Source organism: Zea mays, chromosome 7 (genome assembly GCF_902167145.1).
Source record: "Zea mays cultivar B73 chromosome 7, Zm-B73-REFERENCE-NAM-5.0, whole genome shotgun sequence".
NCBI classification, from domain to species: Eukaryota; Viridiplantae; Streptophyta; class Magnoliopsida; order Poales; family Poaceae; genus Zea; species Zea mays.
This window is the reverse complement of record NC_050102.1, coordinates 123397695-123541873: the sequence shown is the minus strand read 5'-3', so window position 1 is coordinate 123541873 and position 144179 is coordinate 123397695. Positions and strand designations below refer to the sequence as shown.

The 144179-nt window shown below is 46.7% G+C and overlaps 4 protein-coding genes across 6 annotated transcripts; 1 reads left to right on the top strand and 3 right to left on the bottom strand.

Moving 5' to 3' along the window:
- Positions 1-67488: 67488 nt before the first annotated feature.
- On the bottom strand, positions 67489-69556 carry LOC542202 (senescence-associated protein DH). Its single transcript, NM_001111815.2, has 2 exons — positions 68920-69556; positions 67489-68093 (listed from the first exon to the last, which is right to left on the bottom strand). The coding sequence occupies exons 1-2, from the start codon at positions 69424-69426 to the stop codon at positions 67779-67781; spliced, it is 822 nt and encodes a 273-aa protein (NP_001105285.1). The 5' UTR covers positions 69427-69556; the 3' UTR covers positions 67489-67778.
- A 2111-nt stretch (positions 69557-71667) lies between these two features.
- Positions 71668-72587, bottom strand: LOC100382354 (uncharacterized). Its single transcript, NM_001175100.1, has one exon. It carries the CDS (start codon positions 72524-72526, stop codon positions 71993-71995), a length of 534 nt encoding a protein of 177 aa, NP_001168571.1. The 5' UTR covers positions 72527-72587; the 3' UTR covers positions 71668-71992.
- Positions 72588-73945: 1358 nt separating this feature from the next.
- On the top strand, positions 73946-74999 carry LOC100277901 (uncharacterized). The gene has a single exon (NM_001151348.2). It carries the CDS (start codon positions 74105-74107, stop codon positions 74825-74827), a length of 723 nt encoding a protein of 240 aa, NP_001144820.2. The 5' UTR covers positions 73946-74104; the 3' UTR covers positions 74828-74999.
- Positions 75000-75768: 769 nt separating this feature from the next.
- On the bottom strand, positions 75769-90715 carry LOC100384794 (uncharacterized). Of its 3 annotated transcripts, NM_001177240.2 has the most exons (13): positions 90493-90664; positions 90241-90393; positions 89979-90115; positions 89733-89882; positions 85144-85245; positions 79993-80157; positions 79731-79841; positions 79091-79188; positions 78675-78798; positions 78425-78514; positions 77979-78023; positions 76470-76790; positions 75799-76315 (listed from the first exon to the last, which is right to left on the bottom strand). In NM_001177240.2, exons 1-13 carry the CDS (start codon positions 90575-90577, stop codon positions 76286-76288), a joined length of 1611 nt encoding a protein of 536 aa, NP_001170711.1. In that variant the 5' UTR covers positions 90578-90664; the 3' UTR covers positions 75799-76285. The 3 variants fall into 3 exon arrangements, with proteins under 3 accessions (XP_020396264.1, NP_001170711.1, XP_020396265.1); XM_020540675.3 differs by lacking the exon at positions 79993-80157 and having other exon boundaries at positions 75769-76315; positions 90493-90715; XM_020540676.2 differs by lacking the exons at positions 75799-76315; positions 76470-76790 and adding an exon at positions 76797-77726 and having other exon boundaries at positions 90493-90715.
- Positions 90716-144179: the final 53464 nt, after the last annotated feature.

Here is a 144179-nt window from a genome sequence, read left to right as displayed (position 1 = left end):
GTTTTTTCCACCACTCTATAACATAAGAGACAGGAGTTTAGCGTGGCTGAGCTTATTGGTTCTCTTGATGTTGAGGAGAGGGCGAGAGCAAAAGACACTCGTGGAAAAGGAGTTGAGACTTCTAGTGCCAATATGGTACAAAAGAAGAACTCCAATGCGTCACATAATAATAAAAAGAAGAACAAGCAACAGAATGCCACGAAGCCCAAGCAGGCAACCTCGTTTAAAAAGAAGAACAAAGGAGCTGGTTGCTTTGTTTGTGGGAGTACTGATCACTGGGCAAGCATTTGTCTAGACCGCAAATTTAAGCAAGAGAAAAAACTAGTTCAAGAGAAGAAAACAACAAACATGGTTGTTAGCGAGATCGCAGAAGGAACATCAGGGTATGGTAATCTTTTACCTACTGTTCTTTCAGTGTGTCAGTCCCCTGAGTGGTGGGCTGACGCTGGAGCTAGCATTCATGTGTGTGCTGATATTTGTTTGTTTTCTTCTTATCATTGCAAAGAGGTTGGAGCCTTGCTGATGGGGAATGGATCACATGCGCGTGTTCTAGGTGTTGGTATAGTCATTCTTAAGTTTACTTCGGGAAAGATGATGCTACTAAAGAACGTGCAGCATGTCCCCTCCATCAAAAAGAATCTTGTTAGTGTCCCCTTGGTATGTCGAGATGGCTATAAACTTGTGTTTCAGTCCAATAAATGTATACTGTTCAAAGTATGGGACATTTGTTGGAAAAGGCTATGACAGTGGAGGTTGTTCCGCTTATCTTTGCATGATGTTTGTAATAAGTCTGTGAACAATGTGATTTCAAACAAGTCGTATATTTGGCATTCATGACTTTGTCACATCAATTTTGGTTGTGTGTCATGGTTAGCAAATTTAAATTTAATCCTGAAATTTGATTTAGTCTAAGGTTCTAAGTGCCAGGTGTGCGTGCAATCTAAGCAACCTCGCAAGCCTCATAAGGTTGTGGAGGCGAGGAACTTAGCACCACTAGATTTAATACATTCCGATTTATGTGAGATGAACGGAATATTGACTAAGGGAAGCAAACAGTATTTATTACTTTTATCGATGATTCTACTAGGTTTTGTTATGTGTATCTCTTAAAGTCTAAAGACAAAGCTTTGCATTTTTTTAAGACCTACAAAGTTGAAGTGGAAAATCAACTCGAGAGGAAAATTAAATGGTTAAGGTCTAATCGTGGTGGAGAATATTTTTAGGTGATTTTTCTGATTTTTGTGTGGAACATGGTATTATTCATGAGAGGACACCGCCGTACTCACCACAATCCAATGGGGTTGCTGAGAGAAAGAACCATACTCTAACTGATTTGGTTAACACCATGTTAGAGACATTGGGACTATCTAAGGAATGGTGGGGTGAGAAGATTTTGATGGCGTGTCATTGTAACGCCCTGAATTTGGGGGTAGAATTTTTTCTTCTTTTCTCTCACCAAATTCGGGCGTTACTCTCTTTTCTCTTTTCCCCGTTTGCCCCTTCTTCCCAATTTCAAACCAGTATAGCGACAGGTGTCCGTGTTATGTATAAACCAAAACCTAAGTGTCATGGGTGTTGCATCATGCCGAAGCACATTTCTTTGTCTGATGTTGAATGTTCGTCTCGTTCCGTTCCGGATTTCGGTTTGCGATTTAATTCCGTTTAGTGGTCGCGCTCGTCGTGGGTTTTCGATCCGCGAGGTGGCCCGGCCCAACCTAGCCCAGCCCAGCCGGCCCGGCCCGCCTCGGCCTGCGCGCCCCGGCGCCCAAAACCCCCCCATGCACCCCCCTCCCCTCTCTCTCTCTCATTTGGATCTCCCGCGCAACAACCTCTCCTCTCCCTCTTCCACCTCTCTCTCCCCGTGGTGCCCTAGGATTTGGAGACGGCGATCACCAGATCTTGGACCCCGAGGTGAGCTCCCCTCCCCTTCTCTTCTCTCTCTCCCTCCCCCTCCTCTTCTTCCCCACGCGCGCCCTCCCTCTCCCCTGCTCGCGCGCGCCCCTCCCCGCCCCTGCTTGCCGGCGGCGCGGCGCCCCCCGCCCCTGCCCGGCCCGCGCGGCGGCGCTCGCCCTCCCCCGGTCGCGGCGGCGCTCGCCCGCCCCTCCCCCTCACGCGCGGTGGCGGCGCCCGACCTCCCCCGCCCGCGGCGGCGCCCGTCCCCGCCCCTGCTCGGCGCGGCGGCGCCCGTCCCCGCCCCTGCTCGGCGCGGCGGCGCCCGTCCCCGTCCCCGGCCCGCGCGGCGGCTCCCGTCCCCGTCCCCGGCCCGCGCGGCGCGGCGGCGATCCCGCCCGCCCCCCGCCTGGCCCCGCGCGGCCCCCTGCCCGCCCCTCGGCGCGGTGGTGCCCCGGCCCCCCGCTCGGCCGCTCGGCCCTCGGCGCGGCGGCGCGGCTCCCCTCCCCCTCCCTCCCGGCGCGGCGGCGATCCCGCCCGCCCCCTGCCCGACCCCGGCCCCGGCGGCGCTCGGCCTCGCCCCCTGCCCCTCCCCGGCCCCGCCCCGGCTCGCCCTCGGCTCGCCCGCTCGGCCCCGGCCGGTTCAACCGCCCCCCTGGCCGGTTCAACCGCCCTGGCCCCAGCTCGCCCGCTCGTTTCCCCGTCCCGGCCTCGCCCGACCGTATTTTCGCTCGCCCGCGTTCGCGATGATTATTCGTTAATTAGCGTGTTGCGTCGCGCGCTTCGCCGCGCGACGGATTTGTCTAAATTCAGATTCTATCTTGTGTTGCGTCGTGCGCTTCGTCGCGCGACGATCCATTTTTGTTTCAGGTTGTTTAAGGTGTAGCGCCGCGTGTGTATTCACGCGACGTTCCACTTTGGACTCAGTTTAGTCGACGTATGCCGTCGTGCGCTTCGTCGCGCGACGCTTAACGTCTCCTCGTAACTAAGGCGAAGTGTCTCGTTGCGTGCTCGGTCACGCGACGATTCGTTAACTTCTTAATTTGTTTTAGAGAGCTTTGTCGCGCGTCTCGCCGCGCGACCATCCTTTTATTTATCTCCACCTGCTTATAATAATTAGACATGAAACATGACTTTACTTTATGCTAAACATAGTGTCTACCTTAAATTCCTTCCATTAAGCGAGTGGCTAAATTTATAATCATGTAACGTTATCGTTTCTCGACTGTCTTTTCCTCTTTCTCTCTTAACCGTACTCGCGAGCCTGCGTAGAACGTCTGTTTACTTATTGCATTCTATTGTATGGTGTACTGTTCTCTTGTATTAAATATGTGGATGTATGTATGTTTGCGCTCGCATAGAGAACGATCCAGTTGAAGAGCCCGAGGAACCCGCAGGAGAAGCCCCTGAGCAGCAGTCGTTTGGTGGAGGCAAGTGTCCTTTGACCTATCTATGTCCTATTCATTATTTAATTCACCTCCCGCTTACACATTTATGCCTAAGGATTGACTAGCTTTTGTTATCCATGTCCTTGTTTACCTATTCGGGTTGGATTATTACTGTTTAGCTTTATGCTATTGCTCAACTCTAATCAATGAACATGATGAGATTATCTATGATACGCTGTTTTCCCTTCTCTTATGATGATGTTGTACTTGTGACCTTCAAGGGGGCTCGAGCGGTTTCTCGAGTGCCTCTCCGTAAGGACCTGTTCTATGGATGACCGCCCGGGAAAACAGTGCAACCATGAGGGTGGAATGGGATGCCCTTAGCTGAGTAATTAGAGGACCCGGGGTGTAGTTCACTTAGCCGTCGTGCCGTCAATGGGGCTCGGTGTATGCGGCTCGCTCTGCCAAGTTTGGGTTCGCCCCTTGGGGAGGAGTGCGGTGCATTTAGGAAACCTAACGGGTGACTACAGCCCCGGGGAATCTTTGTAAAGGCTACGTAGTGATGCCCTGCTAGGCCACCTAGGTAGTGGTCAATGGGGAGTAGCTCTCTCCGGGCAGAATGGGAATCACGGCTTGTGGGTAAAGTGCACAACCTCTGCAGAGTGTTTGAAAAACTGATATATCAGCCGTGCTCACGGTTATGAGCGGCCAAGGGAGCTCCAATGATTAGTGGTACTTGATCAGAGATACTCCGGTACAGGTGGTTATGAGATTGATGGTTTTGGTTATGATTATGGTGCTGGTAAGTGGTATTCTTTCCGTTTGGAAAGGGTACATCGGGTTAATAACTTGGGTAATGCTAAAACTTGGCTTTCTACTAGTAAGTAATAATCTGACCAACTAAAAGCAACTGCTTGACTTATCCCCACATAAAGCTAGTCCACTACAGCCAAACAGGATACTTGATGAGTATGTTGATATGTACTCACCCTTGCTCTACACACCAAACCCCCCCCCCAGGTTGTCAGCATTGCAACCCCTGCTCAGGCGAAGATGAAGCTGTGGAAGGAGACTTCCAGGAGTTCCAAGATTACGACGAGTTCTAGGTGTGGGTTAGCGGCAACCCCCAGTCGGCTGCCTGTGAAGGCCGCGTTTATCTACGTTTCTTTTCCGCACTTTGATTTATTGTAAGAACTATATGGACGTCTCAGACGTATGATGTAATCGACTATTTCCCTTATTAATACTATTTTGAGCACTGTGTGATGATGTCCATATTATGTAACTGCTGTGTACGTGAATAACTGATCCTGGCACGTACATGGTTCGCATTCGGTTTGCCTTCTAAAACCGGGTGTGACATAAGTGGTATCAGAGCCGTGCTGACTGTAGGACCGCTAACCTAGAGTAGAATGGTCGTTCTAAGGACTATAGACCTCTGTCTCTACCTTGACTTTGACATCCCTTCAAAAGTTGGTCATACCGACCAAACCTATGTTCTACTATATATTATACCTTGCTGAAAAACATGTTTTATTCTAACCCTTCATTCACTTATGATTCATTATTTGCTGGTCATATTGATTCTGTTCTCACCCTTTTGCTTGCGATGTCTTTTGTAGATGGCTCGACTTAGACACACTGCACGTAAGTCAGTCATCCCCTTCTTACCCTCCCGCCTTGCTGAGCGTCCGCTTCGCCGTCCCGTGGCCGGACAGTCCAGCCACTTGGAGAGACTACACCACCGCCTGCGTGAGGAGCAGGAACGTCGACGACGGGAGCAGGAGCAGCAGGGCTCTTCCTTCTCGCTCCACCAGGAGATAGAGTCTGTGAGGAGCTGCTCCCCTGTGCTTCCTCTGGAGCCGCCCCCTGCACCACCACTGGGCGCCCCAGCTTCTGGAGTAGCTGCTGGAGGAGACCCAGACGACGGAGATGGCGACGACAGCTCGAGCCACGACACCGACTTCTCTGCTAATCCTGAGCCGGAAGGATGGGTTGCTCGACCCATCACTCGCGACGCTGCTCGCGGGTGTCACTTCCACGATGCGCTCGACACCCTGCTACGTCGGGCATTCGACCGGCATACTTGGTCTGTCGAGTATCGCTGTGTGGTCTACCAGCATAGTCGCGGGGTCTACCCGGACCGCTGGGAGGCAACTTGCTTGGTGCGCTGCCCGGAGGACAGTCTCCAGGGTGCAGAGGCCTGCTCAGAGCACTATTCTATCTCTGAACGGGACTCAGCTGAAGCAGCCATGCAAGATGCTGCACGGCGTGCGCTTTCGCACTACTGCTCGGTTTTCGGTGGGGCAGCTGACGGTCTTGACCTGAAGTATTACCCCCGCCGTCCATCTGGCAGCACAGGAGGCGTGATTGTCTCACCTGTCGGTGAGGGCAATCCTAGGTTGAGCAGCACAGTCAACCTAGCCGCCGTGCTAAACACGGAGCTGGACCATGCATTAGATGAGCTGAGTAGGGCTCGTGCTGAGATCGCCCTGCTGCGGGCTGAGCGCGCGGAACGTCGTCACTTGGATGGTGGTTCCCCCGCCCCCGTCGGGATTCAGCACCCGTACCGCTCACCTCAGCGTGGACACCGGTCTTATGGCAATCCCGACTGCAAGACCAAGATAACTCTAGAGCCATAGATCGTTAGAGTTGGATCTTGTAATTAATACGAAATATATGCATAGAAGCTTCAGTCTTAGCGTTAATCTCGGTCTTAGTTAGTCTTAGTTAGACAGGGTAGTTTGCTATATCCTGTGCATTTATGTTTGTCATGATGAACTATGTTTGGTTTGGATCTTTGTAATGATTGTCACCAGAGTGTGGGTATCCCCTGCATTTTGGTTTACATATTATGTTAATAAAGTTAGTTATATAGTTGGGAAACCCATTATTCTCCTTTCCTCTTTATCTGAGAAGCTGTGTGGTCTGTGTTGGAGATCAGTGAAGATGCTCACCTGTTCAGTGCTGTTGAGGAATTCTATTCTCTTCTCTTATGCTGCAAGAATTGCTAGATCAGTTCTGATGTGTGGTTGCATTCTGCAGATGTCAGAGAATAGGCGCAGAGGAGGAAGGCGTGCTCAGCAGGAGCGAGCCGCTCAACAGGAGGAGGTGCCCCAGCAGCAGCACCTGCCGCCCCCGCCCCCGATGTTGATCGAGCAGATGTTTCTGATGCAGACTCAGGCAGTTCAAGCAATCGGTCAGACTTTGGCCGCCATTCAGCAGCAGCAGCAGCAGCAGCAGCAAGCACCACCTCAGCCTCAGATGCCTCAGATGCCCAGAGACAAGCGTGCTGAATTCATGAGAGGTCATCCACCAACGTTTGCTCATTCTTCTGACCCCATGGATGCTGAAGATTGGCTGCGCACTGTGGAGCGGGAGTTGCATACCGCTCAGTGCGATGACAGGGAGAAGGTTTTGTATGGTCCCCGTCTGTTGAGAGGGGCAGCCCAATCATGGTGGGAGTCTTACCTCGCCACCCATGCCCACCCCGACACCATCACCTGGGAAGAATTCAGAGGTAGCTTTCGTCAGTACCATGTCCCTGCAGGTCTGATGACAGTGAAGAAGGAGGAGTTCCTGGCCCTTAAGCAAGGGTCATCATCTGTCAGTGAGTACCGAGACAGGTTTCTGCAATTGTCTCGCTATGCTCCTGAAGATGTCAACACCGACGCCAAGCGGCAGTACCGTTTCCTGAGAGGCTTGGTTGACCCTCTGCAGTATCAACTGATGAATCACACCTTCCCGACATTCCAGCACCTGATTGATAGAGCAATCATGACAGAAAGGAAGCGCAAGGAGATGGAAGATCGTAAGCGCAAGATCAGTGGACCCCAGCCTGGAAGCAGCAGTCGTCCTCGTTTCTTAGGCAATCAACCTCAGCAGTTCAAGCAGAACCAGCGTCCACCTCAGCAGCATCAGCAGTTTCAAAGGCAGTACCCTCAGAATCAGTACCAGAACCGTCAGAGCAATCAGTCAGGAGGTCAGTTTCAGAAGCAGAATCAGCAAGCGCCTCGTCTTCCTGCCCCAACAGCCCAGCAGAACAGTCAGGCAGCACCAGCTCAGGTTGGAAACAGGGCATGTTTCCACTATGGAGAGCAAGGCCACTGGGTGATGCAATGTCCGAAGAAGGCAGCCCAGCAGCAGTCAGGCCCCAATGCCCCAGCAAAGCAGAATGTGCCTCAACCTGGAGCAGGCAATCGCTCTCAACAGCGCTATAATCATGGAAGATTGAATCACTTGGAGGCTGAAGCAGTTCAGGAGACCCCCGGCATGATAGTAGGTATGTTCCCAGTCGACTCCCATATTGCAGAAGTGTTATTTGATACCGGAGCAACACATTCTTTCATTACTGCATCATGGGTAGAAGCACATAATCTTCCGATTACTACCATGTCAACCCCCATTCAAATTGACTCAGCCGGTGGTAGAATTCGAGCTGATAGCATTTGTTTAAATATAAGTGTGGAAATAAGGGGGATAGCGTTTCCCGCCAACCTTATAGTAATGGGTACTCAGGGAATAGATGTCATCCTAGGGATGAATTGGCTAGATAAGTATCAGGCAGTTATCAGTTGTGATAAAAGGACAATCAAGTTGGTGTCCCCACTAGGAGAGGAAGTGGTGACCGAGTCAGTCCCACCTGAGCCAAAGAAAGGAAGTTGTTATCAGATAGCTGTTGATAGCAGTGGAGCAGACCCAATTGAGAGTATCAAGGTTGTGTCCGAATTCCCAGATGTGTTTCAAAGGATTTACCGGGTATGCCACCAGAGCGGAAAGTTGAGTTTGCCATAGAGCTTCTTCCTGGAACCGCCCCTATCTTTAAGAGAGCTTACAGAATATCCGGACCAGAGTTGGATGAACTTAAGAAGCAAATTGATGAGCTGTCAGAGAAAGGTTACATTCGGCCAAGCACCTCGCCTTGGGCCGCCCCTGTCTTATTCGTGGAAAAGAAAGATGGCACCAAAAGGATGTGTATCGATTATCGAGCTTTGAATGAGGTCACGATCAAGAACAAGTATCCCTTGCCCAGAATAGAAGATCTGTTCGACCAGTTGAGAGGAGCCAGTGTGTTCTCCAAGATTGATCTGAGGTCAGGTTATCATCAGCTCAGGATCCGACCTTCGGACATTCCGAAGACGGCATTCATTTCCAAGTATGGTTTGTACGAGTTCACAGTGATGTCTTTTGGTTTGACCAATGCGCCAGCGTTCTTTATGAACTTGATGAACAGTGTATTCATGGATTACCTTGATAAGTTTGTGGTGGTATTCATTGATGACATTCTGGTTTATTCTCAAAGCGAAGAAGAGCACGCAGATCATTTGAGGATGGTATTGCAGAGATTGCGAGAGCACCAGTTGTACGCAAAGTTGAGCAAGTGTGAGTTCTGGATCAGTGAAGTCCTGTTCTTGGGTCACATAATCAACAAAGAAGGATTGGCTGTGGATCCGAAGAAAGTGGCAGACATTTTGAACTGGAAAGCGCCAACAGATGCTAGAGGAATCAAGAGTTTCATTGGAATGGCCGGATATTATCGGCGATTCATTGAAGGATTTTCGAAGATTGCGAAACCAATGACAGCGTTGCTAGGCAACAAGGTTGAGTTCAAGTGGACCCAGAAATGCCAAGAGGCCTTTGAAGCGCTGAAAGAGAAGTTGACTACAGCGCCTGTCCTAGTCTTGCCTGATGTGCACAAGCCCTTCTCGGTGTATTGCGATGCTTGTTACACAGGTTTGGGATGTGTGTTGATGCAAGAGGGAAGAGTTGTGGCTTACTCGTCCCGACAGCTGAAGGTTCATGAGAAGAATTACCCAATCCATGATCTAGAGTTGGCAGCAGTGGTTCACGCACTGAAGTCATGGAGGCACTATCTGTATGGACAGAAATGCGATGTTTACACAGATCACAAGAGTCTGAAGTACATATTCACTCAGTCAGAGTTGAACATGAGGCAACGAAGATGGTTAGAGTTGATCAAAGATTATGAGTTGGAAATTCATTACCATCCAGGCAAAGCAAACGTAGTGGCAGATGCTTTGAGCAGAAAGAGTCAAGCCAATCTGATGGTCGCTCGTCCGATGCCTTTTGAGTTGGCCAAGGAGTTCGACAAGTTGAGTCTCGGATTTCTGAACAATTCGCGAGGAGTCACAGTTGAGTTGGAACCTACCTTGGAGCGCGAAATCAAAGAAGCGCAGAAGAATGATGAAAAGATCAGTGAGATTCGGCGACTGATTCTAGATGGCAGAAACAAAGATTTTCGAGAAGATGCAGAAAGCGTGATATGGTTTAAAGACCGCTTGTGTGTTCCCAATGTCCAGTCTATTCGGGAGTTGATTCTTAAGGAAGCTCATGAGACAGCTTATTCGATTCACCCTGGCAGTGAGAAGATGTATCAGGATCTGAAGAAGAAATTCTGGTGGTACGGAATGAAGAGGGAAATCGCAGAGCATGTGGCTATGTGCGATAGTTGCCGAAGAATTAAGGCAGAGCACCAGAGACCTGCTGGATTGTTGCAACCGTTGCAGATCCCTCAGTGGAAATGGGATGAAATTGGTATGGATTTCATAGTCGGATTGCCTCGCACTTGAGCCGGCTACGATTCCATTTGGGTAGTAGTGGACCGTCTGACCAAGTCAGCCCACTTCATACCTGTCAAGACCAACTATAGCAGTGCAGTATTGGCAGAATTGTATATGTCTCGGATCGTTTGTCTTCATGGTGTGCCAAAGAAGATAGTGTCAGATAGAGGAACGCAGTTCACCTCTCATTTCTGGCAGCAGTTGCATGAAGCTTTGGGCACGCATCTGAATTTCAGTTCAGCTTATCATCCGCAGACAGATGGCCAGACTGAAAGGACCAATCAAATTCTTGAAGATATGTTGAGAGCCTGTGCGTTGCAAGATCAGTCCGGATGGGACAAGCGATTGCCTTATGCAGAGTTTTCCTATAACAACAGTTATCAGGCCAGTTTGAAGATGTCACCGTTTCAGGCGCTTTATGGAAGGAGTTGTAGAACTCCGTTGCAATGGGATCAGCCTGGAGAGAAACAAGTATTTGGGCCAGACATTTTGCTTGAAGCCGAAGAGAACATCAAGATGGTTCGAGAGAATCTGAAGATAGCGCAATCGAGGCAGCGAAGCTATGCAGACACAAGAAGAAGAGAGCTGAGTTTCGAAGTCGGAGACTTTGTCTATCTGAAAGTGTCACCGATCAGAGGAGTCAGAAGATTCGGAGTGAAAGGCAAGCTAGCACCCCGCTACATTGGTCCGTATCAGATTCTTGCAAGACGAGGAGAAGTGGCCTATCAGCTCAGTTTGCCCGAGAATTTGTCTGTTGTGCATGATGTCTTTCATGTGTCTCAGTTGAAGAAGTGCTTGCGTGTGCCAGAAGAGCAGTTGCCAGTGGAAGGTCTTGAGGTCCAGGAGGATTTGACCTATGTTGAGAAGCCAGCTCAGATCCTTGAGATTGCAGACAGAGTCACCCGAAGGAAGACCATCAGAATGTGCAAAGTCAAATGGAATCATCACTCTGAGGAAGAAGCAACCTGGGAGCGTGAAGACGATCTGATGGCTAAATACCCTGAGCTCTTTGCTAGCCAACCCTGAATCTCGAGGGCGAGATTCTTTTAAGGGGGATAGGTTTGTAACGCCCTGAATTTGGGGGTAGAATTTTTTCTTCTTTTCTCTCACCAAATTCGGGCGTTACTCTCTTTTCTCTTTTCCCCGTTTGCCCCTTCTTCCCAATTTCAAACCAGTATAGCGACAGGTGTCCGTGTTATGTATAAACCAAAACCTAAGTGTCATGGGTGTTGCATCATGCCGAAGCACATTTCTTTGTCTGATGTTGAATGTTCGTCTCGTTCCGTTCCGGATTTCGGTTCACGATTTAATTCCGTTTAGTGGTCGCGCTCGTCGTGGGTTTTCGATCCGCGAGGTGGCCCGGCCCAACCTAGCCCAGCCCAGCCGGCCCGGCCCGCCTCGGCCTGCGCGCCCCGGTGCCCAAAACCCCCCCATGCGCCCCCTCCCCTCTCTCTCTCTCTCATTTGGATCTCCCGCGCAACAACCTCTCCTCTCCCTCTTCCACCTCTCTCTCCCCGTGGTGCCCTAGGATTTGGAGACGGCGATCACCGGATCTTGGACCCCGAGGTGAGCTCCCCTCCCCTTCTCTTCTCTCTCTCCCTCCCCCTCCTCTTCTTCCCCACGCGCGCCCTCCCTCTCCCCTGCTCGCGCGCGCCCCTCCCCGCCCCTGCTCGCCGGCGGCGCGGCGCCCCCCGCCCCTGCCCGGCCCGCGCGGCGGCGCTCGCCCTCCCCCGGCCGCGGCGGCGCTCGCCCGCCCCTCCCCCTCGCGCGCGGTGGCGGCGCCCGCCCTCCCCCGCCCGCGGCGGCGCCCGTCCCCGCCCCTGCTCGGCGCGGCGGCGCCCGTCCCCGCCCCTGCTCGGCGCGGCGGCGCCCGTCCCCGTCCCCGGCCCGCGCGGCGGCTCCCGTCCCCGTCCCCGGCCCGCGCGGCGGCTCCCGTCCCCGTCCCCGCCCCTCCCGGCGCGGCGGCGATCCCGCCCGCCCCCCGCCCGGCCCCGCGCGGCCCCCTGCCCGCCCCTCGGCGCGGTGGTGCCCCGGCCCCCCGCTCGGCCGCTCGGCCCTCGGCGCGGCGGCGCGGCTCCCCTCCCCCTCCCTCCCGGCGCGGCGGCGATCCCGCTCGCCCCCTGCCCGACCCCGGCCCCGGCGGCGCTCGGCCTCGCCCCCTGCCCCTCCCCGGCCCCGCCCCGGCTCGCCCTCGGCTCGCCCGCTCGGCCCCGGCCGGTTCAACCGCCCCCCTGGCCGGTTCAACCGCCCTGGCCCCAGCTCGCCCGCTCGTTTCCCCGTCCCGGCCTCGCCCGACCGTATTTTCGCTCGCCCGCGTTCGCGATGATTATTCGTTAATTAGCGTGTTGCGTCGCGCGCTTCGCCGCGCGACGGATTTGTCTAAATTCAGATTCTATCTTGTGTTGCGTCGTGCGCTTCGTCGCGCGACGATCCATTTTTGTTTCAGGTTGTTTAAGGTGTAGCGCCGCGTGTGTATTCACGCGACGTTCCACTTTGGACTCAGTTTAGTCGACGTATGCCGTCGTGCGCTTCGTCGCGCGACGCTTAACGTCTCCTCGTAACTAAGGCGAAGTGTCTCGTTGCGTGCTCGGTCGCGCGACGATTCGTTAACTTCTTAATTTGTTTTAGAGAGCTTTGTCGCGCGTCTCGCCGCGCGACCATCCTTTTATTTATCTCCACCTGCTTATAATAATTAGACATGAAACATGACTTTACTTTATGCTAAACATAGTGTCTACCTTAAATTCCTTCCATTAAGCGAGTGGCTAAATTTATAATCATGTAACGTTATCGTTTCTCGACTGTCTTTTCCTCTTTCTCTCTTAACCGTACTCGCGAGCCTGCGTAGAACGTCTGTTTACTTATTGCATTCTATTGTATGGTGTACTGTTCTCTTGTATTAAATATGTGGATGTATGTATGTTTGCGCTCGCATAGAGAACGATCCAGTTGAAGAGCCCGAGGAACCCGCAGGAGAAGCCCCTGAGCAGCAGTCGTTTGGTGGAGGCAAGTGTCCTTTGACCTATCTATGTCCTATTCATTATTTAATTCACCTCCCGCTTACACATTTATGCCTAAGGATTGACTAGCATTTGTTATCCATGTCCTTGTTTACCTATTCGGGTTGGATTATTACTGTTTAGCTTTATGCTATTGCTCAACTCTAATCAATGAACATGATGAGATTATCTATGATACGCTGTTTTCCCTTCTCTTATGATGATGTTGTACTTGTGACCTTCAAGGGGGCTCGAGCGGTTTCTCGAGTGCCTCTCCGTAAGGACCTATTCTATGGATGACCGCCCGGGAAAACAGTGCAACCATGAGGGTGGAATGGGATGCCCTTAGCTGAGTAATTAGAGGACCCGGGGTGTAGTTCACTTAGCCGTCGTGCCGTCAATGGGGCTCGGTGTATGCGGCTCGCTCTGCCAAGTTTGGGTTCGCCCCTTGGGGAGGAGTGCGGTGCATTTAGGAAACCTAACGGGTGACTACAGCCCCGGGGAATCTTTGTAAAGGCTACGTAGTGATGCCCTGCTAGGCCACCTAGGTAGTGGTCAATGGGGAGTAGCTCTCTCCGGGCAGAATGGGAATCACGGCTTGTGGGTAAAGTGCACAACCTCTGCAGAGTGTTTGAAAAACTGATATATCAGCCGTGCTCACGGTTATGAGCGGCCAAGGGAGCTCCAATGATTAGTGGTACTTGATCAGAGATACTCCGGTACAGGTGGTTATGAGATTGATGGTTTTGGTTATGATTATGGTGCTGGTAAGTGGTATTCTTTCCGTTTGGAAAGGGTACATCGGGTTAATAACTTGGGTAATGCTAAAACTTGGCTTTCTACTAGTAAGTAATAATCTGACCAACTAAAAGCAACTGCTTGACTTATCCCCACATAAAGCTAGTCCACTACAGCCAAACAGGATACTTGCTGAGTATGTTGATGTGTACTCACCCTTGCTCTACACACCAAACCCCCCCCAGGTTGTCAGCATTGCAACCCCTGCTCAGGCGAAGATGAAGCTGTGGAAGGAGACTTCCAGGAGTTCCAAGATTACGACGAGTTCTAGGTGTGGGTTAGCGGCAACCCCCAGTCGGCTGCCTGTGAAGGCCGCGTTTATCTACGTTTCTTTTCCGCACTTTGATTTATTGTAAGAACTATATGGACGTCTCAGACGTATGATGTAATCGACTATTTACCTTATTAATACTATTTTGAGCACTGTGTGATGATGTCCATATTATGTAACTGCTGTGTACGTGAATAACTGATCCTAGCACGTACATGGTTCGCATTCGGTTTGCCTTCTAAAACCGGGTGTGACAGTCATGTCCTGAATAAAGTTCCCACAAAGAACAAAGAAATCACACCATTCGAGGAATGGGAAAAGAGGAAATTAAATATCTCCTATTTGCGCACCTCGGGTTATTTGGCTAAAGTGAAAGTGCCAATTAACAAGGAGCGGAAATTAGGACCGAAAATTGTTGACTGTGTTTTCCTTGGGTATGCTTTTCATAACATTGGATATAGGTTCTTAATTATAAACTCTAGAGTACCGGGCATGTTGGTAGGTACTATTATGGAGTCCAGAGATGCTACGTTCTTTGAGGACGAATTTCCCATGAAAGCTACACATAATACGTCTAGTGATGAATCAACGATACCCCATGAGCATTTTATTCCGGTAGAACACACTGAGGAATCCCATATACATAATCCTGTGGAAGATGACAATGTATCAACTCAAAATAGTAAAAGATCAAGGATTGCAAAGTCCTTTGGTGATGATTACATTGTATATCTTGTGGATGACACCCCAAGTACCATTGAAGAGGCATATTCCTCTCTTGATGCTGACTTTTGGAAGGAAGCAATAAGGAGTGAGATGGATTCTATTATGTCTAATACAACTTGGGAGGTCATTGAGCGTCCTTATGGGTGTAAGCCCATTGAGAGTAAATGGGTGTTCAAGAAAAAGCTTAGGCCTGATGGTACTATTGAAAGGTATAAGGCGAGGCTTGTAATTAAAGGCTATTCACAAAAGGAATGTGAGGATTTCTTTGATACTTATTCACCTGTGGCTTGATTGACCACAATTCGTATGCTACTTTCTCTGGCTGCCTCTTATGGTCTTCTCGTCCATCAAATTGATGTTAAGACAACATTCCTAAATGGAGAGCTAGATGAGGAAATCTACATGGAGCAGTCAGCTGGGTTTGTAGCAAACGGTCAAGAAGGCATGGTGTGTAAGTTATTGAAATCTTTATATGGCCTAAAACAAGCACCTAAGCAATGGCATGAAAAGTTCTATAGAACTTTGACATCTATCGGCTTTGTTGTGAACGAAGCAGACAAATGTGTATACTATTGGTATGGTAGGGGCAAGGGAGTAATTTTATGCCTATATGTTGATGACATTCTAATCTTGGGGACAAGTCTTGATGTGATTAAAGAGACAAAAGACTTTCTATCCAATAATTTTGACATGAAAGATTTGGGAGAAGCTGATGTTATTCTTAACATTAAGCTACTAAGAGAAGGCAATGGTGGGGTCACACTTGTGCAATCCCACTACGTGGAAAAGGTTTTGAGTCGCTTTGGTTATAACGAATGTGAACCTGCTCCAACACCTTATGATCCTAGTAAGTTATTGATGAAAAATCAAAGGATGGCTAGGGATCAATTGAGATATTCCCAAATAATTGGTTCACTCATGTACTTAGCTAGCGCTACGAGGCCTGATATCTCGTTTGCTGTGAGCATACTTAGCCGATTTGTTTCAAATCCAGGAGATGATCACTAGCATGCTCTTGAGAGAGTTCTACGCTATTTAAAAGGTACTATGAGTTTAAGCATCCATTATACCGGGTACTTAACAGTACTAGAGGGTTATTGTGATGCAAATTGGATATCTGATGTTGATGAGATATATGCCACAAGTGGATATGTGTTTCCACTTGGAGGTGGCGCTGTTTCATGGAAGTCTTGCAAGCAGACCATCTTAACGAGGTCGACTACGGAAGCAGAACTCACAGCATTAGATACCGCTTCAGTTGAGGCTGAGTGGCTTCGTGAACTCCTTATGGATTTACCGATGGTTGAAAAACTTGTGCCGGCTATTTCTATGAACTATGATAATCAAGATAAATAGTTCTAAGGATAATATGAAGTCGACAAGGCACATAAAGAGGAGTTTAAAATCTGTCAGGAAATTGAGAAACTCCGGAGTAATAGCATTGGACTATGTCCATACGTATAAAAATCTGGCAGATCAATTTACTAAGGGGCTATCACGTAGTGTGATAGACAGTGCATCGAGTGAGATGGGCCTGAGACCCACCTAAAGTTTATCATAGTGGTAACCTGTTCTATGTGATCGAAGATCCCGTGAATTAGAATGGTGAAACAAGCTAGTGGTAGACTGAGAGGAAAGACCCTTAATAAGGTTCATTTCAGATGCACATCTTTCCTTACTATAAGGTAGGTTGGTGTTTTGTCACACCCGGTTTTGGAAGGTAAACTGAATACGAACCATGTACGTGTCAGGATCAGAAATTCACGTACAGGGCGATTACATAAATGACTCATCATAGCACAATGCTTCGAATAACAATAAAGAATAAGTAATAATATTAAAGACTAGAGTCATTTACATAATATAAATCAAAGTACACAGAATAGAAACGTAGCCAACGTAAACAAACCCACCACAGACAGCTGACTGGGGGAGGTCGCTAGCCTAATCCTCGAACTCGTCGAAGTCCTAGAACTCCTGGAGATCCGCCTCGACGCCTTTCTCCTTCTTCTTTACCTGAGCATAGATTGCACCAAAGGCAACCTGGTGTTTTGTGAAAGCAAGGGTGAGTACACATCAACGTACTCAGCAAATGTCCCGTTTGGCTGAGGTGGACTAGCTTTATGTGGGGTTAGGGTCAAAGCAGTTGCTTTTAGTTGGTCAGGTATTTATTATTAGTGGAAGCCAAATTTTAGCAATAACCAACCCGTGAATCATTGCCTCATCAAGGAAGCATCATTATCATCATCGAACCAAAACCATTAATAGAACCATTGTATCTCATATCATCTGTATCTCTAATCAAAGAGGATCCCAAGGCCGCTCATAACCATGAGCACGGCTGATATATCAGTTTCATTCCTCTACAGAGGCCGCACACTTTACCCATGAGCCGTGATCCCTTTCTAGCCTGGGTTTGCAAGACCCAATCTTCACTACCAAGGTGAAGGGCCAAGGATACACTATGTAGCCTTTTGAAAGACTCCCCTAGTGCATAGCTACTCGTTAGGTTTCGCCAGTCATACAAACGCAATACACCTCTCCAAGGTGGGTGACTAACAAAACCAAATCGAATGAACCTCTACACCCCCTTGGTAGAGCGAGCACTACGCCCCGGCCGCATTGACGGCCCTCAGGCAAAGCCAACTACACCCCCAGGTTCATCTAATTAATCAGCTAAGAGCGTCCCATTCCACCCTCATGGTTGCACTGTTATCCCGGATGGTCACTCCACGAATAGGTCCTTACGGAGAGGTACTCAGGAAAATGGCCTGAGTCCCCTAAATTATCACAAGATCATCATCGGGATAACATCATCATATCATAAATGTTCACATCATGTTCATTGATTAAGTTAAAGCAATAGCATAAGCTAACCATGATAACCCAAAAGGTAAACAAGGATAAGTAAATACATACTAGTCAATCCTTAGGTTTCAATAATGTAATGCGGGACAGTGAATTATAGGGAAAGTAGGACATAATAGGTCAGAGGACACTTGCCTTGATCAAACAGATGCTTAGGGTCTTCAACTTTGTAGAACTCGAAGAGCTAAATCACTTGGTCGCCAACGCTTGATCTTCGATCCCTCAAAGCTCGGAAACGGGTCGCAATGTATTCGCGACGCACAGCGAATACAAACAGGCACAAACAAACATATACATATATATATATATGCATAAGAATATTACACCATTCAAATAAAAACATAATAAAACATGCAAAACGAAATAGAGTGCGTTACTACGGTCACGTGAGGAAAAAGAAACGTCGAACTCGAAGCTACGGTCGAGAAATTGTAACGTTTACGCTACGCTGGTAATAGTCAAGACATTTAATTCGACATTATCAAATATAAATTATAACTAATATTTAGTTTTGATTAAATCTGCTACAACAAACAAATAAGTAATATAATTAACAAGAGAGATTCTAAGCGAGGCGAGTTTACGACACACGAAACAGCACGACAGCATGCAGAATGACGCGCGGACACGTACGACATGCGCGAACGGCAATGCGCACTACACGCAAAACCACGCGTGCGTCACGCGCGAATGACGTGTGGCGACACGCGACAAGGTGTGCGACGTGCAAAACAAAGCGTGAACGATGCACGGCACACGCGACTTAACGCGTTGACGACGCACGAAGCAGCACGCCACCGCGTGCGGAACAGCACGCACGATAGGTGAGAAAAACTAAATAGGTGACACGTTTACAGTTTACACTAAACAAATATTAAATAAATTAAAAGTATTTAAGTTAACATTAACCATGGTAATGCTTATTATCAAAGCGCAAGTCGAAAACTGTACATAATCAAATTGGAATACTAATCTAATCAACAATAGTCGAGCAAACATTAAATAATTATTTAAAATATGTGACCTGACATATTAACGTTGTTAACATGAGTAATTATAAGTGAAAACAATTTATTGTCACGAGCAGACGCCGCGCGGCCCACGTGATACACAAAAGCGGCGCGCGAAACACGCGAATGATGCGACGACGTGTAAACAACGCGCGAATTACACACGAAATAACGCTTGCGACAACACGCGAACAGCGTGTGCGACAGCACTCGCGACACACGAGAATCACTAACAATTATTGTGTTTATTGTAAACGTGTATTAATTTAGAACATGCGAGTTGGCATTAATCACATTAATATGTGTTATAAAAACGCAAATAAAACTATAAAATTAGTTTTATTTAAATTGCTATTTTAATAAATACCGGATGAACAAATAATTTAACTAATTTATTAAAACTTGTGTTGTGACAAAATAATGTTACTAACACAAACCTAGATTCCTAAGTTGATTTTAATTATTATAAAACATATATGAAAGATATTTTAGAGTATTATCTAATTTAGATTTAATCTGAATTATAATTTGAGTAGAAGTCATATTTCAAAGCTCGACAAGTTATATCTATGTTACATAGAATTCGTAGCTTCTAAATTATTAATTTAGAACATAAGTGGCATACGAGAACTAATAGCAGACGTCACATCTATATTAAATAAGTATTAAATTAAAATATTTAAGTTGGCGTTAATCGCATTAACACATGTTTATAAAGCGTAAATTATAAATTAGTTTTAATTAGATTTCTATTTTTTTATAAGCGTCAAATAAATAAATAATTATTAACTAAATAAAAACATGTGTTGCGATAGAATAATGTTTTAACTTGCCCACGACATTATAACAGAGCGGAAGCGGAATAATTCGGACGTCTAATGCAAAAGTTAACGTGTAATTAGTAATGCATGGATTGTTACTACGTGGGGTGATTCTATTTGCTGAGCCAACCACACGGAGGGCGGGCCAGACAGAGAGTAGCCACAGACAATCTAGGATCCATTATGAGGGGGCAGTTCCAATTGGCTAGCTACGTGCAACAGATCGTGGAGGCCTTGCTACATGCGGTGCCTATGTGTGCAACAGAAGACATGCAAGTGGGTCCCACGCATAGCTTATAATCTCTGTTGCATGACGATAACAACAGGAAAAACAAGATCACCCGTGGGGGTTGCATGTTGCATGAGGGTGGGCCCCATAGGGTAGTTCTTCTCTCCATCCTTCTCCTTCTCGCATCAGCACGGACGACACAAGCAGGCAACTGTAGGACACGAGGCAGGCTGACCAGCTAGGCGGCACGCGGCTCGCCGGGGTCGAGGCACACACAGCATGGTCGCGCTGGCGCCGGACGACGCAGTAGGTTCATGGCTATGGCCACGGCCCACAGAGCGAGGTCAAGGCTGGACAGCCATGGTAGCGGGCATTCTCAGCGCAGGGGCTAGGAGAGCCACGCCGACGAAGGGCACTGGTCGCACCTAGCACACGCAGCAGAGGGGAGGGACTAGAGCATTGCCGTTGGGCCTCTCGATCGCTCACGGGATCGTCGGACGCGGGAGCGGGGAGAGGTAGACGTCTTACCTTGGCAACGACGGACGAGGCGATGGCGCGACACGGTGGGGCGAGGCTGCTACGGGCGAGGCGAGACGCAGCGGCGACGATGAGCGCATGGGCTGCAGTGGCGGGCGCACGACGACGTGATGTACAGGCAAAACGCGGCCAGAACGAGGCAAGCCGAGCGCGGCCATGGCATGAAGCGCAGGGGCGCGACATAGGGCCTGCTCGGTGGCTGTGTGAGGGCAAGGAGGAAGATGGGACTGAACTGCACAGGAGAAAGAGATGCGTGAGGCTCGGACGGAAGGTTTGACGGAGAAGAGGAGCAGCGGGGCGGGCACGCATCCGCACAACGTGCGGGACGTGGGCACGATTGACGGCGGGAGACAAGGCTAGAGTGCGCGGGCATGGCACTTGGCGCGGGCTGGCTGCTGGGCCTCGCTGCCAGGGGCAGCGCACGGCCAATCGTGGCCTAGGCGTGAGGCGCCGCACGCGGGGTTGAGCGAGCTGGAGTGCGGTGGCTGGGCAACGTGAAGGGAGAGCGCGCGCGACTGCTGGGCCTAGGCGGCTCGCGCGCAGAGCTAGCCCGCGGGATGGGCCATGAGGAGCTGGGCTGCGGGGAGGGTCATCGGGCCGCCGAGAGGGTAGGCTGGGCTTTTTCTATTTCTATTTCTTTCTCTTTTCTTTATTTATTTTTTCTATCATTTGAATTTAGCGTGAGTGCAAAAACAACTAAGTGAATGCACATCCAATAATTTCATCAATCAAAACATATTTTCCAGCATGATACATCAACAACAATTCTTGTAGGGTTTTATTAGCAACTATGTTTGAAGTAACATTCCCTATTACTTGGGAAGAAGTGAATAAAGGAGCGAAAAAAGAAGGTAACACCTGAATTTGATGGATATTAGAAAAAAAATTATACCCCCAAAGTCAGGGTGTTACAAATCTAGCCTCCTTAACAGAATCTTGCCCTCGAGATTCAAGGAGAGGCTAGCAAGAAAATAAGATTGGTTCATTGGTTTTTCATAGCTTCTTCTAACCCCACTTTTACTCCATCAGCTTGACTTGTGGATTGGTTGCTTTGACCTTCGGATGCTCGAGACCAACTGATGCAATACTTGAGGATCTCCTGGACCTATGGGTTAGGACCCACACACGCTTTCACTGTGCCACTTCAATCTCGTTGATTGATGTTGATCACATTGTCTTCATTGGGGTTAGCGATTAACCCCCTTAACAGGAGCATGGATATGCACTTGGTGAAGATGATGCCGACTCTGATCTTAACTGGTTAAGAGAGGTTGTAGGATGCCAACTAGACAGGTGCAAGAGGGAAGGGTATAAATAGTAAAGGTAAGTATAGATGGATTAAAGAGAGAAAAGAGAGAGCACCCAACTACCTAACTCTATGGCACTCACCTAGTAAACTGATGCCATTGCGAACCAAGGGCCACAACACATCAACACTCATTTCAAAGAAGCAAATCAGTCATAACACAAAGACAAACATCATGAGCACACAACAACAAACATCTCGTTGCTATACGTTAATGTTAGTTAGATGGTGGTCTTTCTTGAAAAAGGAATAACTACTCTCTAAGGTTGTCGAAGGACGAGTGGAAGAAAAAGGTGTGCAGGTGAGGGGCACGAGCACAATAAAGAATGGAGTTAAAGTAAGGATTGTAATCTACAAGGGAGAAAATACAACCAAGGGCAGGGTAGGTAAACACCATTCTCAAATCGAGATGGGAAAGATGATAATTCAAAAGGTAGGCATAAGATAAGCATTATGGAAAGATCTAGATATTACAAAGGTAAGGGAGGTAACCAGCAAAAGCACACCAAAAGATCGAGTTAAGGCAAGCTTGCAGCGCGACCGAGGAAAAGGGAACGAACAAGAGCGGGACGAGTAAGACATCACTCTTGAAATGAAATGGGAGAGGCGGCTTTAAAATGCAGGTATAGGATAAGCATCAAGGTAAAGATCGATGGATTACAAGGGTTAAGGGGATAACAAACAAACACACAACCAATGAATGTATTTTAGACAAAACTCTAAAGGTGTCAAAGAAGGGGGAGCAGTCAATGATGAAATAGATGAGGCATTATCCTTGAACAGTGATGGAAAAGAGGAGGCTTCAAAAGGTAGGTTCAAGATAACCAGGAAGGCAAGAGCATAGGTATCATGAGGGTTTTTAAGGTGATAACGGACAATGATGTAGGAGAGGAGGTAAATAGGCATAAGAACAAAGGATATAAGTACCACAAAGGATGGAGTTAAGACAGGACCTGCAAATGGAAAAGGAGAGGGTACATCCAAGGGCCAGATGGGTAAATTGCCACTCTCAAATTAAGGTGGAAGAGAGGAGATTTTTAAAGAGCAAGCATAAAGATAATTATGAAGGTAAGATTGATGGATGGCAAAGTAATGGTGATAGCAAATAAAAACACAACAGAGGATGGAATTAGACAAGACTTGTATGGCGACAAGGAAGGAAAAGAAATCAAGGGAGAGATAGATAACTCACGGGTCTCAAACTAGGTTGAAAGAAAGGGGAGGCTTTTAAAGGATAAGTTCAAGGTAAGCATTTAGGTAGAAGATATCAATATTCCAAGGGTCAAAGGCGATAACAAACAAAGGTATGAGAGAAAAGATGAAGGCATTAAAGAGCCAGCGGTATGAGTACAACAAAGAATAGAGTCACGTCCAAGCTTACATGTGGTAAAGAAGAGGTTATAGCCAAGGGTGAGATAAGTAAAACACTGCTCTCAATTTGGGATAGGAGATTGGAGATTTTAGATAACAGTCATAACGTCATCACCAAGGTATGGTCGAGGGATGGGAAAGGTAAAGGTAATAACAAACACAAGTAGGCAAGGGATGGAGTTAAAAACTCGCAAGTGACAAAGAAGAGAATACGACCAAGGGAAAGTAGGTATAGTATTATACTCAGATTGAGATGGAAAAGAGGATATTTTAAAGGCTGGTATAAGATAAACATCAAGGTGAGATATAGAGGTGATAAGGATAAAGGTGATAATGATGAAAAGCATAATCCATGGACAGAGTTAAGGCAAGACTCGCAAAGTGACGAAGTGGAGAAAACAATCAAGGATAAGACAAGTGAGGTTCCGACAGAAGAGTTGAAATAAAAAATTCATTACCGAAGGAAGTTACAAGGAATTAACGAGATCACTAAGGATGTGCAAAATAAAATGACCGCTCATGGATCATTTAGGAACAAGGGTGGTCAAGGACATGTAAACTAAAATGTCTTGAACAGTCATTGGGATATAAAGGTAAGCATATATAAAAATAAGAGTATGCAAGATTCCAATGGTACGAGTGTACCTAGACAAGGGAATAGAAAAAGGCAGAGGATAATGACTTAACAACGAAACAGGGAGGATCTCGAAAGACCAGAAGTTCATGGACACATAAACTGGAGTGCTTAAGTAGGCAGGAGAAATTCAAATGTAATTATTTGAAACAAGAGTATTGAAGAATCTAGGGGTACGAGCATGTCAATACCAAGGGAACGAAGATGGTCAAAGGGTAGAAATTTAATGACGGAAGAGGGAAGAATCCCAACAGACAAAAAGGTTATGGACAGAGGCATCTACAAAGATGTCACAAGCACAAGAGTGAGATCAGATCTAATAGGTTGAGAAAAGTATAGACTATACTAGAATAAAATACTTTTGGCAAGGGGGCATATAGGAGCACAACATATAATTAGTCAAGGTGACTAATATTTTGAAACAACATCAAGGATGAGGTGAAGTAATAATCAATAAGTCCTTAAAACGGCCAATGCTACTTTAGGATAGCGGTCCTACAATTAGCAAGGCTTTGATACCACTTATGTCACACCCGGTTTTGGAAGGTAAACCGAATGCGAACCATGTACGTGCCAGGATCAGAAATTCACGTACACGACTATTACATAAATGATTCATCATAGCACAATGCTTCAAATAACAATGAAGAGTAAGTAATAATATTAAAGACTAGAGTCATTTACATAATATAAATCAAAGTACACAGAATAGAAATGTAGCCAACGTAAACAAACCCACCATAGGCAGCTGACTAGGGGAGGTCGCTAGCCTAATCCTCGAACTCGTCGAAGTCCTGGAACTCCTGGAGATCCTGAGAGCACCTAGAGGGGGTGAATAGGTCTTCCTATAAAATCAAATACTAAATAGCTAAAACTTGGTTATGAAATGTTAGTGCAATTAAAACCAAGTTGCTAAAGTGAGAACTCTAGAAGAAAACCAATCACAATGAAGAGGAACACGAGACATAGTGATTTTTATCCCCGGGTTTGGCCAATGCCTACTCCACGTTGTGGTGACCTCCTTCGGTCAAGGATTGCACTCAATCCCTCTCAAGTGATCCAATGATCAACTTTGAGTACCACGGTTTTCTTCTTTAGCAGTCTTTTCCCATTTGCGAGGAATCTCCACAAGTTGGAGCCTCTCTCCCTTACAATGTTGATCACACAAAAGCACAAGAGTAAGGGAGGTAAAGCAACACACACAATACTAGAAATGCCGCAAACACACGCACACAAGCCAAGACATGAGCACAAAACACAGCGCAGGGAGTTTACAACTCAAACGGTGCTCAAATCTCTAACACGATGATCCAAGTGCATGGTGGCGAAGTCTAGGCATCTTAGAATGTTTAGTGAATGCTTGGTGTTCTGCTCCATGCGCCTAGGGTCCCTTTTATAGCCCCAAGGCAGCTAGGAGCCGTTGGAGATCCAATTGGAAGGCAATTCTTGCCTTCTGTCGTGTGGCGCACCGGACAGTCCGGTGCACCATCAGACATGAACAGTATCTATCCGGTGCCCGATCTCCTTCCTTATTGGGCGCAGCCGACTGTTGGACCTTTGGTCCCGTTGGCGCACCGGACACTGTCTGGTGCACACCGGAAGTCTGGTGTGACCAACTAACCATTGGCGTGGGCCACGCGTCGCCCACTGATTGCGCTGTCGACCGTTAGCGCGGGCGCTTTGGCTCACCGGACAGTCTGGTGCACACCGGACAGTCTGGTCAATTTTAGCCACAGCGCCTCTGTCTTTTTCCCGAGAGCGACGAGTTCGTCGCCGGGCCAGCCTAGGCACCAGACACTATCCGGTGCACCACAGGCTGGTGCAGGTTTGGCTGAACTCAGCCAAATCTTCTCCACTTTCTTTTGATATTTTTTCCTAGCACTTAGGTAAATATGTTAGTATCAAAAACAATTCACTAAGGGTAGAAACATACCTTGATTCTCGCTTTGCATCTTCTTTAACATATTTGAATCAAAGTAATTTGTGTTGGGCACTAATCACCAAAACAATTATAGAATTGGCCCAATGGCACATTTCCCTTTCAATCTCCCCCTTTTTAGTGATTTATGCCAACACATTAAAAAGCAACTAAATAGTGCAATACCATTCTCAAGAATTGCAAATTTAAGACCAATTTAACGTTACTTAGGATTTGGCATATTTGGATCGCTTTTGCCACCACTTGGTTTATTTTCACAAAACAAATTCTTTTTCCTATTTCTAAGTCAAACACACTTGTTTGGTTAAATCAAAAGATCTATCAAGAGCAAATTTGATCAAGTGTCTAAAACTCCCCCTTTTTCCCATAATCAAACTTCTCCCCCATTAGAGAACAATTTTGCAATAAAAAGGGTTTTGATCAAATACAAAGTTTCTACCTCTACATTTTTTAATTTTTGAAATTCACAAGTGGTTGGCTGATCCATTTGCTTTGGCCCTTAATTTCTCCCCCTTTGGCATTAAGCACCAAAACGGGATAACTTTTGGCCCTTTAACCCCATTGCCTCACCAAAATGTCAAATAGGAGCAAAAAGGCAATTAGAGTGTAACAAAGAACTTAGGACAAGATACATTTTACTGGAATGCAGTTGAAGCTCTTTCTTTGTCCTAGTTCACTTTTCCCTTTCAATGTCCCTTTGAGATTATTTCAAGAACACTTAAACAAGCAAGTTAGTCGCAAAGGGTTCAAGTTGTAGCACATCCTCCCCCTAAACATGTGCATCATTTGCATAGGGACTTGTGAGGTCCGGGGATGACTTGTCCAACTTGAGCACCAAAATCTCTACTACTTATTAAGGCTGCAAGAGTAGTCTGCCATTCGGTGTTCTGCCACCATTCCCTGTTCTGCCACCATTCCCATTCCTTGTTCTGCGTTTCTCATTCCCTTGTTCTGTCATTCTCATTCTTTGTTCTACCTTTCTCATTCCCCCTCCCCGCAAAGCCCATTCCCATTCCCCCGTACAGCCCACGTCTAGCTAAAATTAAAAAACACAAATGTCCTCAAGGGGATTTGAACCCGTGACCTCTCAAGCAAAGGCCAAGAGTAGCTACCGCTACACCACATGTGTGTTTATGTCTGCATCTATGACAGTAAACACATCTACTACATCACTCACCAAGCCCACTTGCTACCCTTATACAATGCGTAGTAGTAGATAAGTATCACCGAGATTCTTGAATTATATTTTTGGATGGAGGTAATATTATTTAAAGAAGAGCTTTGCATGCAATTTATTTTGTTTGAATAATGTTTTATACTTAAATTCCCTTTTTTGCATGCGTGACATTTATTCTTCGTAATATTTTTCCATGGATCAGACTTGTGAGTCATTTTCATAAACCAACGTCAAGCATGAATCCATGTTTCTTACTTGAAACCCTGAACAAACACCATTAGCAGGAGGCACTCGCATTGGTGTCGCTCATCGATGATGAGAAGAAGCTTGGCGACTGCCAGTTCGACCTCTAGAAGCAGTCCTACGTGGTCGCATACGCCGCTGTCCATCGTTAAGTAGGGGGTCTCATGGTTGTCGCCAACGTCGACGACTCTCGGGTTGTTCTGGACACCGCATCCGACAACGACATCATCACGCCGTCCAGCTCATCGTCCACCTGAAGCCCAACCTGCCACATAAGTCGCTACTGACCGGACATGAATTCTTGTGCGCTAGGATGATGGTCGTTGCTGACGTTGTGTGAGTGTCCTTGAACATGATGTATGTAGTGGAGTAACGCATCCGGTGGTGCAATGACCAGGGGTACTACCTCGTTGATGAGCCCGGGGTGCACTTCGTTTGGTAGCCCAACCAAGAGTCATCGGTACTCGTCATATCACGCACGTTCGATGACTACTATATCGAGGACAGTGGCGTCATCTTAGCGTCGAAGGTGACACAGAGGAGGATTGATAACAGTGACCAGTTCGTCATCCTCACCACCGTCAGGATAGCTTTTGTGCCGGCCTGCCTTTAATTTTCTTCGCAAGCACACACACTTGCCTTTTTGTTCAAGGAAGAGCGTATGGTGGTGCGTGTCTGATGACTAACGATGTACGAGGGAATTTCTTCCGGCATGTGTGGAACGTGCTCTCCAATGATGAGACCATACAAATCGTGGCATATATCGAAGTCTGCATGATATCGGCTCACTATGCAACCTGCAAAACCTTTTCTCATCTAAAGGCTTAGTGAAGATATCGGCTAGCTGGTTCTCGGTGCTAATGTGGTAAATATCGATATCTCCCCTTTGCTGGTAGTCTCTTAGGAAGTGATGTCGGATGTCTATGTGCTTAGTGTGGCTGTGTTCAATAGGATTATCCGCCAAGTGGATTGCACTCTCGTTATCACATAGGAGTGGGACTTTGCTCGGATTGTAGCCAAAGTCCCGGAGGGTTTGCCTCATCCAAAGTAGTTGCGCGCAACACTATCCTGCGGCAATGTACTCGGCCTCAGCGGTGGATAGGGCAACATATGTTTGTTTCTTAGAGCTCCAAGACACCTGGGACCTTCCTAGAAACTGGCATGTCCCTAATGTGCTCTTCCTATCAACCTTGCACCTAGCATAGTCGGAATCTGAGTATCCGAATAAGTCAAAGGTAGACTCCTTTGGATACCAGATCCCGAAGCAAGGCGTAGAGACTAGATATCTAAGAATTTGCTTAACGGCCACAAGGTGACACTCTTTGGGGTCGGATTGAAACCTAGCACACATGCATACACTTAGCATAATGTCCGGTCTACTAGCACAGAGATAAAGTAAAGATCCTATCATTGACCGGTATGCCTTTTGATCAATGGACTTACCTCCTTTGTTCCAGATGTCCGTCAGTTCCCATCGGTGTCTTCGCGAGCTTTGCATCCTTCATCCCAAATCTCTTGAGAAGATCTTGAGTGTACTTCGTTTGTGAGATGAAGTTTCCTTCCTTGAGTTGCTTCACTTGAAATCCAAGGAAGTAGTTCAGCTCGCCCATCATCGACATCTCGAACTTTTACATCATCACCCTGCTAAACTCCTCACAAGACTTTTGATTAGTAGAACCAAATATAATGTCATCGACATATATTTGGCATACAAAAATATCACCATTACAAGTATTTGTGAATAGAGTAGGATCAGCTTTCCCAACCTTGAAAGCATTAGCAATAAGAAAATCTCTAAGGCATTCATACCATGCTCTTGGGGCTTGCTTAAGTCCATAGAGCGCCTTAGAGAGCTTGTAGACGTGGTCGGGATACCTATCATCCTCAAAGCTAGGGGGTTGTTCCATGTATACCTCCTCCTTGATTGGTCCATTGAGTAAGGCGCTCTTCGCATCCATTTGGAACAACTTAAAAGAGTGGTGAGCAGCATCAGCCAATAAAATCCGAATTGATTCTAACCTAGCCACAAGAGCAAAAGTCTCCTCAAAATCCAAACCTATGACTTGGGCATAACCTTTTGCCACAAGTCGAGCCTTGTTTCTTGTCACCACTTCGTGTTCGTCTTGCTTGTTGTGGAACACCCACTTGGTTCCCACAACGTTTTGCTTTGGACGTGGCACCAGGCTCCAAACTTCATTTCTTTTGAAGTTGTTTAGCTCTTCCTTCATGGCCAACACCCAGCCCGAATCCTGCAAGGCTTCTTCTACCCTGAAAGGCTCAATAGAAGAAACAAACGAGTAATGCTCACAAAAATTAGCTAATCGTGAGCGAGTTGTTACTCCCTTACTGATGTCACCAAGAATCTGATCCACTGGGTGATTTCTTTGGATCGTCGCTCGGACTTGAGTTGGAGGGGCCCGTGATGCTTCTTCCTCCATAACATGTTTCTCCTATGCTCCCCCTTGATCCTGCCCCTCTTCTTGAGGTACCTGTTCATCGTCTTGAGTTAGGGGTTGCACCATTGTAGAGGAAGAGGTTTGATCTTGTTCCTATAATTCCTAAGGTCGCACATCACCTATTGCCATCGTTCGCATGGCGGTCGCCGGAATCTCATCTTCATCTACATCGTCAAGATCAACTTGCTCTCTTGGAGAGCCATTAGTCTCATCAAATAGAACATCGCTGGAGACTTCAACCAATCCTGATGATTTGTTGAAGACCCTATACACCTTTATATTTGAGTCATAACCTAGCAAAAAACCTTCTACAGCTTTGGGGGCAAATTTTGAATGCCTACCTTTCTTTACCAAAATGTAGCATTTGCTCCCAAATACACGAAAATAGGAAACATTAGACTTGTTACCAGTTAGGAGTTCATAGGATGTCTTCTTGAGGAGGCGGTACAAGTAGAGCCAGTTTATGGCATGGCAAGCTGTGTTCATAGCTTCCGACCAAAACCGCTCAGGCGTCTTGTATTCCCCGAGCATCGTCCTTGCCATATCAATTAGAGACATGTTCTTCCTCTCTACCACGCTGTTTTGCTACATTGTGTAGGGAGCGGAGAACTCATGCTTGATGCCTTCCTCCTCAAGATATTTTTCAACCTGTAGATTCTTGAACTCAGACCCATTATCGCTTCTTATCTCCTTCACCTTTAGCTCAAACTCATTTTGAGCTCTCCTTAAAAAGCGCTTTAGGGTTCCTTGGGTTTTGAATTTATCCTGGAAAAAGAATACCCAAGTGAAGCGGGAAAAATCATCAACTATAACAAGACCATACTTACTTCCCCCGATGCTGAGATAGGCAACGGGTCCGAAGGGATTCATGTGTAGAAGTTCTAGTGGTCTTGATGTTGTCATCACATTCTTGCTATGATGAGTGCTTCCCACCTGCTTTCCTGCCTGGCATGCTGCACAAGGTCTGTCTTTCTCAAAACAGACATCGGTTAGTCCTAACACATGTTCTCCCTTTAGAAGTTTATGAAGGTTCTTCATTCCAACATGTGCTAGACGGTGATGCCAAAGCCAGCCCATATTAGTCTTAGCAATTAAGCATGCATCTAGATCGGCATTCTCTTTCGAAAAATCAACTAAGTAGAGCTTGTCGTCTAATACACCCTTAAAAGCTAATGAACCATCACTCCTTCTAAAGACAGATACATCACTATTTGTAAACAAACAATTATAGCCCATGTTACATAGTTGTCTCACAGACAATAAATTATACCCGAGCGATTCAACTAAAAACACATTAGAGATTGAATGCTCGGATGTGATGACTATCTTGCCTAAGCCTTTGACCTTGCCTTGATTCCCATCTCCAAAGATGATGGTGTCTTGGGAATCCCTGTTCTTGATGTAGGAGGTGAACATTTTCTTCCCCATCATGTGGTTTGTGCATCCGCTATCGATAATCCAGCTTGAGCCCCTGGATGCATAAACCTGCAAGGTAATTAAGCTTGGGTTTTAGGTACCCAACTCTTGTTGGGTCCTACAAGGTTAGTTACAATAACTTTTGGAACCCAAATGCAAGTCTTGTCTCCCTTGCATTTAGATCCCAATTTTCTAGCAACTACTTTGGCATTTTTGCATGAAAGTACAAAAGAAGCATTACATGTATGATAAACAGTATTAGGACTAGTGCATGCTTTCCTAGGCGCATGAGACACAACATGATTACGCCTAGGCCTATTTCTACCATAAGCATATGTAGAGCTAGATACAACTATAACATGAGGATTAAATGCAGCATTATGAGAAACAATATTATCATAACCCTTATCATTATGAGCATGACTATTAAATTTCTTATCATAAAGATAGGCATGGTTCTTTTGAGAACTACTAGCCATAGGAGCCATCCCTTTCTCCTTGTTGAGACCGAGAATCCTTTGGCTTGTTAAGTTCTTGGTTTCCTTTCGGAAACCAAGTCCATCCTTAATTGAGGGGTGTCTACCAACAGTGTAGGCATCCCTAGCAAATTTTAGTTTCTCATAACTTTTTTTGCAAGTCTTAAGTTGAGCATTAAGACTTGTAACATCATGAGTTAACTTAGCAATAGCAGAAACATGTTCATTACAAGCATCAGCATCAAAGTCTTTACATCTATTGTAAAGAACAACATGCTCTACACATGAACTAGTTACATTAACTTTCTCTAGCTTAGCATTCAAATCATCATTTAAATTCTTTAGGCTAGAGATAGATTCACGACAGGTAGACAATTCAGAGGATAGTATTTCATTTTTCTTGACTTCTAGAGCAAGAGATTTTTGAACACTAATGAATTTATCATGTTCCTCATACTAAATATCTTCTTGCTTTTCTAACAATCTATCCTTTTCATTAAGAGCATCAATTAATTCATTTATTTTGTCTACCTTAGTTCTATCTAATCCCTTAAACAAATCAGTATAATCTACTTCATCATCAGACAATTCTTCATCACTAGAAGAAGTATATTTGGGAGTGTCTCGAATACATACCTTCTTCTCCTTGGCCATAAGGCACATATGGCGTTCGTTGGGGAAGAGCGAAGATTTGTTGAAGGCCAAGGCAGCTAGTCCTTCATCTTCGGAGTCAGATGAGGAACAGTCAGAGTCCCATTCCTTCCTGATGTGCGCCTCGCCCTTGGCCTTCCTGTAGTTTTTCTTCTTTTCCCTCTTCCCATGCTTCTCTTATGCCTGATCATTATCATTATCGAGATATTGTGCAATAAAGTGACCAGTCTTACCGCATTTGAAGCAGGAGCGTTTTTCCTTTGACTTGTTCTTGTTGGGGTACTCCTTGTGTCCTTTTAGTGCGGTCTTGAAGCGTTTGATGATGAGCGCCATCTCATCCTTATTGAGCCTGGCAGCCTCCACTTGTGCCACCTTGCTAGGTAGCGCCTCCTTGCTGTTGATTGCTTTGAGAGCAATGAGCTGCGACTCATAGACGGGAAGTGGACCGTTCAAGGCATCGTCCACGTATCGTGCTTCTTTCACCATAATACGCCCACTTACGAATTTTCCGAGGATTTCCTCAGGCGTCATCTTAGTGTACCTGGGGTTCTCACGAATAAGATTTACAAGATGGGGATCAATAACTGTAAATGACCTGAGCATGAGTCGGACGACATCATGATCCATCCATCTTGTACTTCCGTAGCTTCGGATTTTGTTGACAAGGGTCTTGAGCCTGTTGTAGATCTATGTTGGCTCTTCTCCCCTTATCATCGTGAATCTCCTCAGCTCGCCTTCCACCAGTTCCATTTTGGTGATCATGGTGGCGTCATTCCCCTCGTGAGAGATCTTGAGGGTATCCTAGATTTGCTTGGCATTGTCCAAGCCACTTTGTTATATTCATCCCTACAAAGAGATGCTAGCAAAACAGTAGTAGCTTGGGCATTTTTATGTATTTGTTCATTAATAAATACAGGATTGTCGGTGCTATCAAAATGCATTCCATTTTCTACAATTTCCCAAATGCTAGGATGGATGGAAAATAAGTGACTACGCATTTTATGACTCCAAAATGAATAGTCTTCTCCATCGAAGTGTGGGGGTTTTCCAAGTGGAATAGAGAGTAAATGAGCATTTGAATTGTACGGGATGCGAGAATAATCAAAGGAGTAGTTTTGATTAACCGTTTTCTTTTTGGACGAGGAATCGTCGTCGTCCCCTGGTGAAGAAGAGGAGGCATTGCTGTCGTAGTAGATAATCTTCTTGATATGCCTCTTCTTCTATCCGTCCCTCTTCTTGTGACTCGAGCCTGAGTTAGTGGGCTTGTCGTCTCTTGGCTCGTTGAAGAGGGACTCCTTCTCCTTGTCGTTGATCACCATCCCCTTGCCCTTAGGATCCATCTATTCGAGCGGTTAGTCCCTTAGATGAAGAGTACGACTCTGATACAATTGAGAGCACCTAGAGGGGGTGAATAGATGATCCTGTAAAATCAAATACTAAATAGCCAAAACTTGGTTATGAAATGTTAGTGCGATTAAAACCAAGTTGCTAAAGTGAGAACTCTAGAAGAAAACCAATCACAATGAAGAGGAACACGAGACATAGTGATTTTTATCCCATGGTTCGGCCAATGCCTACTCCACGTTGTGGTGACCTCCTTCGGTCAAGGATTGCACTCAATCCCTCTCGAGTGATCCAATGATCAACTTTGAGTACCACAGTTTTCTTCTTTAGCAGTCTTTTCCCATTTGCGAGGAATCTCCACAAGTTGGAGCCTCTCGCCCTTACAATGTTGATCACACGAAAAGCACAAGAGTAAGGGAGGGAAAGCAACACACACAAGACTAGAAACGCAGCAAACACACGCACACAAGCCAAGACATGAGCCAAAACACGGTGCAGGGAGTTTACAACTCAAACGGTGCTAAAATCTCTAACACGATGATCCAAGTGTGTGGTGCTGAAGTCTAGGCGTCTTAGAATGTTTACTGAATGCTTGGTGTTCTGCTCCATGTGGCTAGGGGTCCCTTTTATAGCCCCAAGGCAGCTAGGAGCCATTGGAGATCCAATTGGAAGGCAATTCTTGCCTTCTGTCATGTGGTGCACCGGACAGTCCGGTGCACCACGGGACATGAATAGTAGTTGTCCGGTTGGACCTTTGGTCCCGTTGGCGCACCGAACACTGTCCGCTGTGTTAGAAATATGCCCTAGAGATAATCATAGAGATGAGCATATTTCTTTGTATCCATGATATATATATATATATATATATATATATATATATATATATATATATATATTGCTTAATGAATATCCATGAAAGGCACCTTGTATTGATTAGCAATTATGTGAATTGTTTGTGAGATTCTTTACTTGTATGGTTATTCTAAATGATGTCCCTGGTCAGAGTCGATGACCAGCACATATATTAGTTGATGACTACATTTCACAAGTCATGGACATGGAGATGTCGAACTAATAATGTGGGCGCATGTATGACATGAGGCTGGACTGACCCAATGTGAGATATTGTAATATAGTTCTCTTTTTGCAACATGTATACTGTGTCCTTAGACCTGAGATTGTCGCATGTTCTCAAGATGTGGATTGACCTACTTAGGTACTATCAAACACTACTCTGTAACTGGGTAGTTATAAAGGTAGTTTTGGGTTTGTCAGGAAGCATGCTGTGAGGCATGGTCAGTCAAGATGGAATTTGTCCCTCTCTTCTTGAGAGAGATATCTCTAGGCCCCTCGAGTGATTGGATCAAGAAATGCATGGCCATGCTAGGGTTAAGAGTTAACCATTGAAAGGATTCCAATTCACAGTATCGAGAAAGAGAGGTCGGCTTAGAGCCAGACCAAATATCGTGAGACAAAGGGAACATCATATACATAATGTTGCAATGGTTCGCCTGATATGATCTTTACATGCGCATAGGAGTTGATATGTTTTGCTAGAGGCCGCTGTCAATTATTGGGCCAAGTAAGAGTACTTGGGCCATGTCTATTTGTACGTAAACCTATAGGGTCACACACTTAAGGAGAAGGAAGCCTAATTCGGATTAGATCCGAAATTAGACTGGGCTTTAGGGTTACTAATGGGCCTCGGAGTCAGAAGCCCACCATAATGCCTATATAATGAGGGCTGGGGGTGTGGTTAGGTTAACCCTAATTTCGCCACCAGCAAATGAGCAGTCGCTCGCCTCTCGCCCTCGCGCAGCCGCCATCACGAACCTAGCAGTTCGGTACGCGGCGCTTCCTCCCTATACGTGTGGATACCTTGGAGGTGCTGCATCTGGAGCACTAGGATGAATCACGCGGGGACATGAAGGACGCCGGCAACTGCACGGCACTGCTCGACGCGTTCATCTACATCGAGACGTCTTCCGCTGCCCTGCGCGTCTAGTGGTAATTCCATGACTTATAACCGCAGTAGTTCTTGGTTTTATGGGGTCAAAAATTTTGTTTTTCTCTAGCGCCTCCCCATAATCCTACAGTGGTTTTTCGCTAGCGTAGCCTCCCCATAATCCTACACGGTGCACACCGGACAGTCCGGTGTGACCAACTGACCGTTGGCGTGGGCCACGCGTCGCCCACTGATTACGCTACCAACCGTTAGCGCAGGCGCCTTTGGCTCATCGAATAGTCTGGTGCACACCGGACAGTCCGGTGAATTTTAGCCACAGTGCCTCTATCTTTTTCCCGAGAGCGATGAGTTCGTCGCCGACTCGCCGGGCTAGCCTGGGCACCGGACAGTCCGGTGCACCACAGGCCGGTGTAGGTTTGGCTGAACTTAGCCAAATCTTCTTCACTTTCTTTTGATATTTTTCCTAGCACTTAGGTAAATATGTTATTATCAAAAACAATTCACAAAGGCTAGAAACATAACTTGATTCTCGCTTGGCATCTTCTTTAACATATTTGAATCAAAGTAATTTGTGTTGGGCACTAATCACCAAAACAATTATAGAATTGGCCCAAGGGCACATTTCCCTTTCAGATCCGCCTCGGTGCCTTTCTCCTTCTTTTTTACCTGAGCATAGATTGCACCAAAGGCAACCTGGTGTTTTGTGAAAGCAAGGGTGAGTACACATCAACGTACTCAGCAAATGTCCCGTTTGGCTGAGGTGGACTAGCTTTATGTGGGGTTAGGGTCAAAGCACTTGCTTTTAGTTGGTCAGGTATTTATTATTAGTGAAAGCCAAGTTTTAGCAATAACCAACCCATGAATCATTTCCTCGTCGAGGAAGCATCATTGTCATCATCGAACCAAAACCATTAATAGAACCATTGTATCTCATATCATCTACATCTCTAATCAAAGAGGATCCCAAGGCCGCTCATAACCGTGAGCACGGCTGATATATTAGTTTCATTCCTCTGTAGAGGCCGCACACTTTACCCATGAGCCATGATCCCTTTCCAGCTTGGGTTTGCAAGACCCAATCTTCACTACCAAGGTGAAGGGCCAGGGATACACTACGTAGCCTTTACAAAGACTCCCCTGGTGCATAGTTGCTCGTTAGGTTTCGCTAGTCGTACAAACGCAATACACCTCCCCAAGGTGGGTGACTAACAAAACCAAATCGAATGAACCTCTGTACCCCCTCTTGGCAGAGCGAGCACTACGCCCCGACCCCCATTGACGGCCCTCAGGGAAAGCCAACTACACCCTGAGGTTCATCTAATTAATCAACTAAGGGCGTTCCATTCCACCCTCATGGTTGCACTTTTATCCCGAGTGGTCACTCCACGAACAGGTCCTTACGGAGAGGTACTCAGGAAAATGGCCTGAGTCCCCAAAATTATCACAAGATCATCATCTGGATAACATCATCGTATCATAAATGTTCACATCGTGTTCATTGATTAAGTTGAAGCAATAGCATAAGCTAACCATGATAACCCAAAAGGTAAACAAGGATAAGTAAATACAGACTAGTCAATCCTTAGGTTTCAATAATGTAATGTGGGACAGAGAATTATAGGGTAAGTAGGGCATAATAGGTCAGAGGACACTTGCCTTGATCAAACAGATGCTCAGGATCTTCAACTTTGTAGAACTCGAAGAGCTAAATCACTTGGTCGCCAACGCTTGATCTTCGATCCCTTGAAGCTCGGAAACGGATCGCAATGTATTCGTGACGCACAGCGAATATAAACAGGCACAAACAAACATATATATATATATATATATATATATATATATATATATATATATATATATATGCATAAAAATATTACACCATTCAAATAAAAACATAATAAAACATGCAAAACGAAATAGAGTGCGTTACTACGGTCACGTGAGGAAAAAGAAACGTCGAACTCGAAGCTATGGTCGAGAAATTGTAACATTTACGCTACGCTGTTAATAGTCAGTACATTTAATTAGGTATTATCAAATATAAATTACAACTAATATTTAGTTTTGATTAAATCTGCTACAACAAACAAATAAGTAATATAATTAGCAAGAGAGATTCTAAGCGAGGCGAGTTTACGACACACGAAACAGCACGACAGCGTGCAGAACGACGCGCGGACACATACGACATCCGCGAACGGCAATGCACACTACACGCAAAACGACGCGTGTGTCACACGCGAATGACGTGTGGCGACACGTGAAAAGGTGTGCGACGTGCAAAACAAAGCGTGAACGATGCACGGCCACATGCGACTTAGCGCGCTGACGACGCGCGAAGCAGCACGCCGCCGCGTGCGGAATAGCACGCGCGACAAGTGAGAAATACTAAATAGATGACACGTTTACAGTTTACACTAAACAAATATTAAATAAATTAAAAGTATTTAAGTTAACAATAACCATGGTAATGTTTATTACCAAAGCGCAAGTCGAAAACTATACATAATCAAATTGGAATATTAATCTAATCAACATTAGTCAAGCAAACATTAAATAAATTATTTAAAATATGTGACCCGACATATTAACGTTGTTAACATGAGTGATTATAAGCGAAAACGTAACACCCTGAATTTGGGGGTATAAAATTTCTTTCTAATTATCATCCAAATTCAGGTGTTACTCTTCTTTCTCACCCTAGGTTTTATCTCTCTCTCTCTAGATCATCTCTCCCTTTTTCCCTTTTAAGCAGAATTAAGCTTAAGTTAGGGGGTTTTAATTATTTATTTTTGCCAAAATATTATGAGTCATGACATGTTGCATCATGTTGAGCTTAAATATTCTTTGAAGTGTTGCACATGTTTGAATTAATTTGAATTTGAAACCTAATTTGAATTTGGAATTTAAAACCTAGAGAAAAGAAATAGAAAAGGAATTATAAAATCCAGAGAAAAAGAAAAAGGAAATGCGGCCCAGCTGGCCCAACTCGGCCCAGCCAGGCCGCGCGCCCGCGCCGCCTGACAGGTGGGATGTCAGCAACAGCTTCCTCTCTCGCGCACTCTCTCTCTCTCTCTCTCTCGCTCTCTCTACCCGATGCGGCCAACCTATCGGCGCCAGTCGTTTTCCCCTCCGCGCCTCTCTTCCCTCTCTGCCTCGCGGGCCCGTTCTACCAGGCGCTGAGCCATTGTCCCGCACGCCCTCTCTCCCTTTCTCTCTCTGCGCTGTGGGCCTTCCCTGTCAGTTCCGCCCTCCCCGCGCCCATCGTGGACCAGCGCGTGCGCACGTCGCCGGAATTCTTGGCCACGACGCCCGCCCACGTGCCCCAACTCCCTTTTTGAGCCCCGCCAGCGCCCGCACTCACTCCCTCGCCTCATTTCGCATAGCTCCGCCCTCTCTCGCGCTCTGCCCATGCCGCTAGACGCCGCCGGAGACCCGCCTCCGCTTCCCCGGCCATCTAGCTGGCTGGAGACCGCGCCAAGCCACCCCGAGCTCCGCCCTGAGGTGAGACACCTTTGCCCATGCTTAATTTCCCCAATTTCGCTCTATGCTCTGCCAATTTTGGCTTCGCCGTTGTTCGGTTGTGGTGGTCCGCCGCGCCTGCGTGATGACCGGCCAATTTAGCCCAGTCCAATGCCCTAGTGTTGATCACTGTGTTACCCCTGCCTCTACTGAAGCTATCCTAGGCCTTAGCGCGCCTCAAGCCCCCTCCCCGTGGCCGGAATCCCTCACCGGAGTTCCTCCGGTCCGCCCGAGACCTTCTCCCTGCCGTTCTCCCCTCTCTGTCCTCGGATTCATGGCCTTTTCCCCGCCACTGAGTTCGTCGTAGCATTCTCTCCCTCTCTGCCTAATCCTGGTGACCCCGGAGCCACCGTAGCACGCACCTGCCCCAACTTCGGCGACTTCACCGCCGCAGAGAGGAGCAGTGCCGCCCACAACCGTCCATCCTTCCCCGATCTGATTTCCCTCGTCCGATCTTGATCGCACGACCCAGAACGCGAATACCGCTTCAGGCACGCGCGCCCTGTGCCCCTGGCCCGCCTGTCAGCGCCCATGTCCCCTGGCGCTGGGCCCGCTCGGTCAGTGCGCTCCCCCCTCGATCGCTGACACCCCCTGGCCCGCCTGTCAGCGCTCGCCCGCGCGCGCGCGCCCTCTGTCGTAGATCTAATCTCGGTCGTCGGTTTCTAATCTAACGGTTTGAATCGCCCGATACCCCTTCGCGCGGTAATTTTATTGAAGAGACCCTTGGTTTGTTTAGAATCAACCTGCCGTCCCTGGTTTTCGCGCGCAGGCCTCTGTATTCTTGCAGATTGAACCCTAGACTTTTAAATATTCACAAAACTAGACCTAATTTCATATTTTGAATTCCCAAACTTGTTTATTTCATATCTTTTGCATATGAACTCCAAATTTAGTGATTCAAATTGCAAAATGTTTATAGGATTATTCTTTGTTTAAATAAATTAGTTTCAGTTGTTGTCTGCATATTCTAATTTTTATGGTTAATTATGAACTAGTGTAGGTGTAGATTTATTTATTTAATGAAAATAAATAAAAGGAGAACCTAGAGATTTAAACATGTTTAATCTGATAAAATTAATAATGTGTATTACATGAATTCATCCCTGGTCTAACTTTTAGGTCACAATAAAATAAATTGAACTATGTTATGTATTGGTGGGCAACACTTAAAGAAATAATAATCTATTTCCAAAGTAAGTTGGTTTATGTTGTAGTTCATATTATACTTTAATCTCATTTTTCCTTATTTAGTATTGTGACTTTTTAAGATGTATTCCTATGTTTGAACATGTTTTGATGTGCTGTTCATTTGTACTTTCCAAATGTATTGAATGCATGCTCGCTTTTTTTAGACAACGAGCAGTCCGAGGTTCCTGAGTGTGTTCTTGGAGACCTCCCTGAGCAACAACCTGGTGAAGGCAAGTGTCCTCTGACCTATTATATCCTACATACTTTATGATTCACTATCCTGCATTACATTACTTAAACCTAAGGACTGAATAGCTTTCTAATTACCTCATCCTTGTTTACCTCTTTGGGTTATCATGGTTAGCATTTTGCTATTGCCTTAACTTAATCAATGAACATGATGTGAAAATTTATGATATGATACTGTCGACGTTTCGAGATCGGGGGGTCCCTGAACCGACGAGTGAAGTGTCGCCGCGTGCCCTAGCCCAGATGGGTCGGCGCGAGGCCGAGCGCGAAGGGGGGAAGTGAGGTGGCCGGAGACGTGCGTGAGAGAGGTGGAAATCCCGCGGCCTTCGTGTTCGTCCCGCGCCCAGGACGGGTGCGCTTGCAGTAGGGGGTTACAAGCGTCCACACGGGGGAGGGAGCGAGCGGCCTCACGCGAGTGCCTGTCTCGTCCTCGTCCCCGCGCGGCCAACCCTCTCTAAGAGGGCCCTGGTCCTTCCTTTTATAGGCGTAAGGAGAGGATCCAGGTGTACAATGGGGGTGCAGCAGAGTGCTACGTGTCTAGCGGAGGAGAGCTAGCGCCCTAAGTACACGCCATCGTAGCGGCCGGAGAGATTTTGGCGCCCGGTTTGTGTGATGTTGTGGCCGTCGGAGGAGCGCTGGAGCCTGGCGGAGGGACAGCTGTCGGGGCCATCGAGTCCTTGCTGACGTCCTCTTGCTTCCGTAAGGGGGCCGAGAGCCGCCATCGTCAGGGAGCATGCGGGGCGCCATCATTGCCTATCTGGCGGAGCGAGCCAGATGGGACGCCGGTCTTGTTCCCCGTAGCCTGAGTCAGCTTGGAGTAGGGTAATGATGGCGCCTCCCATTGACGTGGCCGGCCTGCGCCCTAGGTTGGGCGATGTGGAGGCTCCTCCGAGGTCAGGGTTGAGTCCGTCTTCCGTGGCCGAGGTCGAGTCCGAGCCCCTAGGTCGGGCGAGGCGGAGTTCGTCGTCTTCTGGGGCTTAGCCCGAGCCCGAGCCCTGGGTCGGGCGGAGCGGAGTTCGCCGTCTTCCGGGGCTTAGCCCGAGTCCGAGCCCTGGGTCGGGCGGAAAGGAGTTCACCGTCTTCCGGGGCTTAGCCCAAGTCCGAGCCCTGGGTCGGGCGGAGCGGAGTTCGCCGTCTTCCGGGGCTTAGCCCGAGTCCGATCCCTGGGTCAGGCGGAGCGGAGTTCGCCGTCTTCCGGGGCTTAGCCCGAGTCTGAGCCCTGGGTCGGGCAGAGCGGAGCTTCCTATGGTGCGGGCGGCTGGACCTGACTGCCTATCAGCCTCACTCTGTCAAGTGGCACCGCAGTTGGAGCGGCGCAGGCGGCGCTGTCTTTCTGTCAGACCGGTCAGTGGAGCGGCGAAGTGACGGCGGTCACTTCGGCTCTGTCGGCTGAGGGGCGCGCGTCAGGATAAAGGTGTCAGGCCACCTTTGCATTAAATGCTCCTGTGATTTGGTCGGTCGGTGCGGCGATTTGGTCAGGGTTGCTTCTTGGTGAAGACAGGGCCTCGGGCGAGCCGGAAATATGTTCGCCGCTGGAGGGGGGCCTCGGGCGAGGCGGAGATCCTCCGGGGTCGGTTTCCCTTGTCCGAGGCTAGGCTCGGGCGGGGCGTGATCGAGTCCCTCGAATGGACTGATCCCTGACTTAATCGCACCCATCAGGCCTTTGCAGCTTTATGCTGATGGGGGTTACCAGCTGAGAATTAGGAGCTTTGAGGGTACCCCTAATTATGGTCCCCGACAGTAGCCCCCGAGCCTCGAAGGGAGTGTTAGCACTCGCTTGGAGGCTTTCGTCGCACTTTTTTGCAAGGGGACCAGCCTTTCTCGGTTGCGTTTTGTTCCGGTGGGTGCGCGCGAGCGCACCCGCCGGGTGTAGCCCCCGAGGCCTCGGAGGAGTGGTTTGACTCCTCCGAGGTCTTAACACCTCGCGCAATGCTTCGGCTGGTCTGGTCGTTCCCTCATGCGAGCTGGCCGTAGCCCGGGTGTACGGTCGGGTCCCAAGTTCTTGGGCTGGTATGTTGACGCCGTCAACGGTTTGGCCGGAGCCGGGTTTGCGAGAGCAGCCCCCGAGCCTCTGCACAGGGTGAGAGGGCGATCAGGGACAGACTCGACTTTTTTACATACGCCTCTGCGTTGCCTTTCCGCAAGGAGGAGGGGGGAGAGCGCCATGTTGCCCTCGGTGGGCGCCGAACATGGTGTCTCCGGTGAGCTGCAGGCGGGTGATCCGAGCGGACGCCCGTGCCCCATTCGTTAGGGGTCGGCTAGAGGCCCAGAGGCGCGCCCAAAAGTACCTGCGGGTGATCTGCCGGAACCGGTCCCCTGGCAACGGGGTCCGAGGGCTCGATGCCTCCCTCTGATGGGATTCCGTTACAAGATCGTTCCCGCTGGTCTCAGAAATGTCCTAGGGTACCTCGGGAGCGCAGCCCGAGCCTTGGTTATGTATCGAACGTACCCATGGTCATCCCTCGCTCTATGTCTGAGGCGGCTGTGAACCCTTCGGGGGCCAGCCTTCGAACCCCTGATCAGCAGTGGGCGCAGAGCCCGAGTAGCCTGAGGCGGCCGTTGAACCCTTTCGAGGGGCCGGCCTTCGAACCTCTGACCAGTAGTGGGTGTGGAGCCCACGTGATCTGAGGCGGCTGTTGAACCCTTCCGAGGGGCCAGCCTTCGAACCTCTGATCAGTAGGGAGGCTCAGAGCCTGGTTCCTTCACGGGGAAGGATCCTTTTCGGGGTATCCCCCTTTCCCGGTCCCTGTTGCAAGAGAGAGAAAGAGGAAAAAAGGAAAAGGATATGAAATCGAACGACGCGGCGTACCTTTTTTGACGCGGTCATTATGGCGAAGGCGAAGCGTCGCTCGCTTCTCCTGCCAGTGGTGCCGCCTGTCCCGCTGTGGAGTTAATGCGATGGGGCGAGTGGATCGCGGGGTAGCCATTGCGCGTGCGCGAGCCGTTCGAGGAACGGGACACGGGCGCGTTGTCTTCACGCCGTGAGAGAGGGTTCTCTCGCTGCCCCCGGATGGGATGTAAGCTTGGCTGACGACGTGACCGCTGCTCCTGCCCGCCTGCCACCACCATTACTGCCGGCCCATTTTTGGCCGCATTGACCGTCGCGCCAGGCTGGCGCCGCTGGGTCGTGCGCTGGGTCGCCTCGAGTCGCGGTATTGGTTCTGCAGTCGAGGAGGCGCGGTGGTGGCGCAAGTGGCGGTGCAGTTGCATGCACGAAGCATTCGGCGCGCCGGTTGCATGACGTGTGGGCCTGGGCCTCCATGCTGGGCGTGTTGGGAGTCGGAGAAGTGCGCCCACTTAGCGCGGTTGCATGCCGCCTGCATGGCTGCCCGCCCTTTCGCCCGCTGGTCTGGGCAAAAGTGGAGAGTCGCTTGTAACCGCTGGGCGGTTGCACGCACCGTGCATGGCGGTTTGGCTTCTTCTGCTCTGGGCCGGCTTGCATGACGTGTGGGACCCAGCCCCCACGCCGTAGGGGAGGACCTTGGAGCATGTTGGAGAAGACTCAGCCCACGACGGCTGGGGACGCAAGTAGGGAAAGTCGCCTTTAAAAAGAGGGTGACCCTCTTGGAAGGCGACCATATCTTCGCGCTCCCTTATGCATCGTGTCTTTCCACCTTCCAAGCCCCCGGATGGGGGATACCCGCCGTCTTTTCGCCTCGTCGTTGGAGGAACGCAACTCCGCGGGAGTTGGTACCTTTCAGCCGTCGTTCGGCTTCAAGGATTTTCATCCGGCAGCCCGGCTGTATCCCCTCGCCGGCGGTCACCCAAGACGGTGACCACCAGCTAGATGGTGGGGAGAAGCGGACCGGGCTGCTGCCTCCGCCCTGCCCTCAGCTTCAAGGATCTTCATCACCCTTGCTGGGGCGGAGGGTGAGGCGAGTCGGGAGGCCGCCTCCGCATGGGTCGGTAACCCTTTTCTTCCCCGACGTCTGGGGGAGAAAGGCATCTCCCAGTTCCGCGGAGGCTTCCCTCAGCCATGCCGGGGTAGGCAGACTGCCGCTGCCCAGCCAGGGTGCAGCATTCCGTCCTCCGTCCGGACGATGGTTGCGCCGCGTGCGGGCCGGCCATGTACAGGCCTTCCTTGCGCCGACAGCCGCATCAGTGGGTCGCCCAGCACGTCGTGTGCCGCGAGGGCGGCGCTCATGTTCTGGGCGGCTCCGGCGAGGGCGAGGACCTGCCGGTGCGCTTTGAGGCGTCTGGCGCCCGCTGGCGCGGTGCTGAGGTGGTGGCAGCCGGAGAAGGCTTCTCCGTCAATGAGATTGCCAACTCCGCCCGCACCCCTGGGCCTCCGTCTTCCGGCCTGAATGGCTGGTTCTCGTCCTCGATGAACGAGAGCCCCCCTGCCGTAGCGCCCGCCCAGAAGCCGCTGCTGAAGCTGCTTCGCCGCCCGGGGCGGAGGTCATTATCGCTGCTGCCGGAACGGGCGACGGCAAGCCACCCATCGGCCTTCTGTTGCTCCGCAGGCCCCCCAATCGCGTGGGGTTGCTCGTACCTGCGGAGGTGGAACTGGAGTTCCGTTTGTAATGGCACTTCGAGTGCCGGTGTTTCGTTCAATGCGGCTGTCGAGGCCCGAACGTATATGTAATTTCGGCACGGAGCCGTGTTTTTTCCTCATTTTCGAGCACTAAGACTCGCCTATTGGTTGTCTGAACCGCTTCACCAAGCGTGAGTCACCCCGTGTAAAGGTGACGAGTGAGGTATCCGTATCCCGGAGGCGTAGGAGTCCCTCGGCTCGGTCAGCCTTGTTGTCTGAGGCTTCCCTTGCTTAGTTAGAGGAAACCCTCGGCCGCTCTTCGATGAGCCGAGGCCAGGGGTAGCGGTGCCAGCGCGAACAGAGGCAGAGTTGGCTCGAAAAGAAGGCCTGGTCGGCCGAAGCCTGGCCGGGTCGTCCGTTAGCGGGGCCGACGCCGGAATTGATCTGCCGAGGCCTCGGGCCGGGCTGATGTCCTTGGGGGACAGCTGGCCGAGGCCCCGGGGTGACCGGCCGAGCCGCCTGCTTGGGCCGGATTCTCGGAGAAGACCCTGGCGGCGATGGCCCGGGCTTGGTGATGATGTTGTCCTTCAGAGCAGAGACCCTTGGACCGTGTCGCCGTCCGAGGCTAGGTCGGACCTCGCCGAAGGTGTTGTCGACGCCGAGGGTGTTGCTGCTCCCTTTAGCCGTCAAGATCCGAGCCTGCAGGATCAGATCATCTTGTAGCATGTGTTTTCTGCGGCCGCCGAGGCCAAAACACACCCTCGCCGTGTTGTAAAGCCGCGTCTCCTTTCCTCTTGTTTCGAGTATCTGGACTTTTTTGTCGGTAACAGAATTGTTTGCGCGAGCGAGAGTTGCTTCTCACGGAAGGTGATGAGTGAGATATCCGTATCCCGGAGGCGTAGGAGTCCCTCGGCTCGGTCGGCCTTGCCGCTTACGCGCACTCTTACCCATCCATGGGGTTCTGTCACCGACGCCGTCGAGAAGGCTCGAAGAATCGCTCCTAGCAGAAGAGCTTCCGAACATGAAGACTTGTTCGGTCCGCGGAATCACTTATCCGAACGTGAGTTACTTATCGCAGAAGGTGACGAGTGAGGTATCCGTATCCCGGAGGCGTAGGAGTCCCTCGGCTCGGTCAGCCTTGTCTGCTTACGTGTACTCCGTCGTTTTCAGGATCCACTTTCGAAGTAGTCGAAAAGCACGAAAGACATTCTGGCAGAAAAGATCTTTTTTCGAGGAAAATTTCGACGCAGAGGGGGTTCCCCCCTTTTAGCCCCCGAGGGAGGGTCTGGCTTTGCCGAGGCAAAGCTGACCCTTCCTTGATGACTAAACTTTGCGTGGGAGCGAGGTATATGAACAACTTGAAAACATCTTAAGGGTAGAAGCGACGTAGCTGTTGGATGTTCCAAGCGTTGCTGTAGACCTCGCCTTGACTGTTGGCCAGCTTGTATGTTCCGAGCTTCAGAGCTTTGGCGATGACGAACGGCCCCTCCCAGGGGGGCGTGAGCTTGTGTTGACCTCGAGCGCCTTGTCGCAGCCGAAGCACCAGGTCGCCCACCTGGAGGTCTCGGGACCGGACCCCTCGGGCGTGGTAGCGTCGCATGGACTGCTGTTACCGCGCCGAGTGTAGTAAGGCCTTGTCCCGAGCCTCTTCCAGCTGGTCAAGCGAGTCTTCTCGACTAGCTTGGTTGCTTTGGTCGGCATAGGCCCTCGTCCTCGGGGAACCGTATTCCAGGTCTGTTGGGCAAGATGGCCTCGGCCCCATAGACTAGAAAGAACAGCGTGAAGCCCGTGGCTCGGCTCGGTGTCGTCCTCAGGCTCCAGACCACCGAGGGGAGTTCCTTCATCCATCGCTTGCCGAACTTGTTGAGGTCGTTGTAAATCCGAGGCTTGAGTCCTTGTAGAATCATGCCGTTGGCACGCTCTACTTGCCCATTCGTCATGGGATGAGCCACGGTGGCCCAGTCCACCCGGATGTGGTGATCCTCGCAGAAGTCTAGGAACTTTCTGCCGGTGAACTGGGTGCCGTTGTCGGTGATGATGGAGTTCGGGACCCCGAAACGATGGATGATGTTGGTGAAGAACGCCACCGCCTTCTCGGACCTGATGCTGTTTAGGGGTCGGACCTCGATCCACTTGGAAAATTTGTCGATGGCGACCAACAGGTGCGTGTAGCCCCTGGGTGCCTTCTGCAAGGGGCCGACGAGGTCCAGACCCCACACAGCAAAAGGCCATGTGATGGGTATCGTCTGCAGAGCCTGAGCGGGCAGGTGGGTCTGCCTTGCGTAGAACTGACACCCTTCGTAGGCGCGGACAACTCTAGTGGCGTCGGCCACCGCCGTCGGCCAGTAGAAACCTTGTCGGAAAGCATTTCCGACAAGGGCTCGAGGTGCTGCGTGGTGGCCGCAAGCCCCCGAGTGTATTTCTCGGAGGAGTTCCTGACCTTCGGTGGTGGAGATGCATCGCTGGAGGATGCCTGAAGGGCTGCGGTGGTAGAGCTCCTTCCCTTCTCCCAGCAAGACGAACGACTTGGCGCGCCGCGCCAACCGTCGAGCTTCGGCTCGGTCGAGGGGTAGCTCTCCTCGGTGGAGATATTGCAGGTACGGGGTCTGCCAGTTTTGATCAGGCGTGACCCCGCTTTGCTCCCCCTCGACGTGTAGCGTCTCGCCCTTGGGGGCCGAGGGTACCTCGGGCCGAACCGAGGGTGCCTCGGGCCGAGCCGAGGGTGCCTCGGACTGTGCCGAGGGTACCTTGGGCTGGGCCGAGGGTACCTTGGGCTGGGCCGAGGGTGCCTCAGGCTCGGGCGTGTCATCGATCTTGACGGAGGGTTGATGCAGATCTCGGGAGAAGACGTCCGGGGGAACCGTTGTTCGCCCCGAGGCTATTTTAGCCAGCTCGTCTGCAGTCTCGTTGTAGCGCCGAGCGATGTGGTTGAGTTCGAGCCCATAGAACTTGTCTTCCAGGCGCCGAACCTCATCGCAGTAGGCCTCCATCTTCGGGTCGCGGCAGTGGGAGTTCTTCATGACTTGGTCGATGACGAGCTGCGAGTCGCCGCGAGCATCGAGGCGTCGGACCCCTAGCTCGACGGCAATCCGCAACCCGTTGACCAGAGCCTTGTACTCAGCTACATTGTTGGACGCCGGGAAATGGAGGCGTAGCACGTAGCGTAGGTGCTTCCCGAGGGGCGAGATGAAGAGTAAGCCTGCGTCGGCTCCTGTCTTCATCAGCGACCCATCGAAGAACATGGTCCAGAGCTCCGGTTGGATCGGAGCTGTTGGTAGCTGGGTGTCGACCCATTCAGCCACGAAGTCCGCCAAGACCTGGGATTTGATGGCCTTCCGAGGGGCGAACGAGATTGTTTCGCCCATGATTTCCACCGCCCACTTTGCAATCCTACCCGAGGCCTCTCAGCAATGGATGATCTCCCCCAGGGGGAAGGATGACACCACAGTTACCGGATGAGACTCGAAGTAGTGTCGCAACTTCCGCCGTGTCAGGATCACCGCGTACAGCAGCTTCTGAACTTGTGGGTAGCGGATCTTAGTTTCGGACAGTACTTTGATGACGAAGTAGACTGGCCTCTGAACGGGCAATGCATGCCCCTCTTCTTGCCTCTCGACCACAATCGCGGCGCTAACCACCTGAGTGGTCGCGGCGACGTAGACCAAGAGGGTTTCTCCGGCAGCTGAGGGCACCAAGATAGGCGCCTTCGTGAGGAGCGCCTTCAGGTTCCCGAGGGCTTCCTCGGCCTCAGGGGTCCAAGTGAAGCACTCGGCCTTCCTTAAGAGGTGGTACAGAGGCAGACCTCTTTCGCCGAGGCATGAGATGAAGCGGCTCAGAGCCGCGAGACATCCCATGACCCTCTGTACGCCTTTCAAGTCCTTGATGGGCCCCATACTGGTGATGGCTGCGATCTTCTCCGGGTTGGCTTCGATGCCCCGCTCGGAGACGATGAACCCCAAGAGCATGCCTCGGGGCACCCCGAAGACTCACTTTTCGGGATTGAGCTTGACGCCTTTCGCCTTGAGACATCGGAATGTCACTTCAAGGTCGGAAAGGAGGTCGGAGGCTTTCCTCGTCTTGACTACGATGTCATCGACGTAGGCCTCGACCGTGCGGCCAATGTGTTCACCGAACACATGGTTCATGCACCGCTGGTACGTCGCGCCCGCATTCCTCAAGCCGAACGGCATGGTGACATAGCAGTACATGCCGAAGGGTGTGATGAAAGAAGTCGCGAGCTGGTCGGACTCTTTCATCCTGATTTGGTGATACCCTGAGTAGGCATCGAGGAAAGACAGGGTTTTGCACCCAGCAGTGGAATCCACGATTTGATCGATGCGAGGCAGAGGGTAGGGAACCTTTGGACATGCTTTGTTCAGACCAGTGTAGTCTACACACATCCGCCATTTCCCCCCTTTCTTTCTCACAAGCACAGGGTTGGCAAGCCATTCAGATGGAATACCTCTTTGATGAACCCTGCCGCCATTAGCTTGTGGATCTCCTCGCCTATGGCTCTGCGCTTCTCCTCATCGAATCGACGCAGAGGCTGCTTGACGGGTCGGGCTCCGGCTCAGATGTCCAGCGAGTGCTCAGCGACATCCCTCGGTATGCTGGGCATGTCCGAGGGACTCCACGCGAAGACGTCGGCGTTCGCGCGGAGAAAGTCGACGAGCACTGCTTCCTATTTGGGATCGAGCCCGGAGCAGATCCGGACTTGCTTGGAGGCGTCACTGCTTGGGTCGAGGGGGACGGACTTAACCGTCTCCGCTGGCTCGAAGTTGCCGGCATGACGCTTCACGTCTGGCACCTCCTTAGAGAGGCTCTCCAGGTCGGCGATGAGGGCCTCGGACTCGGCGAGGGCCTCGGTGTACTCCACGCACTCCACGTCGCATTCGAACGCGTGTTTGTACGTGGGGCCGACGGTGATGACCCCGTTGGGGCCCGGCATCTTGAGCTTGAGGTAGGTGTAGTTGGGGACGGCCATGAACTTCGCGTAGCATGGCCTTCCCACTACCGCGCGGTAGGTTCCTCGGAACCCGACCACCTCGAACGTCAGGGTCTCCCTTCGGAAGTTGGAGGGTGTTCCGAAGTAGACGGGGAGATCGAGTTGTCCGAGAGGCTGGACGCGCTTCCCGGGGATGATCCCATGGAAAGGCGCAGCGCCCGCCCGGACCGAGGACAGATCGATTCGCAGAAGCCCGAGGGTCTCGGCGTAGATGATGTTGAGGCTGTTGCCTCCGTCCATGAGGGCCTTGGTGAGCCTGACGTCACCGATGACGGGGTCGACGACGAGCGGGTATTTCCCCGGGCTCGGCACATGGTCGGGGTGGTCGACTTGGTCGAAGGTGATGGGCTTGTCGGACCAGTCTAGGTAGACTGGTGCCGCCACCTTCACCGAACAGACCTCCCAGCGCTCTTGCTTGCGGTGCCGAGCCGAGGCGTTCGCCGCTTGCCCGCCGTAGATCATGAAGCAGTCGCGGACCTCGGGGAACTCTCCTGCCTGGTGATCTTCCTTCTTGTCGTCGTCGCGAGCCCTGCCACCCTCCGCGGGTACAATGGGGGTCGGCCCTGTGGAAGTGGCACCGAAGCATGATGCACTCCTCAAGGGTGTGCTTGACGGGCCCCTGGTGGTAGGGGCATGGCTCCTTGAGCATCTTGTCGAAGAGGTTGGCACCTCCGGGAGGTTTCCGAGGGCTCTTGTACTCGGCGGCGGCGACAAGGTCCGCGTCGGCGGCGTCGCGTTTCGCTTGCGACTTCTTCTTGCCCTTCTTCCTGGCGCCGCGCTGAGTTGACGCCTCGGGGGCATCTTCCGATGGGCGGCCCCGGGGCTGCTTGTCCTCCCGGAAGATAGCCTCGACCGCCTCCTGGCCGGAGGCGAACTTGGTGGCGATGTCCATCAGCTCGCTCGCACTGGTGGGGGTCTTGCGACCCAGCTTGCTCACCAGGTCGCGGCAGGTGGTGCCGGCGAGGAACGCGCCGATTACATCCGAGTCGGTGATGTTGGGTAGCTCGGTGCGCTGCTTCGAGAATCGTCGGATGTAGTCCCGGAGAGACTCTCCCGGCTGCTGTCGGCAGCTTTGGAGGTCCCAAGAATTCCCGGGGCGCACGTACGTGCCCTGGAAATTGCCGGCGAAAGCTTGGACTAGGTCGTCCCAGTTGGAGATCTGCCCTGGAGGCAGGTGCTCCAACCAGGCGCGAGCGGTGTCGGAGAAGAACAGGGGGAGGTTGCGGATGATGAGGTTGTCGTCATCCGTTCCACCCAGTTGGCAGGCCAGACGGTAGTCCGCGAGCCATAGTTCCGGTCTCGTCTCCCCCGAGTACTTTGTGATAGTAGTCGGGGGTCGGAACCAGGTCGGGAACGGCGCCCGTCGTATGGCCCGACTGAATGCCTGCGGACCGGGTGGTTCGGGCGAGGGACTCTGATCCTCCCCGCTGTCGTAGCGTCCCCCACGCCTGGGGTGGTAGCCTCGGCGCACCCTCTCGTCGAGGTGGGCCCGACGGTCGTGGTGATGGTGCTCGTTGCCGAGGCGACCCGGGGCCACAGGCGCTGTGTTGCGCGTGCGCCCGGTGTAGACCGAGGCTTCCCGCATGAATTGGGAAGTCGCGGCATGATGTTCCGAGGGGTACCCCTACCTTCGGGAGGCGGAGCTCTCGGCCCGCCGGACCGCGGCGCCTTCCAGGAGATCCTTGAGCTCTCCCTGGATTCGCCGCCCCTCGGTGGTTGATGGCTTCGGCATCACGCGGAGAAGCATCGCTGCTACAGCCAGGTTCTGGCAGACCCCACTGGACGCGGGTGGTGGCCTGACCCTGACATCGTTAGTGATGCGGTGCTGGAAGCCCTGGGGTAGATGACGCATTTCTCTGGCCGGAGGTTGGCCCGCCCATGCCTGCCCGACGTCCCGGCGGATTGGCTCCAGCGCTCCTGCTCCCTCGTCGAGCCTGGCCTGTACCCCGCGGATTTGCTCGAGCTGTGGGTCGTGACCTCCCGCCGGAACGGGGACCACAACTAGCTCCCGTGGGATGTCAACGCGAGGCACCGGCCTAGGGAGATCACCGTCCTCCGGCATGCCGAGATGGTTGCCTTCGGAGGGACCCCTAGATCGACGTGGAAACATCCGCGGCTCGGGCCGCAGTCCTCGTCGCCGAGGCTACGGCTACCGTCGGAACAGTCGGAAAGGCAGTAGTCGCATGCGGTCATGAAGTCCTGCATGGCACTGGGATTGCCAAGTCCGGATAAATCCCAACAGAAGCTGGGCTCGTCGTCTTCCTCGGACCCAGAGGGCCCGTGGGTCGAGACATCCATCAACCGGTCCCAAGGTGATCGCATACGAAACCCCAGAGGGTTCGGACTCGCCTCTGCGAGAGCGTCCGCCAAAGCGGAGCCGCTAGGCGGGTCGAGGCTGAATCCGAAAGGCGGGGGATGGGAATCGGTCGGTACCTCTTTATCGACGGGCGGTGATGAAGTCACCTCGGGGACTGACTGCACCGTCGTCTCAGGTACGAGGGTGACACCCAGCAAGCCTTCCGCGAGCGCGCAGGCGTCGTCTGTTTGCTTGGGATTGGCGTGTCGCGGGGAGACAGCGCTCGTCTTCGTCTCAAGCACGAGGTCGATGCCCGGCGCGCCCCCCGTTGGGGTGCTGGCATTGTCGACTCGCTCGACGGCCGACGAGGCCCTGCCTCCTGCTTGGCCTTGGTTGCCCCGCCTCCTCCTCCGTCGGCGGGGAAGAGGACAGGGCGAGCTCGAAGGTTGTTCTTCCACCACGCGGGGAAGACGTCGTCGATCCCGCCGCCAGCGGGCGGACTATCGGCCGCCATCGTCGCTGTCGCCCGGCGGTGGAAAGAGTATCATGTTGTAGCTGCCGTCGAGGGACATGAACTCAAGGCTCCCGAAACGGAGCACCGTCCCGGGCCGGAGAGGTTGCTGGAGACTGCCCATCTGGAGCTTGACAGGAAGCTGTTCGTCAACACGCAGCAGGCCCCTACCTGGCGTGCCAACTGTCGGCGTTTCGAGACCGGGGGGTCCCTGAACCGACGAGTGAAGTGTCGCCGCGTGCCCCAGCCCAGATGGGTCGGCGCGAGGCCGAGCGCGAAGGGGGGAAGTGAGGTGGCCGGAGACGTGCGTGATAGAGGTGGAAATCCCGCGGCCTTCGTGTTCGTCCCGCGCCCAGGTCGGGTGCGCTTGCAGTAGGGGGTTACAAGCGTCCACACGGGGGAGGGAGCGAGCGGCCTCACGCGAGCGCCTGTCTCGTCCTCGTCCCCGCGCGGCCAACCCTCTCTAAGAGGGCCCTGGTCCTTCCTTTTATAGGCGTAAGGAGAGGATCCAGGTGTACAATGGGGGTGCAGCAGAGTGCTACGTGTCTAGCGGAGGAGAGCTAGCGCCCTAAGTACACGCCATCGTGGCGGCCGGAGAGATTTTGGCGCCCGGTTTGTGTGATGTCGTGGCCGTCAGAGGAGCGCTGGAGCCTGGCGGAGGGACAGCTATCGGGGCCGTCGAGTCCTTGCTGACGTCCTCTTGCTTCCGTAAGGGGGCCGAGAGCCGCCATCGTCAGGGAGCGTGCGGGGCGCCATCATTGCCTATCTGGCGGAGCGAGCCAGATGGGACGCCGGTCTTGTTCCCTGTAGCCTGAGTCAGCTTGGAGTAGGGTAATGATGGCGCCTCCCGTTGACGTGGCCGGCCTGCGCCTTAGGTTGGGGCGATGTGGAGGCTCCTCCGAGGTCGGGGTCGAGTCCGTCTTCCGTGGCCGAGGTCGAGTCCGAGCCCCTAGGTCGGGTGAGGCGGAGTTCGTCGTCTTCCGGGGCTTAGCCCGAGCCCGAGCCCTGGGTCGGGCTTAGCCCGAGTCCGAGCCCTGGGTCGGGCGGAGCGGAGTTCACCGTCTTCCGGGGCTTAGCCCGAGTCCGAGCCCTGGGTCGGGCGGAGCGGAGTTCGCCATTTTCCGGGGCTTAGCCCGAGTCCGAGCCCTGGGTCGGGCAGAGCAGAGTTCGCCGTCTTCCGGGGCTTAGCCCGAGTCCGAGCCCTAGGTCGGGCAGAGCGGAGCTTCCTATGGTGCGTGCGGCCGGACCTGACTGCCTGTCAGCCTCACTCTGTCAAGTGGCACCGCAGTCGGAGCGGCGCAGGCGGCGCTGTCTTTCTGTCAGACCGGTCAGTGGAGCGGCGAAGTGACGGCGGTCACTTTGGCTCTATCGGCTGAGGGGCGCGCGTCGGGATAAAGGTGTCAGGCCACCTTTGCATTAAATGCTCCTGCGATTTGGTCGGTCGGTGCGGCGATTTGGTCAGGGTTGCTTCTTGGCGAAGACAGGGCCTCGGGCGAGCCGGAAATATGTTCGCCGCTGGAGGGGGGCCTCGGGCGAGGCGGAGATCCTCCGGGGTCGGCTTCCCTTGTCCGAGGCTAGGCTCGGGCGGGGCGTGATCGAGTCCCTTGAATGGACTGATCTCTGACTTAATCGCACCCATCCGGCCTTTGCAGCTTTATGCTGATGGGGGTTACCAGCTGAGAATTAGGAGCTTTGAGGGTACCCCTAATTATGGTCCCCGACAGATACTGTTATCTCGATTATGTTGATGATCTTGTGACACTCTAGGGGGCTCAGGCCTTTTTCTAGAGTACCTCTCCGTAAGACCTGTTCGTGGAGTTACCACCCGGGATAACAGTGCAACCATGAGGGTGGAATGGGACGCCCTTAGCTGATTAATTGGATGAACCTAGGGGTGTAGTTGGCTTTGCCTGAGGGCCGTCAATGGGGGATGGGGCGTAGTGCTCGCTCTACCAAGGGGGGTGCAGAGGTTCTTTCGATTTGGTTTTGTTAGTCACCCACCTTGGGGAGGTGTACTGTGTTTGTACGACTGGCGAAACCTAACGAGAAGCTATGCACCAGGGGAGTCTTTGTAAAGGTTACGTAGTGTATCCCTAGCCATTCACCTCGATAGTGAAGATTGGGTTTGTACAACCCAAGCTGGAAAGGGATCACGACTTGTGGGTAAAGTGTACAACCTCTGCAGAGTGTTAAAAACTGGTATATCAGCCGAGCTCACGGTTAAGAGCAGCCTTGGGGTCCTCTTTGATTAGAAGAACTCTGGATATTTTTATGATGATGGTTAATAATGATGATATAAGTATGATCTCTGGTATCTCCTCTTTGAGGGAGTACTTGAGGGTAATAACTGGGTTTATTACTAAAACTTGGATCTACTAATAATAACAAATACTTGACCAACTAAAAGCAACTGCTTACCCTCAACCCCACATACAGCTTGTCCACCTTACCCAAACGGGACATTTGCTGAGTACGTTGATGTGTACTCACCTTTGCTTTACAAACCACCCCACCCTAGGTTGTCCCCACTGTACTCAGTGCTCAAGAGGTGATGCTGGCAACATGGAAGATTTCGAGGAGTTCCAGGACTACGACGAGTTCTAGTTCTTTCTTAGTGGCAAACCCTCAGTCAGTTGCCTGTGTAGGCTTCTACATTTCGTTTCTCCGCACTTTGATGTTTATGTTAAAAACAATGGTTATGTATTAGACTCTATGGATGTCTTGGACATCTTGATGTAACTAAGTACCTTTTCGTTATTTAACCCGAGCATTGTGTTATGATGTCCAATTATGTAATCGTTGTGTACGTGAGTTTCTGATCCTGGCACGTACATGGTTCGCATTCGGTTTGCCTTCCAAAACCGGGTGTGACATAAGTGGTATCAAAGCCCATGTTGACTGTAGGACCACTAACCTAGACTAGAATGGTCGCCCTAAGGACTATAGACCCCTACTCTTACCTTGACCTTAGAGTCCTTTAAAAAGTTGGTCATCTTGACCAACTCTATGTTATCTACTTATCTCACAAAATTTTGTCTCACTTTTCTTTCCGGTTACTTTCTGGTCTTATAGTTCTACTCTCACTCTTGTGCGTACGATGTCTTTTATAGATGGCTCATATTAGATGCACTGCACGTAGGTCTGTGATCCCCTTTTTGCCTTCTCGCATGGCGGAGCGTCCACTGTGTCGCACGGTGCCAGGTCAGTCCAGTCACTTGGAGAGACTGCATCGTCGCCTGCACGAGGAGCAGGAGTGCCGACGCCAGGAGCAAGAGCAGCAGGACTCTTCCCCCTCGCCAAAGTAGGAGGTGGAGTCTATGAGGCCGCCTTCCCCTGCACCTCAACCAGAGATGCCCCTGCACCACCATAGGGCATACCGGCTGCTGGAGGAGACCCTGACGGAGATGGAGACGATGATGCCGCTGGTGGCAGTTCGAGCCACGGCACAGAGCTCTCGAAGGAGCTAGGGCCGAGGGATGGATCGCTAGACCCATCACTCGTGATGCTGCTCACGGGTGTCACTTCCACGACGCTCTCGATACCCTACTGCGTCGGGCCTTCGACCGACACACTTGGTCCATCGAGTACTGTTGTGTAGTCTACCAGCATCGTCGCGGGTTATACCCGGACTAGTGGGAGGCTATATGCTTGGTGCATCGACCGGACGATGATCTCTGGGGTGCAGAGGCCTTCTCAGAGCACTATTCTATTACTGAGAGGGATACTGTCGAGGTATCCATGCAAGATGCAGCACGACGGGCACTTTCTTAGTATTGCTCGTTGTTCAGCGTGGTAGCTGATGACCTTGACCTGAAGTACTACCCTCGTCGTTCGACCGGTAGTGCTAGAGGTGTTATTGTCTCGCTAGTCGGTGAGGGCAATCCCAGGCTGAACAGCATGGTCAACCTGGCCGCCGTGCTCAAGACAGTGTTGGACCACGCCCTTGACGAGTTGGGCAAGGTTCGGGCAGAGGTTGCGGAATTGTGTGCTGAATGCGCAGCATGCCACTATCTGGATGGTGGTTCTCCCGCCCCTATCGGGATTCAGCACCCTTACCATTCACCGCCCCGTGGTCGCTTCGACTATGGTACCCCAAACTGCAGGACCCGAATAGATTTGTATCCCTAGATCGACAGAGTCAGAGTGTAATAATGCTTAGTTCAGTGTCTTGGTCTAGTCAGTTTTAGTTAGAGTTAGTTTGCTTATCTTATGTTGGATGCTTGTTATGATGGACATGTACTGAAGTTGGATCTTTGTAATGATTATCACCAAGGTGTGGGTATCCCCTGCAACTTGGTGTAGTTATTAATAAAGTCAGTCATTTAGTTGGGTAATCCATTTATTTCCACTTTCCTCTTTATCTGAGAAGTTGTCAGTGAAGGTGGCCATTTGTTCAGTGCTATGAAGATTTTCTATACATCTTTTCTTATGCTGAAAGACTGTAGAGGCAGATTTGATATGTGTGTGATTTCTGCAGATGTCTAAGAACAGGCGCAGAGGTGCGAGGCGTGCTCAGCCAGAACAGCAGGCACCCCAAGAAGAGGCAGCCCCACAGCAACATTTGCCACTGCCACCCCTGATGACCATTGAGCAAATGTTCTTGATGCAGACTCAAGTTGTCCAAGCAATTGGATAGACTCTAGCAGCGATGCAGCAGGTGCAGCAGCAGCCACCACCACCTCAGCCTCAGGTGCAAGTTCAGATGCCACAAGTGCCTAGAGACAAGCGGGCAAAATTCATGAGGGGCCATCCCCCAGTCTTTGCCCATTCTGCTGACCCCATGGATGCCGAAGATTGGTTGCGTACCATGGAGCATGAGTTGCACACTGCCCAGTGCAACGATCATGAGAAGGGTTGTATGGTCCCCGACAACTGAGGGGAGCAGCACAGTCTTGGTGGGAGTCTTACCTTGCCACCCATGCCAACCCTGAAGCCATCACTTAGGAAGAATTCAGGGACAACTTCCGTCGCTACCATGTTCCCAAGGGACTGATGATAGTAAGGAAGGAGGAGTTTCTCACCTTGAAGCAAGGTCCCCTATCCGTCAGTGAGTACAGGGATAAGTTTCTATAGCTGTCGCGTTATGCCCCAGAAGATGTCAACACGGATGCCAAGAGGCAGTACCGCTTCTTGAGAGGATTGGTTGATCCCCTCCACTATCAGCTGATGAACCACACATTCCCTACCTTCCAGCATCTGATCAACAGAGCAATCATGACTGAAAGGAAGCATCAGGAGATGGAGGACAGGAAACGTAAGATTGGTGGATCTCAGGTCAGGAGTAGCAGTCGTCCTCGCTACTCAGGCAACCCACCTCAGCCATTCAAGCAAGGTCACCAGCACCAGCACCAACATCAGCGTCAGAACTAGCAGCAGCAGTACTAGAGGCAGTTTCCTCAGCAGAAGCAGCAGTACTGTCAGAGTAACCAGCAAGGAGGAAATCAATATCAGCGTCAGAGCAACTAGGCAGCCCGTCTTGCTGCCCCAGCAACCAACCAGAGCAACCAAGCAGCGCCAGCGCAAGGAGGAAGTCGTGCATGTTTCCACTGTGAGGAACAAGGCCATTAGGCAAATCATTGCCCAAAGAAAGCAGCTCAGCAGCAGCCAGCTCCCAATGCCCCAGTCAGGCACGATGTAATGCAGCAAGGAGGCAACAACCTTGGGCAACCTCGTGCCCAGTATGGAAAGGTGAACCACTTGGAGGCCGACACAGTCCAGGAGACTCCAGGAGTGGCACTAGGTACGTTTTCAGTCGAGTACCATTCTGCAAATGTGTTATTTGATACTGGAGCAACACATTCTTTTGTGACTGCATCATGGGTAGAATCACATAATATACCAGTAGCACCCATGTATCCACCTATGAGGGTTAGTTCAGTTGGTGGAAGAACCCAAACAGATAGATTGTGCCCTAGTGCAAGAGTCCAAATAAGGGGGTAGAGTTCCCCGCTGATCTAATAGTTATGGGTAACTAGGATACAACTATAGATGTCATCCTAGGGATGAATTGGCTAACCAAGTATCAAGCCAGTCTTAGTTGTGACAAGAGAACGGTGAAGTTAGTGTCCCTATCAGGAGAAGAGGTGTTAGTGGAGTTGGTCTTGTCTGGATCAAGGAAAGGGAGTTGTCACTAAGTCACCGCCCATGTTGAGGAGATTAAACCATTAGGGGCTATCAATGTAGTATCAGATTTCCCAGATGTGTTTCCTGAGGAGTTACCAGGTATGCCACCGGAAAGGAAGGTGGAATTCGCCATAGAGCTTATACCGGGCACCGCCCCTATTTCCAAGAGAGCCTATCGAATGTCCAGGCCAGAATTGGTGGAACTCAAGAAGCAGATTGATGAGTTTTTAGAGAAAGGTTACATCAGACCAAGTACCTCGCCTTGGGTAGCCCTAGTGCTATTTGTGGAGAAGGACGGAACAAAGAGGATGTGCATTGACTACAGGTCCTTGAATGAGGTTACAATCAAGAACAAGTACCCCCTGCCTAGAATTGAAGATTTATTCGATCAGTTGAGAGGAGCCAGTGTGTTTTCGAAGATAGATCTGAGGTCAGGCTACCATCAGCTCAGAATCTGACCCTCGGATATACCGAAGACAGCATTTATCACCAAGTATGGACTATATGAGTTCACGGTCATGTCCTTCGGTTTAACGAATGCGCCAGCTTATTTCATGTACTTGATGAACAGTGTGTTCATGGACTACCTCGACAAGTTCGTAGTAGTGTTCATTGATGATATCCTTATATATTCCCAGAATGAGCAAGAGCATGAGGAGCATTTGAGGAAAGTACTTCAGAGATTATGAGAGTGTTAGTTGTATGCCAAGCTCAGCAAGTGCGAGTTCTGGATCAGTGAAGTCCTGTTCTTGGGTCACATTATAAACCGAGAGGGATTGGCTATAGATCCGAAGAAGGTAACAACTATCTTGGACTGGAAAGCACCAAAAGATGTCCGAGGAATCAAGAGTTTCATCGAAATGGCTGGTTATTATCGGCGTTTCATTGAAGGTTTCTCCAAGATTGCCAGGCCAATGACAGCCTTGTTGGCAAAGAAGGTTGAGTTCAAGTGGACCCCAGCTTGCCAGAAGTCCTTTGAGACATTGAAGGAGAAGTTGACAACGGCACCAGTACTGATTCTGCCAGATGTTTACAAGCCATTCTCAGTATATTGTGATGCTTTGTACACTGGACTGGGATGTGTGTTGATGCAGGAAGGGAAAGTAGTGGCATACTCGTCCCAATAGTTGAAGATTCATGAGAAGAATTACCCTACTCATGATCTGGAATTAGCAGTCGTGGTTCATGCATTGAAGACCTGGAGGCATTATCTGCATGGGCAGAAGTGTGATATCTACACGGATCATAAGAGTCTCAAGTACATATTCACTCAGTCAGAGTTAAACATGAGGCAGCGAAGATGGCTAGAATTGATCAAAGATTATGAGCTAGAGATTCATTATCACCCAGGCAAAGCAAATGTGGTTGTAGATGCTTTGAGCAGAAAGAGTCAAGTCAATATGTTGGCCGCTCACCCGATGCTGTATGAGCTAGCGAAGGAGTTCAATAGGTTGAGTCTTGGATTTCTGAACAACACCCAAGGAGTGACAATTGAGTTGGAACCCACTCTAGAGCAAGACATCAGGAAAGGCCAGAAGGATGATGAGAAGATCAACGAGATCCAGCAGTTGATCATAGATGGAAAAGGCAAGGATTTTCGTGAAGATGCAGAAGGAGTGGTACGGTTCAAGGATAGACTGTGTGTTCCCGACATCAAATCGATCTGGGAACTGATTCTCAAAGAAGCTCATGAGACAGTCTACTCTATACACCCTGGTAGTGAGAAGATGTACCAAGACCTGAAGAAAAGATTCTGGTGGTACGGTATGAAAAGAGAGATAGCAGAGTATGTGGCAGTATGTGACAGTTGTTAGAGGATTAAAGCAGAACATCAAAGACCTGCAGGATTGTTGCAACCGTTGCAGATTCCTCAGTGGAAATGGGATGAGATCAGAATGGACTTTATAGTTAGTTTGCCTCGCACTCGTACTGGTTATGACTCTATATGGGTAGTAGTGGACCGTTTGACAAAGGCAGCCCATTTCATACCAGTCAAGACCACCTATAACAGTGCGGTGTTGGCCGAACTATACATGTCTCGGATTGTGTGCTTGCATGGCATTCCGAAGAAGATAGTATCCGATAGAGGCACTCAGTTTACCTCTCATTTTTTGCAGCAGTTGCATAAAGCTTTGGGCACACACTTGAATTTCAGCTCAGCTTATCACCCGCAGACAGATGGTCAAACAGAGATGACCAATCAGATTCTTGAAGATATGTTGAGGGCTTGCGCATTGCAAGACAAGATAGGTTGGGACAAGAGTTTACCATATGCAGAATTCTCTTACAACAACAGCTATCAGGCCAGTTTGAAGATGTCACCATTCGAAGCGCTTTATGGGAGGAATTGCAGAACTCCACTGCATTGGGACCAACCTGGTGAAAGACAGATGTTCGATCTAGATATTTTGCTTGAAGCCGAAGAGAATATTAGAATGGTCCGAGAAAATTTGGAAGCAGCACAGTGCAGACAGCGAAGCTATGCTGATACCCGAAGAAGAGAACTGAGTTTTGAAGTAGGAGACTATGTCTATTTGAAGGTGTCACCCATCAGAGGAACCAAAAGGTTTGGAGTCAAAGGCAAGCTAGCACCTCGATACATCGGACCATACCAGATTCAAGTAAGGCGTGGAGAAGTGGCATATCAACTCAGTTTACCAGAAAATCTGTCCGTTGTACACGATGTGTTCCATGTGTCTGAGTTGAAGAAATGATTGAGGGTGCCAGAAGAGCAGTTGCCAACAGAGGATCTTGAAGTTCAAGAGGATTTGACCTATATTGAGAAGCCAACTCAGATTCTGGAGACAGCAGATCGGGTAACCCGGAGAAGTACCATAAGGATGTGCAAAGTCAGATGGGGCCACCACTCAGAAGAAGAAGCAACCTGGGAACGAGAAGATGATTTGAAAGCCAAGTACCCTGAACTCTTCGCTAGCTAGCCCTGAATCTCGAGGGCGAGATTCTTTTAAGGGGGATAGGTCTGTAACACCATGAATTTGGAGGTATAAAATTTCTTTCTAATTATCATCCAAATTCAGGTGTTACTCTTCTCTCTCTCACCCTAGGTTTTATCTCTCTCTAAATCCTCTCTCCCTTTTTCCCTTTTAAGTAGAATTAAGCTTAAGTTAGGGGGTTTTAATTATTTATTTTTGCCAAAATATTATGAGTCATGACATGTTGCATCATGTTGAGCTTAAATATTCTTTGAAGTGTTGCACATGTTTGAACTAATTTGAATTTGAAACCTAATTTGAAGTTGGAATTTAAAACCTAGAGAAAAGAAATAGAAAAGGAATTAGAAAATCCAGAGAAAAAGAAAAAGGAAATGCAGCCGAGCCGGCCCAACTTGGCCCAGCCAGGCCGCGCGCTCGCACGCCCGCGCCGCTTGACAGGTGGGATCCACCTGTCAACGGCAGCTTCCTCTCCCGCACGCTCTCTCTCTCTCTTGATCTCTCTGCCCGGTGGGGCCAACCTGTCGGTGCTAGTCGTTTTCCCCTCCACGCCTCTCTTCCCTCTCTGCCTCGCGGGCCCGTTCTGCCAGGCGCTGAGCCGTTGTCCCACGTGCCCTCTCTCCCTTTCTCTCTCTGCGCCGTGGGCCTTCCCTATCAGTTCCGCCCTCCCCACGCCCACCGTGGACCAGCGCGTGTGCACTCACGCACGTCGCCGAAATTCTTGGCCACGACGCCCGCCCACGCGCCCCAGCTCCCTTTTTGAGCCCCGCCAGCGCCTGCACTCACTCCCTCACCTCATTTCGCACAGCTCCGCCCTCTCTCGCGCTACGCCCACGTCGCCAGACGCCACCGGAGACCCACGCGCGCTTCCCAGGCCATCTAGCTCGCCAGAGACCGCACCAAGCCACCCCGAGCTCCGCCCCGAGGTGAGACACCTTTGCCCATGCTTAATTTCCCCAATTTTGCTCTGTGCTCGGCCAATTTTGGCTTCGCCGGTGTTCGACCGTGGCGGTCCACCGCGCCCACGCGGTGACAGGCCAATTTAGCCCGGTCCAGTGCCCCGGTGTTGATCCCTGTGTTACCCCTGCCTCAGCTGAAGCTATCCCAGGCCTTAGCGCGCCTCAAACCCCCTCCCCGCGGCCGGAATCCCTCACCGGAGTTCCTCCGGTCTGCCTGAGACCTTCTCCCCGCCGTTCTCCCCTCTTTGTCCTCAGATTCGTGGCCTTTTCCTCGTCACTGAGTTCGTCGTAGCATTCTCTCCCTCTCTGCCCAATCCCGGCGACCCCGGAGCCACCCTAGCACGCACCTGTCCCAATTCCGGCGACTTCACCGCCGCGGAGAGGAGCAGCGCCGCTCGCAGTCGTTCATCCTTCCCCGGTCTGATTTCCCCCGTCCGATCTTGATCGCACGGCCCAGATCGCGGATACCGCTTCGCGCACATGCGCCCTGTGCCCCTGGCCCACCTATCAGCGCCCGTGTCCCCTAGCGTTGGGCCCGCTCGGTCAGTGCGCTCTCCCCCTCGGTCGCTGACACCCCCTGGCCCGCCTGTCAGCGCTCGCCCGCCCGCGCGCTCGCCCTCGGCCGCAGATCTAATCTCGGCCGTCGGTTTCTAATCTAACGGTTTGAATCGCCCGATACCCCTTCGCGCGGTAATTTTATTGAAGAAACCCTCGGTTTGTTTAGAATTAACTCGCCATCCCTGGTTTTCGTGCGTAGACCCCTGTATTCTTGTAGATTGAACCCTGGACTTTTAAATATTCATAGAACTAGACCTAATTTCATATTTTGAATTTCTAAACTTGTTTATTTCATATCTTTTGCATATGAACTCCAAATTTAGTGATTTAAATTACAAAATGTTCATGGGATTATTCTCTGTTTAAATAAATTAGTTTCAGTTGCTGTCTGCATATTCTAATTTTTATGGTTAATTATGAAATAGTGTAGGTGTAGATTTATTTATTTAATAAAAATAAATAAAAGGAGAACCCTAGAGATTTAAACATGTTTAATCTGATAAAATTAATAATGAGTATTACATGAATTCATCCCTAGTCTAACTTTTAGGTCACAATAAAATAAATTAAACTATGTTATGTATTGGTGGGCAACACTTAAAGAAATAATAATCTATTTCCAAAGTAAGTTGGTTTATGTTGTAGTTCATATTATACTTTAATCTCATTTTTCCTTATTTAGTATTGTGACTTTTTAAGATGTATTCCTATGTTTGAACATGTTTTGGTGTGTTGTTCATTTGTACTTTCCAAATGTATTGAATGCATGCTCGCTTTATTTAGACAACGAGCAGTCCGAGGTTCCTGAGTGTGTTCTTGGAGACCTCCCTGAGCAACAACCTGGTGAAGGCAAGTGTCCTCTGACCTATTATGTCCTATATACTTTATGGTTCACTGTCCCGCATTACATTACTTAAACCTAAGGACTGACTAGCTTTCTAATTACCTCATCCTTGTTTACATCTTTGGGTTATCATGGTTAGCATTTTGCTATTGCCTTAACTTAATCAAAGAACATGATGTGAACATTTATGATACGATACTGTTATCTCGATTATGTTGATGATCTTGCGACACTCTAGGGGGCTCAGGCCTTTTTCCTGAGTACCTCTCCGTAAGGACCTGTTCATGGAGTGACCACCCGGGATAACAGTGCAACCATGAGGGTGGAATGGGACACCCTTAGCTGATTAATTGGATGAACCTGGGGTGTAGTTGGCTTTGCTTGAGGGTCGTCAATGGGGGTCGGGGCGTAGTGCTCGCTCTACCAAGGGGGTGCAGAGGTTCTTTCGATTTGGTTTTGTTAGTCACCCACCTTGGAGAGGTGTACTGCGTTTGTACGACTGGCAAAACCTAATGAGCAGCTATGCACCAGGGGAGTCTTTGTAAAGGTTGCGTAGTGTATCCCTGGCCATTCACCTCGGTAGTAAAGATCGGGTCTGTACAACCCAGGCTGGAAAGGGATCACAACTTGTGGGTAAGGTGTACAACCTCTGCAGAGTGTTAAAAACTGGTATATCAGCTGAGCTCACGGTTAAGAGAATCCTTGGTATCCTCTTTGATTAGAAGAACTCTGTATATTTTTATGATGATGGTTAATAATGATGATATAAGTTTGATCTCTGGTATCTCCTCTTTGAGGGAGTACTTGAGGGTAATAACTGGGTTTATTACTAAAACTTGGCTCTACTAATAATAACAAATACTTGACCAACTAAAAGCAATTGCTAACCCTCAACCCCACATACGGCTTGTCCACCTTAGCCAAACGGGACATTTGCTGAGTACGTTGATGTGTACTCACCCTTGCTTTACAAACCACCCCACCCTAGATTGTCCCCACTGTACTCAGTGCTCAGGAGGTGATGCTGGCAACATGGAAGATTTCGAGGAGTTCTAGGACTACGACATGTTACACGTTAAATCACTCGAAGTATCCAAGTTTCAACATAATACTTCACTTTATCATTTTTATGTGGGGACTTAAGGTTATCTTATTATAGAATGTTTATTAGTCTTGGTAACTTATTTGTAATTTTGTGTCTATACTAGAATATTTTATAAATTTAATTGTATTTTGATGATTTTCTGTAGAAAGAAATTAATAATACACAAGTAGCCTCAGAAATTAATGAAATTTTACAGAGGCACATCATATGTCTATATATAATCCTCAAAAATGTTTGGACCATAAAATCTACAATACATTAACATTTCTTCTATTTCACTTTCACTTGTTGCGTGGGTTACACGAGAAATCACTCTAAGTATCCAAGTTTTAACTAATCAATACTTCACTTTATCATTTTCATATAGGGACTTAAGATTATCTTCTTATAGAATGTTTATTAGTGTTGGTAACTTATTTACAATTTTTTGTCCACACTATAATATTTTATGAACTTAATTGTATTTTATTGATTTTCTCTAGAAAGAAATTAATAATACACAAATAGCCCTACAAATTCATGAAATTTTACGGAGGCATAACACATGTTCACATGTAATCTAAAAAATTAGACTAAAGGAGTAACTAAATGATTACAACAACCGTGATATGTGTGGAATGGTGTCTTACACGGTATCCGATAAAAAAGTCTGTCATCGACGGTATTCATATCCGACTAGTTTTGTATTCGACACACGACTATATGTATTTGCATCAAAAACATCTGTATTTGTATTCATATCTGAAGTTATTTGTATTCAAATCCGAATCCGAATAAAAATACGAAAACAAATATGGTTTTGATGATAACTATATATATTCGATCCGATTACACCCGTATGGAGAAAGGAGAAATTGACATGTAGGACAGTTTTTTTTTGGGTGCCACCCATTGCCCACCGGCACCACGATCGTTCTCACTACGGCAGCCGACGGACACTGAAATTGGTGTGAGCGGCGTCAATGCGGGCTGAAGCTGCGCGTGTTTGGAAGAGTCGACAATACAGTTAGAGCATCTCCAAAAGTGTGACCTATAAAAATGACCTATAATTTAAGAATATGTATAATTTATCAGTTTTAGTCATCAACAAAATATTTTGCCCTAACAGTAAAACCTAAAATCTAGATTATAAGGCAACACATTACAGTGCAGTATATTTGAGGCACTTAAAAATAAAAATAAACTAATTTCCCTAGGAAAATAAAATTTCATTGAAAAATAAGGTTGCCAAACTAGCCCTTATAAATAAGGTATTGTTGGAGTAGTTTTTTATGCGTAGAGTCCTATATCTCTACTATATTAAAGCACCAGTTTCAACGGTCATTCCACATCATCTTTTTACAAATAACCCCTCATATCTATTTCAAATTAACCCGCTGCACGTCCGTCACCTCCGTGCAACCCAGCACGGGCCCGCTAGGCCCGACGCACACGGGCCGCAGCTCGTGCCTAGGCACCGGGCTGTTGGCCGTGCCAGGCCGGCCCGTTAGCCCGTCGGACCATTTGGTTAAATCAGCATAAAATGTTTAAAAAGTGGTGCAGTAGGTGGGGTTCGAACCCATGCCCTGATGACAGAAGGGCAACCCTGCACGGGCCTGCTAGGCCCGACGCGCGCGGGCCGTAGCTCCTGCCTAGGCACCGGCCTGCTGACCGGGCCGGATCGGCCCGTTAGTCCGTCGGACCATTTGGTTAAATCAGCATAAAATGTTTAAAAAGTGGTGCAGGATGTGGGTTTCGAATCCATACCCTGATGAAAGAAGGGCAACCCTGCACGGGCCTACTAGGCCCGACGCATGCGGGCTGCAACTCCTGCCTAGGCACCGGCCTGCTGACCGTGTCAAGCCAGCTCGTTAGCCCGTCGGACCATTTGACTAAATCAGCATACAATGTTTAAAAAGTGGTACAGGAGGTGGGGTTTGAACCCACGCCCTAATGAAAGAAGGGCAACCCTGCACAGGCCTGCTAGGCCTGACGCACGTGGGCCGCAACTCCTGCCTAGGCACCAGCCTGCTGACCGTACCGGGCCGGTCCGTTAGCCAGTCGGACCATTTGGTTAAATCAACATAAAAAAGTGGTGCGGGAGGTGGGGTTCGAACCCACACCCTAATAAAAGAAGGATGAAAGACACCGATTGAAGTCGTCTAATCAGTAGAACATAATGCTCAGATATTTTTAATATTTTATATAAATTGTACATATGTATATACGATTTTTTGTAAAATAAAAAATATAATCGTGCTAGTCCGGAATTGTACCAAGACATATTGGATGGAGTAAACAGAACATCAGTTAGTCAAATAAAAAATATTATATGAAGAGCGTAGACAATTAATAAAAAATCTTGAGACCTTTTTGGTGAATAGTTTACGTGGGTATTGTTGTGAGCCGTCGTAACGCACGAGCAACTAACTAGTTTTAATTTAAGACACCAGTTTGAGACATTGTTGAAGATGCTCTTGACTGTAGAAATTAGCTGATCTGATAATGTCGTGCTGTATTATCTAGTTAGTGTCGATGATAAATATCTTCGTCGTTGTTTCATATCAGGCGAACTTTCGAAAATAAAGTAAAAGAACTGAATAATGAAAGGTGCAGGTCACTCGTGGAAAAGCGTGAACGAAAGCAACTGGTAAAACAAGTGCATCGATATACGAAAATAGCAGGCAGACGAATCAATGAGCAGCGTATACAAAACCTACCGCTGATCAGATCATAACAATAATGTAAGTATGTAACCAGGAAGACGATAAGAATCCGCAACAACGATCTCCATCACCTGTACAGAGCTACAACGAGCCTACTAAACATGTACGTACGACGACAGCGGCGGGCAGGGAGCAGAGCAGAGCACCGAGCGCGCGTGCATGGCTCCGCTCCTAAACGACGCGATGGTGGATCAAGCGTACCCGCCCTTCCACCCGCCGCGGTAGGCGTTGTCTCTGCGGTTGTTCCTGAAGGCGCAGCAGCCGACGGAGTAGACGATGATGATGAAGACGAGGAAGACGATGCAGACGACGGCGACGCGCTTCCAGTTCCGCTGGAACGTGGCCACCACGCCGGCCTTGCACGACTGGCAGTTGTAGCAGAGCGCCGAGGCGTCGTTGCTCCAGGTCTTGCAGTCCGGGTCCGTCGAGTTGGTGGTCACCGGCGTCCAGTCCGTGCCGCCGACGTAGGTGTAGCCGCAGCTGGTGGGGGGCTTGCAGCAGCCAGACTGCAGGGAGAAGACATGACAGATGAGTCTTTGAAACACGGGCACATATAGAGCATATGGGCGCTTCGCTAACCCTAATACATATTAGCCACGGTCACATTCACATCATGTTGCTTATTAGTGCGTAGATAATAAGCAGGTAATTCAATTTAATTTAATTTGCTGATGATTATTCCAAATGGAGCAGCATCGTGAGATGTTTGAGTTTTGCAACCATAAAAAAGCCCGGTGAAAGCGCACCAGAGCGTTGAAATGTAGGCATGTGTGCTAGGAACGAAAATTCATGCCCCAATAATGCAACGGTCAGAGCATTGGGAGCAGTTCAGACTTGAGAGCCGGTACTAATAGTTGATTTGGACTCAAGAAACCATCAAACCACTATCCTATATATAAACTACCACAGGAGTAATCCTTTGACAGTATCAACGACGACGCTTGGATTTATTTAGGTCAAGTCTTGGAAGCCAAATAAAAAGCCTAAGTATTAGCTAACTATGGTCTAGCAAATAAAATAGAGACTAATCGATAAGTAAAATTTATTAGAAAAAATAAAATTTTAATTAATCGAGTCTATTATGTATTCCAAATAAACCCTATATGTGTATGCACAATCGTGCAAGTAACCATCACTGTCGCCCTAGATAAGTTTTTTGCGTTTGGCACTGGCGGATTGGCTTCCAATGTCACATCACAATTCTCAACCACTACAAAAGTAACAAAAACGACACGTGAAAAAGATCTTTAATCTGTGTATGTATCTATGGATGGCAGACATACGGATCAATACATACGGTTTTGACGTGAACGATAGATAGTTAATAATTACCTCGATGGGGGAGAGGCTGGAACTCATGAACTGGGCGACGGTCTCGTTCTTGTCCTGCAGGCTCTTGCAGACCTTGGAGTCCTGGAGGCAGCTCCTGATCCGGTCCCAGTTCCTGGTGTTCTCGACGCGCTTCTGCAGCCAGTTGGAGTAGTCCCCGAGGCGGTACTCCTTGTATCCGCGGCCGGAGACGGCCTCGCCGGCGCCCCTGTTGGTGACGACGAAGGCGAAGACGGTGAAGCAGAAGAGGACGAGGATGAGGACGAACATGGCGAGGAGGTAGGCCCAGAGCAGCCAGGTGACGCGGCAGCAGGCGCCGACGAGGCCCGCCAGGGAGACGGCGAGGAGGAAGGCCCCCAGCGCGATGACGGGCGCCGAGAGGTAGCGCTCGCACTCGGTGCCGTCGGCGCGGTGGCCCAGCCAGATGCCCGCGCCCAGGATCGGGACGGAGAGCAGGAAGGTGACGAAGTTTAGGACCCCGATCAGGTTGTTGCTCAGCCGGAAGGCCATGGCCGCTGGCCGCCGCCGCGAGCTAGCTGGAGTAGGGGTTGGGTTGGGAGTTGGGGGGCCGCTGGCAGGGTGCGTGCGGTTTTGCTTGGGTCGGTGGTGACTCGGGACGGGGACGCCGTGTTGGGTTGATGGTTTCGGGGGCGTGGTGGGCGGGCGTATATGTAGGCCTTGGTTGGAGCGGGAGGGAGGGAGGAAGGAACCGTCGAAAGTTCGTGGGCTTTTTGGGTGGGGGAGTTGGAACGGTTGGGATGGAAAATGGAGGCGGCCCTGCACAGGAGGGCCGAGGGGACGAGTGCACGCGCAAGCGTATTGACCGGCCGGGAACGCAGACTTGGCTTCGTTTCGTTTTCGTCTCTTAAACGTGTGTTCGGATGATAACCTCCGTAGCAGGGCGGGTGTTTGAGTGCAATGGATGCAAGATTTTTTTTTTATCAGTTCACGCGTTGGAGTCGCTGTCAATGAACGTTGGCGGTCTTCAAGTTGATAACGACCTGCAGGCACAAACACACACGACACGAACCGCCGGAGCTGAGAAGACGAACGAAAGTGACGGTATAGGTATCTGCCATCCACGCGCTGTAAAAGTACAAGGTATCCTCTCGTACGTTTTTCTCCTCTACCCTGCATCGTCAGTTCGTGACTTACGCCTGTGATGAGTATGATGGAGTGCGGATCCATCTTACGCGTAGTCTCGTGATCCCGGGCCGGGCGGACAACAACGACGACGATGATGACGAGAACGCTGGCTGTACGGAACGAGGGGCAGAGCGATACGGGTGCACACAGGCATACTACGGACCTGTTTAGTTTGATGCCTAACTTGCCATACTTTGTCTAACTTTTCTGTTTAAGGTTAAGAGCCTGTTTGATATTACGCCTAAACTGCCACCTCCTGCCACACTTCTGCTGCTGCAGCTGTGGCAGCCGAATTCGACCGCCGCAGCTTAGGCGCGGCGCGGCGCCGCGCGTTAGAAACCAAACTGACCCTAATTCTTCAATTCGAACGACTACTTTTAAGTAAAGTGTGGCACATTTAGCCACGAACCAAACAGCTCCTACGTGTAAACACAGTGATCCTGCCTGCATAACGCGGAATCTGTCTATTCGGGGCTCTACTGATTGTAAGATGTGACGTTGGCCACCTGTTCTTTCTTTTCCTCCCTCTGGTAGAGAGCAAACCAAACAGGTGCTTCATCCTTTCCTTCGTCCCGAACGAGAAACTGCACGGCATCCTTTAGAGAGTCACGGTGAAATCTGGCCCATGGAAAGATTCTGCGCTATGGCCGAAGCCCAACTTGACAGTTTTTTTTTTTTTTTTTTGAGCGGGGACGGGCCGGGGTGGCGGTTGTTTCAATGTTTCGTGCTCCTCCGTCATTCGAAACCATTCGATTTCGCTCCATGCAAACCGTTTTTTTTTGCACCATCAGACCTCATTCTTTCATTGTTTTTCTACGTATATACCTCTATTGAGCAAACGTTGGAGCTAAGTAGCCACAATAACATGCTAAATGCAGGCACACAAAAGCAGCGGCGACAATTAGAGTACCATGATAGGTAGGAGACTTGGTACGCGCCTAATTGAGATGGTAAAAAAGAAATAGTGCCCAGTAGAAATTTAGAGCTAGACTTGATATTGGATAATTCGAGATTTTTTTGTAAATCTGGCTGGACGTCATCATTCATAGAATAAATAATTGTTTACCATGTGTATAAGAACATGGCACCCACACCGGCCCGTTTTACCGGTTAGCAAAACATGGGACCTATCATCGCATGTTAAATTACACTAGATAAAAAAATAAAATGTGAGTAAATTTCTTCCCTATTCCTGTGTTCTGAATGTAGTCAAATACATAGTTTGTAGAGTCGTCCCAGTAAAAATGAACATAACAGGAGATGCTTTAACTGCAAGCATGTATTTCCTACTCACAATAACTTGAGACAAGACAGTGAATTACTACCTAATAAAATCTTGAAATACCAAACACAAATCCTTTCGTTTACACACGTCAGTCATATGTATATGTACCTCTCCATCCGATTAAAGTTACGAAGAGTAAAAGCATTAATTTAACTAAATAATTAACATTAGATTTTTAGTTAATTATATTTATATACCATACTTATTTAATGCCATAAACCTTTATAATTTTGCGCTCTATATTGAATCTAAAAAATTCGAAATAACTTATAATTTGGAATAGAGAAAATATAGAACACCTACATAAAAGAAAAGAACCAAAAGAAAAGATAGTATATTCCACTGTTATAGAACAAAATACACCACACCGCGCCATACAATACAAACATTTTATGACTTCAAGGATTTCCACCGAAGTTAGAACCATGACCATACCCCTGGCCAGTCCCTATACCCACCAACCCATTGCCCGACCCACTACCCTCCCCATACACAGATCCCGACCCGCTCCCACCGCCCTGCCCGTACCCTTGCCCGCCGCCAGAGCCCGCAGAAGAGCCGGCCGCCGACCCAGTGGAGCCCGCGGACGATCCGGCACTCGATCCGGCGGACGAGCTGGCCCCTCCAACGGATATAGACCCAGACCTAGACCCTGAGGTAGATCCCACCACAGGCGCCGACCCAGACCCAGAGCCAGACCCAGACACCGACACTCCTCCGGTACCTGCGCCGACGCCGAGGCCCAGTCCAAGCCCGAGGCCCAGCCCGTCGCCTCCGCCGCCACCGCCGCCGCCCAGGCCGATGCCGAGGCTCTTCCTCGCCACGCGGCCCTGCGCGAGGCCGCAGGACAGCGAGCACACCAGAGCCGCCAGCGCTAGAGCGCTCGCAGCCGCAGCCGCAGCGCCCCTGCCGCCGCCTCCTGCCATCGATCCCACCACCTCGAACTCGATCCGCAGACGACCACGCGCGCTCGAAGTCTCGGACACTTGGGCTCACCGGTGCGGTGCAGAAAGCCGCTGGCGTGCTGCTCGATCGCTTATATATTATATAGGAGCCGGCGCGCATGATGCGCGGCGCCAAGAGGAACCGACGGGGGACGACAGCTTTGGCCGCGAGACGTACCGCAAAGCGCGCGCGATCATGTGGGCGTGGGCGACCGTGGTGTTGGGGAGCGATCATGGATGGAGCAGTGCTGCCGCTGTGCCGAAAAGGCGCGCGACGCGAGTGCGCGGAGTGGTTGTGATGACGGGGGGGAGTGCGCTGAAAGCTGCACGTACTACGTCGTCTGCGGGAAGGTGTGTGGCCGGCGTTTGTTGCGTGATCGATGTGATGCTTGGGTCCTGATCCCGATCGAGTCCGCCTGAAGTTAGGCAAGATGGTTTCAGTGAGCAGTCAGTTCAGTGGCGATGTCGTTCGAAGTCGCTGGGATTGACTTTGGATTCAGCGAGGGCGGCAGGCGGACAGATCGAGCTGGAGGCGCATGCAGCTGATTGGCAAAATTTCCCCCGTAATTTGCTCCCAGTTTAGGGCTTTGTTTGGGAGAAGGGGTTGAATGTGGTGTAATTTAAGTTAATTTACACTTCAATCCACTCCAATACTTAGATTAAGGTGAATACGAGAATAAGGCCTAACAACCACTTTACGTCGCATGCAAAAAGGGCCGGCAGCGACAAAACCAGCCGCCCACTGCACTGGAGGCATGGCATGTTCGCGAGCACGCGCGGCAGGCCGCCACTGTTCTAGCTAAAACTCACACTGTGCTCATCAAAGTAAAGGCACAGCTCGCAGCCACACGTCCGACGCACACGCACGGAGGCTCCAGAGCGAACACGCGCGCATCGTCCTGGTCGAGCTCCTGATGATACGAATACGATCGAACAACCGTGGGTTTGCCCAAGCAAGTCTGTATCGCACAGGACATAGCAAACTGTTCGCAGGCAATATAATACACAGATCAACAAAACAAGACATGATGGAGGAATGGACTTGGGATCGGAAAGCTAGCTTCAGGGCGTGGTCCTCTGGAAGTAGTTCAAGTGCCGGATCAAGTGCTTCATCGTCTGCAGGTTCTATTTCAGCCTCCGACTGCAGTTCATTCACACGCTGAGACCAGTGCCGGCCGGGGGCTAGTAGTGCAAGATCAATTAAGCGTAGGGGTCGTCTAGCGCTAGCTGGATCTCCAAGTGGGCAACATCACGCTGAGGTGTTGATACATAGGCTATAGCACGAAGTAGGAAGAAGAGGACAAGCAGTATGCCGATAAGGCTTACAGGTAAGCTTCCACTTCGATCATACATGCATCCAGAATCTTCGAGCGGTATCTGTTCCATCACAGCACAGTGCGTCCTCTTCATTCCTACAGTGTTCAGCAGCCCCATATCTCCTTTTGCGCCGTCCTTACTCCACTTACTATACTCTAACAAGATGAAGATATCAACTGCACCACTCTGAATTCAGCCGTCCAATGGCCACACCACGACCACAAGTTTCGCCTTTCGTGAGCCAAAAAAGAAAAAAAAACTATGAGTATTTCTATACGTGAACCCCCAACCCCTGCTTTTGGGTCCTATAAACGCCACTGCGCTTGCTGCGCTCTGGAGCACCAGCAGGAGAGTCCCGGAGCTGGAAGAAGAAGATACAGAGCGCATGCTCCTGTGAACATACACCACTGAACCCATAGAAAGCAGCACACAGTCTGCATAGGTGCATTGTTGTTCCGGCCTCTCCTAGAGGAAAGGAAGGTCAGGACTCAGGAGGATGCCTCGAGCCCCGACCATGACCGCTTTCCTTGTCGCCGTGCTTGCCGCCCTCGTTCTCACGTCCGAGGGCCGCGTTTCTCGGAAGGACCTGGGCATCGACCTCGGCGGTGGCAGCGGGGCAGGCATCGGGATCGGTGCTGGGATTAGCATTGGCATAGGCGGTGGTGGTGGTGCCGGTGGCTCTGGCTCTGGCTCGGCGTCTGGCTCCGGCTCCGGCTCCGGCTCGGCCTCAGGTTCCGGGTCCAGTGCGGGCTCTGGTGCAGGATCGTATGCTGGATCTGGCGCCGGCGCCGGCTCTGGCTCTGGCTCTGGTGCGGGTTCAGGAGCTGGGTCCGGAGCGGGTTCGGGTTCAGGGTACGGGCAAGGGCAAGGGTCTGGATATGGCGAAGGGCATGGGTCGGGCCAGGGACAGGGTTCTGGGTCTGGCTCGGGATACGGTCAGGGAAGTGGATCCGGTCGAGGATCTGGCTACGGCGAAGGCTCCGGTTCCGGCTCTGGCCAAGGATCAGGATCCGGCTACGGCGAAGGCTCCGGTTCCGGCTCTGGCCAAGGATCAGGATCCGGCTACGGTGAAGGTTACGGCTCCGGTCATGGCCAAGGATCTGGATACGGTGAGGGTTCAGGAAGAGGATACGGAGAAGGTTCAGGCTCAGGCTACGGCGAGGGACACGGCTACGGCTACGGCTCTGGTTCTGGGCATGTGGCAAATAAACATGACTGAACAATGTTCTCTGAGCTCTGATGTTCTCTTCTCTTTCTGTGTATCCATCCATATACATAAATAAGTACACGTTACCAACTGTGGACAAAGAACTGTACTCTCTCTCTCTCCTCAAAGCATTTCCTATATAGCTGTTCAAGATACTGTTTTTCATTATAGACTACACTTTTTATGGAATGTGGTTTAAAATAAGAGATATGAATGGATAAGTTGTTGGAGATCGTATAAGTACGTCATCTACTATATACATCTTCTTCCATGTAGTCAATCACATGATGTTAGCTGGATCTTTTTTTCTTCAGAGAGAGTGGCATCAGAGAGATAACGACATCATTTGGTTCTTAGTCATGTGACCTATCCTTCTTCGCAAGCGCAATATGTTGTCTCTGTACTATAGGCATAAGATTCAGAGCTACGAAAATACATCTATGCTAAAATTCGCACACCGGAGCAGACCCCATCTCGTCAGCATGTGAGCGTGTTACTCTCTCAAACTTTCATAAAGCAAGCAGGCTGGTCTGAATAGCCAGCATTTTCACCTTTTGCCATCCTTCATAAAGCAAGATGGGTACTTCGTCGCAATGCCCTGCTACTGCAACTGCGCCCCCAGCTTGTGCAAATAGATCTAAGTCCTCGTCAGAGGTAAGCAATGTTATTCAAACTACGAATTCACTCATTTCTGTTGTGAATTTTAGTGTCAACACAACATAGAATTCCAAATGCCGCAATTTGCAAGTGGTTCAGCGTGGATAAGCAAACTGGATAGTTTTTAACAAAATCTTCGTCAGTGAAGAATCAGAATATTATGTTTTCTGTGTTCATATGAGTGCACTAATTGCCATTATTCTTGACATTCCAGATCTCCACATTCATGCAAAGCAAGAACTGGAACTCCATCCAGTCTCTAGGACCATAAACAATAGAATTGAAGATAGCCTTCCTGTTCCAGACAAGGACAAATAAGCATTTTATAATTTATCCGTTGCCCGAACCCAAATTATCTTCTGCTCATCCCAAAAAACTTGTCAGATGCCACCAGGCGAGTTCAGTGTAACATGAGTGCAGCAAAGAGTGTAGCAGAATGCGAATAAAATGGGGAAACGAGATGGGTTGCGTGTGACTGTTTTATTGGCGGCCATTACAGGTTGGTAGGGTTTCATGGGAACACAAGTATGCGGCCTCTCAGATGCTTCCTTTTTTTATTTTAAACGGAAAACAGAGGCTTCGTCATACAGGCAAATGAGTCGGTTAACTACTCACATGACTGATAATTCCATGGCAATTCTAGAGAATGCTAACTTGCTGGTCTGCTGGATTGATGCATCATATGGTGCTTCAGTTATAGTATAACGCAAGCGAATGCAGCAGCAGTCCACAATCCTGTCACGTGGTCACGCACAGAAACCATAGGTGGGGGTACTACGGCTTGGTTCTCCACCGAAATAGAGAAAGGATGAACTAGGAGGTACTGAAAAGGCTCGCTGGGACCTACAAAATGGAATGTCCAAATCATTATCCCAATTCAATTATTAATATATTAGCATTTGAACCACAATAACTGTTGGAAAAACACGAGAACAATGACAATAGTTACGATTATTTGACAAGCCAAGTGAATTCCATAGAGGAAGATTCAGACTACCTTCGCATTGTGTGGCATGATCTTTATGTCATGAGGTGGATGAAGCCAAGATTCAGGGGCATATGATAAGAAGTTCTCAAGCTTGCTCGTGTAAATATCGGCATATTGATGAATGTGATAGGAAAATGATGATTCCCTTCCCGTGTCTGTAAGAAATGTTGCACCAAAAGAGGTATTGAACAAATCTCGCATCCCAGATCGGCATTGACGTCTTTCTGCATTCAACTCATTGAGCAATGCTTTATAGACTTGGCCTTTCTCGGTGCTAACAACAGCTGCATGGACTTTCCCAAGTAGATCATGTATTATACTCAATTTTGCCTGCAATGCAAGATACACCGAGTAAATTGTTCAGCATCCATGTGGATGAAAATTTCATGAACTAACAAACTGCAAATGTGATAAGAGGAATCAAATAATATCTATCAGATACAAAAGGTAAATGCCATCGGTGTATCTGTAGATCAATTTGTGGTGCGACTGATTGCCCATGTCATGTTTTGGATTTTGCATACCAGGGGATTTACCAACCCGTGTCGCATAGCACTCCACAAAAGAATAACAGCAGCAAGAAGTGCCTAAAGACTAAGTGGGTGTTTGGTTCGAGGAATCACTCCAACCAAATTGAGGTAGTTCATCATGGGTTCATTACTCAAATTTAGTGGAATAACCATTCCTCATATTAGTACTAACTAATTATGAGGAATGAGGTGGAAATGGATCAACTCATTCCATTCCACGAACCAAACAAAAATAGTAATGAGTGAGAAGATGATGGACTAACTCATTCCTCAAACCAAACACCCCATAAGTGAGTCGCCTGAACCAAAACCTGCTAGCCTGTTTGAAAGTAAAGTATTTTTGTAGTTTCTAGACAATACCATGGTTTACAGAAATACCGTAGTATTTTATGCCATGAGCTGTTTGACTGCATTCCTGAAAACTGCATTTTCAAAACTATGGTATTTTAGATACCATGGTATTTTTAGAGTATTGGCAACTCTACTCCAACCTAAAGTTTTCATAACATGGCTAACTTTTGTCTAAATATCATGGTTTACAATGTTATATCCAAACAATAGCTAGTATTCTTGAAGCATAGTATCGTAAAGTATGGTAGTGTCATGACAATTGCAAAGTATAGTATCGTAAAATCATGGTTTTGAGAAACATTGTTACCAAACAGGCCCCGACTGTGCCTTTCAAATTGTACCGATCAACAGTGCGGCATGAACAGTTCCCTCTCACAGTCCCAATCTTGAGAGAAATATTTGTTAGCACCTCTAGATCATAATTCTTGTCTTTTTGGACAACAACATATCTCAAAAACATTTCAGAGTTATTGGTAGTAAAAGTTCTAAAGGCTCATCCAAAACAACAAGAAATAAGGAACTGGAATACAAACTAATCTGGGTGAACTTTCGTTAGAAGTACCAGTTAAGTGTAAGGAGGATAAAAATAAAGTATTAGGATACAATAAACACGACAAGCAGATGATATAGTGCACACCTGTTGGAATCGGTAGCTGTCACCGTTTTGGATTTCTATTTCATCCTGAAGTGACAATGCATGGAACATTGTCAAATGGTACAGAACATATTGTATGAAAAAAATAGTGTGATAATGTCAAGAAAAATCTAAAAAGAGAAATGTTAAGGTCTTAAAAAAACAAGTACATGTGTGTTCATGTTCTCTAGTAGCATATCCAACATATTCAAGATAAATATAACATAAGAGATTACTAATTTGAACATTTCAATACATTTCTCTTTTTTTATCTATTCCCAACTCAAACTTCTTGGGTACCAACTCCAATAGGATCAAGGTAACCTTAGATTGAGATATTACCAGTCAATAGGTGAAATGTTAAAATGCTAAAGCTGTGGTTCTTAAATTTCATACAATAATGCCTTGTGTGTAAAAAATATATCTCGAGTAAAAAGAAAAGCATCTACCTCAAGTTCTCGAATTACAGCAGCTGTTCGCCAACCAGCTTTTGAAGGTCCTCTCAAGTCACTCAAAAGATGGTCACCAAAATATATCACCTAATATATAGCACAAAAAATGAGATGAGAAATTCAAATGGAAATTTTCTAAAATGGTACGGAATTAAGGGAGAGAAAAAAGAGTGAAAGCTGTACCACTCGGAGAAAAGACAATTGAGAATACAGAAACTGATTCTTGTTTAAGTTCAAAATAACCAACCTCTGAGCCTTTCCATTTTGTGATCTGTAGAAATGATTTCAAACAGCCATGATAGTATACTTGATCTGGCAGAAACTTGTCAACTGCAGTAAAAGTTAAGGTGTCCTTTTGAGTGTCATACACCCTACAGTACAAGTAACCATAAAAATAGTTAGGAACCCAGAATTGAAGCAGATGTGATATTGCAGAACTTAGACAAAATTAATAATAAAAGGAAAAAAATACAATAACTGGCAGCAATATAGGTGCAGGTCCCTAAGTGCCGGTATTTATTAACACTACTTTCCATTAATATTCGAAGTTTAGCAACAAACTTACACAGATGCATCAGTGCAAAAACAATAACAATAATATCTTAGCAAGAAGCATCCAAAGTAATATTTTCTGGTTAGTAACACATAGATGCTCCACAGAACCTGAATGGGTGATCTGAGTTATAGAAAGTTGGTTTATTTGCCTGCGCAATCACAACATCAAACAGTTCCCTCCAGGAATTTCCATCAAAATGTTGGTCCTGCCCAACCAAATTGTGAAAATAGTCAATGCAGAGAATATTTGAGTAAGCAAAAATATTTTTCATATTACGCTGACATGCTACATTCTATTTGGAATAACTCACCAAAAAATTTACAAGAAAGACATAAAATTAATAATATAAAGAATTTCATTTGTACTCCATACCTCTCCCCTGTGTTGTAGTAGTATACAACAAACTTTAATGAATGCTAGAAACAAAGGAAGGAAGCATTATGTACATTCTAAATGTTCACTTTAAGCATCAAGAATATGTGTCAAGGGCTCAAGGCCAATGCATGGAGTGGCTGGCATGTGTCAAGTTAAAACATGATTTCATATTCTCAAACCAAAAGGTAACGCTCAAAGAAAAGATATACAAGGTCAAGACAGAACTCAGAAAATAAGAAAAAAAGGTTATATCAAAAAACATATATGTATTTCATAAACCAAATAGAAATTGGTTCTGGTTAAAAATCTTGCCTTTGGATGCTCAACAATATGGACAAAACATACAAGCAGATTTAGATTTAGAAACAAAACCTCTAGCAAATAACGCATCCCTCCATCTACAAAGTAGAAAGGCGAATTAGTAAGAAGAAATAGCTTTTTCCCTTTCTCTTTCAGCATCTTCAAGAAACGGAACACCTGGCTCTGCATGTCACAGGTTAGGCAACAGTCTTAGAGATAAGATATGAGAAAGAATGTCAAAAACAAGAAGCAGCTTAAGGTTAGATCATTGATAATTTGATATTTAAAATTCCAGATTAAAGAACCAATAAAAGTGTGCCACGGTGCCACCTACTTTTTTTATCAGAAATTTCTCAGGCTCGGAAAGAATTTGCCTGTGAATTAAACCACTTCTGTGAACATGCTGAATCGATTGATTAACATCCTCATATATGTAAGATGGATCAAACTCCAGTTTTGCATCTATAAAGTGTTGAACAATATCGGCAATCAGACATGCCTGTGAAGAAATGATCATCCCATAGTTAGAATGTGTTATGTCAGGACATAAAAAGAAGTACCAGTCGAGTCATATTTCCAGAGAAATTGCAAACAGATCCACCTTTCTTATGTTTCTAGGTCATAGATTAGTTCACTTCCCCTTCTAATTCAATAGCCCTTTTCCAAGTTTTTCTCGTCTCACTTTTGGTTTCTACTTTGGTTAGCACTACCATAGATAGGTATGGAATCTAGAGGGGTCATGGAAAAGTTGGGTTTATTCCCTTTATAACTGATATGGTGAAAAGAAAGGCAGTTTAGTTGCACGGAATGGCCTCAGAGAAATTACTTAAATTAAAAATAGTACATGGCACTAAATTCAATAGCTCTAGTTACTAATATGTGATACAGCATCAGCTTTAAGTGCAAAACATCGCTCCACATGGTAGGTCAGAACTACATGCATAGCTGCATGCCCTTGAAGAATGATCTAATATGCAAAAGTTGATATATGAATACAGAACACATAAAATCTAGTTAACCTATGAACAAAGCATTAACCATACTTGGCAATAATATGGTGGTCTAGTTGACATGCATATAAGGCAACTGACAGGGTACTATTCTTTTGTCCATGGGAGGCACGCCGGCCTGGAGCGCCTCCGCCTCGGGCCCGTCAATCTCCACCACCGAGTAGTTGGGGTTCTCCATGGTCACCACCACCGGCGTACCCCGCCGGACATCCCTCCCCCACGGGTAGGCCAGCCTCAGGCCCGGCGCCATTGCCGCCGACAACTGAAGGAAAGAACAGCACTCGCGAAGCGGCGAAGGTAAGGGAACACCAGCACCACTGACACTTCTGTTCTCACCGGGGCCCTCTGCCTCCACCTACCCGCCGTCGCTGCTGCCGAGAACGACGCGGAGCGAGCATCTCCAGCATCAAGAACCGCCTCCCGCCGCCTGGGATCGCGGAATGCAGCTGCGTCTGCGCAGGTGGGTGGGAATCAGATGGATTCACAGTAACTCCCCGAGCTTGCCGCGGGCTCAATTCCTAATCTTCCACCGCCGCAGGAGAGATGAGCGGAGCAGTGGTACTAGTAGTAGAGCTCAGCGGCGGGCGTGTGTGCCTCCTTTTTAATCGGGGGTACACCTGAAGACTTAAGGTCTTAGGTCTGTCCAGTTGGCGTTTTCTGTTAGTTTTTCCAATGGATCCTTCCAAAATACTTTTCTGGAATGTGAGAGGACTTAACTCTTCGATCAGGCAAGATGCTGTGAGAATGCTGGTTGATTCTGCTAAAATTGATGTTGTATGTTGTCAAGAGACTAAAATGCAATCTATTTCTAGAAGAGATATACTATCCATGCTTGGTGTCGAATTCACAGAATTTGTGTTCCTGCCTTCGATAGGAAACAGTGGGGGCATACTAGTGGCTTGGAAGAGGAATATTGGTCATACTGGACTCCAGAGAATTGATAATCATTGTGTTTCAGTGCAGTTCTGTAGACAAGACGGCCAGCCATGGTGGTTAACATGTGTCTATGGGCCTCAGGGGAATTCTGAAAAAATTATTTTTCTACAGGAGCTGAGAGATACCCGAGCGGCTTGTGTTGGCCCTTGGGTGGTTGCAGGAGATTTTAATCTAATCTACAAGAACAGTGATAAGAACAACTCCAACCTCAACAGGGACATGATGGGCCGGTTCAGATCGCTGATCAACGATCTAGCTCTTAAAGAAATTCAACTACATGGCAGAAAGTTTACCTGGTCCAATCAACAGGATAACCCGGTGCTTGTGAAGTTGGATAGAGTACTCTGCTCGGCTGACTGGGAATCCTACTTCCCAAATGTGCTTCTGCTCAGTTCATCCTCTCAAGATTCAGATCATTGCCCGCTGCTTCTTGGTCTAAAAGACAATATTGTTGGCAAGAGAAGGTTCCATTTTGAGTCCTTTTGGACCAAAATGGAGGGATTTCAGGACGTGGTGCTGAAGGCTTGGAATTCTGTACAGCCGGTCAGCTGTCCCTTCATCACCCTGGATAGGAAACTCAAGGTGACAGCCATGAGGTTACGCAGCTGGAGTGATAAGCAGGTAGGACATATTGTCTCGCAGCTTTGTCTGGCAAAGGAGTTGCTGCATAAACTCGAAATCGCTCAAGATCACAGGACCCTATCTCCGGCTGAATGCTGGCTTAAAAATAGACTCAAGAAACAGTCCCTGCTGCTGGCCTCCTTCAAGCGTACCATGGCAAGATTAAGATCAAGAATATCCAGGATTAAGGAGGGGGATGCAAACACCAAGTTTTTTCATATGCATGCTAGATATCGGAAAAGGAAAAATCTGGTGACCTTGCTGAAAGACGGTGATAATATTATTACTAGCCATGCTGCCAAAGCGGATTTAGTGGATCAGTTTTATTCCAACCTTATTGGTCAGTCGGTCTCCAGGGAGAATACCATTGATTTAGCTGCTCTCGGCCTCCCAGCTCATAACCTCTCCATCTTGGACGCCCCTTTCACTGAGCAGGAGGTTCTAGCAACTGTCTTGAACCTACCTGCTGACAAGGCCCCTGGCCCAGATGGTTTTACTGGGAGGTTTTATAAGGTTTGTTGGAACATCATCAAAGTGGACGTACTCAATGCAGTTTCAGCAATTTGGTGTAGGAACTTCAATAACTTGGATAAAGTTAATTCTGCATATATTACTATGATCCCAAAGTTTGTTGGGGCTGATCAGGTGAAGGATTTCAGACCGATTAGTCTTGTGCACAGCTTTGCAAAATTGGTAACCAAGATCCTGGCCAATAGGCTTGCTGGTCATCTGAATGAGCTTGTCTCCCCAAATCAGAGTGCCTTCATCAAAGGCAGATTTATACAGGACAATTTTATGTTAGTGCAGCAAACTTCAAGATTTTTACATCAGCAAAATAAGGCATGTCTTCTTTTTAAGCTCGACATCACAAAAGCCTTTGACTCGGTTTCATGGCCTTTTCTGATTGAGGTGCTGCAGGCTTTGGGTTTTGGCCAAATCTGGAGAAATATAATTTGTGGGTTACTTGGTTCCTCAACTACTCAAGTGCTGCTCAATGGGTGCCCTGGCAATAAAATCCAACATAGAAGGGGGCTCAGGCAAGGGGATCCCCTCTCCCCCATGTTATTTATTTTAGTCATGGATGTCCTTTGCCTTCTATTTGCCAAAGCTGAAGAGACAGGGTTGCTGCAACAATTGTCCAACAGAAAGAAACTTCATAGAATTTCTATTTATGCTGACGATGTGGCCCTCTTCCTGCTCCCAACTCAGAATGACATTTCCACTACTCTGGACATTCTCAACATCTTTGGGAATGCCTCAGGTCTACACAACAATGTGCAGAAATCCAGTATTTATCCTATCAGATGTTCGGAGCAGACCATCCTGGAGGTTCAAAGTTTGTTACCTTGTGGGGTGGAGTCCCTACCTTGCAAATACTTGGGTCTCCCTCTTTCTCTACACAAACTAACCAAACAGCAGCTCCTGCCCTTTATTGAGAAAATTGCAGATCTTCTCCCAAGCTGGAAGGCAGAGTTGTTGAACAAAGCTGGCAGAAGAATTCTAGTGCAGCATGTCCTAACTAGTATGACAATCTATACTGCAATGGCTATTGATTTTCCTAAGTGGGCTTTGGATGCAATTGATAAAATTAGAAGGGGATTCTTATGGAGAGGCAGAAAGGATGCTAAAGGAGGTCACTGTATGGTAGCCTGGGAAAAGGTTTGTAGGCCTCTACATATGGGAGGCCTCGGGATTTCTAACCTGACTAAGCTTTGTTGGGCTCTCAGAATGAGGTGGTTGTGGCTGCAAAAAACTGATTCTTCGAGGCCATGGGTGGACCTACCCATTCAGGTCCCAAGTATTGCCAGGTCCTTCTTCTCTACAGTGTTGATGTCAGAGGTTGGCAATGGTGCGAATACTCTTTTTTGGGTGGATAAATGGATTAATGGGAAAAAGGTAGCTGATATTGCACCAAGACTGTTATGCACCATATCAAAAAGAATTGCCAATAAAAGAACAGTGCAAGAGGCAATGGACAATAGGAGATGGATTAGTGATATTAGGGGCGCTCTCTCAGCAGGGGCCTTGATTGATTTTCTGCACCTCTGGGAAGCTTTAACGGATTTTCAGCTGCATCCTGATATTGAAGACAGACACATTTTTTCCATAGCGGCAGATGGTAACTACTCAGCAAAAGTTGCTTATGAAGGGCTCTTCCAGGGATCGTGTTCCTTTCTTCACCACAAAAGAATCTGGAAATCCTGGATGCCACCCAAGTGCCATTTCTTCCTGTGGCTGGTGGCACATAATAAATGCTGGACTGCTGATAGGCTGCAGAAAAGAGGCATGAACCATCTGGCTAGGTGCCCTCTTTGTGATCAAGAACCTGAAAGCATTGATCACCTGTTGGTTTCCTGTGTGTTCTCAAGAGTTTTCTGGTATAGGCTTTTGAGAAAGTTTGGGTTACACAGCTTATCCCCTCAGCAAGTGGAGCCTTCCTTCCTTGGTTGGTGAGAGAATTCCTCGGCTCAGGTCCTCAACATGAGAAAGAAAGGACTGGACTCCCTTGTTGCTTTAGGGGCCTGGATGATCTGGAATCATAGGAACAAGGTGGTGTTCGATGGAAGGACCCCCTCTATCTCCTTCCTTCTTCAAGCTGCTGATGATGAACAGGAGACGTGGCGACTGGCTGGTGCCAAGGGGCTTTCCTTTTTGGCCAGCCAAACTACCTAGCTCCTAGGGCTGTAGTGTTTTTTGTCCAGTTTTATGGATAGCTTTGTGTATGCTTGTTTCTGGCCTCCATAAGGAGTGCTTGTACCTGGGTCCTTATGGCCCTTTATTTTCCCTCTACTTTAATATATGGGTGCGCAGTCCTCCTGCGCTCTTTCGAGAAAAAAAGACAGGGTACTATTCTGTAAGTAAAAGGACACGGTAAAAAGAAAAGAATAGAACTAAGGCTCAGATGAATCCAAATGTACCTCACTAAAACAGAAGACATCCATCAGCCCAACAAGATGACGAGCTTGATCTCTGCCAATATGCCGTGTGCCATAGAGCTCTTTTATCTCACTCAAACTCAGCTGATTAACAAGCATTAAGGTAAGAAATTATATTAATAGGCTGCATATTTTTACATAATGTAATTATTGTTGGAGAAGACAAAGAAAAGGCATAAAAATATCACATCGAAATTATTTAAATGTGTAATCTACGTTCAGAATTATTTAACTAAATACACCAGCCAAAGTTTGAGTTCAAGTGTTCAACAGTTAATTAACAAAAGACAGAGTGATTGCTCATGAGAAGAGAACCTACATATTTACATATTAATACACCCTATATGTAACTAGTGCATAAACCAAATAACAGTCCGCATTAACAAACTTCTAAATATAGTATGAAAAAAAAAACTCAAGTATGCATAACTTGGAGGCCCTATCAGAAGAGCTGATGAAGAAAGAGATTTATGGGAGCTTGCTGGGGCCAAGCATCTGGCTCTCCTAACAACTCCCATTCCGAGGATCTAACAGGGATCTAGTAGGGGGAGGTTGATGTCATTGTTATGGATCCTTTTATGTATTTCCGTTTCTAGCCACCATGATCGGCCTTTTGTCCTGTACTGGTCCTTTTAGGACCTTTTTTATTCTTCTTAATATAATGAAGCGCAGTTCTCCTGTGCGTTCCAGGAAAATAAGTCTTGCAAGTTGAATGCAACCATTTGAGAAAAGAATGGATAAAACAATGAAGTTTGAGATCAACTGTTATGGATCCTAGTTCATAACGGGATAAACGGCGCCGGGAAAATAGGCGGGTGGAGTCGGCTTGGGGGGACTAGACTATTAGAGAGATATGGGACTAATTCTTCTTCATTGATTCCCCTTAAGGAGGTACAACCCATCCTTATATAGATAGGAAGACTTGGCCTCTAAGTAACTAACTCTATCTTATCTAATCTAATCTCAAGTAACTAACTCAATCTTATCTAATCTAATATCCATCCACTAATCCTAACCCTGAGCCTATCCCTATGACCTCCATGCCCTGGGCTACCACCCCATGACATTCCTCCACCCTTCGAAGACAGCTCATCCTCGAGTTGTAATGGGGTGCATGGCAACACCCTTGTTATCTAAGTTGATCTGCACGTGAAAGTGCAACCCTAATTAGAAGCCTTTTACATCTCGGCTTTAATGTATTTGCAAATAAAATAAATAACCTAACATATGCCAAGGTTAGTCCTCCTAGATCCCATGGGAACAACCCCGTCCAGGTTGCAAAGGCCAAGACGTGGCAGCTCGCCAGTCCTACGGCCTGAGCTGCCACGAGTTCCAGTGGAGACAGCACCACCCAACCAGATGTGTTCTTGCTGTCCACATCATGGTTATTAAAATGTCGCTTAAACGTCGTTTTAGTGTCGTTTAAACGCTAAAACGTAAACTATGGATCAGGACGGTGAACTAGAGTGAAGGATCGTCCAACCCTACCAAAGGTATTGTCGCCCCATGTGACGCGTGTTGCTCAACACGCGATATCGATGCAAGTCGTTGTGCCATGGAACGACGGACCGTAGCCTGCAGCCGCACCGCCGCTGCCACTTGTCGTGCTTGACGCCGCACCAGGAAGCCGTGTGCTGCAGCCTGAAGACAGCAAGCCACTGCCTGCAGCCGCACCGCTGCCGCAACTTGCCGCACTAGACGCCACGCCAGGAAGCCACGTGCGGCCGCCAGCAGTCGCGTTGCCACCGCTGATCGGTGGTCAGACTCCACTTTTGTTGCGAGTAGATCACGAAGCTAGAGGATAGCAGATCGGGCCTGCACTAGATCTGTCCTGGCACGAACAAGCTCCTCACGCCAGGTGCGGAGATCAATGTTTTCAAGTCGTCTAGTCGAACCTAGTCGTATAGGGACCGATGGGTCGATTAGTCGCGATTAGTCGTCGACTAGGTCAACTAATCGACCCTAGTCGAGCTGGTCATCTTAGGAGAGGAAAGCAAAGGCTGAGTACTGACCATCAGACGATGTGCTCATCTTAGGAGAGGACTCTGTAGTGCTGCACAAGGTCAAGGTAAGGGTAGGACAGTGGCTCCTTGGGCGGCAGTGGTGCATAGGGTTAGAGGGGGAGACGGACGGCGGTTCCTCCTTGGGCGACGTCCCACACTCCGGCTCTATCTTTGGACTCGTAGGCGGAGGCGGCAGTCGGGTCTGTCTTGGATGTGGCCGACGGCTCCTCCATCGGGCGACGGCGCCTCTATCTCGATGGCTCCCGACGGTGGCACCCGACGACGGCTCCAGGTCCTTGTGCCCTGGCGGTTGTGCGTGAGCGAGAGAAGGGCCTAGAGGGGTTGTGCGTGAGCGGGAGTATATTTTACCGGGGTGCTTGTCTAATTCTCAAGTGTCAACCCTAAAGCCCACAAAGCAAATTGTGGCCCAGTAAAAACCCCAGCTGCAAAAGCCCAATAGCCATCAACAAAGGCATGTCCAAACTAGTCGTCCTCTCCCTAGTCGGACGACTAGTCGGACGACCATAATTCTAGTTGTACTAATCGCCTTGGTGGCCCTAATCGTTTCCAGTCCACCGACTAGTCCGATTAATCGCGATTAATCGCGATTAGTCGGACGACTTGAAAACACTGGCGGAGATGGTCTGCAGCAGAAGTCATGGGAAAGGATCTTTGACTCATGATACCAGATGTTATGGATCCTAGTTCATAACGGGATAAACAGCGCGGGGAAGATAGCCGGGCGAAGTCGGCTGGGGGACTAGACTATTAGAGAGATCCAAGACTAATTCTTCTTCATTGATTCCCCCTTAAGGAGGTACAACCTATCCTTATATAAATAGGAAGACTTGACCCTCAAGTAACTAACTCAATCTTGTCTAATCTAATCTCAAGTAACTAACGCAATCTTATCTAATCTAATATTTATCCACTAATCCTAACCCTGAGCCTATCCCTATGGCCTCCATGCCCTAGGCTGCCACCTCATGACATCAACAAACATCCACTGTCATGCAATCTATGACATTGTGTGAGCCTAAATTTTTACATATGAATTGACCCAATAATAATCATGTAAACCAGACAACATAAAAAACAAGGCTAGCAAACTTCTCAATACATATAGGGGTTGTTCGCTTCAGATTAAAGCCAGTTTTTCGGATTGCTGCAGATGTAATCTGTTGAGTTTGTGATCCAAATTCTACATATGGAGGCTGTGTTGGTGAGCGGAGCGGAGGCCCGTCACCGAGAGGCTTGAGCCAAAGCGTAATTAGGGTTTTTTGTGCTACGCATTGTTTTCTGGTCGAGCGACCAGCTAGTCGACCTAGGGGTCCGACTAGGCAACTAATCTCGATTAATCGACGATTAGGTCGACTAATCGACCTCTGGTCGACCTGGTCGTATACTAGTCGTCCTGTTCATCCAAGACATATGTATATAGTATATAACTAATTAACTATATACGGTATATAACTATATATAAAGGGTAGGGTAAACATGACATGAATTCTGCAATACTGATCAAAGGAATAAGGATTCAGAGGATGGCAACATGAACAAGGATGGCAATATGAACAGAATCTCTATTCTCTAATATGAACTGAGTCAGAAACATAGAAGGACAGAACACAATACAGAATACAGAAGTAAATATGACTATCACTGAATCTAGGGCCTTGCGTTGCGCGCCGAGGAAGACAAATTGGGGCCAAGGTTTTTTAATACATCGACTGTCACTGAATCTGTGCACCGGTGATCAACTTACCAGGAGGCAAGAGCCTTGTGCAGTGCGTCGACGCCAATGATCAAAACCCAAGAGCCAGGAGGACAGAGAACGACAACAGGAGAAGAGAAGAAATTAGAGATAGAGAACCAGAACTGCAGAAGGAAGGAGATGAAGACGCCAAGAATCGAGGAGATTAGACACAAACCGTCGTGTGCAAGGGTATATCACGACGGCGCCTCTGACGGTTCAGCTCCTGTAGCCGGACCGCCCGCCAAAAAAGGCCTACAAATTTTTTACATCATACAAACCCTAGTCGCTAAGTACTGTCTGATCGAGCGATTTATCGGGCCTAGTCGGACGACTAGGTCGACTAGAACACCTAATCGGGTCGGGTTCCCTAATCGCTTACCCTAAACCGACCAGCCCGACTAATCGCGATTAGTCGAACGACTTGAAATCAGAGGTGCTACGTCACAATCATTACTCCTCTTGTAAACCGTCGTCTAAGGATGGCGTTCTGTAAACACTCCACATCATAGTGAATGTTTCGTCTGCTGGTGCCTGTGGTTTTTCCCTTCGCGTTGAAGGGTTTTCTACGTAAATATGTGTGTCGTGCTCTGTGGTTTGTTGGTTGATCTACTTCGTTTTGTCTGCCGGTTTTGCTAACATAATCCATAGAGACAAAACAATGTAGAAGTAGTAGAAGCCGCTACGGACTAAAGCCAACCGAACAAGATGATAATTATATATCTTGTAAAGGAACTAAAGCATGCATAGTTATTTAAGTTAGATGCGAGTGGTTGAGATAAAAAGGAGAAACAATGAATGAGAGAGCATATTACCCTTTGCCGCCCAAAGAAGCAACCATCTGGTTCAATAGAGCCGAAGAAATCAAGCTTGAGTAGGCACCCTTTAAGTCTGTCATAGTACAAACCCCTGATGGGGAAGGTGCGGTCATACTCGTACTGCAAGCAACTCTCCGGATACTTCAACTGCAGAAAACATCAGGTCCGCTCAGAAACCACAAGGGCAGCATTCAGTCATCCATGCAAAGATGTGATGACACCCAAGAAAGAGAGGAACCAAACCTCATTGACCAAGTGCCTTTTGGCAAGATCGTAGATAAGGCATTGCAGGTGCTCGGAGTAGTGCGACAGCGTGTAGTCGTAGTCGAAGCCGTAGACCTGGAGGTCGTCCAGCTTGACGTTCTTGTTGACGTAAATGCCTGAAACCCGCGACAGCGTCCCAACGCTAGGCCAGCAATGTTAAGAGACTGAAGAACCGATCTGTAAAGCAAGACTGTAGGAGGATAGGGAAGCGAATGGGCAATCGAGATTCCCTTTTCCCGACCTTGCGGATTCATCTTGGGCATGTCCTTGATGGCGGCGGGAATGCTGAGGTAGTTGCGCTTGGCGTCATCGAACTCGCGGCGGATGCGCTCGATCTCGTCCTCGCCGGCGCCGGACCGCAGCGTGGTGGAGAGCGTGCAGAGCGCGCGCAGGTCTGTAGGGAGAAACGACAGCCCCAATGTCAAGGGAGACACGGTCAGCAGTCAACCCCATTCCGCAGCGGCATTCCGTCGAACGGCTCTAGTGCAACAACCTCCCAAGGACCGCAGCGCCGTCGCAGAGAGCGCCGGCGACAGGAGACCGTAGCGGTCGAGGAGGCGGAGGCGAGCCAACGCCATTGGGGCCTGCCTCGAGTTTGTCGGTCTGCCGGTCGGTCGCCGACGTGAAGGTGAGGGACGGGCGCAGGAAACGGCTGTTTTTCCTAGGCGCCCACGGGAAAAGGTCGCGCTCGCGGTTGCACTTGCACTTGCACACTTAGGCCCTGTTTGGGAACAAAGTTTTTGAAAACCACAGTTTTTGAAATACTATACTATACTTTAGTTATGACAATACCGTAGTTTATAATACCGCAGTTTTGAAAACTGAGGTCCAGAGCTAAGTTTAGAATGCCTTAAAACAACTATAGTATTTGCAATACTTCAGTTTTGAAAACAGAGATTTTACCCAGCTTGCCAAACACCATTATGTATATAATACTGCAGTATTTGAGAATACTGCAGTATTCTTCCAAAACTGCAGAAAAACTTTGTTCCCAAACACCCCCTTACATTACACGGGAGAAGGCTGACTGCGGCCTGCGGGAGAGGGACGTGTCCTAACGTGTGGGGCCACATGTACGTCCCGCCCAGTGGAGCTCTGCTTTGTGGAACGGTGGGGCGCGCGGCTTCCTTTTGCTCGATACACGATGTCTGAACTGCTGTGACCATCACTGACGTGTGGAGCCACATGTACGTCCCGCCCAGTGGAGCTCGTGGGCTGGTGGCCTGGTGGGGCGTGGGTAGGGCTGGTACATATTATCTACGTAACAATTGATGAACATGTTATATGTATGTGTGATGTCTATGACTCATGAGTTAAACTAATGATTGATGAACTGTGTTTATGTGTTAAATTAACCTATGCAAATATAACTGTGAGTTAAACTAATGAACATATGTATGGATAGTGAATTTGAGTGATGAGTTGTGTTAATTTAGTATTACATTGTTGTGCTCTGTGAAATTATAAGTATAATTACTATTTTATATTATTAAATTAGTTTGAAATTAACTAGAAATTGATTAATATATACATATTGTTTTTCTACTATAACTCACGAGCTAAACTAGCCAAACCGAGTTGATTCTGTGACTCGTTAGCTTAACAAGCCAGTTCAAACTCGGACGAGTCGAGCCTGACTGGATATCCAGCCCAAGGCGTGCGGCCTCCTTTTGCTAGATCCATGAAACCTAAACTGTTGTGACAGGGGCAGTGGCATGGCACCCGTAGAAAAGAAGACGACGATGAGCGAACGGGGCCCGGCCTCCAGGATCGGGAGAAGTGGAGATCCTGGTGTTAGTTGGGGTAAACCTAGCGGCCCATCTCTGCACGTCCCGATCCAACCAAAATGACGGGCTCTCGTTTCCGTTGTGCATATGCAGGCTTTTTGCTAGATCCATGAAGCCTAAACTGTTGTGACCACGCAAGCAGGGGCAGTGGCATGGCGCCTGTAGAAAAGAAGACGACGCTGAGCGAACGGGGCCGGCCTACGGGATCGGGAGATCCTGGTGTTAGTTGGGGTAAACCTGGCGTCCCATCTCCGCACATCCCGATCCAACCAAAATGATAGGCTCTTGTTTTCGTTGTGCGCGTATTCCATAGACTCGAACACCATCCATCATGTGCAGGGTGTTGAGAACTACGTTACCACGGATCACCAGATCCGCACCCTTCCCTCCCGTCAGTAGATTAGGCGCGAGAAGTCGTGGAAGACTCGTATCCCTTCCCAGAAGCACGACAGTGAAACACACGAGACACAGGATGTAGGGTTGGGCCTCTGGCCTCTTTCTCTTCTCTGTATTATGAGGGGGTGTACAGGTTCCTTATATAGAGATGTGAGACCCCTCAGGGGCAAAGCAGGTATTTGCCCACATAACCCTAACTAGGGTTACTTAACACTCCCCCTTGGGCGAATACCGCGACCAACACATGCCTCGTTAAAACTCCGAAAAACCCAGTGGGAAAATGTGGAGAAAGAGTGCATGGTGATACAAATTGCATTTGCACTTTGTTGCCTCGTTAAAAACCTCATGTGAGAAACTTCAAGAAAACTCACCAAGGGAAAAAGAGTACAACAACTGTCATCGGGACAGATTTCGATCCTCTGGGATCTAGATTCTATCGAATCTTCTACAAGGGCTAACTTTTAGAAATGTGCTCCCCCTGATCCTTGCAAAACCGTATCAATAAGGCAAAACATCTTCTTCTGGAAGTATATGCACCTAAAGATTTAGCAAACAGATTGCATATCTTTGCAAGGACTATTTCAGGAACTTTACCTCTACTCACTTCTAGGATATACGAGGTAAGTGCACGTATCAATATAAATAAGCCAATTTGACCGATGGCGTTCGATAGACTGGATCTATATATTTGATAGAAAATTCCATAAAGGTTCACATCAAGCTCACGCCTTCAGGGCATAGAATATGACATTTATTGTCTCGCGATTGTCCCTCATCCCTCATTCGCTCCCCCTGACGATGACATCTGTCAAAGTCGTTATCCCTCATAACTCAAGCATATTCTTCAATATATATGTCTCATTGTTCATCTAGAATAACGAGAATGGATGAGGTTGGGGTGCTATCATTTTCTATCTTACACCACAATTTATATATAGTTGTGCAAAGCAAATAACATGTCCTTCAATAGGACTTAGGGGATAATATAGTTGCAATAGTACATATTCTAAATATGACACATCGCTCGAGGCGTTCATCCATTGCAACATCTATGATGGTGTAACAAAAGTCCATCTAAGATCGTAATCCATCAGGGATTTTTCATCGATCAGATACATCGTTATAGTCTGTCATTCTAGCACAATAGAGATATTTTGCCAGTAACACCTAAACCTTATAGGTTTCTGCCATCAGGGCTTTGGAGGATACCGTAATTCCACATATAGTGGAAATTACCATGAGTAAAACTCATGGAATGCACATGTGCTTATTCGGTGAACTTCAAGTCCTTTGGTACCTCATCTTATTCCTTTTCGGGTCTGTATGGGTCTTTATCCCTTTATAGGGATTATCAAACTTTGGTGTTCAACACAGACTTTGTTTCTTCTGGATAGGTTCCATCTGGGAACGATAGTCTCAACTAGGAGATATTCTCCCTACATAGGAGAGTGATCATTCATCATGAATGTATTATTCGGTATGAGATTTATATGTTGCATATTTATAAATCAAATATATGAATCCTCATAGGATCTCATGACGGATCTTCGGAATCCTATTAACTGCATAATTTAATTCATGCCATTTACCAGATATATTACATAGCAGAATAGTGTTTATTCAACACATATGTGGGATGGGTCTCTCACAAGACCACTTGAACCATCGCATTCACCACACATTATTTCAATAGTGCCCATAATGTCCAAACTTCAAGCTCGCGACTTTCACTTTGCGATTCTTGGTTCAACCTCGATTGCATTTATCAATGACCCGATAAGAGAGCTTAAAGCACTCATGCCTAGGACTTTGTTTTGGATCCGTTTGCAATCTAGAGAGGCAAGATAGGTGTCGACATATTTGTCTCCCACATTTAATAATAATCTCTGTCATTTCCCAAAATGAAAGATTCATTGTTCCGTATTCCCAGCACAATGATATTGCGCGCATTGCTAGGAATTTCATCATCAAGATGAACCTCTTTGTGAGGCAAATCACCATCAGGGTGAATTAATCGGAGGAAAGTTATCACAAACCACGTGAATCTGCAATCAGAACATATGCTTTGACTAAGGCCGATGGATCATATTCGCAAGCGTCCCCGCAGAATAGATCAAATGCCAATAAGTCAAATGTGGATATGATATTAATCCCGGGTATATCCACATCTACATCAGGTAGAAGCATTCAAACCTATTTTGTTACTCCTCAACGATTTCTGGCAAACTCTATATTCATAGGAGTACACACCGAACGACAGGTTCAGTTTAGCTTTTGTGCGTTTAATAGAATATTGAGGCATTATACTATATGGGCATTCCTCCCCCTAATGCCGAGATGTTCTAAAAGCATACAGATAAAATCCCCAACCGCAATCATCCAGTTGTGGCCAGTGTATGCTATTGCTTGTGGTGATTTATTTGGGAAATCTTACGCACATTACAGATAGGGGTTTTATGCAGTGAGGTTTGCACTTAGATTAATGCAGTGGCATGAATACTGCATCATTTTCCGTCAATGTGAAGGGTTAGTCTCAACTTCTAGCAAGACTCGCAACAACAAGTTGCTTTGTGGTTACAATTCTGCAAACTTATTGTTATTACTACCAAATGCATAGTCAATCATTAAGATTTAGAATGATATGTGCAACACTATTTTATCCATAAGGGTCCTTCAGGGGCTCATGCATACCATTCGTCGTTTGGAGCCATTAGTTGACTTCAGATCAACAAGTAAAATGACCATCAGGGTCTAACGCTCACAAAGACATTCATTGGTTGCATTGTGCTTTTAAGCACATAGGAAAAATGTGTGTAGATAATGGTAGTAAAGTGCACGGCATCAGGACAATGCTGCCAAGCAAATATTTTTATATGCATAGATGTATAGTCGAGCTCGTTTTTATCACTGCCCATGGTTTACCCAATTACTCATACTGTTCTGAAATTGGGTATCAATTTGTGCAACATTTTTAGGTATTATAATTTTGAGAGAGAATTTATAACAATAGTTAATAATTTGTTATGCTGCCAGCAGGGCAAATATTTCTCCTCATATTATATACCAATTTGTTCTATAAAGCATTATTTCGATCTCTTCGTTGTTCGGCAAAAAGAGAAGCTTTGGAATAGAACAGACAAGGCCAAGAATTCATTTTATCTGGGAAAATCACCATATAACTAGCTTTTGATGAAGCAAATGATGATAACTGCTTGGCAAGAATGAAATAGGACTGGTGTCCGCCTAGGATCCGTCTTCAATAACAGATAATACTGCTCTCATACGAAGGAGTCACCATGACTAGGGAGAATGCAACAGGTCTCCATAAGATCTTTATATTTTTATCACAAATTTTCATCACTAGTAGTCTAGTGGTCAAGACATATGGCTCTTCTGCCTCCGAGGACCAAGGATATGTTAATGTCTATTTTAGCCTCAAGCTCTGTGGTGATGTGGGATTTCATAGTTATTTGTCTACTCTTCTCACTTCTGGTAGATCGGAGGTAGATAATGGTAAGCATGCCAAAGGGTGGAATTCAGTGTAGTTCGACTACATAAACTCCAGGTATATGTCCATTCAGGACCGACCTTTACCATTTAGCTTACAATGTATACCATACCAGTCAAAGGACTATCCCAAGTCAATTCAACGACTATAAGCATTTACAATTCTGAGAGATGTATGCAACACAAGCATAGAGGTCCTAGATAGGACGAGTAAAGTGGTTCGACGGGAACACACAATGGTTTTTCACACAAACATTGTGAAAAAATTCTCAGAATTACCTTTCGATGTACTCGCAACTTCGTGTTGCTAAGGTACTAGCCATTTATCTCAAAGTTCGCTTCATGCCGTTCAGCGACAAATAGCAATGTGCCAACATCTGGTTGAGCAATGTATGACTGAGATTCTAGCATTTATTCATCTGACAAGGTCTTATTGCTTACTAATAAAATCCCAATTTGTGATGTTTTATGTGCCAAAAAGGCTTTTATGCATTAATATTGAATTTCTTCAGGTTACTTCGGGTAAAACTTTATACACGAGGAGAGAGCAGAGATTTAACTTATCTGTGTTTCATTGTATTTCGATTTAATTTCCCAGATTTAATATAGTTGTTATGGTCACTTGACGATATATATAAATATACGATGTCACACAACACAATCAAACAAAATATAGAGTGAAAACAAAATTGTTTACTAAGGTTGCATATAATGTGACTTCAGGACCTTTAACAACCCACCACAATCCACGCGAGTACAAGCTCTAGCATATCTGACGTCAACGCGTGTGCAGCCATCAGGGCTACGACAGTATAGCAAGCCTTCGTAATAAGCGCAACAGGCACAATTATGGCTCGGTGATTAGGGTACACGATAAATCCACACAATGTGCGCAACAGGCGCAATTGTGGCTCGCGGCAGACAGACATTGCCTACAGGGCATGCAAAAAATACGCGACTCAACGATGGCGGTCTGACTCAACGGGAGCGATCCGATTAATGGAGAGCGTGACATAGCAATCATATGACGCAGCCAAGTTCGAACGACACAAATATTGCATCGTGTTGCCAGGGCGCAGTCAATATTCAGCTAATGCCATAACTTAGCCGATTATCAATGCAGCCTGATCGGCGTGTCTGAGTACCCATTATACAATTTAATCGCTCGACGTGAGTCCAAAAGCTCAACACGTCATCAATATTTAGAGTGATCTGAGTCTGCGCAGTATAGTCTGCACACACATTTTAATAATTTTCTGCTAATTATTTACTACGGGAAATAATTATTAATGCAGAAAAAATGAACACCATAATTAATATACGAACATAACACATCATGTGTAAAAGACATTTTTCCATATTTAAACATGCATTTTCAACTAATTATTTACTGAATGAAATAATTAATTAAATAAAAACTGCTAACATGCTTTATTCTATTCTTTGGAGCGGCATGCAGATGCAACCTGTAACATGCACTCAAGACAAAAAAAAGGATAATCAACGCAAGGAACTAAGAATACGTGTGCATGCGAGGCTGGTGGCCACGAGTACCAATTATCAGAAGCTGCATGCGATGCATGCACTTTATTTGACTGTGTCACGTGCTCCCGACACGCGTACAACCACGGAAGTAGGATCTTGACTTTGATTATCGGCACGCCATCGCTCGGGTCCACACAAAAAAATAGGGACCGATTTGTTTCCTCACGAGGCGTCGCCGCGCCACCTCCACCTCGCTTCCTCGTCCGCCAGGAGCAGCACCGACGCGACGTGAGTCAGCAGCTGCGAGGCTGTGGAGCATGCAATGTAGTAGCAGGCTACAGGCCAGGCCGCAAATGTGCGGCGCGGCACAGCCCAGCGCATGCGTGGCTTCTGGCGCCGGCGAGGAAACCAGCCAACCGACGCGGGCGCTTCCGGCACGAGCGAGGCCCAGAGCGGACGTAGCACCATGACGGTGATGGCTAGTTCGTGGCGTACAGATCGTAGCGCGTGTACACAAGCAGATCAAGAACAATAGATCTAACTGAAGCATACCGCTCGAATGTGTAGAGGGGAATCGAAGCCTCTCGCGTAGGAGAGTTCGGCTAGGCCAAAGACCTGCCGACTTGACGGAGAGTTGATGCAGATCTGATCTTACAGTAACGTCGAGGTAGAGCGTGCTGATAACGTGTTGAGAACTACGTTACCACGGATCACCAGATCCGCACTCTTCCCTCCCGTCAGCATATTAGGCGCGAGAAGTCGTGGAAGACCCGTATCCCTTCCCAGAAGCACGGCAGTGAAACACAAGAGACACAAGATGTAGGGTTGGGCCTCTGGCCTCTTTCTCTTCTCTGTATTATGAGGGGGTGTACAGGTTCCTTATATAGAGATGTGAGACCCCTCAGGGGCAAAGCAGGTATTTGCCCACATAACTCTAACTAAGGTTACTTAACACAGGGGACCCATCGTCCCTGTTTCAGGATTGGGTCGTGCATGTTAGTTATAGGTGGACTAGTGGCTATGATTTCTATATACTCTCTCTATTCCACAATAGAAGTCGTTTTAGACCTTCAACAAATTCATTGATATATGTGTTTTGTAGTGCCTAGATTCATTGGTATTTATTTGAATATATACATAAAAAAGACCTAAAACGACTACTGATTTGGTACAAACAGATAAATTTTATTTAAATAGATACAATGCATCATTGGCATAGTTCCTAACACTAAATATTGTAACTCTGGTCACAAATGAACACTCCCATAATGCTAAGACGTTCTTAGCATGTAACTTCAATAGCTAAACTTAAGGGAGTAAATTAGCAACAACAAGAGGTTTACCGGGATGACAAAGACAAGGGTCTTGTCAGAGTCGGTCTCGGCCGTGCCAAGGATGTCGTAGCCACAAAGCGTGGAGCAAAGAGGCGTGTTAGGGGTCTGTTTGGTTTCCTACTTAAGGTGCCACAATCTACCTAACCTTAGTTGCTCGAACTAAAAAACTAAGCTTAAGCAGAATAATGGAAAGTGGTGCTTTATAGTAGTAGAGAATAGAAGAGTTCTATTATAATGAATAATAAGAGAATAACTCCACTATTATCTCATATATCTATGTAGGAAGGAAATGGAAACAAGTTTTCTATATCTTCTTTACATCTACATTTTTGAAGAGAGAGTTTGACGCTCGAATTCAGGATTTATGACGGTGTCATTACTTAACACGTTGTCAACACAACCCTACCAAAATATTGTTGTGGGTCATATTTATTTCAAATCTCGGTTAAGCTGGTAGGTCTACCAATCTCGTCGAAATGTTCTATGCGATATGCATTGTTTTTCACTAAAACAAAAGGCACATTATATCATTTTTATCCATTATAAACCTATATTATAGTAAATCTATTTTAAACTAGATTGAAATACATATGGAGGCTATGTTCATCTGGATAGTTGTTTAGATAGACTGAATCTATGGAAAAGTATCCTTGGCTACATTTGTTGCATGACATATTATCGCATCCACCACAGCTTGTCGCAACCACATCACTATGCGATGTTAGAGATATAGATAGAATCCTACTCTTATACGAGTCCTAACATTGTAGTACTACACATAGAGTCATCCTTGAATATGTTATATGGAGTTGTGTCTCTGGTATATTGATGACTGCTATGTCAGTTATAACTCAACTTGTATCATGCCTATATAATGAAGCTTGCACGATGGTTCATGTCACACTCGGTTTTAGAAGGCAAAACGAATGCGAACTATGTACGTGTCAAGATCAGAACTCACATACATAGCGATTACATAAATGATTCATCATTACACAGTGCTCGAATATAATAACATAAAGAATATTTAAACTTATTACAGTCTGATGTCGAAGACATCCACATAGTTTTAGACTTCACAATGATCAAAGTGCTTAAAATGGAACGTAGCTAAATAAAGGGCCTACCACTTGCAACTGATCGGGGGATAACGCTAATCTAGTTCTAGAACTCGTCGTAGTCTTGGAACTCCTGGAAATCCACCTTGTTGCCTTCTTCTCCTGAGCAAAGGTTGCAATGTGAACAAACTAGTGTTTATGTGAAAGCAATGGCAAGTACACATCATCGTACTCAGCAAATGCCTCGTTTGGATGAGGTGGGCTAGCTTTATGTGGGGTTAGGCTTAAAGCAATTGCTTTTAATACATAAAGTTTTATCATTAATATAAGTTAGGTTTTAACACTAATCCTAAACTATTAGCCCACGTAATATCTCCTCATAGAGGAAATATTAGTTCTTATATTCATGTTCATCGTAACCAAAACCACCATATAATCATCACCATTATATCTTTACTCAAAGAGGCCCAAGGCCACTCTTAACCGTGAGCACAACTGATATACCAGTTTGTTAACCCTCTATAGAGGTCGCACACTTTACCCATGAGTTGTGATCCCTTTTGCCTCGGGTCGATCAAACCCTTAAACACTTCAAAGGTGAGTCGGCAAGGTCTCACTATGTAGCCTTTACAAAAATTCCCCAAAGGTATAGTCGCATGTTAGGTTTCTCCAGTTTGATGAACATAGTACCTCTCCACAAGGGGTGACTAACAAAAGCAAATGAAAGAACCCCAACACCCAGCCTCAGCGGAGCAAGCACTATGACTGGACCCCATTGACAGCAGGACGACGAAGTAAACTACAACTCAGGTTCCTCTAATTAATTATCTAAGGGTGTCCCATACCACCGTCATGCTGCATTGTTTTCCTATAACACCATGTCACTCCCAAACAGGCGGTACTAACTCCTGGCAGCCTTTAGGACCATAGACCATCCCCACAGACTAACACAAGTCTGTTGTGCGCACTTTCTCCTCACCTGTGCGCACCTAGGAAAACTTTCCGGTCGGTCACCCATCCCAAGATTTCTCTAGGCCAAGCACGCTTAACCTAGAGCTTCTTTCGAGACAGGCTTCCGAAAAAAGATGCACCTTTTTGGTACGAGTACTCTATTTGTTCTATTAAGCCTTGGGCCAGGATATCACCATCCACTAAGGCCAGGATATCACAATCCACCCCCCTAGAAGACCGACGTCCTCATCGACCAACCCCAAGCTAGGAACCTCCCCTCTTGTCCATGTCTATGTGTCTAGTGCCATCATATGCCATGTGAAAGTCGCCTAGAGTGGGGGGTGAATAGGCGTAATCTAAAATTTACAACTTTAAACACACACTACAAGCCAGGGTTAGCGTTAGAACTTAAATCAAGTCCGGGAGAGAGGGGAAAACAAATCAAATGGAAATCAAGCGAATGAACACGGTGATTTGTTTTACCGAGGTTCGGTTCCAAAGAACCTAATCCCCGTTGAGGTGGTCACAAAGACCGGGTCTCTTTCAACCCTTTCCCTCTCTCAAACGGTCACTTAGACTGAGTGAGCTTTCTCCTTAATCAAATGGGTCACTTAGACCCCGCAAGGACCACCACACACTTAGGTGTCTCTTGCTTTGATTACAAGTCTCTTTGGAACAAGAATGAGGAAGGAAGAAAGCGATCCAAGCAACAAGAGCGCAAATGAACACGAACACACTCTCTTTGTTCTATTAAGCCTTGGGCCAGGATATCACCATCCACTAAGGCCAGGATATCACAATCCTAGCATCGTGGATGCCTTTTTCACTCTTCTGAATAATTTCTTGCGCCATTTCTCGGCCGCCGTTGTCCCAGATATCAGTGAAGAATTTTCCGCCAACCATGCTTGCTTCGGCTGAGGGGTCTTTCATGTCTTCGGAGGACAAGGCAGCTTCAGACTGCGCTAAGAATTTTACATGCTCGCAACCTCTCCTTTCCAGAACAGTAGCAATTCCTCTAGCACCCGAAAAAGCGCATATGTCACTACGACTATTCAGGATTTCCTCGAAGGCCTCTGCTTCGTGACTGATCCCCCTTGAGAAATTCTCTTCGCTAGAGAATGCGCCAACGTTGGTGAAGCTGGATTTTATCTTTTTAACGCATTCTATGGATTTAACATAGCATTTTCTCTGGGATGCACGAAGCTCCTTAACGCTTACCGCTAAATGATTGGCCAATTGATCACTAAGCTCTCGTTTCGTCTCTTCAAGTATACGTTCTTCTTTGGCTCTAGCCAGCTGTTTCTGAAGATCTTTAATTTCACGTTTTTGGGCTTCGGCCTGGGCCTTTGAGGCAGCTTCGTCCTTTTTTATCTTGTCCACCAATGTAAGCAGAATTTTATCCTTTTCCAGAGCTTCGTTTCTCAGCTTAATGACCTCTGATCGTAGGTTGTTGAAAGCAATATTATAGCTCTCGTCTTCAGCATTCTTTTGCGCTCTTAACGCGTTGCTTAGTATTAAACCCTATATGTAAAAGAGTTGGTATAAGAATAAAAGAATGATTTACAAGTTATAAAATTTCCAAACACGCAGTTCTCATACCTTCAGGCTATTGTATGCAAGGCTATCTGCAAGATCCTCCTTTGTCATAGCGCATAATCCAGCTTCAAGCTTCGGAAACCCCATACTCCTAGCCATCTCCCGGCAGACAGATAATTCTTTGTTGTCAGGAAGGCAGTATAGGAAGTCATCCTCGTCTGTCCCATTAAACACTAATGCCCCCTTCGGGTATTTCAATTCCCTGGCATAGTGACTAGCTTCATAAATCTCTTCTTCAGATAGTTTTTTCCCCGAAGCATGACGCACAATGTAATCTTGTATTTTGGAAGATGCTTCGGGGGCAGCGGTATCAATTTCTTCAACCAAAGTAGGCTCTGACATTTTTATTCCTTCGGTTGCCTTTGCAATTTGTTTCTTCTGCTTCCAAAAGTGTTACTTTGGTTGGTTCTGAAGGCCCGGTTTCAACTCCAGTCTGTTGCTTCGGAGCTTCGGCAACGGATACTTCAGCAAGCGCCTCAGAAGTTTCAGTAGTCTTCTTTGGGGTTGTGCTTGGAAGTTTAATTGTTTCCAAAACATCTAACACATTAACCATCCTTTTTCTTTTTGGGGTCACTATTGGCCCCTTTTTAATTTTTGCTGCTTCAATTTCTTCTGAAGGACTTAAAATTTCTGATATTTTCAATTCCTCAGCTGATGTTTTCACTTCTTCCGTTTTTGGTTCTTCCATCTTTTCTATCAACGGCATTTCGGCCACTTCTTTGACTTCTGGCTGTAGGGTTGGCTCTTTAGCTTCGGTGGCCAAAGAAGTCTCACCGGCGAACTCAGGCACTGTGGCCAGTTCAATATAACGTGGCCGGTGTGTGAGAACTTTTACCCTTTTCCTCTTCGGCACCGGCTCACTAGGAGCGGCTGAAGTAGTTTCCTTCGCAGAAGAAGTACTCTTTCTTTTTTGACCACGCACTGGATAGTGGTAGTCGGGGTACACGAACCCAATGGCGTCAAACACTCGGTTCAGTCTCTTCTTTTTTCGGCCTCCGAAGGCTGCTGACAACGCAGTATCTTCGGCCTTTGAATATACCCCAAGTAGTTCATCACTTACAGTTTCAATGCTTTTTAACCAGTCATCATCTGGCTCAACGAATTTATCTCCGAACTTAAAAGTGTACTTTAGCCTGACTAGTCCACCTTCGTCAGCCTCTTTAATAGTCTCCTGCGGCATCTCCCATTTTTCCGCAAGTGGCCATACTCTGAAGGCAATATGTTCCTGGACCAAGTCCCTAGTCCCAATAAAAGAGCAAACAACTCCGAAGGCTCTCTGGCATTCTTCGGCTAATTCATTCATTTCCACATTCGGGCCTCCACAGGCCGAAGCGTTGCCAGATAGGACGCATAATAATCTTCTTTATATCTTCTCGTAATGTCAAGTCATTCTTCACGTAAAACCATTCCGTCATCCAGTCACCAGGCCACCTCTTTCGAAAGGTCGGCACTGGGCAGCTTGATCCAGACCGGGAGCCGAAGCTGTAGCACCCAAAATTGTTGTGATACTGTTCCTTACCCCAGGGTTTTGTCTCGTATATCAATTCGTGTATGTTGCAGAAACTTTTCGCATCAGGTTCCAGGCCTTGGCTTCTGACGGCCCACACGAAGATATTCATCCTTATGATTGCTTCGGGGGTAAGCTAGTGAAGGTAGATTTCAAATATCTTCAGCACCTCTACAACAAAGCTGCTCAGGGGAAATTGTAGTCCAGCTTTCAAGAAGCTTCGAAATATTACGACTTCATTTTCCTCAGGAGTTGGACAAGTCTTCTCTCCTTCGTCGGCCCTCACAACGAACAAGTCCCGGAAATATCTTCCCCTCATGTTGATAAGATGATTTTCTTTAATACTTGATTTGCCGAAAACCGCATGGCTTGGTCGCCAGGGTCGATCTTCGGACTCTTCACCTCCACTATCCACATCATAGCTGTCGCTGTCGCTAGTATCTTCAGATAAACCCTCCAAGATTTCTTTAGTAATCTTCTCTGTATTAGTCTTCGACATAGATTGAAGAAAACCCAGATGCATCTCCTCAGAAAGACTTAGCTTCGAATCACCCGAATCACCAACAACTTTTTTACCTTCAGACATCTTTCCAAACGCTGAAAAGCGCTCTCTAAACCGAAGCTTTAAAATCTAAAAGGCCAAGCAAGTGTTGTTGCGTGTAGGTCAAAGATTGGGTGAGTAAAAACGGTTGGCAAGAGAGCGTACCAAATAACTCGGGATGAGCTCTTATTTATACGCCCAGAGCGTTGAAAACTGGAGGGTCCCGCTTGTCAAAGACTGATTGCTATTCTAGCAAAGGGAAGGTGTTTTTTCGGACCTTCGGCTTAAGGCCTTCGTCCATGTCGCAATATGAATTTATCAATACAGCAAATTAATATTGCGAGGGGCTACTGTTGGGGGCCTTCGGCTTCCGAAGGTCCTCAAAAACATGATTTAACAATGTTTTCCAAGTGAAATGTGTGAGCAGGTATCTTCAGAATTGGATTACGAGCACATAAGATTATGGTTAAGACGAAGCTTAGTTGAGCCAGCAATCACGACGAAGGATAAGGTGATCACGAAGCTATGCACAGAAGAGCTTCGGCATAACGGCGGAAAGGGAAACCGACTTAAAGATGAAAAGCCAGATTAGACCTCGAAGAGTTACTATAGAGTTATTGATAAATGTAAAGGGCATTAATGTAATTTTGCATGGGCTGCGACCCGTGCCTATAAATAGATGAACAGTACTCCCGTACTGTTCACGCTGACTTGGCATTCACTTTTGGCGTCATATTTGTATTTTCACTCCTTCAAGCCGAAGGTACATTTGTAATTTAATATTGTTTGTACTAATAATATAAATGGAAATATATTAATAATAATGTTTATAAAAGATCATATTACTTTCTGTACTTTGTATGAATGTTCTTTACTCCTCATCATGGTCGGGAAGACATAGCTTTCATAACCTTCGTCCTAGATTCATTATATCCAAAGGGAAATAATGACCCGAAGGACGAAGGGATTTGACATTTAACATTTTATGTTGCCTTGTTCTTGATTCATAGCATTTGAGAACAAGTCCCCAACACAAGGCTTCCACTCCACTCTATCGGTATCATTTACCCTTCGCCATCACTCCACATCACTCTCAATTTGGTATAATCTTTCACTCATATTTACTTGTACCAATGAGGGAGAAAGTAAACAGGGCTCTCAAAAGACTCCATTTTTGGCGATTAATGCCAAAGGGGAGAAATATTAAGCCCAAAGCAAAAGGACCGCATCACAAATTTTTGAAATAATGATTTAAATGTTTGCAATGATTCTATTTCCTGTCTTAGAGATGAAAATGCCATATTACATGCTAAGATAGAAGAATTAAATGCTTGCAAACTCTCTACATCTACTGTTGATCATGTTACTATTTGTACTAGATGTAGAGACATTAATGTTGATGATATTCATGATCACCTAGCTTTAATTAAACAACAAAATGATCATATAGCTCAATTAACTAGTAAAATAAATTAGCATGAGATAGAAAATGAAAAATTTAAATTTGCTAGAAGCATGCTCTATAATGGGAGACGTCCTGGCATCAAGAATGACATTGGTTTCCAACAGGGAAGCAATGTCAAGCTTAATGCCCCTAAAAGATTATCTAATTTTGTTAAGGGCAAGGCTCTCATGGTTTAGGATAACGAGGGCTATATTTTATATCCTGCTGGTTATCCCGAACACAAAATTAGGAGGATTCATGCTAAGAAGTCTCATTCTGTTTCTCACCATGCTTATATGTATAAGAATGAGACAGGAAAAATCACAAACCCAAGAGACCTTGAAAGGATTCTTGAGACGAGCTCAAAATGAGTTCAGATTGAGAATCAAGAAAATAAGAAGCGATAATGGGACGAAGTTCAAGAACTCTCAAATTGAAGGCTTTCTTGAGGATGAGGGAATCAAGCATGAGTTCTCTTCTCCCTACACACCCCAACAAAATGGTGTAGTGGAGAGGAAAAATAGAACTCTACTGGACATGGCAAGGACCATGCTTGATGAGTACAAGACTCCGGACCGGTTTTGGGCTGAGGCAATTAACACCGCCTGCTACTCCATCAACCGGCTCTACCTTCACCAAATCCTCAAGAAGACATCATACAAACTCCTCATCGGTAAAAAGCCTAATGTTTCATATTTTATAGTCTTTGATAGCAAATGTTTTATTTTTGTTAAAAGAGGTAGAAAATCTAAATTTGCTCCTAAGGTTGTAGAAGGCTTTTTACTTGGTTATTGAAAGTCGCCTAGAGGGGGGGTGAATAGGGCGAATCTGAAATTTATAAACTTAAGCACAACTACAAGCCGGGTTAGCGTTAGAAATATGAACGAGTCCGAGAGAGAGGGCAAAAACAAATCGTAAGCAAATAAAGATTGAGACACAAGGATTTGTTTTACCGAGGTCCGGTTCTCGCAAACCTACTCCCCGTTGAGGTGTTCACAAAGACCGGGTCTCTTTCAACCCTTTCCCTCTCTCAAACGGTCACTTAGATCGAGTGAGCTTCTCTTCTCAATCAAATGGAAAACAAAGTTCCCGCAAGGACCACCACACAATTGGTGTCTCTTGCCTTAGTTACAATTGAGTTTGATCACAAGAAAGAATGAGAAACAGAAGCAATCCAAGCGCAAGAGCTCAAATGAACACAAGTCACTCTCTCACTAGTCACTATTTGATTTGGAATGAACTAGGGACTTGGGAGAGGATGTGACCTCTTTGGTGTGTCTTGCATTGAATGCTATAGCTCTTGTAAGGTGTAGGAAGTTGGAAAACTTGGATCACATGAATGTGGGGTGGTTGGGGGTATTTATAACCCCAACCACCAAAAGTGGCCGTTGGGAGGTTGTCTGTCGCATGGCGCGCCGGACAGTCCGATGCGCTAGCCACGTCAGCCGGCCGTTGGGTCCTGACCGTTGGAGCTCTGACTGGTGGGGCCTCTGGGCTGTCTGATGGTGCACCGGACAAGTCCTATGACTGTCCGGTGCACCTTCTGCGCGTGCTCTGTCCTCTGCGCTTGCAGGCGCGCATTAAATGCGTTGCAGTCGATCGTTGCATGCGAAGTAGCCGTTGCTCCGCTGGCACACCGGACAGTCCGGTGAATTATAGCGGAGCGGCCTCCCATTTTCCCGAAGGTGAGGAGTTCAGCGTCGAGTTCCCTGGTGCACCGAACACTGTCCGGTGGCACACCGGACAGTCCGGTGCGCGAGACCAGGGTGCCTTTTGGGATGTCTTTAGCTCTCTTTATTTGAACCCATCTTTGGTCTTTTTATTGGCTTGTTGTGAACCTTTGACACCTGTAGAACTTATAGACTAGAGCAAACTAGTTAGTCCAATTTATTTGTGTTGGGCAATTCAACCACCAAAATCAATTTAGGAAAAGGTGTAAGCCTATTTCCCTTTCAATCTCCCCCTTTTTGGTGATTGATGCCAACACAAACCAAAGCAAATATAGAAGTGCACAATTGAACTAGTTTGCATAATGTAAGTGCAAAGGATACTAAGAATTGAACCAATAAATTTTCATAAGATGCGCATGGATTGATTTCTTTATTTTTAACATTTTGGACCACGCTTGCACCACATGTTTTGTTTTTGCAAAATATTTTGTAAATTCTTTTCAAAGTTCTTTTGCAAATAGTCAAAGAATAAATGAGTAAGATTTTGAGAAGCATTTTCAAGATTTTAAATTTTCTCCCCTGTTTCAAATGCCTTTTCCTTTGACTAAACAAAACTCCCCCTCAATAAAATCCTCCTCTTAGTGTTCAGGAGGGTTTTAGATATTAGTTTTTGAAGAGGGTGTTCCAATTTGAAATTCTATCAAAATAAGATACCAATTGAAGAATTTATCATTTCAAAATCTTTTCGTAACTCACATTTTGAAAATTAGTGGTGGTGCGGTCCTTTTGCTTTGGGCTAATACTTTCTCCCCCTTTGGCATGAATCACCAAAAACGGATACTAGAGTGAAATATAAGCCCTTTTAATTACTTTCTCCCCCTTTGGCGAACAAAATATGAGTGAAGATTATACCAAAGACGGAGAGCGGAGTGACGGCGAAGGATGAGTAATTCGATGGAGTGGAGTGGAAGCCTTTGTCTTCGCCGAAGACTCCAATTCCCTTTCAATCTATGACTTGGTTTGAAATACACTTGAAAACACATTAGTCATAGCATATAAAAGAGACATGATCAAAGGTATATTAATGAGCTATGTATGCAAGACATCAAAAGAAATTCTGAGAATCAAGAATATTTAGCTCATGCCTAAGTTTGTTAAATGTTTGTTCATCTAGTGGCTTGGTAAAGATATCGGCTAATTGTTCTTTGGTGTTAATATATGCAATCTCGATATCCCCCTTTTGTTGGTGATCCCTTAGAAAATGATACCGAATGGCTATGTGTTTAATGCGGCTATGCTCAACGGGATTATCCGCCATGCGGATTGCACTCTCATTATCACATAGGAGAGGAACTTTGGTTAATTTGTAACCATAGTCTCTAAGGGTTTGCCTCATCCAAAGCAATTGCGCGCAACAATGGCCTGCGGCAATATACTCGGCCTCGGCGGTAGAAAGAGCTACAGAATTTTGCTTCTTTGAAGCCCAAGACACCAGAGACCTTCCCAAGAACTGGAAGTCCCCGATGTGCTCTTTCTATTAATTTTACACCCCGCCCAATCGGCATCCGAATAACCAATTAAATCAAATGTGGATCCCCGAGGGTACCAAAGCCCAAACTTAGGAGTATAAACTAAATATCTCAAGATTCGTTTTACGGCTGTAAGGTGAGCTTCGTTAGGGTCGGCTTGGAATCTTGCACACATGCATACGGAAAGCATAATGTCCGGTCGTGAAGCACATAAATAGAGTAAAGAACCTATCATAGACCGGTATACCTTTTGATCTACGAATTTACCTCCCGTGTCGAGGTCGAGATGCCCATTGGTTCCCATGGGTGTCTTGATGGGCTTGGCATCCTTCATCCCAAACTTGTTGAGTATATCTTGAATGTACTTTGTCTGGCTAATGAAGGTGCCTTCTTGGAGTTGCTTCACTTGAAATCCCAAGAAGTACTTCAACTCCCCCATCATAGACATCTCGAATTTCTGTGTCATGATCCTACTAAATTCCTCACATGTAGATTCGTTAGTAGACCCAAATATAATATCATTAACATGAATTTGGCATACAAACAAATCATTGTCAAGAGTTTTAGTAAATAAAGTGGGATCGACCTTTCCGACTTTGAAGCCATTAGCGATAAGAAAATCTCTTAGGCATTCATACCATGCTCTTGGGGCTTGCTTGAGCCCATAAAGCGCCTTAGAGAGTTTATATACATGGTTAGGGTACTCACTATCTTCAAAGCCGGGAGGTTGCTCAACATAGACCTCATCCTTGATTGGTCCATTGAGGAAGGCACTTTTCACGTCCATTTGATAAAGCTTAAAGCCATGGTAAGTAGCATAGGCAAGTAAAATGCGAATTGACTCAAGTCTAGCTACGGGTGCATAGGTTTCACCGAAATCCAAACCTTCGACTTGTGAATATCCCTTGGCCACAAGTCGAGCTTTGTTCCTTGTCACCACACCATGCTCATCTTGCTTGTTGCGGAAGACCCACTTGGTTCCTACAACATTTTGATTAGGACGTGGAACTAAATACCAAACCTCATTCCTCGTGAAGTTGTTGAGCTCCTCTTGCATCGCCATCACCCAATCCGAATCTTGGAGTGCTTCCTCTACCCTGTGTGGCTCAATAGAGGAAACAAAAGAGTAAAGCCCACAAAAATGTGTAACACGAGATCTAGTGGTTACCCCCTTATGAATATTGCCGAGGATGGTGTTGACGGGGTGATCTCGTTGGATTGCTTGGTGGACTCTTGGGTGTGGCGGTCTTGGAACTTGTTCATCTTCCTCATCTTGATCATGGGCATCTCCCCCTTGATCATTGCTCTCCCCTTGAGGTGGCTCAATTTCTTGATCTTCTCCTTCATCATTTTGCGCCTCATCCTCATCTTGGGTTGGTGGAGATGCTTGCATGGAGGAAGATGGTTGATCTTGTGCATTTGGAGGCTCTTCGTATTCCTTAGGACACACATCCCCAATGGACATGTTCCTTAGCGCGACGCACGGGGCCTCTTCATCATCTAGCTCATCAAGATCAACTTGCTCTACTTGAGAGCCGTTAGTCTCATCAAACACAATGTCACAAGAAACTTCAACTAGTCTAGAGGACTTGTTAAAGACTCTATATGCCCTTGTGTTTGAATCATATCCTAGTAAAAAGTCTTCTACAGCCTTAGGAGCAAATTTAGATTTTCTACCTCTTTTAACAAGAATAAAGCATTTGCTACCAAAGACTCTAAAATATGAAACATTTGGCTTTTTACCGGTTAGGAGTTCGTATGATGTCTTCTTGAGGATTCAGTGTAGATACAACCGGTTGATGGTGTAGCAAGCGGTGTTGACCGCCTCCGCGCAAAACCGATCCGAAGTCTTGTACTCACCAAGAATGGTCCTTGCCATGTCCAATAGAGTTCGATTCTTCCTCTCCACTACACCATTTTGTTGTGGCGTGTATGGAGAAGAGAACTCATGCTTGATGCCCTCCTCCTCAAGGAAGCCTTCGATTTGTGAGTTCTTGAACTCCGTCCCGTTGTCGCTTCTTATTTTCTTGATCCTCAAGCCGAAACTCATTTTGAGCCCGTCTCAAGAATCCCTTTAAGGTCTCTTGGGTATGAGATTTTTCCTGCAAAAAGAACACCCAAGTGAAGCGAGAATAGTCATCCACAATAACTAGACAGTACTTACTCCCGCCGATGCTTATGTAAGCTATCGGGCCGAATAGGTCCATGTGTAGGAGCTCGAGTGGCCTATCAGTCGTCATGATGTTCTTGTGTGGATGATGAACACCAACTTGCTTTCCTGCCTGACATGCGCTACAAATCCTGTCTTTCTCAAAATGAACATTTGTTAGTCCCAAAATGTGTTCTCCCTTAAGAAGCTTGTGAAGATTCTTCATTCCAACATGTGCTAGTCGGCGATGCCAGAGCCAGCCCATGTTAGTCTTAGCAATTAAGCAAGTGTCGAGTTCAGCTCTATCAAAATCTATTAAGTATAGCTGACCCTCTAACACTCCCTTAAATGCTATTGAATCATCACTTCTTCTAAAGACAGTGACACCTATATCAGTAAATATACAGTTGTAGCCCATTTTACACAATTGAGATACAGAAAGCAAATTGTAATCTAAAGAATCTACAAGAAAAACATTGGAAATGGAATGGTCAGGTGATATAGCAATTTTTCCCAAGCCTTTGACCAAACCTTGATTTCCATCCCCGAATGTGATAGCTCTTTGGGGATCTTGGTTTTTCTCATAGGAGGAGAACATCTTCTTCTCCCCTGTCATGTGGTTTGTGCACCCGCTGTCGATGATCCAACTTGAGCCCCCGGATGCATAAACCTACAAAACAAGTTTAGTTCTTGATTTTAGGTACCCAAACGGTTTTGGGTCCTTTGGCATTAGATACAAGAACTTTGGGTACCCAAACACAAGTCTTGGAGCCCTTGTGTTTGCCCCCAACATACTTGGCAACTACCTTGCCTGATTTGTTGGTTAGCACATAAGATGCATCAAAAGTTTTAAATGAAATGTTATGATCATTTTATGCAGCAGGAGTTTTCTTTTTAGGCAATCTAGCATGGGTTGATTGCCTAGAACTAGATGTCTCACCCTTATACATAAAAGCATGATTAGGGCCAGAGTGAGACTTCCTAGAGTGAATTCTCCTAATTTTGTGCTCGGGATAACCGGCAGGGTACAAAATGTATCCCTCGTTATCCTGAGGCATGGGAGCCTTGCCCTTAACAAAGTTAGACAATCTTTTAGGAGGGGCATTAAGTTTGACATTGTCTCCCTTTTGGAAGCCAATGCCATCCTTGATGCCAGAGCGTCTCCCATTATAGAGCATGCTTCTAGCAAATTTAAATTTTTCATTTTCTAAGTCATGCTCATTAATCTTAGCATTAAGTTGAGCTATGTGATCATTTTGTTTCTTAATTAAGGCTAGGTGATCATGAATAGCATCAACATTAATATCTCTACATCTAGTGCAAATGGAAACATGCTCAACAGTAGATGCAGAGGGTTTGCAAGATTTTAGTTCAACAATCTTAGCATGTAAAATGTTATTTTCACTTCTAAGATTGGAAATTGTAACATTGCAAACATCTAAGTCTTTAGCCTTAGCAATTAATTTTTCATTATCATTTCTAAGGCTAGCAAGAGAGATATTCAATTCTTCAATCTTATCAAGTGAACTAACATTATCATCTCTAAGATTGGAAATTGAAACATCACTAACATTAGAATCAACCTTAGCAATTAATTTAGCATTTTCATTTCTAAGGTTGGTAATAATATCATGACAAGTGCTTAGCTCACTAAATAATTTTTCACATTTTTCTACTTCTAGAGCATAAGCATTCTTAATCTTAACATGCTTCTTGTTTTCTTTAATTAGGAAGTCCTCTTGAGAGTCCAAGAGTTCATCCTTCTCATGAATAGCACTAATTAATTCATTTAATTTTTCCTTTTGTTGCATGTTTAGGTTGGCAAAAAGGGTGCGCAAATTATCCTCCTCATCACAAGAGTTATCCTCATCACTAGAGGTTTCATATTTAGTGGAGGATTTTGATTTTACCTTCTTCCTTTTGCCGTCTTTTGCCATGAGGCACTTGTGGCCGACGTTGGGGAAGAGGAGTCCTTTGGTGACGGCGATGTTGGCGACGTCCTCGTCGGAGGAAGAGTCGGTGGAGCTCTCATCGGAGTCCCACTCGCGGCACACATGGGCATCGCCGCCCTTCTTCTTGTAGTATCTCTTCTTTTCTCTCCTCCTTCCCTTCTTGTCGTTGCCCCTGTCACTGTCACTAGATAATGGACATTTAGCAATGAAATGACCAGGCTTACCACACTTGTAGCACACCTTCTTGGAACGGGGCTTGTAATCTTTCCCCTTCCTTTGTTTGAGGATTTGACGGAAGCTCTTGATGATGAGCGCCATCTCCTCATTGTCGAGCTTGGAGGCGTCGATGGGGATTCTACTTGGAGTAGAATCTTCTTTCTTCTCCTCCGTTGCTTTGAATGCAACGGGTTGTGCTTCGGGCGTGGAGGAGTCATCTTGCTCGATGATCTTCTTTGAGCCTTTGATCATCAACTCAAAGCTCACAAATTTTCCTATCACTTCCTCAGGAGACATTAGTGTATATCTAGGATCACCACATATTAATTGAACTTGCGTAGGGTTAAGAAAAACGAGTGATCTAAGAATAACCTTGACCATTTCATGGTCATCCCATTTTTTGCTCCCGAGGTTGCGCACTTGGTTCACCAAGGTCTTGAGCCGGTTGTACATTTCTTGTGGCTCCTCCCCTTGGTGAAGCCGAAAGCGACCGAGCTCCCCCTCGATTGTTTCCCGCTTGGTGATTTTGGTCACCTCGTCTCCTTCGTGCGCGGTCTTGAGTACGTCCCAAATCTCTTTGGCACTCTTCAATCCTTGCACCTTTTTATACTCCTCTCGACTTAGAGAGGCGAGGAGTATAGTGGTGGCTTGAGAGTTGAAGTGCCGGATTTGGGCGACCTCGTCTGAATCATAGTCTTCATCCCCCGGTGATGGTACCTGTACTCCAATCTCAACAACATCAAAAATGCTAGTGTGGAGTGAGGTTAGATGATGCCTCATTTTATCACTCCACATATTATAATCTTCACCATCAAACATAGGTGGTTTGCCTAATGGGACGGAAAGTAATGGAGTACGTTTGGAAATGCGAGGGTAGTGTAGGGGAATCTTACTAAACTTCTTGCTCTCATGGCGCTTAGAAGTTACGGACGGCGTGTCGGAGCTGGAGGTGGATGGCGATGAAGAGTCGGTCTCGTAGTAGACCACCTTCTTCATCTTCTTCTTCTTGTCACCGCTCCGACATGACTTGTTGTGTGAAGGGGATCCCTTCACCTTGTTGGCGGACTCCCCGGATGGAGCCTTCCCATGGCTTGTGGCGGGCTTCTCGCCGGTCCCGATCTCCCTCTTGGTGGATGCTCCCGACATCACTTCGAGCGTTTAGGCTCTAATGAAGCACCGGGCTCTGATACCAATTGAAAGTTGCCTAGAGGGGGGTGAATAGGGCGAATCTGAAATTTATAAACTTAAGCACAACTACAAGCCGTGTTAGAAATATGAACGAGTCCGAGAGAGAGGGCAAAAACAAATCGCAAGCAAATAAAGAGTGAGACACAAGGATTTGTTTTACCGAGGTTCGGTTCTCACAAACCTACTCCCCGTTGAGGTGGTCACAAAGACCGGGTCTCTTTCAACCCTTTCCCTCTCTCTCAAACGGTCACTTAGACCGAGTGAGCTTCTCTTCTCAATCAAATGGAACACAAAGTTCCCGCAAGGACCACCACACAATTGGTGTCTCTTGCCTCGGTTACAATTGAGTTTGATCACAAGAAAGAATGAGAAAAAGAAGCAATCCAAGCGCAAGAGCTCAAATGAACACAAGTCACTCTCTCACTAGTCACTATTTGATTTGGAATGAACTAGGGACTTGGGAGAGGATTTGATCTCTTTGGTGTGTCTTGTATTGAATGCTATAGCTCTTGTAAGGTGTAGGAAGTTGGAAAACTTGGATCACATGAATGTGGGGTGATTGGGGGTATTTATAACCCCAACCACCAAAAGTGGCCATTGGGAGGCTGTCTGTCGCATGGCGCACCGAACAGTCCGGTGCGCCACCGGACACTGTCCGGTGTGCCAGCCACGTGAGCCGGCCGTTGGGTCCTGACCATTGGAGCTCTGACTGGTGGGGCCTCTAGGCTGTCCTGTGGTGCACCGGACAGGTCCTGTAGACTGTCCGGTGCGCCTTCTGCGCGTGCTCTGTCCCCTGCGCGCGCAGGCGCGCATTAAATGCGTTGCAGTCGACCGTTGCGTGCGAAGTAGTCGTTGCTCCGCTGGCACACCGGACAGTCCAGTGTGTCATCGGACACTGTCCAGTGAATTATAGTGGAGCGGCCTCCCATTTTCCCGAAGGTGAGGAGTTCAGCGTCGAGTTCCCTGGTGCACCGGACACTGTCTGGTGGTGCACCGGACACTATCCGGTGGCACACCGGACAGTCCGATGCGCCAGACCAGGGTGCCTTTTGGGATGTCTTTAGCTCTCTTTATTTGAACCCATCTTTGGTCTTTTTATTGGCTTGTTGTGAACCTTTGACACCTGTATAACTTATAGACTAGAGCAAACTAGTTAGTCCAATTTATTTGTGTTGGACAATTCAACCACCAAAATCAATTTAGGAAAAGGTGTAAGCCTATTTCCCTTTCAGTTATGACTCAAACACAAGGGCATATAGAGTCTTCAACAAATCCACTGGATTAGTTGAGGTTTCTTATGATATTGTGTTTGAAGAGGCTACGTGCGTCGTGCTAAGGAACATGTCCATTGGGGATGTGTGTCCTAAAGAATCCGAAGAGCCCACTCAAGCACAAGATCAACTAACATCTTCCAATCAAGCATCTCCACCAACTCAAAATGAGGATCAGGCTCAAGACAATGAAGATGAAGATCAAGAGGATGAGACACCTCAAGAGGAGGACAATGATCAAGGGGGAGATGAAGTTGATCAAGACAAGGAAGATGATCAAGAAGTACAGGGTCCAAGACCGCCACACCCAAGAGTCCACCAAGCGATTCAAAGAGATCATCCCGTCAACTCCATTCTTGCTGATATTCATAAGGGGGTAACTACTCGATCTCGAGTCGCTCATTTTTGTGAACATTACTCTTTTGCGTCCTCCATTGAGCCATACAGGGTAGAGGATGCACTAAGAGATTCGGATTGGGTGCTGGCAATGCAAGAGGAACTCAACAATTTCACGAGGAATGAGGTATGGCATTTAGTTCCATGTCCTAACCAAAATGTTGTAAGAACCAAGTGGGTATTCCGCAACAAGCAAGATGAGCATGGTGTGGTGACAAGGTACAAAGTCCGACTTGTGGCCAAAGGATATTCACAAGTTGGAGGTTTGGATTTCGGTGAAACCTATGCACACGTAGCTAGGCTTGAGTCAATTTGTATATTACTTGCCTATGCTACTTACCATGGATTTAAGCTTTATCTAATGGACGTGAAAGTGCCTTCTTCAATGGACCAATCAAGGAAGAGATCTATGTTGAGCAACCTCCCGGCTTTGAAGATAGTGAGTACCCTAACCATGTGTATAAACTCTCAAAGGCGCTTATGGGCTCAAGCAAGCCACAAGAGCATGGTATGAATGTCTGCGAGATTTTCTTATCACTAATGGCTTCAAAGTCGGTAAAGCCGATCCTACTCTCTTTACCAAAACTATTGCAAAAGATTTGTTTGTATGCCAAATTTATGTTGATGATATCATATTTGGGTCTACTAACAAATCTACTTATGAAGAGTTTAGTAGGATCATGATTCAGAAATTCGATATGTCTATGATGGGGGAGTTGAAGTACTTTCTAGGATTTCAAGTCAAGCAACTCCAAGAGGGCACCTTCATCAGCCAAACAAAGTACATTCAAGACATTCTTAACAAGTTTAGAATGAAGGATGCCAAACCCATCGAGACACCCATGGGAACAAATGGGCATCTCGACCTCGACACGGGAGGTAAATCCGTAGATCAAAAGGTATACCGGTCGATGATAGGATCTTGACTCTATTTATGTGCATCTCAACCGGATATTATGCTTTCTGTATGCATGTGTGCAAGATTCCAAGCCGATCCTAAGGAAGTTCATCTTAGGGCCGTGAAAAGAATCATGAGATATTTACTTTACACTCCTAAGTTTGGACTTTGGTACCCCAAGGGATCCACTTTTGATTTAATAGGATATTCCGTTGCCGATTGGGCAGGGTGTAAAATTGGTAGAAAAAGCACATCAGGGACTTGTCAGTTTCTGGGGAGATACCTGGTGTCTTGGGCTTCAAAGAAACAAAACTCAGTAGCTCTTTCCACCGCCGAAGCCGAGTATATTGCCGCAGGCCATTGTTGTGCGCAATTACTTTGGATGAGGCAAACCCTTAGGGACTATGGCTACAAATTGAGCAAAGTCCCTCTCCTATGTGAAAATGAGAGTGCAATCCGCATGGCGGATAATCCCGTTGAACACAGCCACACTAAGCACATAAACATTCGGTATCACTTTTTGAGAGATCACCAACAAAGGGGGGATATCGAAATAGCTTGTGTAAACATCAAGAATCAATTAGCCGATATCGGTTAATATAAGTAAGCACTAAGCACATAGACATTCTTGATGTTTACATAAGCTATTTCGATATCCCCCCTTTGTTGGTGATCTCTCAAAAAGTGATACCGAATGTCTATGTGCTTAGTTCGGCTGTGTTCAACGGGATTATCCGCCATGCGGATTCACTCTCATTGTCACATAGGAGAGTGACTTTGCTCAATTTGTAGCCATAGTCCCTAAGGGTTTGCCTCATCCAAAGTAATTGCGCACAACAATGGCCTGCGACAATGTACTCGGCTTCGGCGGTGGAAAGAGCTACTGAGTTTTGTTTCTTTGAAGCTCAAGACACCAGGGATCTCCCCAGAAACTGACAAGTCCCTGATGTGCTCTTCCTATCAATTTTACACCGTGCCCAATCGGCATTGGAATATCCTATTAAATCAAAGGTGGATCCCTTGGGGTACCAAAGCCCAAACTTAGGAGTGTAAACTAAATATCTCATGATTCTCTTCACGGCCCTAAGGTGAACTTTCTTAGGTTTGGCCTGGAACCTTGCACACATGGATACAGAAAGCATAATATCCAGTCGAGATGCACATAAATAGAATAAAGATCCTATCATCGACCGGTATACCTTTTGATCTATGGATTTACCTCCCGTGTCGAGGTCGAGATGTCCATTGGTTCCCATGGGTGTCTTGATGGGTTTCCCATCCTTCATCCCAAACTTCTTAAGTATGTCTTGGATGTACTTTGTTTGGCTGATGAAGGTGCCATCTTGGAGTTGCTTGATTTGAAATCCTAGGAAATACTTCAACTCCCCCATCATAAACATCTCGAATTTCTATATCATGATCCTACTAAACTCTTCACAAGTTGATTTGTTAGTAGACCCAAATATATCATCAACATAAATTTGGCATATGAACAAATCTTTTGCAACAGTTTTAGTAAAGAGAGTAGGATTGGCTTTGCCGACATTGAAGCCATTAGTGATAAGGAAATCTCGCAGGCATTCATACCATGCTCTTGGGGCTTGCTTGAGCCCATAAAGCGCCTTTGAGAGTTTATAGACATGGCTAGGATACTCACTATCTTCAAAGCCGGGAGGTTGCTCAACATAGACCTCTTCCTTGATTGGTCCATTGAGGAAGGCACTTTTCACGTCCATTTGATAAAGCTTAAATCCATGGTAAGTAGCATAGGCAAGTAATATTCGAATTGATTCAAGCCTAGCTACAGGTGCATAAGTTTCATCAAAGTCCAAACCTTTGACTTGTGAATAACCTTTGGCCACAAGTCGGGCTTTGTTCCTTGTCACCACACCATGCTCATCTTGCTTGTTGCGGAATACCCATTTAGTACCTACAACATTTTGATTAGGACGTGGAAGTAAATGTCATACCTCATTCCTCGTGAAGTTGTTGAGCTCCTCTTGCATAGCCAGCACCCAATCCGGATCTCTTAGTGCATCCTCTATCCTGTATGGCTCAATAGAGGACACAAAAGAGTAATGTTCACAAAAATGTGAACTCGAGATCTAGTGGTTACCCCCTTATGAATATCACCAAGGATGGAGTTGACGAGGTGATCTGTTTGAATTGCTTGGTGGACTCTTGGGTGTGGCGGTCTTTGACCCTGATTTTCTTGCTCATCTTTCTTGTCTTTATCATTATCATCTCCCCCTTGATTATTGTCCTCCTCTTGAGGTAGCTCATCCTCTTGATCTTCATTTTCATCATCTTGAGCCTGTTTCTCATCTTGAGTTGGTGGAGGTGCTTGATTGGAATATGACAGTTGATCTTGTGATTGTTTGGGCTCTTCGGATTTTGTTGGGGGCCTTCGTCTTTCGAAGGTCCTCAAAAACATGATTTAACAATGTTTCTGGAGTATAATACATAAACAGGTACCTTCGGACTCGGATCAGAACCACAACGTGAAGAAGTACGAAGAATACGAAGGTTGGCGCAGAGCCGAAGTTGTACGCAGGGGACCTTCGGCATGATAGCAGAAAGGGGAACCGACTTAAAAGGGAAAAGGCTATTTGGACCTCGATGGATTACTATAGAGTCATTAGCAAATGTAAAGGGCATAAATGTAATTTACATGGGATGCGTCCCATGCCTATAAATAGATGAACAGTGCTCCTGTACTGTTCACGCTGACTTGTCATTCTGCTTTTGCGTCACGCTTGTACTTTTACCTTCTTTCAAGCTGAAGGTACATTTGTAATTTGATATCATTTCTATTTTTCCATGACAATAAAATAGAAACGAGCTTATAATAATATATAATTGTTCATGTTATTTCTTATGTTTCATACATTTCTTCTTTCATTAATGTACACTGTGATGATGAACGTATGTCCTTCATGACCTTCGTCCGAAGATCGTTATATCCTAAAGGAAATGACGCTTTGAAGGACGAAGAACATTAACCATTAACCATTCTTTGTGTTGCCTTGTTCTCAACTCATAGCATTTGAGAGCAAGTCCCCAACATTGGCGCCCACCTCCGGTGAACTCTTTTCGACCACCTTCGGCAAGCACTGACCTTTGTCATGCCACCGAAGAAAGCTTCAGCGACAGGGGATGCCGCTCTGCAGCCGCTGGACCCGAACCAGGAGACCCTTTCTCTTCGAGAGGCCCGAAGCCAGAAGAGGAAGGCCACTAGTCCAACACCCCAGGAGGACGAGTTGGACCAAGAAATCAGAAACATGGAGATGCTTCATCAACAAGTACAAAGGAAGAAGGAGAAGATGGCTCGACTAGACGACCTTCAGAGGCAGATTGACGAAGCCACTGAAGAAGTACGCCATCTTGCTCAAGATGAGCAAGAACGAAGGCCCCAACACAGGAAGATTCATCAAGAAGGCTTGTTCGATGATGATGGATGGTATGATGATTCTAATCAAGGTACCTTTACTTTTGATGATGCTTCTCCCTTGGCAGCAGAACTGTAGGCTATCCCGTGGCCACCATCATACAAGCCGCCTCACCTTCCAATGTATGATGGGCATTCATACCCGAAGCAGTTTTTGATGAGTTATGAAGCAACCATATCTTCATACGGAGGCAATGCAGCTGTCATGGCCAAATCCTTCGTCATGGCAGTTAAGAATGTGGCCCAGACATGGTATTCTTCTCTTTGGCCAGGAACTATCACTTCATGGCAGAAGCTCAAGGACATGCTGGTGACAAGCTTCCAAGGCTTCCAGACGAAGCCAGTCACAGCTCAGGCTTTGTTTCAATGCACGCAAGATCATAAGGAGTATCTCCAGACATATGTCCGAAGGTTCTTGCGTCTGAGAGCACAAGCGCCTACAATGCCCAATGAAATTGTCATTAAGGCCATGATCAAGGGGCTTCACCCAGGACCTACTGCCCAGTATTTTGCTAGAAAGCCTCCACAGACTTTGGAGAAGCTGCTTCAAAAGATGGATGAATACATCCGCGTTGATAATGACTTTCGTCAAAGAAGGGAGGAAGCCTACAGGTTCTCTAAGATGACCAGGGGTTTCGGTGGGAGAATCCACCCAAGACACGTTAAATCAATCCACTCCACTCAGAATGACGACAGAGGAAGTCAGCAACAGATGCCACAATATTCCTCGCAAGCTTTGGGGCAGCAACAAAGCTATCTTCGGCCGCCAGCTCCAAGGGGCAGAGGCATCAGGGGCTTCGGAGGAAGGTTTGGGGATCAGTCCAGAAAAATTTATTGCCTATTCTGTGGTGAGGACAAGGGCCATACTACAAGGATGTGCCATGTCACCATTCATAAACAGAAGGAAATAGCAGAAGCTGCTGCCCAACAGAACCAACCGAAGCAGGTCATGCACACTGCTTCGTATCACTCACCCTACATACCAGAGTATGTGGGTAACCATTCTGCAGCTTCTGTTGCTTCAGCTAGCCAGCCACAGGCATCATGGCAACAACCTCCACCTCTGCCACCACTACACCCTGTGTATTCACGAAGCCAGCAGCCAGAAGGGAGTCAACAGACCCGTCAGCAGCGAGACTTCAGGGAGGAGTCCGAAGCTCGTACAGTCAGCAGTACTGTGCCAGAATCGAAGCATATCTACTGAGAGATATCCTACTCCTGAAACAGTTTCTACATTCATTGCCATTTTTTTAATAAGGAACAATTATTGAAAACTTAGTTCTCTCGTCATTTTCCATTTCTTGTAATAGCTTCATTTTTGCTATAGTGAAATATATCTTCTACACAGACTCGCCGAAGCTACCAAAAATCGTTCTAAGGAACGCGACATAAGTATCACCGAAGCTACAAAAAGTCATTCTACGGAATGCAACGTAAGTTGCCGAAGCTACAAAAAGTCATTCATAAGGGAGCGTAGTGTAAGTTTTCTGCTCAAAAGTCGTTCCAAAGGGAATGCAGAGCCAAATACCGCCGAAATATAAGGCGAAGCGCGAAAAGTCAACGCGAATACCGCCGAAATAGAAGGCGAAGAAGTTCAAAAGACGTTCCTAAGGGAATGCAGAACTTACAGCGAAAAGTCAGCGCTGATAACCGAAAAATAAGCGGTGAAGCCGAAAAATAAACGGCAAAGAGATTGTGTATTCCACTGTGGGGATGTGTGTGTGTCTTTGGCACAAAAAATCATTTTGCATAGCATAACATCATTACATCATTTTGCATAACATAACATCATACATTATGTTGCATCGATGGCACAAGAAGGGGATACAATGTTGATCTTCGGAGAATGCTTCGAAAAAACGAAGTTGTGCTAAGGCACAAAATAAGTTTTGAAGAAATATAGCTTCATCAGCTCTGATATGGAGGAAAAAATCTATTGTTGACGAAGCATTATTGTTTTCGGCGATGTTTGGAGGACTTTTTACGAAGTACTATGATATGGAGGGAAAAATCTATTGTTGACGAAGCATTAAAGCTTTTTGGTGACGTCTGGAGGATTTTTCACGAATCATAAAAGCTCTTCTTTACGAAGCATGAAAAGAAGGGAAGGTGTTTTTTCGCGGAAGGCTCAAAAACGGTATGTACATAAAAATTTCATGCATCGCAAAGAAATGAATTACAAAACTATTTATATATTACATTCAAAACCCATGATCACCAAGCATAGTTCAGCAAATGTTACATTAATAATCTAGCAATGTCTTTACAATAACTATTCTTCTTCTTTCAAAACTTTATCTGCAGCTTCGGTCAGCAGTCAGGTAACGACTTCGTCTATAATAGTTTCAGCCATGCTAATAATTTCTGATGATTCTTTTGCCTCTGCTTCGGTCAGTGACTCGAAGGGCTATGGGGGAGGAGATAGTTCAGCTGCGGTAGAAAACGTAAATTATTTCGAAGTCGCAAAAGTAAACAACAAAGGTAAAAATCATTAAGTAATTCCTATTCGTCTCTCAAGCTCCGCAGCCTTTTCAGCTGTTTTTGTTGCTTCTCTAGTGTCGTGAGTATCTTTTTCACTTCTCTTTATTATTTCGTGAGCCATCCCTCGACCGCCATTCTCCCAAATGTCAGTGAAAATTTTTCCGCCTATTAAGCTTGCCTCGGCCGAGGGATCCTTCGTATCATCAATGGAGAAAGCAGCTTCGGCTTGGGCCAAAGTTTTAACATGTTCGCACCTTGCTCTCTCCAAAATAGCTGCAACTCCCCTCGCGCCAGAAAAGGCGCAGACGTCCCCATGGCCACTCAAAACTTCCTCAAAAGCTTCGGCTTCGCTGCTGATCCATTCAATTGGGCCCTCAGGATCGCCTCTTATGAAGTTGTCCTCGCTTGAATATGCGCCAACGTTGGCGAAGCTAGTTTTTATTTTCTTCACGGAGTCCATAGATTTTTCAAAGCATCTTTCCTTGGATATGCGAAGTTCTTCAACATTCTTCTCTAAATGATTTGTCCATTGTTCGCTAATTCCTCGTTTAGCTTCTGCAACTGCGCATTTCTCTTTAGCTTCGGCCAGTTGCTTCCGAAGGTCTTCAATCTCAATTTTTTGGGCTTCAGATTGGGTTTTAAAGTTAGCTTCATCCTTCTTTACTTTATCCACCAATGTAAGCAGAATTTTATCTTTTTCCAAAGCTTCGTTCCTCAGCTTAATAACCTCTGTTCGAAGGTTGTTGAAAGCAATGGTGTAGCTCTCGTCTTCGACATTCTTTTGCGCCCTCAAGGCGTTGCTAAGTATTAAACCCTATATGAAAAAATTTAGTATAAGAGCAAAAGAATAATTCAAAATTTATAACCTTCCAAATATACAACTTTTGTACCTTCAGACTGTTATATGCGAGGCTATATGCCAGATCGTCCTTCGTCATAGCACAAAGGCCAGCTTCGAGCTTCGGAAAGCCCATACTTCTGGCCATCTCCCGACAGACAGATAATTCTTTGTTGTCTGGGAGGCAGTATAAGAAGTCATCTTCGTCTGTGCCATTGAACACTAAGGACCCTTTCGGATACTTCAGTTCTCGGGCATAGTGTTTAGCTTCAAAAATCTCTTCTTCAGATAATCTTTTTTCTGAAGCGTGTCGTACAATATAATCAAGTACTTTGGAAGATGCTTCGGGAGTAGGAGTGGCAGTTTTTTCAGGCAGAATTTGTTCTGCAGCTTCTTTTTCCGTTTCCTTTTCTCTGGTTTCCAAGGATTTCTCCTTGGCGGGCTCTAAAGGCCCAACTTCGGTCTCGGCCTGGCTCTTTGCAGCTTCGGCTTCGGTTAGTTTTGTCTCAGTCTGCGCTTTTGAAGCTTCGGCAGTTTTCCTTGGAGTAGAGCTTGAAGTCTTTATCATCTCCAGCGCATCTAGTACGTTGACCATCCTTTTCCTCTTGGGGGTCGCTATAAGACCTTTTTGTGCCTTTGGCACTGTCACTTCTGAGAGCACCTAGAGGGGGGGGGGGTGAATAGGTGATCCTGTAAAAACTTGAAACTTAAAGCCACAAACTTGATTAAGTGTTAGCACAATGAAATCAAGTGGCTAAAGAGAGCTCTTGTGAACCACAATTGTCACAGTGAGAACAAGCACAAGAGACACAAGGATTTATCCCGTGGTTCGGCCAAGTACAATACTTGCCTAGTCCACGTTGTGGCGTCCCAATGGACGAGAGTTGCACTCAACTCCTTTCAAGTGATCCAATGATCAACTTGAATACCACAGTGTTCTTCTTTCTTTACTCTTTCCCGTTTGTGAGGAATCTCCACAACTTGGAGCCTCTCACCCTTACAATGAGATGATCACAAAGAAGCACAGATGTAAGAGTGGGAAGAGAAACACACACAAGCCTCAAAGCACGAGCACAAACACGCACACAAGTCACAACTTGAGCTCTAAGATCACACACGGAGTTCTCAACTCAAGAGGAGCTCAAATTGCTATCACAACGAATCAAATGCGCTACAGAGATGTCTTGGTGCTAAGAGATGATCAAAGAATGCTTGGTCAACTCCTTCATGCGCCTAGGGGTCCCTTTTATAGCCCCAAGGCAGCTAGGAGCCGTTGAGAGCAATTCAGGAAGGCAATTCTTGCCTTCTGTCGACTGGTGCACCGGACAGTCCGGTGCACCACCGGACACTGTCCGGTGCAGATTTCTTTCCTATTCTGGCGCAGTCGACCGTTGACGATTTGGAGCCGTTGGCGCACCGGACACTGTCCGGTGCACCCATCACACCGTTGGCTCGGCCACGCGTCATGCGCGGATTGCGCGGCCGACCGTTGGCTCGGCCAACTGTTGGCTCACCGGACAGTCCGGTGCACCACCAGACAGTCCGGTGATTTTTAGCCGTACGCCACCGACGAAATCCCGAGAGTGGCCTTTTCACCAGAGCCAGCCTGGCGCACCGGACAGTCAGGTGCACCCAGACTGAGCAGTAGTTGACTGTACACAACCAACTCTTTTTTCCTGTGTCTTTTCTCTGATTCTAGCACTTAGACAAATATGTTAGCACACAAAAACCAATGTACTAAGTCTAGAATCATACCTTTGTGTTGACTTTGCAGTTCTTCCACCATTTGGCATAGTTTCACACTTAAACCATTTGTGTTGGCACTTGATCACCAAAATACTTAGAAATGGCCCAAGGGCACATTTCCCTTTCAATCTCCCCCTTTTTGGTGATTTATGCCAACACAACAAAAAGCAACTAGAAGAAGTGCAACATCAATGCAAATGAGTACACAAATTTGTTTTGATTCAAATTTGGCATATTTGGATCATTCTTTTCCACCACTTGGTTTGTTTTTGCAAATCAAACTCAATTTCCTATCTCTAAGTCAAATTCACTTGTTGAGGTATAGAGAGAGGTATTCCAAGAGAAATTGATCAAAGATTCAAAAACTCCCCCTTTTCCCATAATCAAACATTCTCCCCCACAAGAGACCAACTTTTGACAAAAATAGACACTTAAAGTATTTTGGCAAAACAAAAGTTCTAACTCTACTATTTTCAAAATTCTCAAGTGGTAGCTGATCCATTTGCTTTAGCCCTTAATTTCTCCTCCTTTGGCATCAAGCACCAAATCAGGATCATTTTTGGCCCTTAAACCCCATTGCCTTACCAAAATCTTCAAATAAGAATAAAAGGCAATAAGAGTATGGAGATGAACTTGGAGTAAGTTACCCTCTCATCAGAGTGCAGTGGAAGTCTTTCATGGTCCAAGTTCACCTTTCCCTTTCAATCCACCTTTGAGACTAAATCAAGCAAGCTCTAACACATGGTTAGTCTCAAAGAGTCAAGTTGTAGCACATCTCCCCCTAAATATGTGCATCACTAGCAAATGGACTTGTGAGGTCCGGGGAGTGCTTGTACAACTTGAGCACCATAAATAAACAATAATATGCATAAAGGAACATGATCAAAGGCATAAAACACATGTATGCTATACATCAATCCAAGTTCCACGAATCTAAGACATTTAGCTCACTACGCAGCCTGCAAAAGGTTGACTCATCTAGAGGCTTGGTAAAGATATCGGCTAGCTGGTTCTTGGTGCTAACATAAAACACTTCGATATCTCCCTTTTGCTGGTGGTCTCTCAAAAAGTGATGCCGGATGTCTATGTGCTTTGTGCGGCTGTGTTCAACAGGATTGTCCGCCATGCGGATTGCACTCTCATTGTCACATAGGAGTGGGACTTTGCTCAGATTGTAGCCAAAGTCCCTGAGGGTTTGCCTCATCCAAAGTAGTTGCGCGCAACACTGTCCTGCGGCAACATACTCGGCCTCAACGGTGGATAGGGCAACGGAAGTTTGTTTCTTAGAACTCCAAGACACCAGGGACCTTCCTAAGAATTGGCACATCCCTGATGTACTCTTCCTATCAACCTTACATCCAGCATAATCGGAGTCTAAATATCCAATCAAGTCAAAGGTAGACCCCTTTGGATACCAGATCCCGAAGCAAGGCGTAGCGACTAAATATCTAAGAATTCGCTTCACGGCCACTAAGTGACACTCCCTTGGATCGGATTGAAATCTAGCACACATGCATACACTAAGCATAATATCCGGTCTACTAGCACATAAATAAAGCAAAGAACCTATCATAGATCGGTATGCCTTTTGATCAACGGACTTACCTCCTTTGTTGAGGTCTACATGTCCGTCGGTTCCCATTGGAGTCTTTGCGGGCTTGGCGTCCTTCATCCCAAACCGCTTGATCAAGTCTTGCGTGTACTTCGTTTGGGAGATGAAGGTACCGTCCTTGAGTTGCTTCACTTGGAACCCAAGGAAGTAGTTCAACTCGCCCATCATTGACATCTCAAATTTTTGAGTCATCACCCTGCTAAACTCTTCACAAGACTTTTGGTTAGTAGAACCAAATATTATGTCATCGACATAAATTTGGCACACAAATAAGTCACCATCACAAGTCTTAGTGAATAAAGTTGGATCAGCTTTCCCAACCTTGAAGGCATTAGCAATTAGAAAGTCTCTAAGGCATTCATACCATGCTCTTGGGGCTTGCTTAAGTCCATAGAGCGCCTTAGAGAGCTTACACACGTGGTTGGGGTACCGTTCATCCTCAAAGCCAGGGGTTGCTCAACGTACACCTCCTCCTTGATTGGCCCGTTGAGGAAAGTGCTCTTCACATCCATTTGGAACAACCTAAAAGAATGGTGAGCGGCATAGGCTAACAAAATGCGAATGGACTCTAGTCTAGCCACAGGAGCAAAAGTCTCCTCAAAGTCCAAACCTGCGACTTGGGCATAACCTTTTGCCACAAGTCGTGCCTTGTTCCTTGTCACCACCCCGTGCTCGTCTTGTTTATTGCGAAACACCCACTTGGTTCCCACAACGTTTTGCTTGGGACGAGGCACCAGTGTCCAAACTTCATTTCGCTTGAAATTGTTGAGCTCCTCCTGCATGGCCAACACCCAGTCCGGATCTAGCAAGGCCTCTTCTACCCTGAAAGGCTCAATAGAAGAGACAAAAGAGTAATGCTCACAAAAATTAACTAATCTAGAGCGAGTAGTTACTCCCTTGCTAATATCACCCAATATCTGGTCGACGGGATGATTCCTTTGAATCGTCGCTCGAACTTGAGTTGGAGGGGCATGTTGTGATTCTTCCTCCATAACATGATCATCTTGTGCTCCCCCTTGATCACACGCCTCTTCTTGATGAACCTGTTCATCGTCTTGAGTTGGGGGTTGCACCATTGTTGAGGAAGAAGGTTGATCTTGCTCCTTCTGTTCCTGTGGCCGCACATCTCCAATTACCATGGTGCGTATTATGGTCGTTGGAACGTTTTCTTCGTCTACATCATCAAGATCAACAACTTGCTCTCTTGGAGAGCCATTAGTCTCATCAAATACGACGTCGCTAGAGACTTCAACCAAACCCGATGATTTGTTGAAGACCCTATACACCTTTGTATTTGAGTCATATCCTAACAAAAACCCTTCTACAACTTTGGGAGCAAACTTAGAATTTCTACCTTTCTTCACTAGAATATAACATTTGCTCCCAAAAACACGAAAGTATGACACATTGGGTTTGTTACCGGTTAGGAGTTCGTACGACGTCTTCTTGAGGAGGCGATGAAGGTAGACCCGGTTTATGGCGTGGCAAGCCGTGTTCACGGCTTCCGACCAAAACCGCTCGGGGGTCTTGAACTCTCCAAGCATCGTCCTTGCCATGTCAATGAGCGTCATGTTCTTCCTTTCTACCACACCATTTTGTTGTGGTGTGTAGGGAGCGGAGAACTCGTGCTTGATTCCTTCCTCCTCAAGGTACTCCTCCACTTGAAGGTTCTTGAACTCGGACCCGTTGTCGCTCCTTATCTTCTTCACCTTGAGCTCAAACTCATTTTGAGCTCTCCTTAGGAAGCGCTTGAGGGTCCCTTGGGTTTCTGTTTTATCCTGCAAGAAGAATACCCAAGTGAAGCGGGAAAAATCATCAACTATAACAAGACCATACTTACTTCCTCCTATGCTTAGGTAGGCGAGGGGTCCGAAGAGATCCATATGAAGTAACTCCAGAGATCTTGATGTGGTCATTACATTCTTGCTGTGATGAGCACTTCCCACTTGTTTACCTGCTTGACAAGCTGCACAAGGTCTATCTTTTTCGAAAGTCACATTTGTTAGTCCTAACACATGTTCTCCCTTTAGAAGTTTGTGAAGGTTCTTCATCCCCACATGTGCTAGACGGCGATGCCACAGCCAGCCCATGCTAGTCTTAGCAATTAAACATGCATCTAGACTGACCTCCTCCTTTGCAAAATCAACTAAATAGAGTTTGTCGTCTAGTACACCTTTAAAAGCTAATGAACCGTCACTCCTTCTAAAGACAGACACATCTACATTTGTAAATAAGCAATTATACCCCATATTACATAATTGACTAACGGACAACAAGTTATATCCGAGCGATTCTACTAAAAACACATTAGAAATGGAATGCTCGGATGAAATTGCTATTTTTCCTAGTCCTTTCACCTTGCCTTGGTTCCCATCACCGAATATGATTGAATCTTGAGAATCCTTGTTCTTGACGTAGGAGGTGAACATCTTCTTCTCCCCCGTCATGTGGTTTGTGCATCCACTGTCGATAATCCAGCTTGAGCCCCCGGATGCATAAACCTTCTTTTCCTTTGCCATGAGGCAGGTGTGATGCTCGTTGGGGAAGAGGGATTATTTGTTGAAGGCCGAGGCGGCAAGTCCTTCGTCGTCGGATGAAGAGCAATCCGAGTCCCACTCTTTGCCAAGGTGTGCCTCGCCCTTCGCTTTCTTGTAAGTCTTCTTCTTTTCCCTCTTCTTTTCTTGATCCTGGTCACTATCATTATCAGGACAGTTAGCAATAAAGTGACCAACCTTACCACACTTGAAGCAGAAGCGCTTCCCCTTCATCTTGCTTTTGTTGGGATGCTCCTTGTGACCTTTGAGCGCCGTCTTGAAGCGCTTGATGATGAGGGCCATTTCATCTTCATTTAGTCCGGCTGCCTCAACTTGCGCCACCTTGCTAGGTAGCGCCTCCCTGCTGCTTGTTGCTTTTAGGGCAATGGTTTGAGGCTCGTGGATTGGGCCATTTAATGCCTCATCAACATATCTCGCCTCCTTGATCATCATTCGCCCGCTTACGAACTTTCCAAGTATCTCCTCGGGCGTCATCTTGTTGTACCTAGGATTTTCACGAATAGAGTTTACAAGATGCGGATCAAGGATGGTGAAGGACCTTAGCATAAGCCTGACGACGTCGTGGTCCGTCCATCTCGTGCTTCCATAACTCCTTATTTTGTTGACCAGGGTCTTGAGCATGTTGTAAGTTTGAGTTGGCTCCTCCCCCTGATCATCGCGAACCTTCCTAGTTCGCCTTCCACCAACTCCATCTTGGTGAGCATGGTGACGTCGTTCCCCTCATGCGAGATCTTGAGGGTGTCCCAAATCTGCTTGGCGTTATCCAAGCCACTCACCTTATGATATTCTTCCCTGCACAATGATGCTAACAAAACAGTAGTAGCTTGTGCATTTTTGTGAATTTGTTCATTGATAAATATGGGACTATCCGTATTATCAAATTGCATTCCATTTTCTACTATCTCCCATATACTTGGATGGAGAGAGAACAAGTGACTACGCATTTTGTGACTCCAAAATCCGTAGTCCTCTCCATCAAAGTGAGGAGGTTTACCAAGTGGAATGGAAAGCAAATGAGCATTGGAACTTTGCGGAATACGAGAATAATCGAAAGAAAAGTTCGAGTTAACCGTTTTCTTTTTCTCCTCGTATTCGTCGTCCTTTTGGGAAGAGGAAGACTCGTCGCTGTCGTAGTAGACTATCTTCTTGATCTGCCTCTTCTTCTTCCCGTCCTTCTTCTTTTGACTCGAGCCGGAGTCAGTGGCTTTGTCGTCCCTCGGCTCGTTGAAGATGGACTCCTTCTCTTTATCGTTGACCACCATCCCCTTTCCCTTAGGATCCATCTCTTCGGGCAATTAGTCCCTTTCGTGAAGAGAACGGCTCCGATACCAATTGAGAGCACCTAGAGGGGGGGGGGTGAATAGGTGATCCTGTAAAAACTTGAAACTTAAAGCCACAAACTTGATTAAGTGTTAGCACAATGAAATCAAGTGGCTAAAGAGAGCTCTTGTGAACCACAATTGTCATAGTGAGAACAAGCACAAGAGACACAAGGATTTATCCCGTGGTTCGGCCAAGTACAATACTTGCCTAGTCCACGTTGTGGCGTCCCAATGGACGAGAGTTGCACTCAACTCCTTTCAAGTGATCCAATGATCAACTTGAATACCACGGTGTTCTTCTTTCTTTACTCTTTCCCGTTTGTGAGGAATCTCCACAACTTGGAGCCTCTCGCCCTTACAATGAGATGATCACAAAGAAGCACAGATGTAAGAGTGGGAAGAGCAACACACACAAGCCTCAAAGAACGAGCACAAACACGCACACAAGTCACAACTTGAGCTCTAAGATCACACACGGAGTTCTCAACTCAAGAGGAGCTCAAATTGCTATCACAACGAATCAAATGCGCTATAGAGATGTCTTGGTGCTAAGAGATGATCAAAGAATGCTTGGTCAACTCCTTCATGCGCCTAGGGGTCCCTTTTATAGCCCCAAGGCAGCTAGGAGCCATTGAGAGCAATCCAGGAAGGCAATTCTTGCCTTCTATCGACTGGTGCACCGGACAGTCCGGTGCAGATTTCTTTCCTATTCTGGCGCAGCCGACCGTTGACGATTTGGAGCCGTTGGCGCACCGGACATTGTCCGGTGCACCCATCAGACCGTTGGCTCGGCCACGCGTCACGCGCGGATTGCGCGGCCGACCGTTGGCTCGGCCGACTGTTGGCTCACCAGACAGTCCGGTGATTTTTAGCCGTACGCCGCCGACGAAATCCCGAGAGAGGACTTTTCACCAGAGCCAGCCTGGCGCACCGGACACTGTCCGGTGCACCCAGACTGAGCAGCAGTTGGCTGTACACAGCCAACTCTTTTTCCTTTGTCTTTTCTCTGATTCTAGCACTTAGACAAATATGTTAGCACACAAAAACCAATGTACTAAGTCTAGAATCATACCTCTGTGTTGACTTTGCACTTCTTCCACCATTTGGCATAGTTTCACACTTAAACCATTTGTGTTGGCACTTGATCACCAAAATACTTAGAAATGGCCCAAGGGCACATTTCCCTTTCAACTTCTGCCGAAGGGCTTATAACTTCTAATATATTTGTTCCTTCGACCCCTATCTCTTCAATATTATCGGCCTTTGGCTCAGCTAATTTGACTGAGGATGCCTTCGGCATTGTAGCCGGCTCTTCAATCTTCTGCGTAAGCGCAGGTTCTTTGGCTTCAGTAGCCGAAGAGGACTCACCACCAAATTCGGGCACTGTGGCCGGTTCAATGTAGCGCGGTCGGTGAGTAAGAACCTTCACTTTTCTCCTCTTCGGCGTGGGCTCACTCGGAGCAGCTGAAGTAACATCCTTCCCAGAAGTTGCACTCTTTCTGTTCTGCCCCCTTGGCGGGTAGCGGTAGTCAGGATACATAAATCCGATAGCATCAAAAACTCTATTTAGCCTCTTCTTTTTTCGGCTCCCAAAGGCCGCAGATAGTGCATTATCTTCAGACTTGGAGTAGGCTCCAAGTAGTTCATCGATGGTGTTTTCAACGCACTTCAGCCAGTCATCGTCTGGTTCGATAAATTGGTCTCTAAACCTGAAGGTATATTTTAATTGAACCAAATCACCTTCGTTAGGGTTGCTGATGGTCTCTTTTGGCATCTCCTAGTTGTCTACCAATGGCCATATCCTGTAGGCCACGTGCTCTTGGACTAAGTCCCTTGTCCCAATAAATGCACAGACTGTGTTGAAGGCCCTCTGGCACGCTTCGTTACCTCATTAATCTCTACCTTCGGCTTTCGGAGGCCGAAGCATGACCAGATGGGGCGCATGATGATATCTTTTATATCTTCTCTTGCTTTTAAATCATTCTTCACGTAGAACCATTCTTTCATCCAGTCTCTAGACCATCTCTTCCGAAAGGTTGGCACTGGGCAGCTTGAGCCTGAGCGAGCAACGAAGCTGTAGCAACCAAAGTTGTTATGATACTGCTCCTTACCCCAGGGCTTTGTCTCATATAAAAGTTCGTGCATGCTGCAGAAACATTTAGCACTTGGTTCTGAACCTTGACTCCTCACGGCCCACACGAAGATCCCCATTCTGATAATTGCTTTGGGGGTAATCTGGTGAAGGAAAATCTCATATATCTTCAGAACTTCAACCACAAATCTGCTTAAGGAGAACCGAAGCCCAGCCTTGAAGAAGCTTCGGTAGATAACGACTTCATTCTCTTCAGGAACAGGAACAGTCCTGTCTCCGTTGTCAGCCCTCACAATAGATATGTCTCGAAAATACCTTCCTCTCATGTTATCAAGATGACTCTGTCTGATAGTCGATTTTCCGAAGACTGTGTGACTTGGTCGCCTGGGCCGATCTTCGGAGTCTTCGCCCCCGCTTTCTGCGTCATAACTATTGCTGTCATTGGTATCTTCAGATAAGCCTTCCAGAATTTCTTTCGTAATCTTTTCTGTATTTGTCTTTGCAATTGACTCAATGAATCCAGCAGTCTTTTCCTCAAGAAGCTTCTCCTCTTCGGTTAGCTTCGCTTCAGCAATTGCTTTCTTGTCTTAAGACATCTTATCTTCGGAACTGACAAAAATATGTTCTTAAATCCGAAGCTCGGAAAACTTAAGAAACAAAGCAACTGTTGGAAAGCAAGAGCTAAGAAATCAAGCAAAGCAAAGTAAGCGTACCAAATGTGCTCGGGGTGAGTTCTTATTTATACGCCCAGCGCGCTCCAAGTTGGAGGGCCCAGGTTGTCATTGACTGTTGCTATTCTAGCAAAGGGAAGGTGTTTTTTTTCAGATCTTCGGCTTAGGGCCTTCGTCCATATCGCAATCTGAATTCGTTATTCTAACAAATTAACATTGCGAGGGGCTACTGTTGGGGGCCTTCGTCTTCCGAAGGTCCTCAAAAACATGATTTAACAATGTTTCTAGAGTATAATACATAAACAGGTACCTTCGGACTCGGATCAGAACCACAATGTGAAGAAGTCAAAGAATACGAAGGTTGGCGCAGAGCCGAAGTTGTACGCAGGGGACCTTCGGCATGATAGCAGAAAGGGGAACCGACTTAAAAGGGAAAAGGCTATTTGGACCTCGATGGATTACTATAGAGTCATTAGCAAATGTAAAGGGCATGAATGTAATTTTACATGGGCTGTGTCCCGTGCCTATAAATAGATGAACAGTCCTCCCGTACTGTTCACGCTGACTTGTCATTCTGCTTTTGCGTCACGCTTGTACTTTTACCTTCTTTCAAGCCGAAGGTACATTTGTAATTTGATATCATTTCTATTTTTCCATGATAATAAAATAGAAATGAGCTTATAATAATATATAATTGTTCATGTTATTTCTTATGTTTCATACATTTCTTCTTTCATTAATGTACACTGTGATGATGAAGGTATGTCCTTCATGACCTTCGTCCGAAGATCGTTATATCCTAAAGGAAATAACGCTTCGAATGACGAAGAACATTAACCATTAACCTTTCTTTGTGTTGCCTTGTTCTCAACTCATATAATTTGAGAGCAAGTCCCCAACAGATTCCTTAGGACACACATCCCCAATGGATATGTTCCTTAGCGCGACGCACGAAGCCTCTTCATCATCTAGCTCATCAAGATCAACTTGCTCCACTTGGGAGCCGTTAGTCTCATCAAACACAATGTCACAAGAAACCTCGACTAATCCAGTGGATTTGTTGAAGACTCTATATGCCCTTGTGTTTGAGTCATAACCTAGTAAAAAGCCTTCTACAGCCTTAGGAGCAAATTTAGATTTTCTACCTCTTTTAATAAGAATAAAGCATTTGCTCCCAAAGACTCTAAAATATGAAACATTGGACTTTTTACCAGTGAGGAGTTCATATGATGTCTTCTTGAGGATTTGATGAAGGTAGAGCCGGTTGATGGAGTAGCAGGCGGTGTTAATCGCCTCGGCCCAAAGCCGGTCCGGTGTCTTGTACTCATCAAGCATGGTTCTTGCCATATCCAGTAGAGTTCGATTCTTCCTCTCCACTACACCATTTTGTTGTGGTGTGTAGGGAGAAGAGAACTCATGTTTGATGCCCTCTTCCTCAAGAAATCCTTCAAATTGAGAATTTTTGAACTGCGTCCCATTATCGCTTCTTATTTTTTTGATCCTTAATCCGAACTCATTTTGAGTCCGTTTTAAGAATCCTTTTAAGGTCTCTTAGGTTTGTGATTTTTCCTGCAAAAAGAACACCCAAGTGAAGCGAGAATAATCATCCACAATAACTAGACAATACTTACTCCCACCGATGCTTATGTAAGCTATCGGGCCGAATAAATCCATGTGGAGTAGCTCGAGCGACCTGTCAGTGGTCATGATATTCTTGTGTGGATGATGGGCTCCAACCTACTTTCCTGCTTGGCATGCGCTACAGAACCTGTCTTTCTCAAAATGAACATTTGTTAGTCCTAAAATGTGCTCTCCCTTTAGAAGCTTATGAAGATTCTTCATTCCAACATGGGCTAGTCGGCGATGCCAGAGCCAACCCATATTAGTCTTAGCAGTTAAGCAAGTGTTAAGTTCAGCTTTGTTCTCATTGAAATTAACTAAATATAGCTGACCCTCTAGCACTCCCTTAAAAGCTATTGAATCATCACTTCTTCTAAAGACAGTAACACCTATATTAGTAAAAAGACAGTTGTAGCCCATTTTACATAATTGAGAAACAGAAAGCAAATTGTAATCTAAAGAATCTACAAGAAAAACATTGGAAATAGAATGGTCAGGTGATATAGCAATTTTACCAAGTCCTTTGACCAAACCTTGATTTCCATCCCAGAATGTGATAGCTCGTTTGGGATCTTCATTTTTCTCATAGGAGGAGAACATCCTTTTCTCCCCTGTCATGTGGTTTGTGCACCCGCTATCGATTATCCAACTTGAACCACCGGATGCATAAACCTACAAAATAAATTTAAGCTTTGTTCTTAGGTACCAAAACAGTCTTGGGTCCTTTGACGTTAGAAACAAGCACCTTGGGTACCCAAACACAAGTCTTGGAGCTCTTGTGTTTGCCCCCAACATATTTGGCAACTACTTTGCCTGATTTGTTAGTTAAAACATAAGATGCATCAAAAGTCTTAAATGAAATGTTATGTTCATTTGATGCAGCAGAAGTTTTCCTTTTAGGCAATTTAACATGATTTAATTGCCTAGAGATAGAAGCCTCATTTTTATACATAAATGCATGATGAGAAACAGTGTGAGGTTTTCTAACATGAATTCTCCTAATCTTATGTTCGGGATAGTTTGCAGGATATAAAATGTAACCCTCACTATCCTGAACCATGAGAGCTTTGCCCTTAACAAAATTAGACAATCTTTTAGGGGCATTAATCTTGACATTGCTCCCCTGTTGGAAACCAATGCCATCCTTAATGCCAGGGCGTCTCCTATTATAGAGCATACTTCTAGCAAATTTAAACTTTTCATTTTCAAGTTCATGCTCATTAATTTTGGTAGTTAATTTAGCTATGTGATCATTTTGTTGTTTAATCATGGCAAGGTGATCATCCATAGCGTCTACATTAATATCTCTACATCTAGTACAAATAGAAACATGATCAACAGTAGATGTAGAGGGTTTGCATGTATTTAATTCTTTTATCTTAGCATTTAACTTAACATTCTCATCTCTAAGACAGGAAATAGATCATTGCAAACATTTAAATCTTTAACCTTAGAGATTAAGCTAGCATTTTCATTTCTAAGGCTAGAGATTGAATCATGGCAAATGCTAAGCTCCTTAGATAAATTTTCACATTTTTCTACTTCCTGAGCATAAGCATTTTTCAATTTAACATGTTTTTTGTTTTCTTTAATAAGGAAGTCCTCTTGGCTATCCAAGAGTTCATCCTTCTCATGAATAGCTTCTATTAATTCATTTAATTTTTCCTTTTGTTCCATGCTAAGGTTGGCAAAAAGAGTAAGTAAATCATCTTCATTTTCACTAGAGCTACCCTCATCACTAGATGTTGTATATTTGGGGGTGGCTCTAGAGTGTACCTTCTTTTTCTTGCTGTCCTTAGCCATGAAACATTTGTGGCCGACGTTGAGGAAGATGAGGCCCTTGTTGACGGCGATGTTGGCGGCGTCCTCGTCGAAGGAGGAGTCGGTGGAGCTCTCGTCGGAGTCCCATTCCTGACATATGTGGGCATCGCCGCCCTTCTTCTTGTAGTACCTCTTCTTCTCCTTCTTCTTCCCCTTCTTGTCGTTGTCCTTATCACTTTCACTTGACATTGGACATTTAGCAATGAAATGACCGGGCTTACCACATTTGTAGCACACCCTTTTGGAGCGGGGTTTGTAGTCCTTCCCCCTCCTTTGCTTGAGGATTTGGCGGAAGCTCTTGATGATGAGCACCATCTCCTCATTGTCGAGCTTGGAGGTGTCGATTAGAAGCCTACTTGGTGTAGGCTCCCTCTTTTCTTCTTCCGTTGCTTTGAATGCGACGGGTTGCACCTCGGGTGTGGAGGTGGCGTCTTGCTCCAAGTTGACGATGTGTTTGGAGTCTTTGATCATTAGCTCAAAGCTCATAAACTTGCCAATTACTTCCTTGGGAGACATTAGTTTATATCTAGGATCCCTACGTATTAATTGAACTTGAGTAGGATTACGGAATACGAGGGATCTAAGAATAACCTTGACCATTTCATGGTCATCCCATTTGGTGCTCCCGAGGTTGCGCACTTGGTTGACCATTGTCTTGAGCCGGTTGTACATGGCTTGCGGCTCTTCTCCTTTGTTGAGGACGAACCGACCGAGCTCCCCTCGATCATCTCCCGTTTGGTGATCTTGGTCACCTCGTCCCCTTCGTGTGCCGTCTTGAGAACATCTCAAATCTCTTTGGCACTCTTTAACCCTTGTACCTTATTATACTCCTCTCGACACAAGGAGGCGAGGAGTATAGTTGTGGCTTGAGAGTTAAAGTGCCTAATTTAGGCGACCTCATCCGAGTTGTAGCCTCCGTCCCCCACCTTAGGTACCTGCGCTCCAAACTCAACAATGTCCCAAATGCTTGCGTGGACTGAGGTTAGGTGATGCCTCATTTTATCACTCCACATACAATAATCTTTACCATCAAAATATGGTGGTTTGCCTAAGGGAACGGAAAGTAGAGGAGCGCGCTTAGAAATACGGGGATAGCGAAGGGCCATCTTACTGTGGCAGAACCACCCGAATTATTCCAGCTTAAGTGCCTAAGTCACACCTCAGGGGCCGTAACACACTTAAATCGGAATAACCCGTCAGTCCCTCAGATCTAGTCTGATAGAGCCACTTAACCAGGATCAAATTCTACAATCTCACTCGAAGGTGAGTCACAGAAGAAATACAATAAAACAGGAAACCTCAAATTAAGTGCTGAATTATTACATAGATCGGAGTTTTTGAGTAGCAAATAAGAGTTCACGAAATAAAATGCAGCGGATAATCGATGTCGTCGGTATTGAGGAAATGGGCAAGGCCTAGCCCACTACTCCTCATGCTCCTCTCCTGCCGGAGCAACATCCCACTCGACCGTCCAACCCGGTGGCAGGGTGGTAGGCCAAGTCACACCATCAACCATATCCTAAAGCGCACCTGCAAAAATTGTGCCACAAGCAAGGCTGAGTATACTAATACTCAGCTAGACTTACCCGGTGTGAGGAAACTACTCCTCTACCTCTAGACTATGCAGCTGTTTGGCTGAGGGGTTTGGTTTGCCAAAAGCACTAGCTGTTTCTAAAATCAATTTTTAGCTTTTCAAATTCTAGCATCATTATCTTAGCTAGGTTTGCTCCTTCTAAGCATACATGGTGACAAGCATTTAGTTCAATCAACAAATTGTCTCATGTAACCTCATTTCACTTCTTACTCGATGTAGTACAAGGGGTCAAGCAGTCTCATTAGCTGTGAGAAGCAGACGATTCGAATCGAGTTTTATCCTTGCAAGGTAAACCTAAACACACGACATGTCAGGGCACTCCGTCCCCACACATGTCAACCATCCCCATCGATTCCCCGTTCGCGTCCAGGCCTCACCGCCTTGGCATACAATGCTCCACTGACCCCGGCTGCCGTCGTGCAGTGACCGCACTTGTACCCACCATAGCTAGCATGGGAGACCCAGTCTCAGGTCGCATGAGGGATAAAGTCTATGCCCGGCTTCACTCAGGTACTAGGTTTATCGGTTACCATTTTTCCCGACATGTGCTTAGTACGTTCAAACGCTTTACTCAGGTATCCACACATTAATCCTTAATTCCTTTTTCCCGTCTCATGGTCAAGGCATCCTCCCTGGATCCAAGTCCATAGACTAACATAGATCCCGTTATCAAGATGAATACAATCAATTTCTGACCTCGCGCGAGTGCTAGAAAAATCACTCGACTTCTACCGAGATCCTGATTAGCAAGCAGCTACTCGACCTAGCATACTAGTATTCATCTCAAAAAGGAATCCTAAGTTCATGCAACTAGAGGTTTTAAGCAACTCCTACACTTAAGTGCACATTACAATCCTACAAGCATTAAGTGTAGTAAAGTAGCATATAATAATACGGTTATGCATATAAACCGGGGCTTGCCTTCAATAGCTGGGGCTGCAGGGAGATCCTCGATAGCAATCCTAAGTTTGCTCCTGGTCCTCCTAAGTTTGCTCCTGGTCCTAGTCCTGGTCCTCCTCTTGGACAGTTCCTTGCTCGGGGATGAGCACGTACTCTCCGTCGGCGAGATTACAATCTAATGAATGCAATGCGTAAGATATATGCATGATATGATATGTGCTTTAGTAATTTCAACTTTTGATGGTGTATGATCTACTTGAGTTAGATAGAGTTAAACCTTACTTATGTGAGACTTTTGGGTGGTATACTTGGTAAATTGGATCAACCTTAGCTAAGTTAAGTGGTAGGTTTATTTTTGGGGTTCCACTGAATTCTTTTTAAAGTCTTAGTAAGGTTTGCCAAGAATTTAAATTGGACTTATTGGAGTGAGGTTTATTTCTCCCTTCTTTTTCTTTATTCTCTTTAAGTTTTTGGAGTGGGTTTGAACTACAAGTCACCTCAATAAATTTCCAAAAATTCTGTAAAAATTTCAGTGGCTTATTACTGGTGTATAATTCTTTGTCTCAAAATTTTTGGGGTTCAAAAAGTGAATAGTTCTCTCTGGACAAAATTACCAAATTTTAGGGCAGAAGGGGTGATTTGAACTACAACTATCATTTAATAGTAGGTAACTTTCTAAGACTTATTTTTTCTGGCATTTAGATGCTATAACATGACTTGGTACAAATTTCTAGCCATTAATACTTATTAGTTATTTTACTAGGATTTTCTAAAGTCTCTAGCCAAAGGGGTGCTTTCTACTATCACTATATTTGAAAAATATCAAACAACAGATTTCTGATTTTTCCTAGCTTCTATTTTGCGCAAGAGCAGTCATTCTGAAGTTTGGCATCTTTTTGCTTAAGGGAAGGGGTGGTATGCATTAATTGGATTAAATGGCCTTTCTTATAAAATATTGGCAATAGGTAATATTTTGCATCTTTCTAATGGGTTTGTATTTTTCTCTGGTGGCCTATCTCATTATTGACCTAGCAAAATTTTATTTGCCCATTATTGCATTATTATGGGTTATTCATGATTTATTTGGAATATGACTCATCATCATATTATATTTATTTACCCTACTTAAAATGATGGGCTGGGGTGTTTATTATTTTTACAGTGGGGTTTTGGTGGTTACAAGTCCACTGAATTTTTATTATCAATTTTGGGTCTGGTTTTGTAATTCTAATAATTGATTTCTAGTTGGAATAATGCTAAATAAAACATTTCACTTTAAAACTGATCTGGACTAGAGGTCCCTTTAGTTTTCCTAGGTTCTCTATTACTTAAGAAAACTAGGAAAAATAATTTCATCCACTGGTCATTAATTTCTAAGGCCTTTCTGATTTTCCTAAGGTTTGGGCAGAAATGACTTTTAATGGATATCTACACTAAATTTTTCAATACTGGGGTTCTTACTATTTTTAAACAGTGCTTAAATGGGGTTTGAACATCTACAAATTTTCTTAGGTTCAGCACAGAAGCATAACTAATTTTCCTTAATTAAACAAGGTTTGGTCAGTTTCTGTATTTAATTTTAAACTTGGGGCGGTTTATAGACACGACGCGGGGATGAATGGCCGAGGCTTGGGGCGGCTTTATAGACACGGCGCGGTGCACGGGCGGCCGTGGACCGGCGAGCGCGCGCGGGCGTGCACTGGGAGGCGCGGGTGCGCGAACGGGCGTGAACCGGAGGTGTCAGCCACGGTCGAACACGTGTGCCCGTTGCCTCTGCCCAAGTTCAAGCGCTGGTTGGGTGCAAATCTTCGCGAATTTGGGCAAGATCGCTGTGAAGGATTTGTTCACCTGACCTTGCTTTGTCTTTTGTGTATGGACGTCGCGCGGTTTTAGGCTAGGGACAGGGAGTTGTAGCGTCACCAAGGTGCCAATGTCAGAATGTCTGGTCCCGAGGTCAATCTGCGCCAAAACTGTGTCAAACGAATTTGGTTTGAGTTCAAACTTTTCCAGGGCGTGTTCAAGGGAATTTGGCACAACTTTGATATTTGGATCTCCTGGTTTTGAGTTTCGAAAAAACAGAGAACACAGTTGATCTTTGAAAAGAGGTCTGAATTTCAGAAATTCAGAAATCTGAATTTCTCCAAGGGTTCATGGTTCAAGGGCTGATTTGGGAATTTTAAAAAGACCAAATGGCCAAACTCTCTTACTATGATTTGTTAGTTATTTGGTGAACTAAAACTTTGTAATTTGATCATATCTAAAATTTTGCATTTCCCCCATGACTTCTCCCAATTACCCTTTATGCTTAACTTGGCTTACTTAGGGTTTATTAGGGTTTGAGGGTCTTTCTCTCTCAAAGTTCATAACAAGATTAAGGGGAGTTTAAGAAGATTCATTATAAACCTTTGTTCTGAATTTTCTTTTGATGTTCACCCTTTTACTGAATTTATATGTGTTAATAGGTTGGATTAGCTTAGGGAAGAACCCTAGGTGACACTGGGGTGTCACAGCCTTCCCCCCTTAAAGGAATCTCGTCCCGAGATTCGGGTCAGAGTCCTCCCGGGGTGAAGCGAAGGGTGAGACTTATAGGAAGTGGGTGCTCTTATTATTAGGGCAATTTGCTCTTCGAATGTCATTCTCTTTGCGACTCCAGAAGGAAGTCCTTTTTAAATTTTGTTTCATGATTACTTCATTCGGATTTAAGATCATATTTTTGAAATTTAGATTCGAAGGGCAGGAGGAGGGGTTGGGTGTGATTACGTACCAGTTTCCTTAGGTAGGCAATTGGGGAAGTTGGATCTCAAGAATTCCTCAGTCTTCTAAGTAGCTTCTTCCTCTGAGTGATTACTCCACTGGACCTTGTACATCTTGATCGATTTAGCCCGAGTTGATCTTTCTTTGCAATCCAGAATCTTGGAGGGGTACTCTTGGTACGATAGATCTGGTTCTATCTCCAATTCTGGCTCTGCTATGATCTCGGTCGGCAATCGAACACACTTCTTTAGCTGAGATACATGGAACACACTGTGAATGGCAGACAATTTTGAAGGTAGCTTCAGCTTATATGCCACGGGTCCACATGCTTCTATGATCTCATAAGGTCCAATGTAACGAGGGGATAGCTTGCCTTTGATTCCAAACCTCTGCACTCCCTTGGTGGGTGATACCTTGAGGTATACGAAATCTCCCACCTTGAACTGGAGAGGTTTCCTTCTTTTATCATGGTAACTCTTCTGCCTGGCCTGAGCAGCTTCTAGATTCTTCATGATTAGTTTGACCTTCCTTTCGGCTTCAATCACTAAGTCAGGTCCAAAAACTCCTCTTTCTCCAGGTTGAGACCAATTGAGTGGTGTCCTACACCTTCTTCCATAGAGAGCTTCGAAGGGTGCCATCCTTAGACTAGATTGATAACTGTTGTTATAAGCAAACTCTGCCAAGGAGAGGTGCTTATCCCAGTTCTTGCCACAATCGATTGCACAAGCTCTCAGCATATCCTCCAGAATTTGGTTTACCCTTTCCGTCTGACCATCAGTCTGTGGGTGGTAAGCTGAACTTCTGATTAGCTTGGTTCCCAAAGACTCCTGTAGTTGTTCCCAAAATCTGGCAACAAATTGGGCTCCTCGGTCAGAAACAATGGTCCGAGGTAATCCGTGCAAACACACGATCCGATCAATGTACAACTCTGCATACTTTTGAGCCTTATCAGTGGTGTGCACAGGGAGAAAATGTGCCACTTTCGTCAGTCGGTCCACAATAACCCAAATCGAATCATGATGACGAGAGGTGTTGGGCAGACCCACGATGAAATCCATGCTGATGTCATCCCATTTCCACGAAGGTATAGATAGGGGTTGCAAAGCTCCAGCTGATTTCAAGTGGCTTGCCTTTATCCTCTAACAGGTGTCACATTCCGATACATACTGGGCTATCTCCCTCTTCATTCTGGTCCACCAATACAAAGGCTTCAGATCATGGTACATTTTGGTGCTTCCTGGATGCATAGAGAATTTAGAGAGATGAGCCTCGTCCAAGATTTTCCTCTTGAGGTCCTTGTTTTTTAGGAATCACCAATCTGCTTCTGAACCATAATACACCCTTTTCATCTTGGTGGAAACATTTATACTTTTCAACCTTCTGATGGAGATTCTTCTTGATAATCTGTACTCCCTTGTCACTGAGCTGGGCCATGATGATCTGGTCTTGCAAAGCTGGCTCGACAGATATGTGAGACAGAGCACCAGAAGGAATCACTTCTATTTGCATCTTGCTCAACTCATCACACAAGGTGTTGATGCGAGAATCCATCAGAATACAATTGCATTGCAACTTCCGACTCAAGGCATCTGCTACCACATTGGCTTTTCCTGGGTGATAATGTACCTCCAGGTCATAATCCTTGATCAGCTCTAGTCATCTTCTCTGCCTCATGTTGAGATCAACCTGAGTAAAGATGTACTTAAGGCTCTTATGATCAGTGAAGATGTTGAAGTGGGTTCCCATTAAATAGTGCCTCCACATTTTTAATGCATGAACCACTGCTGCCAACTCGAGGTCATGAGTGGGATAATTTTGCTCATGAGGCCTGAGTGCTCTTGAGGCATAAGC

Excerpts from the sequence above, each read along its gene's own strand:
- LOC542202 (NM_001111815.2), bottom strand. The coding sequence starts at position 69,426 with ATGGCCTTCCGGCTGAGCAACAACCTGATCGGGGTCCTAAACTTCGTC. Across the intron at positions 68,094-68,919 it reads CCAGCCTCTCCCCCATCGAG|TCTGGCTGCTGCAAGCCCCC; the intron begins GTAATTATTAAC and ends TTCTCCCTGCAG.
- LOC100382354 (NM_001175100.1), bottom strand. The coding sequence starts at position 72,526 with ATGATCGCTCCCCAACACCACGGTCGCCCACGCCCACATGATCGCGCG.
- LOC100277901 (NM_001151348.2), top strand. The coding sequence starts at position 74,105 with ATGCCTCGAGCCCCGACCATGACCGCTTTCCTTGTCGCCGTGCTTGCC.
- LOC100384794 (NM_001177240.2), bottom strand. The coding sequence starts at position 90,577 with ATGGCGTTGGCTCGCCTCCGCCTCCTCGACCGCTACGGTCTCCTGTCG. Across the intron at positions 89,883-89,978 it reads AAAGGCACTTGGTCAATGAG|TTGAAGTATCCGGAGAGTTG; the intron begins GTTTGGTTCCTC and ends TGTTTTCTGCAG. Across the intron at positions 80,158-85,143 it reads ATGTCTTCTGTTTTAGTGAG|GCATGTCTGATTGCCGATAT; the intron begins GTACATTTGGAT and ends ATTTCTTCACAG.